The following is a 144,179-nucleotide window of genomic DNA, read 5'->3' as shown; positions in this document are numbered from 1 at the left end:
AGGAGAAAAGAGTGAGATACTTCATTTCCCTTTCCTCCAGTGTCCTTTTATTTTTTAAAAAACTTTTATTTAGGTTCAGGGGTATATGTCCAAGTTTGTTATAGAGGTAAACTCATGTCATGAAATGAAAGATCATTTCTTCACCCAGGTATTAATATTCAGCCTGGTACCCCTTAGTTATTTTGCCTGATCCACTCTCTCCTCCCACCCTTTACCCCCAGGTAGGCCCCAGTGTGTGTTGTTCCCTTCTTGTCCATGTATTCTCATCATTTAGCTCCCACTTATAAGTGAGAACGTGAAGTATTTGTTTTTCTGTCTCTGTGTTAGTTTGCTAAGGATAATGGCCTCCAGCTCCATTCGTGTTCCTGCAAAGGACATGATCTCATTCTTTTTCATGGCTGCATAGTATTCTGTGGTGTATATGTACTACGTTTTCTTTATCCAATCTACCACTGAAGGGCATTTAGGTTGATTCTATGTCTTTGGTATTGTGAATGGCACTGCAATGAGCATTACTGTCCCTTCTTAGTTAAGGGTTTAAAAAAAAAAACCCTGCATATGAAGAGGGTACATTGAGCAAACTGACTAATGAAACTCAAATCTTTTATTTCCTGTCCTTAAAAAAATTTTTTTTAATATACTGAAACATCTTCAGAGAAAACAAACAAGCCTTGGCCCCCAACAAAGTCCCACATGTTTCTTGCACTTCTTAAGCTATGGCATGTAGCACTGGGTGGGGACAAAGCTGAGAATTAAAATGGCTGGCTGAGATGCAGTGCTGAGATGCAGGTGCTGAGTATGACACTTACCTTCTGCCCTGGGAAGATCCACGTGAATTCCACCTCCACGTCGGGCTCTCCCAGGACAGTGCAGAGCACATTGACGTCGTCCCCACTTTTCACTTTGTTTGAAGAGGCCAAGATGGTTGTTGAGGGAGGGCCACTGGGAACTGGAAGCAAGCAGGAGACAGGGAGAGTGAGACCCTGAGCGTAACCTCAAAAACAAACCTACATATGCATTCTTTTCTATGGAGACAGATGGACTTTTCTGCCTTTCTCACAACTTCCCGTCCAGTGCCAAGACGGTGTGAGCACACCACTTGGGGCTTCCTTTGAAGCCACCTTTACCTGTTGACCTTGGTGGTCTGGAATGGGATTGGCACCAGGACTCCCAGGACAGCCTCCAAGCCTGTGATTAGGTGAGGAGGCTCAGAGGTCCGTCAGGGGTCATGTGAAGAGAATAAAGAGGTGAGGGGGAACAAGTCCTTAGGGAAGAAGCATGTAGGAAGTACTGGGTGGTGGCGTCCACGGGGGTGGCAGGGAGCAGATAAGTGTGTGGCTGTCTATCCGCACAAGAGGAGGAGAAAATCTAAATATACAGATGTGAAAGATGTTTGGGCACAACTGCTACCTGGGTTTGCAGTGCCTTTGCCTCATCATGTTTCAGAAACAAATTTCTTCATTTATGGAGAATTCACTCAACAAGCTATTTATTTAGAAATGGTGTCTCTGCACTTCCCAAAAGAAGACATTTATACAGCCAACAGACCCATGAAAAAGTGCTCATCACCACTGGCCATCAGGGAAATGCAAATCAAAACCACAATGAGATACCATCTTACACCATTTAGAATGGCGATCATTAAAAAGTCAGGAAACAACAGGTGCTGGAGAGGATGTGGAGAAATAGGAACACTTTTACACTGTTGGTGGGACTGTAAACTAGTTCAACCATTGTGGAAGACAGTGTGGCGATTCCTCAAGGATCTAGAACTGAAATACTATTTGACCCAGCCATCCCATTACTGGGTATATACCCAAAGGATTATAAATCATGCTACTATAAAGACACATGCACACATATGTTTATTGTGGCACTATTCACAATAGCAAAGACTTGGAACCAACCCAAATGTCCATTAATGACAGACTGGTTAAAGAAAATGTGGCACATATACACCATGGAATACTATGCAGCCATAAAAAAGGATGAGTTCATGTCCTTTGTAGGGATGTGGATGAAGCTGGAAACCATCATCCTCAGCAAACTATCGCAAGGACAGAAAACCAAACACTGCATGTTCTCAATCATAGGTGGGAAGTGAACAATGAAAATGTAAATGACGAGTTAATGGGTGCAGCACACCAACATGGCACATGTATACATATGTAACAAACCTGCACGTTGTGCACATGTATACATATGTAACAAACCTGCACGTTGTGCACATGTAACCTAGAACTTAAAGTATAATAATTAAAAAAAAAAAAAAAAGAAAGAAAGAAAGAAATAGGGTCTGTTACCCAGGCTGGAGTGCAGTGGCGTGATCTTGGCTCACTGCAAGCTCTGCCTCCCGGGTTCACACCATTCTCCTGCCTCAGCCTCCCGAGTACCTGGGAGTACAGGAACCTGCCAACAGTGGTGCAGTCTTAGCTCTCTGCAGCCTCGAACTCCTGCATCCTGGAGGAAAGCTGAAGCCATCCTCCCATCTTAGCCTTCTGAGTAGGTAGGATTACAGGTATGAGCCACTGCACCTGGCTAATTTTTCAGTTTTTTTGGTCTATGTTGCCCAGGCTGATCTCCAACTCATAGCCTCAAGCAATCCTCATGCCCTGGCCTCCCATAGTGCTGGGAGTACAGGTGTGTCAACGAGCAATTTTGATGGTAGCCTTGAGCAAGGTTGTGTGCTAGCAGGTGGGTCTAGACCAGGGAGAGAGATGGACCTGATCTCTGAGCCCCTGGAACCTGTATTCTAAGGGAGGGGCCAGACAATGAGTGAGTCATTATATGGTTAGTTTTTGTTTGTTTGTTTGTTTGTTTGTTTGAGACGGAGTCTCGCTCTGTTGCCCAGGCTGGAGTGCAGTGGCCAGATCTCAGCTCACTGCAAGCTCCGCCTCCGGGGTTTACGCCATTCTCCTGCCTCAGCCTCCCGAGTAGCTGGGACTATAAGCGCCCGCCACCTCGCCCGGCTAGTTTTTTTGTAATTTTTAGTAGAGACGGGGTTTCACCATGTTAGCCAGGATGGTCTCGATCTCCTGACCTCGTGATCCGCCCGTCTCGGCCTCCCAAAGTGCTGGGATTACAGGCTTGAGCCACCGTGCCCGGCCTATATGGTTAGTTTAAAATGCTGTGTTAAAAGCTATGAAGCAGAAGCCCAGTGTACTCCGAAAGGCCAGAATAGAACAGTCTGAGAGCCAGGAAGGGCTTCCTTGAGGAAGTACTGTTTGAACTACAATCTCAAGACTGAGCTTCAAAGACATGAACAGGAGAAGCAGGGAGGCACCAGCAGGCTGGCAGTGCTCATGGGCGTGGCCCTGGGTGAGAGGTGGTGGCGGAGTGAGGAGGGCTGGGGAGAGGAGGGGAGGGAGGAGTGAGACCTGGATGGGGAGGAGGACAGGGGTGAGTCCATGCGAGGCCATTCACGCCACACAGAGGATTTGGACTTTGGTTCTGGGAGAAGTGGGAACCTACTGAATGGTTTAATTAAAATCAGGGGCCGGGCGCAGTGGCTCACTCCTGTAATCCCACCACTTTGGGAGGCGGAGGTGGGCAGATCACCTGAGGTCAGGAGTTCGAGACCAGCCTGGCCAACATGGTGAAACCCCATCTCAACTAAAAACACAAAATTCGCTGGGCATGCTGGCGCATGCCTGTAATCCCAGATACTGAGGGTGAGACCGGAGAATCGCTTGAGCCCAGGTGGTGGAGGTTGCTGTGAGCCGAGATCACACCACTGCACTCCAGTCTGGGCAACAGAGCAAGATTTTGCCTTAAAAAAAAAAATCAACTGCAGTGTGGAAAACAGAGTGGAGAAAGAAAAGGTGGACATAGGGGAGATGGATGAGAAGGTATTCACGTAAGACCAGGGCAGAGACAATGCTAGCTTGATCCCTTTTTTGTAGTGAGGATGGAGAGAAACAGTAAGATTTGAAAGTGATTTAATGAAAAAAGTACAAAGGATTGGGAGGAGAAGGGAGATGAGCTTGACTTCCAGCCACAGGCCTGTCCCCTGGATGAAGGTAGTGCCGTCGCCAAAGCAGAGGAGGAGGAAGAACCAGTCCAGGGAGGATGGCGCTGAGTCCAGGGATGGCATACAGAGGATGGAGGGTCCCAAAGCATCTCAGTGCACGCTTGAGGTGGACGGCGGACACGTGGATCTGGTGCTTCCAGATCTGGCCACTTCCACCCACTTGGGAGTTCCCAGTGTACACATGTGAAGCAGGCCCAGGGAGAGAACAAGGAGTGGGAAAGAAGGGTGACTGGGGGAGCACCAGCATTTCAGAGTTGATAGATTGCTAAGAGCTGACCAAGAAGAGTGAGAAAGCTGAAGGGGAGGTGGTGGAAGCTGGAAAAAATGGAACCAGGGCAGAGGCCGTTCCATGCAGGGGAGGCGGAATCCAGTGGGACGGGGACAGATTTTAACGGCATGGGGTTCCCAGAGTACCTTGGCAACAGCCATTTCGGTGGAAGTCAAGGGAGAAGGCCAGATGGGAGTGGGCAGAGGAGTGTGTGGGAGGAAAGGAAGTGGAGATGGGACATGGAGAGCTCTTTCATTCAGGGACTTGGTTCTAGTGGGGAAGAGTGGTGGGCTCAGCGCAGCACGCGGGGAGGTGAAGCAGGGCCGTGAGAGGGATTTGGTAACAGGGCGTGAGGGGCATGGCCTGCTGAATAAGCACCATGGCTGAGAACACGAGGCATGACAGAGTCCAATTTTTAACTTCAGAGAGCAGCTCACTCTTGGGGCTACTGATCCCCCGACAGGGCTGCCTGAGAAGCTCCACTGCAGGGGACGGACCCTGCCCACACACACCACTTCTCCCTGGTCAAGGTGAGAGTTCTCCGAGAGACTAAAGTCACCTGTGAGGGACTAAAGTGCCTAAAGAGAAACGACTTCCCCTCCTCCCTTGCAAAGCTGGCAAGGGGGTGCTTCACTCCAGAAAGGTGAGGGAGGGGCCTCAGAGAACTGCTTGTCAAGGAAGGTGGGGGGTGCTGTGGCGTTCTCCAACAGAACTGCTCCTAGCCTGCCCCTATGCCATCAGCCCGGGGCAAAAGAGCCCTGGACAAGATGGCAGAGTGGGGGACTTCCAGAAGGAAAGAGGGCCCAGACTGTGTCTCCACAGTATGTTCTGGTGGCCACCTGCTCCGGAGCCAGGTGATCAGATGGACTCAGAGACGTCAAGACTCCAGGCTCTCTCAGTCGTGCTGCACCTAACAGCAAAGAAGTTCATACAAGCAGAGGCAGCCTCCAGCTGAGGGTCCAGGAGGAGGCGAGGCTGCATGGGACAGGGCCTAGGACACTAAAGGGGCTTGTGACAAGCGAGTCCCTATCACCTGTGACAAAGCACTGGAGTCACTATCTGCTCCCATCAGGCTCACAGACAGCAAGCCAGGTCAGCATTTATCACCAGGGGTAGCCAGCTCTCGGGCTCTGACCTCTGTCTCTTACTTCCCCTAACCTGGTGTCCCAGCAGGGAGGGGAGGGGAGGGGAGCAGAGGGGACTGTGGCCTCTGACTCAGAGCTGCTGGACTCAGCATGGAGCCTGCATGTGGAAGGAAGAGCAGAAAGCAGGCTTGGATCAATTGTCGGGACTGAAGATTTTAAACAAACGGCCTTAGAAATCAGAACGAGGCTGTCTTACCCACCCAGCGAGCCTCCTGGATGTCAAAGGGAAACTCAACACGACTAACAGATCTCCCTACCCTCAGGAAAAGGGGGATTTAACACAGTGGAATGGCTGGCAGTTACCAGGGAAAAACGTATTTCATGTATAAACGCCCTGAAATGAAACTCCTCACTAAAATGGCCACATTAAAAGAAGTAGTTCCAATTTTAACTGGGAGACTGATCATGTTTCAGATCTGTCAAGAGGAAGGGAGTAAGGCCAGTTGGAAGAGAATGAGGTGGGAGTTTGAGGACTCCAAGTGTTCTGTGCACATTGGGGAAAGCAGAAGAAAGACGGAACAAAACGCAGAGGACGCCAGGCAGGGTGGACAAGAGATGGGGGATTCGAGGCCATGCCCTCTACCCACCCATGGGAGTGTCCCAACAGCTCTTAACTCTGGCTACAGGTACGAGGAGAAGGTTAGCTGTGTTCATCCAGGATGGTTCTTTCCTGGACAGGAGAGGGGAGTACAGAGATGAGGGCGTGCAGGGCATGGGTAGTGAGTAGAGATGTGCTGGGAGCCAGGATCTAAGCCTCGTGGGTGGGGAGGGCAGAAAGCCCTGGGGAACAGGGGGTGCAGGTGAGGATTGTGGTTGAGGGAGTCATTAAACACAGAATCCTGGGAAAGTACAAGCCTGTGTCACTGGAGCTGGGGTCAGCCCCGGTGATTGCTGTCACAGCGGTTGTGGTTGACATGTTCACATTGTGATGAGGGTGGGAATATCCGAGGTGGAGCAGATGAGGGGTCCATGAACCTGACCAGTGGGTTCCAAGTCGATATCAAAGTCACCCTAAAAATGGAGCGACAAGCAGGACCATGAACAAAGTGCCAAAATGTTCGATGCACTCAGGGGAGTGACAGGAAAGGAAATGAGAATGCTGGTGGAGCCCCCAAAGAGCAGAGGTTCCCAACAGAAGGGCAGAGAATGAGGGTTGGGGGGTGGGAATGGGTACAAGAAGGATGCCAGCCTTGAGGTGGGAACGAACGGTGTCCTTAGGAGACAGCAGATTCGGGTTAAGACCAAGAGGCTGGGAGGATGCTCTAAAGGAGTTTGGGGACTTAGAAGACCTGCTCATCAAACAGAGAGGCAGCACCAGAGTGAATGATGGAAGGATTTGGCTGGAAGGGGGACAGGGGGTTTTCGGTCAGAGTCATAGCAAGGAAGGAGAACATCCTAGAAGCGGTGGGGCAGAAGGGAAGCCTTTAAGAACAGCGTAAGTGGGCCGAGCATGGTGGCTCACACCTGGAATCTCGGCACTCTGGGAAGCTGAGATTGAAGGATTGTTTAAGCTCAGGAGTTCGAGACCAGTCCAGGCAAGGCAGGAAGACCTCTTCTGTATGAGAGGGCGTGGTGGCACATGCCTGTGGTTCCAGCTACTCAGGAGGCTAAGGAGGGAGGATCGCTTGAGCCCAGGGCTTTAACGCTGCAGTGAGAAAATGGTTGTGCCACGGCATTCCAACCTGGGCAGCAAAAAGGGACACTGTTTCAGGAAGAAAGGAAAAGAAAAAAAAACCCAACAACAATGAAACAAAGGCACTCATGGTGCTTCCTTATTCCATCTGCAGGCAGGGAACAGCAGTACCTGAAACTGACCAGCGGAGTGACTAGAATCTAGACAGGGGTGGCCCAGCTTACCTGCCACGTAGAGCAGCTGGTACTTGACGGAGATCTGAGATCTGCCCCCGGCCTCCGCCCTGCAGTAAACTACGCCCTGGTGCTCGGAATGAGGTTGCAGATACACAAAGCCCCGCTTCATGTCATAAACAATGTCCGTTCCATTGGCTGGGATCTCCTTGGCTGGGAATTCCCTGTGGAGCGTGACTTTGGCCGACAGCACAGTCACCCGACAAGGAACCACAGCCTGTCTGTCCGGGTTCAAGTAGACAACATCGAAGTAGCTGGGAGAAGGCACAAAGAGTTCTCCTTTCTCTGCAAAGGGAAGACACGGGCTTATTCACTCTGGAGAAGCAAAGTAAAAGCATCCTTAAGGATTCTGGCAACATCCTCCAAATACTGAATCCTTAGGAGTAGCAAAAGCTGGGGTTTTTTTTATTTTAATGCTTTTCATTTTTTGGAAGAATGATTTTCCTTCCCGTCTCCTTAAAGAAAACAGAAAAGGTATCAGTTCAAGCCCAAATGAGGCCCACGGATCACAGCCATGAAGCAGCAAGGAACAAGATTTAAGATTTAACAAATAAACCTTTAACATGTTAAGGTTTAACAGGCCCAGCCTTACTTCTTATACTTCAATACATACTTTGAAGTAAGTGACGACACTACTTGCTTTAAAAATATATTTGCAATCTGGCCAGGTGTAGTGGCTCATGCCTGTAATCCTAGCACTTTGGGAGGCTGAGGCGGGTGGATCGCCTGAGCTCAGGAGTTCGAGACCAGCCTGGGCAACATGGTGAAACCCCATCTCTACTAGAAATACAAAAAAAAAAAAAAAATTAGCTGAGTGTGGTGGCATGCGCCTGTAGTCCCAGCTACATGGGAGGCTGAGGCATGAGAATTGCCTGAACCCAGGAGGTGGCAGAGGTTGCAGTTAGCCGAGATCATGCTACTGTACTCCACCCAGGGCAACAAAGTAAGATTGTGTCTCAAAAAAAAAAAAAAAAAAAAAATTGCAATCAGTAGCTTCCATCAAGAAAAAAATGTGTTAAAGTTCATTTTAATAATTATAGATTACATATGTCTCCTGCAAATGTATTTATATCCACTCATGTAGGTGACACACATATTTCTTAAAGACGACTAAGCACATTGGATTTTAGATTTCCAGAAAAAATCAAGTTAATAAGCTGTAAACTACATCCAAATTACAGCAAACTCAGTATTTAGGAAAGCACTTATTAATGTGATTTTATGATTGTAAGTTTTAAACCCTTAGCAATTGTAAAGCTTGAAGCCATCTGTTGCTTGTGTGTGGAGAAATCAACCCCACAGCCATGGTCAGTAACTGCCAGCCAGGAAGCATTTCCCAGCACATCAGAGCTCCCTACACAGCCCAGAGGACCTGGTGCCTGCCAAAGTTAGTGGAGGGGAATGTTGCTGGTTTGAAGGAGGAACCCATCAGTCTCAGGTCTGCTCTCGGCTTGGCCAGCACCTGGCTGGGAATCTTCAGCCAGTCTCTTACATCCCCTCATTTCCCCTGAAATTACTCTGCCTGGTTCTTTAAGCTCAGATGATGGCATTTTTATCTTACCGAAATGGGAGAAATGAGGACTGACTCTGTCCTTAGGACAGGCAAGAAACTCTGGACTGGGCTTTTGGGGGTAATTTTTGTTGGTGCTGGTGGCTTTTCTTTTTTGGAATGGTACATTAAATCCTGTGTTTTTCTGGATCATTCTGTGAGGGAATATTATAGTAATTGCAAAGGAAAATATTTGGAGCTAGTGATACCCTAATACGTATTACATCCTTTCTTGTGTTTTCCCCACAATGTTCCTGAAATAAATAATTTTTCTTGCCTTTCTCCCCAACTTGCCTTCTTTGCGTCAGAGTTAGATGGTGTTTTAGGTTGGGGGCAGAATTCCTGGACACATCACCGAATGGTTCATGAGCCAAGAGTTCTTGGGCTATAAGTACCAAGTTCACTAACGTGGAGATCCTTCCTCTTGGCTCTAAGACGAGGGAAGAGCATATCATGGCTCAGAGAGTCTCCGTGTTTTACATGGGTTTCCATCAGGCTGGGAGATCCGTTCTACTTTATGAGAAATTGGCTTTCAGGCTTAGGTAAGGAGCACCTCTGTCAAAGTTGTGCCCAACGTTCACGTGTTCACACAGTCCATCTACATGGCCTTGGAGGCATTACTTAATTTCCTCATGCTTCAGTGTCCACATTTGTCAAGAGAAGAATCTGGAGTGGATAATATTAAAGATGTTTTCTTAGCAGTAACACTTTAGGATTGCACGATTGCAAGATTTAGAGGCAACTTTTGTTTTAAGAGTGTGTAGAATAATCTGAATCAATAAGCAAAGTCGTTAGTTGAATAAGTGAACCATGTGAATTTAAGAACATAAAAATATCATTTTTTTTTTTTTTTTTGAGACAGGGTCTCACTCTGTTGCCCAGGCTGGAGTGCAGTGACATGATCATGACTTACTGCCGTTTCAACATCCAGGGCTCAAGTGATCCTCCCACCTCAGCCTCTTGAGTAGCTGGGACTACAGGCACGTGCCACCAAGCCTAATTTTTTATTGTTTGGTTTTTGTAGAGTCAGGGTCTCACTATGTTGCCCAGGCTGGTCTCAAACTGCTGGACTCAAGCAATCCTCCTGCCTTGGCCTCCCAAAGTGCTGAGATTACAGGGGTGAGCCAATGTGCCCAGCCTTACTTCTTATACTATAATACACACTTTGAAGTAAGTGACCACACCAGTTGCTTTAAAAAATATATTTGCAATTTGTAGCTTCCATCAACAACCAAAACTGTTGAAGTTAATTTTAATAATTATAGATTACATGTCCTCTGCAAATGTATTTATGTTCACTAATCTAGATGACAAATGTATTACTTAAAGAAAACTAAGCACATGGGACTTTACATTAAAAAAAAAAATTGGCCACGCGGGGTGGCTCACACTTGTAATCCCAGCACTTTGGGAGGCCGAGGTGGGCGGATCATGAGGTCAGGAGATTGAGACCCTCCTGGACAACATGGTGAAACTCCGTCTTTACTAAAAATACAAAAATTAGATGGGCGTGGTGGCATGTGCCTGTAATCCCAGTTACTTGGGAGGCTGAGGCAGTATTGCTTGAACCAGGAGAGTCGGAGGTTGCAGTGAGCCGAGACAGAGTCTCACAAAAAAAAAAAAAAAAGTGAAGTTAACAAGCTATACACTAAATCCAAATTATAGCAAATTCAATATTTAGAAGAGTCTTTTTTTTGAGACAGTCTCACTCCATCACCCAGGCTGGAGTGTAGTGGTGCAATCTCGGCTCACTGCAACTTTGGCTCACTGCCTCCTGGGTATAAGCGATTCTTGTGCCTCAGCCTCCTGAGTAGCTGAAACTACAGGTGTGTGCCACCATATCCAGCTAATTTTTGTATTTTCAGTCGAGATAGGGTTTCACCATGTGGATCAGGCTGGTCTCAAACTCCTGACCTCAAGTGATCCACCTCCCTCAGCTTCCCAAAGTGCTGGGGGATTACAAACATGAGCCACTGTGCCCAGCCAGGAAAGTACTTATTAATGTAGTTTTCCTACATATAAAAATGAGAGCCCCAGCCTTTCACGATGAGAAAGCCCTGCCGCTGGTAATGTTCTCATCCTTGACCTGGGTGGGAGTCACATGTGCCTGTTTGGTTGACGACAATTTATTGAGCTGTATACTGAGAATTTGAATGTTTTTCTTTACATATGTTATACTCCAATAAAAAGTGAGAGAGAAGGGAGAAAAACCTTCCAAGAGCCTCCTGGATAAAGACGAAAGAGGAAATATATATGGCAATTGTTTATCACAGATTGCACACTAACAACAGTCAGTCCCCCAAAAGAAGCTTCAATCAAACTCTAGGAAACATACAAACATAATGAATGACAGACGTTTCTCCACATGGGTAGCCAGGAAACATGTTCTGAAAGAATCCTGAGCCAGCAGTGGGAACCTCAGCTTCTGTAACTGCCCATCTTGATTTTTCAAACCCACCCATGCTTGAAAAGACAAATTGATAAACCCTACAGTGAAAATCCAACTGGACTCCTACCTTAGTGTTGAGAAATAAGAAAAAAAAAAAAGAGAGAAATAAGAACAAAAAACTCATTAGGTCACCTCCCTTTTTGATCAAAGTTTCTTGATAGTTGGAATAAATATATTTTAGCCTTTCTTTGGTTCCCAAAAGGAGTTCAGTAAATTTAAAAAAAAAAAAAAAAAAAGGATCTGCCTCCAAAACTCAAAGTGAGCCCATAATTTTTTTCATAATTTTTTTTTTTGAGACAAAGTCTTGCTCTGTCATCCATGTTGGAAGTGCAGTGGCACAATCTTGGCTCACTGCAACCACCGCCTCCCAGATTCAGGTGATTCTCCTGCCTCAGCCTCCTGAGTAGCTGGGACTACAGGTGTGCGCTACCACGCCCAGCTAGTTTTTGTATTTTTGTAGAGATGGGATTTCTCCATGTTGGCCAGGATGGTCTCGAACTCCTGACCTCAAGTGATCCACCCACCTCGGCCTCCCAAAGTGCTAGGATTACAGGTGTGAGCCACCATGGTTGGCCAAGACCCCATAACATTAATAGAACATTATGCCCAAGCTAAGCCTTCAGTTCAAAACCTCGACTGATACTTTGGGAAGACACAACAGTGCTAATTATGGCAAAGAATCTTCCTTCTGCAACTTGAAATGTGGAATCAGTCGTTGTCTGGAATAACAGACTTTTATTCATCTTAATTAGTTGCCTTTTCCACTGTTGCTTCACAGCATGGTATAATACAAAGGGCACACAGACAGTCTTGGGTAGCGAGTTCCAAAATGAAGATCCAAAGAGAGTGCCTATGAACAATTATTAACAATTCTCCTGACAACACCAGTTATGCTAGCTAGAATCTGGCTATCAGTCCATCCTTCACCTTGTCCTAGAAGAGGCTCAAGGCAGTAAAAACACTGGATCCTGGGTCAGAAAAAAAGATTTCACTCCTTATTGTGCCACTACAAGTCCTGGAACATTATGGCTCAGCATGAGCATTAGTACTTGTGGTATTCTGGAGATAATAAAATAGCTTTTGCTTATTTCCCAGGGATGTTGTGGAAATGAAATTGATAGAGGCAGGAGGCAGAGAAATCTCCTAAGCAGATATGGGAGGGTCCTTAGAGAACCTCTGACCTACCACGGTCTTTGTGCTCAGGAGTCTCGCCTAAACATGCCCCTAGTGAAAAATTCCATCCCTTAACACACGTGCAGTAAGGGAAATAAATCAACGTGGAGTGACTCAGATTAAGGGCCCGCATGTGCACTGAAAGGAAGGGGTGGAGCCGCCAGGAATTCACGCCTTTTACAAACAGGGAACCCAGTCCTACCAGGGGAACATAGAAGCCCTTGTATTCAGCCGTGTAGAGGGCAACCTGCAACCTGCTTTCAGGACCCCTCTTTTTGCTGAGAGCTTTCGCATACTAAATTCTACTCCACTCACTCTTTTAAGTGTCTGTGTGCCTAAGTTTTCCTGGCATGAGACAAAAACTCGGATCTAGCTGAACTAAGGAGTAAAAAGTCTCCTTCAAAATGAGATACATGTGCTTCCAGAACTGCAGCGTACCCTACTAATACATCTTCTTGCCAGAGGGGAGTTATTTGAGCAGGAAAGGACAAATACATAAAATTGTACTAAAACATTCTTTACTGGTCAGGTCATAACATCATTTGGGTCATAGGTCTAAGTCTACGTCTAGGCCTATTTAGGTCTAGGTCTGAAAGGTAGATGGATTCAGGGCATAGAGAAATCTCATGAAAGTCCCTGGCCAGGCACTAAGAAAGGATTCTGGTTTCACCTGAAATGTCTTGGACAACAATAGGACTGGGGTGGATTTGGAAGATTCCTGAAAGCTGTTACTGACCTCTGAACCTTGTTGGAGAACTTCATCCCCTAAACTTCAGAACTTAGAGAACATTACAGAAGAAAGAGGCTGAGCAGTTATTCTGCACACCTGTTTCTCAAAATGCAAGCTCCACCTTCCAGAAACATACTTTGCACTGCAGAGTTCTCCACTCTGACTTGAACATTTTCAGGCAGTCCACTGAGGCTTAGGGACAGGGACTGGAGACACAAGAGCCACAATCTTTGGGAATCTTGCCTCTGAAATCCCAGCTCATAGTACTCCCAAGAACAAATGGGGCTGAGCACTGTGGTTCATGCCTGTAACTACAGCACTTTGGGAGACCAAAGCAGGAGGATAGCTTGAGCTCAGGAGTTTGAGACCAGCCTGGGCAACACAGTGAGACCTCATTTCTATGGAAAAATCAAAAAATAAAATAATAAAAATGACAAATGGGAGGAGGTCTTTAGCAAAGCATCCTATGGAGTTTCCAGAGAGGAGATGGTCATAGGTTCTGAGAACACAGTGATGAAAGTCAACAGCAGCACTGTCCAATAGAACTTTCTGTGATAAAGGGAATGTTCTCTCTCTGTGCTGTCTAGTACAATAGCCATTAGCTACATGCCACAGTTGAGCACTTGAAACCTGGCAAGTGCACTGAGAAACTGTTTTGAATTTTATTTCATTTTGATTAATTTTCATTTAAATTTAAGTAGCCACACGTATCTAGTGGTCACTATATTGGCAAGTGCAGGGACAGACCCTGGAACCAAACGGTTTGTGTTGAAATCTTGTTACCACCACTTACTTGCTGTGTGACCTTAAGGACTTATTTAACCTCAACTTTCCCATCTGAAAAATAATAATAATAACAATAATATTAGTATATGCCCTGAAGGGTTATGGTAAGACTTACATGAAATAACTGATGTAAAGCATTTAGCCCAGAGCCCGGCAAACAAGAAGTGCTCTGATGTCATTATTTGCTATTCAGCATGCAGTAGGGAAACCTTCAGCTCTCAGCCAAGTCCAGAAGTTTGAAGAGTTCCATGAATGCACCAAGTATTTTACCTGTAAAAAAGATGTAGGTGGAGCCTGTTTTGGTCTCGTCCTTCCTGCAGATGTAGCCGCTGCAGAGCTGCCCCCAGCAGCTGAATTCACCCGTGTCCGCCGAGGTAGAGTTGACCAGAGTCAACTGGCCATAGCGCTCATTCTGCTTGACACTAGGAATAAAAGAGACATGAACTCAAAGGAGGTCAGACCTGGGCTGAGGCCCTCCAGCTGTCACACTTGGCTCCATGGTTCTCTGGGCAGACTTGCCCCAGTCTTTCTCCAATGTCACAAAGAATGTGTCTGGCTTGTCAAACACCCCTAGAATTTAAAGTATAATAATAAAAAATAATAATGCAAAAAAAAACTGAAAAAAAAAGAAATCAGGAAAAAAATGACATTTTTCCATTTTAAAGTTCATTCTGTAACAATTTGAGCAATATGATGGATTGTTCGGCTTTTCAGTATAATACAACGAGGTAAATATTTTTTGCAACAATTCAAAAAATTTTATTCATAACCATATTTCTGGATTTTACTACTTTTTTTCAGATTTTATGCAGTGATAAAATACACAGAAATGTTAATCGTGAAAATGCAATATTATACACTTGTCAAAACTCAAAGAATGAGCAATACAAGATGTGAACCCTAACTTAAACTATGGACTAGCTAATGATAACGTATCAATATTGGTACGTCAGTTGTCAAAAATGTACCACATTAATGTAAGAAATTAATAATGGGAAAACTGTGTGCAGGAGGGGAGGAGGTAAATGGGCACCCTGTATCTTTTTCTCCATTTCTCTGAAACCTAAAACCACCCTAAAAAACAAAATCTATCACTAAAAACTGCAATATTCTGTTTTAAGAAAATAAAATATGAACATTATTTTCACCATACATTGCTACATATTTCAATAAACCGATGTGTCACCACTTAAAAAAAAGAAAAAGAAAAAGAAAAAAACAACGTGTTTGGCAGTGGTTCACAGCTATAATCCCAGTGTTTTCAGAGGCCAAGATGGGAGGATAACTTGAGGCCAGGAATTTGAAACCAACCTGGGCAACATAGCAAGACCCCATTTTTACAAAAATTAAACAATGAGCCTGGCATGATGGCTGACTCCTGGAGTCCTAGCTACTTGGTATGCTCAGGCAGGAAGATGGCTTGAGCACAAGAATTTGAGATGCCAGCGAGTCATGATCATACCACTGCACTCCAGCCTGGGTGACAGAGCAAGACCCTGTCTCTAAAAAATAAAGAGTATGTTTCTGATAAATGGGTGTGTGGGGGAAGCAGAGAGAAAAGCCTCTCCTCAAAGGAAATAATAAACGTCAAAGAGAATTCCTCTTCTTGGAGAACATAATTGTCCTCAGACCTGCGGTTTCATTAAGTAAAATCCTTGGTGCAAAAGCTACGCAGCCTCAGAAGCTCAGCCAGAAAGCCTTGGGCTCGTGTTTTGCTTTCAGTCTGTGTCTCATGAATTTGTTTCTAAGCAGTCAACATGAATGAAAGTACACAGCATTATCCAAAACTCAAAATCCCTTTCATCGATAAAGGTAAGTCTCCGCATTAACTCTTGGAATCTTAGACACGTTACATTATCATGTTAAAACCAAAAACTTTCTTTTAGGAAAAAAATGCATTGGCTGATAAGATCCTGAGCCCAAAGCATGCATGCAGCCCACTTCTAATAAAGTATTTAAAGCCTTTGGGCATTTGGACTTTTCCTCTGACCTTACTCAATTATTTCTTCTTTTATTTTTCTTCCTTATCTCTTGTATTTTGTATCTTGTTGCATTGCAAATATATTTGCAACCCCCTTCAGTTTCTTTCTGAAATGAAGAGGGGCATATATATTTATTATTAAACACAAGCATTAGCCAATTTCAATGGTAATTAATTCTATTATATTGTGGCAGAAATCCAGATGTATCAGATTTATCATCCCCACTCTGGAGGTTCCCCTGAGGCCGAGAGACTCAGCATATGGGGACGCCAAAATAAGCAGTTTTAATCTGGGGACTCATCTCAAATATCCAAATGCTTCACTCTTCTGAGATCCACATACTTTTATGATGTAGTTGAGATTCTCCAGTTTATCTTGCAGCAGTATCGATACGGTGACCAGTTTACATTTAGCATAGGGCAAAATGTCAGGTGAGTTGGTCCTGAACGCAGCCCTGTTCTGGTTCACTGCTGAATAGCTTGTTTTGTCCACCAGTTCTGTCAAGAGGTGATTCTGTACTCCCACGCCATCGACTGCCTCCTTTACCCTGAACGGAAATCTCTCCTCCTTCAGGAAGCTTCTAATTAGAATCGACTCTCAGGAATCTCCCCACTTTCGCCCGACATAATTGACTTCCCTGTTCTCTACCCCTCGGATACCCCTGGCTTCCTGTCATTGCACTAGATGGTACAAGCTTTGACGCAGGGACTGAACTGCATTTGTTTTATATTCTCTAAGCAACAAATCTGTGCAGAGTACACAGCAAGGACTCCTAAACACAAGTGAATTGAGGTAAACCAGTGATGAAAAAGGAAAGAACCTGGAGAGGCAGGCATCCAGCTCCCTATTTTGCAGAGGGGAAAACTGAGTCTGAGACAGCAGAAACGGCTTCCCTGAAACCCACAGTTTGTGAACCACTTGTGAGCAAGTCTTCCTTAAGTCAATTAAGTATGTTCTAAATGCCACTCATTAGACAAGAAAATACATACAAAGCCCTTCATGCAATGCCTGGTTCATTGTACTATCCCAGTTATATCTTAATTACAGATGAGTAGTAGTAATCATGAATATTACTATAGCCATGACAAATAGTACACATGCAGCATTGGGGACAGTTAGCACAGCCAAAAAAAAAAAAAAAAAAAAGGTCAGGTGCGGTGGTTCATGCCTATAATCCCAACACACTTTGGGAGGCTGAGGTAGGAGGATCGTTTGAGCTCAGGAGTTCACGACCAGCCTGGGCAACATAGTAAAACCCCATATCTACAAAAAATTAAACATTAGCCAGGCATGGTAGTGTGCATGTTGTCCTAGCTACTCAGGAGGCTGATGTGGGAGGATCTCTGGAGTCCAAGAGGTTGAGGCTGCAGTGAGCTATGATCCCACCACTGTACTCCAGCCTAAACGACAGAGCAAAACCCTGTCTTAAAAAAATAATAAGTAAATAAATAAGTAAGTTTAAAAAAATCAATGCTAGTTTTAGTTTTAAGGATGAAGCTGGATTTCAGCACATTAAAAAAGTGGAAAAGGGAAGGGAAAATGGAGGTGGTTGTCTCCCCATGTAGACAATATCTGGCCATATTCCTGTAGAGCTCAGAATCAGGGTACAAAATCAGCAGGCAATCAACAAATTCAGTACGCATCTTCTCTGGGCCCAGCATTTGCTAGCACTGTAGTGCTAGAAAGTATTAGATGCCATTCCTACTGGGAAAGTAATTAGGTACGTAAAAAATTAACACTTAGGAATAACCCTACCATCAGCGTGCAAAGAAGCATGCTGTATCTTTAGTAGGTTTGGGGGTGGAAGGAAGGAAATGCACTGGAAAACAGTTCTGCAGTTTTCCACCCCCTCTTCTAAGCAAACAATATAAAACAGGAAACAAATTACTTAGTAGGATTACAGTTTAAATGCCTGGATTTAGAATGTCCATTTCTACCAATGGTATCTCACCGTCCAGGCAGCAGGCTATGCAAGGGCTTGGAAGTGACCGAAGGCCTCTGGAGGCTGAGTCCATGTCATGAAAGGGAGACAAGGATTCCTTGAGCCCTTCAGAGCCACTGTACAGAGACGCTTCATCAAAGACCCTTCCTTTCTGTGTAACCACTGAACACCGCCCCCAGGGATGGAGGAAGTGGAGAACGGGGAGTTTAAGTGGAGCAAAAAGGAGGTGTTATGACCAAGTGCCAGGAAAAAGGTGTTCTAAGAGAAGCAGAATTCACATTAACAGGAATCATCTCTGAACACGCCAACACATCAGCTTGCCTCTGGCCTTTTCTTTCCAAACTAGGAGTTCTAGCCCTGACCCACAGAGAGCTCAGTGATGGCCAAGTCCATGTTTCAAAGTGAATGTGTTCAAATGTTAAGACCCTGTGTATTTATATGTGTGTGTATGTCTTCTAACACGCTCTCCCGGCCTTCACACACACAGAGTCTTGCTCTCATCAGTGGAGGCCTGAAGCTTCCTGCATTTAGCCCAGGCTGCTCTCTCCTGGGGGTGGTCTAAGTCATGAGATGGTGTAGAGGAGGGAGCTGACAGCCCTCAGATATAGTGACCAGTGCATCTTACCTGGGGCAGTGGCCAGGTAATAGAAGTGGGGTTCATTTACTGTCCGCCCCGTCAAGACTCTGCAAGCCAAGGGCAGAGGGTGAGCCCTGCGTTACAAGATAATGATTCATTGGTCTTATACCCATACATACTTAATGAGTACAAAATAAATGGGAGGTGCTGGAGAGGACAGGAGGGATGCAACGATGTCTAGAGAGGTCCCTGCTCTCGAGTTCTCCTATACAACATGTCATGAGAACTCCGAGGAGAGTAACCAGCAAGACCCTCCAGGCCTAAAGGGTCTTGGTAGAAAGGAAGGATGTCAACATGCACAAATCAAGGGCACACATTCCGAGGGAAGGAGATCTCCAGAGAGAAGAAAAAAGGCAGGTTTGTGCAGAACGAAGAGATGTTTTTCTGGACCACAAGTTGGCTGAAGACCATGGTCAAAGGCATACAATCATGGACTTGGGCCGGGCGCGGTGGCTCATGCCTGTAATCCCAGCACTTTGGGAGGCCAAGGCGGCTGGATCATGAGGTCAAGAGATCAAGACCATCCTGGCCAACATGGTGAAACCCCATCTCTACTGAAAATATAAAAATTAGCTGGGCACGGTGGTGCATGCCTATAGTCACAGCTACTGGGGAGGCTGAGGCAGGACAATCACTTGAACCCGGGAGGTGGAGGTTGCCGTGAGCTGAGATTGTGCCTCTGCACTCTGGCCTGGTGACAGAGCAAGGCTCTGTCTCAAAAACAAATAAATAAAAAATAATCACAATAATAAAATAAAATCATGGACTTTGTAACCCTACTGGCCAGATTCAAATCCCGGCTTCACCATGACCTTCAGAGTCCTTAGCAACAGCTCGTCTTCCACAATCTGGCTTCACCTACTCTTCAGACTTGCAGTAAAAACAATGATGCTTATTGAGGGCAGGCATGGTGCCAAGCTCTGTAAACAAGTTCAGGACTTAGAACAGCATCTGCCACAGAGAAGTGCTCAATACATCCTACTTACTTATTTACTTACTTACTTACTTATTTATTTATTTATTTATTTATTTAGAGATAGGGTCTTGCTCTGTTGCCCAGGCTTTGAGTACAGTGGTGCAATCACAGCTCACTACAGCCTCAAACTCCTGGGCTTAAGGGAGCCTCCCACCTTGGCCTCCTGAGTAGCTGGGACTACAGGCATGTGCCACCACATCCGGCTAATTTTTTAGATTTTTTTTTTTTTTGTAGAGACAGGGTCTTGCTGTGTTGCCCAGGCTAGTCTTAAATTCCTGGCCTCAAGCAATCTCCCACCACAGCCTCCCAAAGTGCTGGGATCACAGGCATGAGCCACCACGCCCAGACTCAATACATTTTAGAAACTGTCATTGTGGTCCCCCTGGTTCTTACAGCCACATTAACTTGGAGGTACTATTTTTCCCCTTTTACTGATGAGGGCACCGAAACATAGAGAAGCAACTTGTCCAAGTTACTCAGCTATTGGGTGGCAGAGCATCTAAACTAGTGTCACACAGACTCAAGTTACAAATGCTTATAAATGAAGAGGGCATGGATTTTCATCCCACAGAAATGAAATGAAGCAATTTTGACAGAGTGATGGGGCCTTAAATAGCTTACAAAATCTGCTAAATATAGCCATGCACACACACACACTCCCACATCACAAACAAAAACATGAGAGATCCAGTTAATTGTGCTCAGAATTTTAAATCCCATAATAGAAATGGTACACTGTTTTCTGTTAAGTCAACACTAAGCCATCCGGTAATTAATTTAAGGAAACAAGAACGGGACACCCATCAGTTATTAAGCATCTACTTCATAACTGGCGATACCCAAGAGACACGACTTTTTCTCAACCCCACGAGATGGCAATGATGAAACTAATAATAATAACAACTGAAACTTAAGCAGTGTTTAATATGTGCTAAGCAATGCTGTAAGCCCTTTACCCATTTTGACTTACTTGATCCTCAGGAAGCCCTGAGAGATAGGTGCTATTATTAACCCCACGTGTCAGGTGAACAAACAGGGTGGAGAGGCTAGGTAACTTTCCCAAGGCTACACAGGAAGTGCTGGAGCCACCAGAGAAGAATTTGAAGCTCAGTTTACACAACTTTCCCAGGGCGCCTCGGCTAGCTACACAAAGATTTTCTGCTTTGGACGCTCTCTGCTGCCTTTGTTGGAAACAGAGAGACCCCCATCTCTACAAAAATTTTAAAATTAGCTGGTTGTCATGATGCCTGCCTGTAGTCCCAGCTACTTGGGAGGCTGAGGTGGGAGGATCACTTGAGCCTGGGAGCTGGAGGCTGCAGTGTGCTAGGATTGTGCCACTGCACTCCAGCCTGGGCAACACAGGGAGACCTTGCCTCTAAACAAGTTTACAAAGTACAAAATAAATATTCTCCTTATTCTACATTCATGTGAAAAATTGTTAGGCCTCTACCACACACAAGGAACTGTGCCAAGAATCAAGAGTGATAAAGACTCATTGGTATTTGCTTGTCTGTGTTTCAAGTGTTTACACAGGGCCTGTGCTTCCTCTAAGTCTCCGTCTCAGCATGTGTCAGAGAAGAATGGCTGCATGATATGCAGGAAATGTGCCATATGAACAGAGTACAGATCCTGGGAAACAGACAGCTGGGTAAAACATATTGAAACTGTCACTGTTTGTGTTTCTTTAAAAAGGAAAGAAGAAATATGCATGACGATCTCAGGGAAACAAATAGTCAATCTAAAGGACTTCAGACTGAATACAGTCAACACTAAACCATCCGGTAATTAATTAAAGGAAACAAGAACGGGACACCCATCAGTTATTAAGCATCTACTTCATAACTGGTGATACCCAAGAGACACTACTTTTTCTCAATCCCACAAGATGGCAATGATGAAACTAATAATAATAACTGAAACTTACGCAGTGTTTAACATGTGCTAAGCAATGCTGTAAGCCCTTTACCCATTTTGACTTATTTGATCCTCATGAGGCCCCTGTATCAGAAATTAGGCTGGAATAGATCTATCCCTCTATCATCTATCTTGTATCACATGTTCTTGTATCAGAAATTAGGCTGGAATAGCTCTATCCCTCTATCATCTATCAATCTATCTATTGTCAATCAATCTATCATGTATCAGCCTATCATCTACTGATCTATCATCTATCAATTTATCTATCATCTGTCAATCTGTCTGTTGTCCATCTACCATCTCTCTATCATCTATCTCTATGTGTGCCTACTGTCCAAGGAACTATTCAAAATCCTTGCGATGTGATACAATATGTCCATCTCAACAACTGGTTACGTTGTGAAACGTGGCTCAGGCCTCTCTACTACAATGACTTATGCCAGCTTCCTCTGTATTATTATTTTTATATTATTTTTAAGGTAGCTTTTCTTTTTTGAGATGTGGTCTCACTCTGGTACCAGGCTGGAGTGCGGTGGTGTGACCTCCGTGGGGTTCAAGCCATCCTCCCACCTCAGCCTTCCGAGTAGCTTGGACTACAGGTGCCCACTACCATGCCTGGCTAATTTTGCACGTTTCTGTAGAGACAGGGGTTCCCTACGTTGCCCAGGCTGGTCTTGAACTCCTGAGCTCAAGCAGTCCACCTGCCTTGGCCTCCCAAAGTACTGGTATTACAGGCATGAGCCACTGTGCCTGGCCTCCTCTGGATTATTGAAAAAGAAGTCACCCTAAGCACTTCTCCACCACTTCACAGGAGATTGCACACGCAACGTCCCTCCAGCCCTGCCAGCGTCACTCTCACCCCTGCAGGTCCTTTCCTTGGCACTGCCTGGATTCTGCCTGCCACGCTGCAAAATCCCGCTTCCCTTTTCATTTCTCCTCTGCCACCTGCTGGGGTCCTCATTCTTTTTGACCCTCTGTCCAGCACATCCAGGTCGTTTACAAAGGAAAAGCTCCTCTGCCTCCTTCGGATATTCCCTGGACTCTGAGAAGATGAGAAGTGGCTATCCCTTTGACACCACAAAACATAACCATACCTGACACACCAGCGATCCGCCCCACGGAAAATCCCCTCAAACCACCTGGAATAAAGGCCTTAAAACCACCCCAACAAATCCACCCAGAAGAACAGATCATTGCTACCTAGATGTTAGCGGCAGCAATGACAGTGATCGTAAAAAATGGGGCACGATCTAAGAGATGGAGAGACCCAAGAGATTTAGCTAAACCTACTACAGTATCACAGCCATAACTCACGAAAAATATTCATAGTAGATTACGCAAAAAGTTAATCATGAAAGAGTTTGAATATTTTGATAATTTTACACATAAAAATATTCACAATAGATTAGGGGAAAAGTTAATCATAAAAGAGTTTGTATATTTTGATACCTTTTTTACACATAAAAAATATTCACAATAGACTGGGGGGAAAGTTAGTCATTAAAGAGTTTGTGGCCAGGCTCAGGGGTTCACGCCTGTAATCCCAGCACTTTGGCAGGCCGAGGTAGGTGGATCATGAGGTCAGGAGATTGAGACCATCCTGGCTAACACGGTGAAACCCCATCTCTACTAAAAAAATACAAAAAAAAAAGTTAGCCGGGTGAGGTGGTGGGCGCCTGTAGTCCCAGCTACTCGGGAAGCTGAGGCAGGAGAATGGCATGAACCCAGGAGGTGGAGCTTGCAGTGAGCAGAGATCACGCCACTGCACTCCAGCCTGGGCAACAGAGCGAGACTCCGTCTTAAAAAAAAAAAAAGAAAAAAAAGAGTTTGTATATTTTGATACCTTTTTTATACTAAAAATAAAACTAGAAGATTCAACACTACTGTGTTAACCATGTATCTTGGGATTTTCAGTGATCTTTCTTCTTTTTGCTTATATGTAGTTTTTAAGCTTCTAAATCAAATGAGTATGTGTTATTTTATAATAAGAAAAGAAAAACTGGACTGGGCACGGTGGCTCACATCTGTAATCTCAGCACTTTGAGAGACCAAGGTAGGTGGATTACCTGAGGTCAGGAGTTCGAGACCAGCCTGGCCAACATGGTGAAACCATGTATTTACTAAAAATACAAAAATTACCCGGGTATGGTGGCAGGTGCTTGTAATTCCAGCTAGTCAGAAGGCTGAGGCAGTAGAATCGCTTGAATCAGGGAGGCAGAGGTTGCAGTGAGCCAAGATCATGCCACCGCACTCCAGCCTGGGTGACAGAGCGAGACCCTGTCTCAGAAAAAGAAGACAGAGGAGAGGGAAGAGGGAAAAGAAAAGAAAAACTATAATAAAAGCAAAACAAGTAAAACTACTTATAAAGTACAAAACAGATGCTGCATAAATGCATAAGCACAATGGCTCGTGTGTATTTAAATACTTGGAGGTTAGTTTTACAATGCGTTGCCTTTTTAAAATGTGAATTTCCAACAGGAAATTCCTTTAGAGGCCTAAAACTAGTGTGTATTATTTTGTTAAGATTAAGGGAAACACTGTCGATTGGAGTATAACATATCATTTGGAGTGCAGCATGGCTGTTTCTTAACCATTCTGCTCCCCTGTCTGTGTGGACCTGCCAAGGCTGTGCCACTTCCCCGGAGTTTAACCCAGGCTCCCCGATCTTACCAAGCCTTCCTTCTTGGTTCCCACTCTTGGCATCTCTAGTTCTTTCCACACAGCTGCAACTCCACCTGTGACCCAGGCTGCTATCACCACTCACTCTCTCATGTCTACTCTGTCTGCTGAAAAATCTATCTTTCTGGAGAAATGTCTCCTCCATCCCCCTCAGATGCCTTTCATCAAGTATCAGATATACTCTCCTGAAAACCATTGTATCATTACCTCCAGTTCTAAATATCAGCTTCTCCCACTGCACACAGAATTGCACGTAACCACCTCTGCCTGGTATTCCAGCTCCTTTGCTCTCCCAGTCCTTAAGCCGAGTAACCTTGTGTCTTTAGCCATTAGCTCCTCACCAAACCCAGACACATCGGCTCATTTCCACCTCTGAGTCCTCCACCCATCTCTTTCCCTCTGAAGGGCTCTCTTCTATCTGTTCAAAACATGCTTACTCTTCAGGGTGCTATTCCCAAGGAGGCCAATCACGTCCAGTGGCCTTTATAAAACAGCGGTTAAGAGCATGCACTCAGGAGTCGGCTTTCCTTGGTTCAAATCCTGCCTCCACTACTTACTGGCTGTGTGACCTTGAACTGCAGTTTAAGGTGACAGTGTACAGAACACAACAGAATTCAGTGAGTGAAAGCAGGCTGAATAACTTATCTAAGAGTCCTTACTTTTTGCCCCCCTTTTATCCAATGTGAGTTAAGTACAAGTGCCAAGAGTAATTTCGGAACTGGGAAGGACCTTAAAGATCATCTGGTTGGATGTCTCACTTTACAGGGATGAACTGACTCATCCAAGGTTACAAGGCCAGCTAGAGGCAGAGCTGGGAATGAAATCCCTGGGGACTCCTGAGAAAAGAGAGTCTGGCATGCTTCCCACTGAGCAGGGGAAAAGTAACATGAGTTGACTGTTTAAAATATGTAAGTAAATCCTAATGAAATGCTGACTTGGAGGAAATTCGCAGATGATAACTTTCCAGATAGGCACTCACCATGTAGAGAAACGCATAGAAATAACAATGAAATCATCCTTCTTGTGTAATTTTTGTTGAGACAGAGTCTCACTGTCCCCCAGGCTGGAGTGCGGTGGCGTGATGTTGGCTCACTGAAAGCTCTGCCTCCTGGGTTCAAGGGACTCTCCCGCCTCAGCCCCTCCTGAGTAGCTGGGATTACAGGCATGCGCCACCATGCCGGCTAATTTTGGTGTGTTTAATAGTGACGGGGTTTCACCATATTGGCCAGGCTGGTCTTGAATTCCCGATCTCAAGGGATCCTGCCACCTCAGCCTCCCAAAGTGCTCAGATTACAGGCGTGAGCCACCGTGCCTGGACCTTCTCTTGTAATTCTGACAACAAGGTCATCTTTGAATTGTGACCATATGATTCCGATGTATACGGGTGACTCACATTACAGGTTGAGAATCCCTTATCCAAAATGCTTGGAACCAGAGGGGTTTGGATTTCAGATTTTTTCCAGATTTTGGAGTATCTGCATCCTACTTACTAGTTAAGCATCCCTAATTTGAAAATCTGAAATCTGAAATGCTCCAATGAGCATTTCCTTTGAATGTCATAGTGCTCAAAAAGTTTCAGATTGTGTAGCATTTCGGATTCTGGATTTTTGGATTAGGGATGCCCAACCCTTACTATAAATCTGGCAATTCTAATCTTACCATGTAGCAGAAGCTCATCAGCATTTCTCTGTGGGTAACATGAGAAAAAGATGCCCTAGCTCTGCTTAGCTGAATGCTCACAGCCATGTATTCGGGAAGAATAGGCCCTGGAAGATGAGTGAGGACAGAGGACAATGGAGCAAGCCTCTGCCACCCTTGCTAGGAGAACAAGCTGTGAATTACCAATGGACAGGCACACAGGCACAGTGAGTGTATTATGGCCAAGTCAGAATAGTGAATGCAACAGCCGTGGGGCCTGGACCCATTCGCACCCAGCACAATGAATTCACTGCAGGAAAATCCACCAAATCTCCCTCCTGCCAACATTTTTAAGGTAATCGCTCATAATAACGCCACACTGATGGTAAATCTTCTGAATAACATCAGAAACCTAAATAAACAAACTGTTTTCTTGGTGTAGAGACTACCGAGATGTTGAAAATACGGCTTGCTTTGAGTTTACTTTACTAAAAGATGTGTAACACGAGCAAGTCTCTTTCCCCTCTGTGGCTTTAATGTAGTCACCTTGTAACATGTAGGGTCCAAGCCACATCAGCGGTTCTCCAAGCTGGCTGCAAATCACAATCTTTCAGGGGAGGTTTGATGCTATTCGCTTTGGCTTGTTTGTTTTTTTTTTTTTTTTTTTTTGGTATAGTCTCTCCCTCTGTCACCCAGGCTGGAGTGCAGTGGCATGATCTCGGCTCACTGCAACCTCCACCTCCCAGGTTCAAACGATTCTCCTGCCTCAGCCTCCTGAATAGCTGGGATTACAGGTGCATGCCACCATACCTAGGTAATTTTTTTTTCTTTTTTGAGGTGGAGTCTCGCTCTGTCGCCCAGGTTGGAGTTCAGTGGTGCGATCTCGGCTCACTGCAACCTCCGCCTCCTGAGTAGCTGGGACTACAGGTGCCCGCCACCACACCCGGCTAATTTTTGTATTTTTAGTAGAGACAGGGTTTCACCATATGGACCAGGCTGGTCTTGAACTCCCAACCTCAGGTGATCCACCAGCCTCGGCCACCCAAAGGGGTAGCATTACAGGTGTGAGCCACTGTGCCCCGCCGGCTCTTCTTTATTACTACTACCTGAGACAGAGTCGTGCTCTGTCACCTAGGCTGGAGTGCAGCGGTGTGACCATGGCTCACTGCAGCCTCAATCACCCACCCCAGCCTCCCAAGTAGCCAGAATCACAGATGTGTACCACTATATCCAGCTAGAATTTTTTGGTTTTGTTTTAAGAGATGGGGTCTCACTATTTTGCTCAGGCTGGTCTCAAACTCCCGGGCTCAAGTGATCCTCCTGCCTCGGCCTGCCAAGGTGCTGGGATTATAGGCGTGAGCTGCTGTGCCTGGCCCCTCCCTGGCTCTGCTTTGCACAAGTCTCCATCTTCTCTTCAAGGCCTGGTCTCCTACAGTTAGGTCATCACTCACTCAATGATTCCATTTGCCTCACCAATGCCTGCTCACGGCTGCCTTCTCTCCTTCCCATCAGCTGTTCCACACTCACACTTGACCACGCGCTGTCTTCTGTTGCTCTGTCCTTGTATCCGGTTTGTCTTTTATCTCACTAGTTCTTAAGCTGCTTGTCATTGGGACTATTTCTGTTTTTTTTTCCCCCTCATATGCCATTCTGACTTAGTAGACTGTCTTTATATATGCATTAAGCAAACGATAATGCATTTAGCGTGCACTCTCCGCAGTGGACGAACACTTAACTGAAGGCTGTAACACACTCGCTCTGGTCACCCCTCTGGCTCTTGTAGGGGACATTTCCTCCCTCTGCCTCTTTCCCCAGGATGCCTACCAGGGGATGTGATGTATTGTGCCACTTGCATGAGCCACTTGGGTAAATAAATACACGAGGGCATGTTTAACATTGATTCACTTCTATCAATGTTGGTTAACTCACAGGGCTCCAAACCCCCTACCTTTTCCCAGCTTTGAAGTCAAGTTCACAAACGACAGCGCTGTTACAGGGAAGGGTGAGCTGGTGCTTTCTGACCTCTGCTCCAATGTAAGTGAGACACCGGATCTCACCTGGGTTCTAGGCAGTGGGATGGGGACAGAGTAGTGCTTTGGACAGTAGGATGTGATCTGAAAGGCAGAGACTAGGGGCAAATCAGGATGAACTCCCAAACGCAATCCAAGCAAAGTCTTTGAGCAGGAAGGATTCAAGCGAGGCAGGAGACAGGCCCGAGGCCCCAAGACAGAATGGACAAATTGGGAATGCAGGATGGGAAGTGACACGAGAAGGTTCTGGGCTGACTTCCCAGGGCAGCAACTTAGCAGCTGCCCACCTGCAGCCAGCTGTGTGGGTGGGATGGAGCTGCCAAGGGAGCCAAGCCCGGACACTGCAGGAACACCTCTGACATCTTCATTTTGCTTTTTTATAAACGTGCCATTCCACACAATTACTGACTAGTGGACACACAATTTCCCATTTTACATCTATCCTTTATTCCTCTTTTCTTGCTCCTTCCTTTGACATACCTTTCAAAACTATTTTATTTAAGTTACATGTTCAAGTACTTGGTCAACAATGATGCTACTAACACACCAATGTGCACTTTTGAGCATTAAATCCCAGACATCATCCACATGTACACGTATTTGTCAAAGCAAGGTTTCACTCATAAAATACATGCAATCACTGGTACTATCAGCAAAGCTCCATCTTACAAGATGCTCCAAAATTATCATCTAACATAGTTTGTGATATTCCTACAGTGTCTTGGTTTGATGCACTAACTTGACTGTATTGTCATTTTCTTACTGTATTTTAATGCTGTGAAACACATCCGGGATAATCAATCCTAGACTTAACAGAAATGCCCAAGAAATGAAAGGTGTTGTTGAATGAAACTCTTTTTTGGTTTTAAATACATATTCGGTGTAGGAAGGAACATTATTTTTAAATAAGAGTTAGCAGAAGACGTTTTCCCCAAAACTATAGAATGTGCTTCAAGCAATTTCCCCCACCCAAATGACTAGGTCGACGAGCAATGGGTGATCCAGAGAACCTTGAGACCATTAGTATAAGTATCAGTGAGCCCTCCACAATGCTATGGACACAAAAATTTGTAGGGGATTGAGACACACGTCTAAAACATTTCTTAAAACGAAACTCCCAGGCTGAGGCAGGTGGATCACTTGAGGTCAGGAGTTTGAGACCAGCCTGGCCAACATGGCAAAACCCGGTTTCCACTAAAAATACAAAAATTAGGGCATGCACCTGTAATCCCAGCTACTCAGGAGCCCGAGGCAGGAGAATTGCTTGAACCTGGGAGGTGGAGGTTGCAGGGAGCCCAGATTGTGCCACTGCACTCTAGCCTGGGTGACAGAGCAAGACTTCATCTCAAAAAAAAGAAAAGAAACAATCTGAAAAACTGGCTGTTTTCTTATGAGTTACCTCCTTTGGGTACAGTATGGTGAACAGAAATAACTCACCGATATTGAGATGGCTTACTATGTGTGCCAAGAGCTCTACATGCATGACCTCATTCTATCCTGAGAACAGCACAATGAGCCTAGTTCTATTATTACCTGCCCCCCACCCATGTCCTGAACGGAACATAGCTGTGTTTTTCTGCAACCTGAACACTGTCAGAACACTGAGTACACTGGGGGAAGTCTTGTATCCTGCTGCCTCCACCCACCAATCTCTGGGGAAATACGGGAGGGCCTGGAGCTGGTGCCAGTGAGTCTGGAAAGAGAAGGCTGTACCTTCAGCATTGGTTAAGTTATGTATTTGTCATTTCTGGGGTGGAGGACCATTCGAGGACAAGTATTAGAGCTTGGGGGTGGCGTTTCCTTTTGACTGGCCACTGCAAACTAGACCCCAATTGGATCCATGCTCCAGATAAGAACGAAGGCAAAGTGAGAGCCTCGTCATCTTCATTTGTTCTGCTCGGAAAATAAAACGAGCTTTGGAGGAAAGTGAGTTCGAATATAAAAGACACCTGCAGAACGATATGAATGCACTTAAGTGTACTGAACTGTCTACTTAAAAATAGTTAATATGGTAAATTGTATGTTCTGTGTATTTTCCAAAATTATAAATTATTTGGAAAAAAAAACCAAAAATACCTTCCTCAGTATAACACCAGAGTACTGTCCATAACATTTACCAAAGTCTGTGCAGATTCCTTCTCAACGGTGGGATTCTTCTGTTGATAACCACTTAAGATCTTTCTCTTTTTCTTTTAAAATGTCTCCCAGACTCTCCCTCCAGATGCTGGATGACATGATGAGCCTGGCCGGGAGCCCACTCTTTGCTCCATCGGCCCACCCTCCCTTTGTGTTGTCTGTGGGTGGAGTAAGCTGTTGCCAACCGTGGCCAAATGAAAAGCCCGATGCCCTCCCTTCTCTCTAAAAGCTATTTATTGTTTTCAGAGGAACCAGCCATCAAAGAGATCTCCTGTGCCCCACGCACTCCTCCCAACTCCCAGTTCTTGACTGAAAAAATGCTAACATCCGACCAGATACCAGAGAAACATCCTGAGAGACAATGCCTGGACTGGATTTCCTAGGGAGCAGGACCAGGGCCTATTACCACATCAGCCTGTCTTGTTTTTACTGCTGTGATGTTGCTGACAACATAGCTGAAATCTCCAACATCTCCTTGTTCCTACCTGCATTGATTGATTATATTTAAGCCTTTGTCCAGACCCACCTATTCTCAGTTTCTTCTCATTTTCTTCCCTGAATCAGCGCGGTGCCAATCGTTCTCTGGCTCTACAACCTGGAAATGTGTTATGATGACATTCAAGAAACAAAATGTGTGCAGAGAAGATGGAAATGGGTCATGTTGATCTCCCAGCAGGGGTTATTCAGATAATCCAGAATATTCTTGTACGAATGTTTTAATACTATCAACAAAATGAAAGCAAACATTTAAAAAATTATTGCAAAGAAACATGATGTCCAGGAATACATCTACAGACCCCAGTCTGAGCGAAATAGGCATGGGGCACGGGGAGGAAGAATGAAGACAATTGACACAGGAAGAGACACCGTCTTTCTTCTGAAGGCAATGAGGAGTGCTAACCCTCACACTATGCTTTATATTACTCTGCATTTTCTGTCTCTCTCCCTCTTCCTCCTTTCTCTCTCTCTCTCTCTCTCTCTCTCTCTCTCTCTCTCTCTCCTTTCATTCTTTCTGAGACAGAGTCTCACTCTGTTGCCCAAGCTGGAGTGCACTGGCATGATCTCAGCTCACTGCAGCCTCCACCTCCCAGGCTCAAGCAATCCTCCCACCTCAGCCTCCCAGGTAGCTGGGATATAGGCACACGCCACCGTGCTCTGCTAATTTTTGTATCTTTTTTTTCGTAGAGATGAGGTCTTGCCATGTTGCCCAGGCTGGTCTCAAACTCCTGAGCTCAAGTGATCCACCCCCCTCAGCCTCCCAAAGTAAGGAATTACAGGTGTGAGCCACCATGCCCACTCATGCATTTTCTGTGCATACATATTTAGAAAGGCCTTAAATCCTCGACTCATAATTGCCCTAAATTTTACTCTAAATTTCTTTATGTGGCCAACAAGGCCCTCCATGGTCTGCCTCACCTCCCATCATCATCTCTTCTCCTAACCTCCTTCCCACTCCCTTGCCTCTGACCTCCCCGTCTTACCCACCTGCCCTCCATGCTCCAAGTTCTACACTCATTCCCACTTCTAGGTACTTCCTTCAAACACTTCTCTCCGGAATTTCCTTATATTCTTCTACACCTTTCCTTACCCAGGGAACTCTCAACTTTCAGGTATGAGCTTGAGTTTCCTCCTCCTTGACACCATACATCTGTTAACAAGGCACTTGCTAACAGATTTTAATATTTTATTAAAATTGCTTGTCTTCCATGAGATTAAAAGATCTATGGGATACAGAGGTTATATCTATTTTGCTCGCCATCTTATATCCAGCATCTGCCTAGCAGGGACCATAAACATAGTAGATGCTTATAAAAAAACTGTTGGCAGAAAGGAACAGGGCAGAGGAGTCGAGAAACAGAGCGTTCGACCAATGATAATTACTGTTGTCAGGAACAGTACCTTTGCTGTTTCCAATCTCAAAGAGAGGAGATGTCTATGGGATCTGGGATGGACTGAGTCTGGAAGTAAAACCCGAATCAATTTCAGCACCTGAAAATACAGTCATCAGCATGTTTCTATCAGCCTCGAAGGGACGAACTACACTGTTCAAGGGGGCCACTGTTCCTGAAAGACACAGCAGGGCACAGGGGCACGACTGAATTTGTCCCTGTGTGGGTACGTACACTTACAAATGTCTACTCCCTTTTTAAAAAATGTGTTTGTTGGGCCGGGCGTGGTGCCTTATGCTTGTAATCCCAGCACTTAGGGAGGCCCAGGTGGTGGGTGGATCACTTGAGGTCAGGAGTTCACGACAAGCCTGGCCAACATGGCAAAACCCTGTCTCTACTAAAAATACAAAAAATTAGCCAGGCGTGGTGGCACACGCCTATAATCCCAGCTACTTGAGAGGCTGAGGCATGAGAGTTGCCTGAACCCAGGAGGCAGAGGTTGCAGTGAGCTGAGATCGTTCACTGCACTCCAGGCTGGGCAAGAGAAAAGACTGTCTCCAAAAATACATAAATTAAAATACAATTTGTTTGTTGGTAAATTGAATTCTACACTGTTTAAAATACAACTTGAAACTGTGCCCACTGCGTAGCCTAGAAGGCTGAAAGGACCATAGGTTTAAGTGTGCAGGTATTGTATCCACTCAGTTCTCATTTGGAATGTTTCTTCATTTACTGGTGATAGGAAGACAGTTGTAGCACAGCTGAAACCTGCCATCTAGTGGACTTTCTCATGACAGGGTTTTGCAAGGCAAAGGAAACAAGCATTGCAGTGTAGGAGACCAGAACTCCAAGAGCATCCCTCAGTTACGCTCTTCCGACAGAGTTCTCCTTTCCAAATAGCCCAGTGTCAGGTTTTCACGCTCTGGCATCCAAAGAGTTATCCTAAATCAATGTGGAATTTCAACCACTTTCCATGCAAAGCTATTTCAGCAAGAAAAATCGATGCTTCCTTCTGGGTAAGTATATGCTTTTCATTTCTGTTTTGAATCTTTAGAAATCGGATTAGTTTAGTCTATAACTTAAAAAAAAAGTCGATGATTAATCTATCTTGCCTGAAGCTACCTCCATCAGACGGAGAGTGTACTGTGATGTAAATTTATCCCAACAGACGTACCACAGAGCTCTGGAGCAGGGCAGCCACTCTGCCTCGGGAACTAGGGCGCCCAAGTTCTGGGACCCACGCAGCCACTTGCCAGCTTGTCCCTCTGGACCAGCCACCTCTCCTCTATGACTCTCAGTTCCCTTATCTGTCAAAAAGCGAGGCTTCCTTGAAGACATACACATGGCCAATATGCATATGAAAAATCCCAACATGACTTACCGTTAAAGAAATCCAAACCAGAACCACAATGAGACATACTCTCACACCGGTCAGAATGGCTATTAACCAAAGCCAAAAATAACAGATGCCATCAACGTCGTGGAGGAAAGGGAATGTTTACACACTGCAGGTGGGAATGTGGATTCGTTCAGCCACTGTGCAAAGCAGTTTGGAGATTTCTCAAAGAACTTAGAGCTACCATGTGGGCCAGCAATCCCATTACTGAGTATATATCCAAAGGAATATAGATTGTTCTACCACAAAGGCACAAGAATTCATACGTTCATTGCAGTTCTCATCACAATAGCAAAGACATGGAATCAACCTAGATGCCCATCAATAGTAGACTGGATAAAGAAAATGCGGTACATACACACCATGGAATACCACACAATAAAAAAGAGTGAAATCATGTCCTTTGCAGCAAAATGGCCATTATCCTAAGTAAACCAACACAGGGATGGAAAACCAAATACCACATGCCCTCCCTTTTAAGGGGGAGCTAAACACTGAGTACACCTGGACACAAAGATAGGAACAATAGACACAGGGGCCCACTTGAAGGTGGAGGGCGGGAAGAGGGTGAGGACTGAGAAACTACCTATTGGGTACTAAGTTTATTACCTGGGTAATGAAATAATCTGCACACCAAACCCTCGTGACATGCAATTTATCCATGTAACAAATCTGCACATATACACGCTCAACCTAAAAGTTGGAAAGAAGAAAAAGAACAGGGGTGTAAGATAAATAATCAGAAGGTCCCTTTTAGGTCTAAAGTTCTTTGAGCTTGTTCCCAGAGTCTCAGGTCACATGATCTTAGGGGTCTGACTTTAGATCCCCTCCAGGCTCAGTGCCGCCGGCACCACTCATTCATGGAAACACACGTGGAGGACCGACAGCATGCTGGAGACTGTGCTGGGTGCGCGGAAAACATCAGGAATAAACAGACACCCTCTATGGTTAGAGACTAGAGTCATTGCTGCTGTGATAGGAAGAAGTGGGAAAATCCAAGAACGACTTAGACAGTAGCATCACTGTTTGGATGCGGGAGGTGAATAAGGAAAGTGGTATTCAGAGTGACTCCTGGGCCTCTGGTCAAGAGCAACTGGATGGATTTAGTGCCATTCTCTGAACTGAAGGACACAGGAGGATGACCAGGTGTGGAGAAAGACCATGAGCTGAGTTTGTTTATTATTTCTTTAGAGATGGGCCTCGCCCTGTCTCCCAGGCTGGAGAGCAGTGGCGCAATCATAGCTCACAGCAGTCTCAAGCTCCTGGGCCCAAACTATCTTACCATGTCAGCCTCCCAAGTAGCTGGGACTACAGGTGTGCACCACTATGCCTGGCTCATTTTTAAAGTTTTTTTTTTTTAATATTTTTTAATTTTTTTTTATTTTTAGAGATGGGGTCTTGCTCTATTGCCCAGGCTGGAGTGCAGTCATGGATCATAGTTCACTATGGCCTCAAATCCCTGGGCTCAAGTGATCTTCTCACCTCAGCATCCTGAGTAGCTGCAACTACAGGCATGTATCACCACACCTGTAATTTAAAACAAATTTTTTAGAGATGGGGGTCTTGCTATGTTGCCCAGGCTGGTCTTAAACTCCTGGCCTCCCCTGTTGCTGGGATAGATGGTTCAGCTTAAATAAAAGCTCATGAAATATCCAAGCAGATATTGTGAGCAGGCAGCTGGATAGCTCAGTCTGAAGCTCAGAAGAAACATTTAACATAATATAGGACAAATTGAGGGCATTTGCCAGCATGTAGAGAGGAGTGTACAGAGCCAACATTCAATGTCTGGAAGAGTGGAGGATGCAGAGCTGGTGAAGAGGACTCCGGAAGAGCTATGAGACAGAGAGAAAACCAGAGGGACACAGGACTGTGGAAGCCAAGACAAGATGCTTCACTCGGCTAAACGGAGTTGGTGCAGGAAATCTCAAGGCATGGAAAAGGGAACTCTGGATTTAGCGCCCTTGTTGACCTTGGTGAAGTAATGGGGCCAGGAGTCAGATAGTTATTGAAGAGTGAATAGGAAAAAGAAAAAAAGTGAATACAGTGGGAACAGAGACTCCTCCCAGGGAACTGGCTGTGAAGGTTATGACAGAGGAAGATGGCTGGAGGGTGCATGGGGGTCAAGGCAGAATTTCTTAATTTGGTGAATATTGACGAAAGGACCCATAAATCCTTTTCAAGGAGATGTTGACGACCCAGAATGAAGAGGCAATAAGGGACATGTTGAGGTTCCTGAGAAAGTAGGTAGAGATGAGATCCAGGGCACAGATAGTGCTTTGGCCTTAGGAGGGAAAATCCTCATCCTTCTTCCCCTGTCACTGGTAGAGCAGGGAAGGAGGACATGTAAGATAAAGTGAAGGCGATTGGAGCTCCAATTTCTCAATAAATTAGGGGATGACTTCATTAGCTGAAAGTGAGAGAGAGAGAGATCAGACGTTTAAGAAGAGAGAAAAAGTGACCTTTCTAGATAAATGTATTCAGTTTTGCCAGGCAGAAGTGAGGTGGCCACAACTACTGGCAGCCACGGCCACGTGGCCAGTCGTATGGCTCCTTCCAGCAGTGCTCAGGGTCCATGTGCAGACAAGAGAAAGGAGATGAACAGGGTCATTTAGGTCAGAAGTTTCCAAGTGAATATGAAGGAAGAACAGAGAGCAAAGGAACTTAGGACATGTTCAAGAGTTCAGTAGAAATGACAGAAACCAGAATTGGAGACTATTATTCTAAGTGAAGTAACTCAGGAATAGAAAACCAAACATGGTATGTTCTCACTGATATGTGGAATTAAGCTATGAGGATGCAAAGGCCTAAGAATGATACAGTGGACTTTGGGGACTTGGGGGGAAGAGTCTGGGGGGGGGGGCGAGGGATAAAAGATAATAAATGTGGTGCAGTGTATACCGCTCAGGTGATGACGGGTACACCAGGATCTCACCAATCACCACTAAAGAACTTAGGTAACCAAATACCACCTGTACCTCAGTAACTTATGGAAAAATAACATTTTTAAAAAGAGAGAGAGAAGTAAAGACATACAGGGGCAAAATGTGGATAAAGAGGGAGAAGGGAGAGTCAATGGATTAATGGCTCTATGAGGTCAAGGAACAAGAGGTTCTGTATTAGTCTGTTCTCACATTGCTAATAAACACATACCTGAAACTGGGTAATGTGTAAAGGAAAGAGGTTTAATGGACTCACAGTTCCACATGACTGGGGAGGCCTCACAATCCTGGTGGAAGAGCAAGGGATGTATTACATGGCAGCAGGCGAGAGAGAGAATAAGCACCAAGAGAAAGGGGTTTCCCCTTAGAAAACCATGTGATCTCGTGAGACTTATTCACTACCATGAGAACAGCATGGCGGAACTGCCCCCATGATTCAATTATCTCGCACTGGGTCCCTCCCACAACATGTGGGAATTACAGGAGCTACAATTCAAGATGAGATTTTGGAGGGGAAACAGCCAAACCATATCAGGCTCTGAGCCAATGGGGATGGATCCAGGTGACACAGCACCATAGATATGAAATATATTAATACTTTGTTGTTTGCCTAGCAGACCCACCTCCCAATACACGCAGTGTATACACATCAGTACTCAGTAATTATCTTTAAATGTTGAATGAATGAATGACTAGGAACTGACTTCTGACATGTCCCCTAAACCCCTGGGGAAGCCAAAACATACTTCCTGAGCTCTGGTATGTGTCAGACATTGTTCTAGGTGCTAGGAATCTGATGATAAACCACAGATGTGCTATTTGCCTCAGGGGGTTTATTCTTTCAGGAGGGAAGAAGGACACAGACCCCAGATTATAAAGAAGTAATCAATGGAATAAACAGATCAGCAATAATATATTCATATTCCAGATCAGGAAGCTGGGTGCTAGGGAAATTACTGATCACAGACCACTTTGCTGGTTAGTCATAAAGGGATAACTCAAATCTAGCTGTGCCTCAGCCTCTGGCTTCTCTGTTCCATAACATTCTTTGTCTTTATTCTCATTGAAGGAAACATATAGAATAACACATTTATCCTTATTGAGTAAATTGAATGCTTTCTCTGTGTTACACATATGAACCATGAAAGTTATTTATATAATAATGTTTATAACTGCACTATTTATGATAGTAAAAATTCAAAGCCACAAGCTGGGAACCCCATAAGATGACAATGCAATGTTACATTGACGGAATACCATATTGTCATCAACATCGTAAGTAGATCTACATAAAAATCCATATGAAACTACTGCAGGTTAGAACACATTAACTTACTGCAATATTGCTTTAAACACTTATTTTCCCAAATCCCAAATTCATAGTTGAGTGGGTCCTTAGAGACCATCTTGTTTTACAGGCCAAAGAAACTGACGCAGCATCCTTGGTAAAACACCACCATGAATAGTAAGAAGAGATGGATTTCTGCATCCTCCAATCCTAGAGAGATGCCAAATTATATTTGGGTGCCGTGAATGTTCCTTTCTTTATATTGTGTTTTAATCATTTACCAAAATCATTGATGAATAAAGCCAGATACATTAACTCATTAAAGTCTTAAATAAGCAACTACGACACTCCCAGCACTTTGGGGAAAGCAAATATATATTGCATTTTTCTCTACTTGGGCATTTTACTTCCTAGAGCTCTAAAGTTTGTTAGACCTTTTTCTTCTTCGTTAATTGCTCTCTCTGTTGACCTGCTTTTGTAGGTGAGTGTGAAGAACATTTCATGATTTAGTAGGAAAAGATGAAGTAGTCAGATGGTTACATTCAGATAAATGTGGTCACGCTTCTAGAAAGCCACCAATATTGGTTAAAACTACAAGACTTGGCTGGGTGAGGTGGCTCATGCCTGTCATCTCAGGACTTTGAGAGACCAAGGTGGACGGATCACTTGAGGCCAAGAGGCAGAGACCAGCCTGGCCAACATAGTGAAAGCCCGTGTCTACTAAAATACAAAAATTAGACAGGTGTGGCAGCTAATGCCTGTAGTATCAGCTATCCAGGAGGTTGGGGCACTAGAATTGCTTGAATATGGGAGGCGGAGGTTGCAGTGAGCTGAGATAGTGCCACTGCACCCCAACCTAGGCGACAGAGTAAGACTTTGCCAAAAAAACAAACAAACCAAAAAAATGAAAAACTACAAGACTTTGTTGGATGAACACCTGGGGAGCTTCCAAACTCAACACTGTCACAGCCCTGGAAAGAACTCTTTCTACGGAAAAAAGAAATCACACAACGAATACTTCGCCATCCAAAGGCACCACGTTCTGGGAACGATGTCAAGAGTCCATTTCTTGAATCTCTGGTGTGAAATAAATCGTGGGGTTTTTTTTATCGTTGGTTGATATAGCTATGACTAGATGTTTTTCACATTTTTTCACGTTTCGTAAGTTTTTGGAAGCCCACATCCGTCATTACTTTCTTCTAAAGCTCTTGCTGTGCTTCGGATGAACAGTATTTAATGTTAAAGAGTCAAAATTTGTTTCTTCAGATGCTGAATATCTCTCTTCAGATTAATGCTTACTCTGAGTCTTTAAAATGTTTTCAAATGTATTTTAATATATAATTTAGATATATGTGAAAATACTGTTAGAAAACACTAAAATTTCAAGCATGGAATCCTCTAAGCTTAAGATGCTTTGTGTAAGTCAAAGACTAAATGTTCAGAATAATTTAAATTATGTCAATTCTGTTTTTTTTTTATAAAAAGTGTATGAATCCGACTTTGGTGAATCAGGTCGTTTAAAATGGATGTGGTACTGGAGGCGGGGCCGGTCCTGCGGGTGCGCTGGCTTCTTCCCACGGAGTTACATGCAGCCCGTGCACCTGTGAGTAGCCCAGCGGCCAATCTGGCCAACGGGCCATTTTACAGGAACTGAGGTCCAAAGAGGACATGGACACCCCAGCCCGGTCACAGTCACATAGGGCTCAGTGGACAGCCTTGGATTGAACGTGGGCTCCTAACTGCCTCCGGCCACTTCGCACCAACTGGGATGGCCCAGGTCCCCCAGCAAGGGTAGCTCCGGGGCTTCCTGGCTGGGTGCTTCCCATTGGCTGCCAGCTGTGTGACACCACAGGGCGGAGTCTGTGGAGGCCCCACCCACCTCCTGTCAATGGTCCCATCTGCCAGGAAGGATGAGGACTCCCAGGTTTCACCCACTGGAGGCTCAACCTGAGGAACGCTGGCCATGATGGGTGGGTTCACCTTGGGCTGACCACCCACTGGGCCTGCCTGCCCCTCCCTCAAAAGGCCCCTCGAGTTGTACGGGCTGTTGGGAGTTGGCTCAGCCTCGAACGACAGACAGCACACCTGTTGACCTAACCTCACTGGACAGACTCCAGGTGGACACCAACTCCTCAAGAGCCCCATGACTTCAGCTCTACCTGGGGCACCCAGCACCCCCACCCCCCCACAGGGCTAGAGGCCCTGAGATCCTGAAAAAGGGGCAGAAAGTAGGGAAGGTGGAGGCACCCTCCTCTCCTGTTGGACAGTTGAGTTCTGAGGGCAAGCCCTGGGCCCAGACACGCAGAGACCCTGGCTGCCCCGGCTCTTGTTTGTTTAGGCCCAGGTTCTGCCCAGACCAAGGCCCAGGAGAGCTCTCAGGAGGCTGAGAAACCTCCAGGCCAGACAGAAAGTTGGGGCCAGAGCTGGGTTTTAGAGATCCTACAGGATCCCAATGGGACCGCTACCTAGGTGGGGCACGGCCTGTACCCAAGAACAGGAGGGTCCTCCAGAGAATGTGCCACCACCAGGGATTTGAGCCGGGCCTGCCCAGAGCCTGGGCACCTTTGGGAGCAGGAAAAGTAAGGTGGAACTTGGAAAGGCTTTCAATGCCAGGCTGACGCTTGAGGGGACGGCGGGCAGGGAGGGAGGGCGAGAAGGCTCCCTCTGGCATTTGGGAGCAGGTGGGTGGAGGGAGAGGTCCCTGGAGGTGGCTGCAGTCCCTTAATGGGGGGCCTTGCTCGGGGCATGTGGGGCTCTCCCTCCATCCAGAGCTGGCCCAAGACCCTTAGAGTGCTGGCAAATCTCACTGCTCCTGACCCGGCCTGTGTATTCAAAACAAAAACAGTAAAACCAACATCAGGATGTCCATCAGAAAAAAAAAAAAAAATGTATGTGGCAAATCCCACTTTTGGGTATATATCCATAAGAATTAAAAGCAGAAACTCAAAGAAATATATGCACATCCATGTTCATTGTGGCATTCACAATAGCCAGAAGGTGGAAGGAGCCTAAATGCCTATCGCTGGATGATGGATTATAAAAATGTAGTCTAGGCCAGGCACAGTGGCTCACACCTGGAATCCCAGCACTATGGGAGGCCAAAGTGGGCAGACTGCCTGAGGTCAGGAGTTCGAGACCACCCTGGTCAACATGGTAAAACCTCATCTCTACTAAAAATACAAAAATTAGCCAGGCACGGCGGTGCGTGCCTGTAATCCTAGCTACTCTGGAAGCTGAGGCAGAAGAGTCGCTTGAACCTGGGAGGTGGAGATTGCAGTGAGCTGAGATTGCACCACTGCACTCCAGCCTGGGTGAAAGAGCAAGACTCCATCTCAAAACAAAACAAACAAAACAAATGTAGTATAGGCCAGGCATGGTGGCTCACACCTGTAATCCCAGCACTTAGGGGAGGCCGAGGTCAGGAATTCGAGACCAGCCTGGCCATCATAGTGAAACCCTGTCTCTACTAAAGATACAAAAATTAGCTAAGTGTGGTGGTGTGTGCCTGTAATCCCAGCTAGTTGGGAGGCTGAGGCAGGAGAATCACTTGAACCTGGGAGGCAGAAACTGTAGTGAGCCGAGATCATCCCACTGCACTCCAGCCTGGGTGACAGAGCAAGACTCCATCTCAAACATAAAATGTGGTATATATATACAATATAATATTACTCAGCCTTAAACAAAAAGGAAACCATATCATATGCTGTGACATCAAAGAACTTTGAGGACATCATGCTGTGGGAAATAAGTCAGCAACAATAACAAAAATATGCTGCATATTCCATTTATATGGGGTACCTAGAGTTGTCAAACTCATAGAAACAGCCAGTAGCAAGGTGATTGCCAGGACAGAGTGCTAGGAGAGGAGGAGTCCAGTGGGCAGAGTTTTGGCCATGCAAGATGAAAACGGTCTAGAGGTCTATTATACAACAATGTGCCTACAGGTAACAATACTGTACACTTCAAAATTATTTTTTCTTTCTTTTTTTTTCTGAGACAGTCTCACTCCCATTGCCCAGGCTGGATTGCAGTGGTATGATCATGGCTCACTGCAGCGTTGACTTCCTGGGCTCAGGTAATCCCACCCCCTTAGCCTCTCAAGTAGCTGGGACTACAGGAATGCACTCCAAAGCCAGGTTAAATTTTTTTTTTCTCGTAATTTTAGTAGAGATGGTTTCGCCATGTTGCCCAAGCTGGTCTTGAACTCCTGGGCTCAAGCCCGCCCACCTTGGCCTCCCAAAGTGCTGGGATTACAGGTGTGGGCCATCATGCCTGGCCTTCAAAATCATTAAGAGGGTAAATCTATGTTATGTGTTTTTTACCGCACATAAACATATATAGTGGTAAGTCTTTCCATATATCTTCCAAGCAGAATATCCATATGTTCTCTCTTACACACACGCACTTCAAGTGTAGAAAGAGAAACAGGAAGAATGGATTCACTTTCTCCATTTCCACTCCCCATCCAGCCCACTCAGCCTTAAGAAGGACCCTATCCTGTTTTATCCACGATGCTAGAAGGTAGAGTCAGAATAAAAATGTGAAAGATGTCTTAACACAAGAGGATAACAGAGATAAGTAGACAGTTTACTATAACTTATACATGTATTTTATTTATTTTCCAAGTGGTGTGTATAGGGAAGTGTGTGTGTGTGTGTGTGTGTGTGTGTGTGTGTAAGAAGGACAAGTGTATCAGGGAGGCTTGTCAGTCAAGCATTAAGTAGGGAAAGCTAAATGCCAACCACTCAGCTAAGTCTCAGTGAAAAACAAAGATGTTGAAAGTAGTTTTCAGTGTGAAGAGAGCCGGGAAGATGCAACAGCAAGTGCTGTGGGAACACACAGCTGGAGGGGCCTGCCATGGGTTTCCCAGAGAAAGTGATGCCTGAGGTTAGCCTGGTGCTGAGGGGCCCAAGAGTGTTCCTGGCTATGAAAACAGCAAACTTGAAGGCCCCAGGAGCCTGGTGCTTTTGAGAATCTTACAGGAGCCCAGGGCAGCGCGAGCGGAGTGACCCATCCAGATTAGAGGTGACTCCAGAGAGACGGCAGAGGTCAGGGAGGGCCTCACTGCCGTGTGAGGATGTTGGACTTTATCCTCAAGGGCACCCACCGAGTGGTTAGCAGGGGAGCCACACGCTGCACTCTGACTTCTAAGTGTTGGTCCAGCTGCAGTGAGCAGCACTAGCCTGGGTGTGGTCACCGCAGTATCAGAGATGGCAGAGAACAGCAGCTCAGACAGGGGACAGTGACTCCAGCAACACAAATGGACAGATGCCCATTCCTGGAAGAAGGCTCAATTGCTATGAAGAGGGAATTGAGTCATATATTAGGTTGGTGCAAAAGCAATAGCGGTTTGCCATCATCACGTTTCATGGCAAGAACCGCTATTACATTTACACCAAACTCGTAGAATTTTGAAATGTTAAAATGAAGGCTGAACTGGCTTAACCTGGCGACTGACTGGATGTGGAGAGTGTGGGAGAGAGGGAGGAGGCATGGATGCCTCCCAGTCTTCTGGTTGGGTAACCAAGTGGATAATGATGTCCTTGAGGGAGATGAATTTCTGCAGAAACACAGTTTGTGTGGAAATATGAATCTGTTATGAACATGCAGAGTCTGAGATACCTGCCCTCTGCAGTCTTTTTTTTTTTTCTTTTGAGATGGAGTATTGCTATGTTGCCAGGCTGGAGTCCAGTGATGCAATCTCGGCTCACTGCAACCTCCGCCTCCCAGGTTCAAGCGATTCTCCTGCCTCAGCCTCCCAAATAGCTGGGACTAGAGGCATGCACCACGCCCAGTTTATTTTTATACTTTTAGTAGAGACGGGGTTTCACAATGTTGGCCAGGATGGTATTGATCTCTTGACATCATGACAATCTGCCCACCTTGGCCTCCCAAAGCGCTGGGATTACAGGCATGAGCCACCGCGCCCAGCCTTCCTGCAGCCTTTCTTTCTCCCACTCTTGTCATCTCAAACAACGTCTGGTATTTCTCCATTGTAAATCGATCCTATTTCTCCATCATATACGGAAATAGGGTCAGAAAGAATCTTAGAAATCATGTCATCCCCCGCCCTCATTCTACACATAAGGAAACAGGCCTGGTGGAGTTTAGGAGACTTCGCCAAGGTGCACAGGACTCTAACCCCATACACACCCCCTGACTCACAGCCCGTGCTCAGGTTCCTCCCAGCACCGCAGAAAGTATGTGTTTCTTTCTTGCTTCTCACACTTGCCGCCATCACCACCATAACCACTCTTCCTGGTCTAGAAAGCCCAGCCTCCTGAAGGTACTCATTTAAACATGAGAAATCACTGGCCTTCTTACCAGTTGAGGCCTCTGAATGTAACAGTCATAGATTTATGAACGTAAAAATAATCAGAAGCTACCGGGCGCGGCGGCTCACGCATGTAATCCCAGCACTTTGGGAGGCCGAGGCGGGAGGATCACGAGGTCAGGAGATCGAGACCATCCTGGCTAACATGGTGAAACCCCATCTCTACTAAAAATGCAAAAACTTAGCTGGGCGTGGTGGCAGGTGCCTGTAGTCCCAGCTACTCGGGAGGCTGAGGCAGGAGAATGGCATGAACCCGGGAGGCGGAGCTTGCAGTGAACCGAGATCGCACCACTGCACTCCAGCCTGCGTGACAGAGCGAGACTGTCTAAAAAAAATAAATATATAATAATAAAAATAATAATCAGAAGCAGTTGAAAAGTAGTTGAAGTTGATATCTAGTCAAGTTGCTCACAGGAATCTCCTGTTAGATCATTTCAGTTTTCATTATGATTATTTAAGAAATAACATAAAACATGTCCATTAATTTACACAGTATGTTTTTTTAATATTTTTTTTGAGACGGAGTCTCCCTCTGTCACCCAGGCTGGAGTGTGATGGTGCGATCGTGGTTCACTGTAACCTCCACCTCTGGGGTTCAAGCGACTCTCTTGCCCCAGCCTCCTGGGTAGCTGGGATTACAGGCACATGCTACCACATCTGGCTAATTCATATTTCTTGTAGAGACAGGGTTTCACCATGTTGGCCAGGCTAGTCTCCAACTCCTGGCCTCAAGTGATCTGCCTGCTTTGGCCTCCCAAAGGGCTGGGATTACAGGCATGAGCCACTGCACCTGGCCACACAATATGAATTTTTAAACATCCATCTCTACGCAAAATAGTTTTCTATAAAATTTTGGTTTCCTATAAAATGTCACTCACCATACATTTTCAAATAAAATTGTCATATGGTTTTGTTACATGGTTTCCTATACAATTTCACTCTTTCAACAAATGTTGGTAGGATTTGCAGTTGTTTTTATTAACTGGGTAAAGAAATAAAATCTGTGACTTTCGTTCTTTGAGTTTCTATTCTAATGATCTATTAGGGTAAAACGCAACATGTCAGAAACAATGTATAATAACAGTTAAGAAGGAATTTTGTTAACTATTACAATTACAAATACTCAACCCTACACAGTTAAAAAAAAAAAAAAAAATGCTTACCTGATGCGAGAGTCCTTAAAGGTGTCAAGATATGCAGGGTAGCTCCATCCAATTCTACTCCCCTTACATCGAAGCTCTACACTTTGCCCTGCCAGCAGACTCAGGGTAGCGGCGGGTTTCTGGAAGCGACCTTTATCCAGCACCTGCATCATGATAGACTGCGTCTTTGGTGTTGAATCGGCTGAGTCCCTGTCCTTTATTTTAGGAATTTTGGGCTTCACCTTCTTGTTGGTAGGTTTGATTCTATTCTCCCCTGGTTCCTTTGGACGCTTGTTCTTGGGAAGGTGTTGGCCAGTAACTGCACAAACCAAGGAGAGAGAAATGCACTATAGTAACGGCATCCTCGGAATATTTGAGGCTGATAACTTTTTCTTCTTCTTCTTCTTCTTTTTTTTTTTTTTTTGAGACAGATTCTCACTATGTTGCCTAGGCCGGAGTACAGTGGCATGATCTCAACTCACTGCAACCTCCGCCTCCCAGTGATTCTCTTGCCTCAGCGTCCTAAGTAGCTGAGATTACAGGTGCCCGCCGCCGCACCCAACTCATTTTTGTATTTTTAGTAGAGACATGGAGACAGGGTCTCACCATGTTGGCCAGGCTGGTCTCAAACTCCTGACCTCAGGTGATCCGCCTGCCTTGGCCTCCCAAAGTGCTGGAATTACAGGAGTGAGCCACCATGCCCAGCCCTGTTAACTTTTAGATAACTCTAGAGAAGATAACTTTTTAATCCTCCCCTCCTCATATCTCAATATTGTTTTCAGTAAAAGTCATGTAATAATCATTTTTTGATTCTATAGTTTTAAAACAATCATTAAAAAGGAAAATATTTCAGCTCCAAAGATACTCAAATTCAGCAAAATAGTTCATGTATGAGCTAAAATTTGCCCTTAGAAAACAAAAATATTATTGCCTATAGTTCACACTGTTGCACAGTCTCTAAGTGGTCACACAAAACAGCCGAACTGAAGCCATTCAAGGCTGTTTCTTTACTTTGCAGCCTCTATGTTGTCACTGTTCATTTTGATTCTACTGTTTAAACACAGAAATATGTAGTTCCACAGAGACTGGGGGCATAAACTGTGCTGAAATTGCATGCAAAATATTTTGTGTTTATTGTTAGAAACAGAATCTCACTCTATCACCCAGGCTGGAATGCAATGGCATGATCCTAGCTCACTGCAGCCTTGAACTCCTGGGCTCAAGTGATCCTCCTGCCTCAGCCTCCTGACTAGCTAGGTCCACAGGTATGTGAGACCACGCTGAACAATTTTTTTTTTTAGAGTTGGGGTCTTGCTATATTGCCCAGGCTTGTATCTAACTCCTAGCCTCAAGCAACACTCCCACCTAGGCCTCCCAAAGTGCTACAATTATAGGTGTGAGCCACTCTGCCCTGCCAAGATTTTGAACCATGATGAACTTTCTCTCAAAACAAATGGTAAAGTGGAGATTACATTTGTCAGGGGCTGGTGATGTCTAGTTGGAATAAAATGTTTATTATTAAAGAGTAAATATTAAATGTATACTAATCTGAAACTTACATATAAATGATCAAAACTCAACTGTAACTGTAGCAATGATTTAGAATTTCACCAACAAAATATCTTTGGGGAAGGAGTATTTTATCACCAACATTGTTGAGAGTTGCTGGCAAATAGTGATAATAAAAAGCTAACTGACTTTAAGTTGCTTTTATGGTTGTTTTTGTCTTCTCTATAAATAAGGCACCCTTACTGACTACACCCAGGGAAGAGTCCCCCCTCCCTGTTCTGCCTGTGGTGGGCCACCAGACTCCTAAAATCTCAGCTAAGCCCCTTGCAGCCACACAGTTGTGTCCACGCAACAAGAAAGAAAAGCGGACTGTAGGCCAGGTGTGGGGAGACAGAGGTTGCAGTGAAAACAATGTTGACATATGAGGAGGGGAGGATTAAAAATTTATCTTCTCTAGAGTTATCTAAACGTTTTCAGGACTGGGCATGGTGGATCACTCCTGTAATCCCAGCACTTTGGGAGCCAAGGCAGGTGGATCACTTGAGGTCAGGAGTTTGAGACAAGCCTGGGCAACACGGCAAAACCCTGTCTCTACTAAAAATACAAAATTAGCCAGGCATGGTGGTGCATGCCTGTAGTCACAGCTGCTAGGGAGGCTGAGGCACGAGAATTGCTTGAACCTGGGAGGCGGAGGTTGCAGTGAACCGAGATCATGCCACCACACTCCAGCCTGGGTGACAGTGAGACCCTGTCTCAAAAAAAAAAAAGAAAGAAAAAGGTACTGTAGAGTTTCAGTTTGACCATCTGTCCGCACAAGCTCAAAGGCCACCTCAATAGATACCCACAGAATTATAAAATTTTCAAACTTACGACATCCTTAGAGATCATTTAGGTCAAGTCCTCATGTTGTAGATTTAAAAACTAAAGGAGGCCCTCCCTGAAAAGCTGAATAAACTGTACAGAGTCACTCAGCTGGTTAGTGGCAGAATGTGGAGCAGAAGTCAGGCCTCCTATTCCCATTCCAGAGAGCTCATTTCACTATGTGGAGATAAACATTCTGTACATATTTTGAACAACCACACAGCCCTTGGCCAATTGAGAGAACGACAGGGCATTTATAGAACATGTGGTAGATTAGGAGAAAAGTATAATAAAAAACACAATTGATTTGGACTCAACTGTGTAATGATGAATTTGGTTTCCTTTGTGTGTTGTCCTTTGAAACGGGAGCCATGGGGCCTCCCCTCTTAGTTCAGTGTGGCCCTGAGTCTAGAACCAATCCTGCCCTTGGGATCTCTTGGCTCAGTGTCAAGATCCAAGCCTCACTCTTTGGGCTTCTATGCCTCAACCCCTGAGCCCTGCTCTATTTTCTGTGACTTCATGTCCAGCTGTGACCTGTTTCTTCTCTTAGGCCCGAGTCTCTTATTTCCCTTCCTTCCCCTACTAAGGTTCCTCTTGGTTACAGGCCTTACGGAGCATCCTCTATCCTTCCAGGGAGTAGAGCTGTGACCTTGAACCCTAGTCTCCAAGGCGGAACCCCCAACACCTGCTGCTGAATCTGCTGTTTGCCCATTATTCTGCTCACCCTGGACGTGTGGTTTATCACTCCTGGTTTTAATGATAGGTGGGGGTAGACAATGGCTCCCATGCACACGCTCCCAGCCTCCTAGAAGGAAAAGCACTGCAATGGCTGGGAATGTGTCAGACCAACAAAAGTACATTGATCCAGCAACATCAATTGTGAAGCATAAGCCTCAGCTCTGCAATAAGGTAGAAATTACAGTTTTCTTCTTAAGATAGACAATAATAGGCCAGGCATGGTTGCTCACACATGTAATCCCACCACTTTGGGAGGCCAAGTTGCAAGTTGGGAGGTTTGCTTGAGGCCAAGAGTTCAAGACCAGCCCGGGCAACATGGTACATGGCTACAAAATAAAGGAAAAAAAAAAAAAGCTGAATGTGGTAACACATGCCTGGAGGCTGAGGCAGGAGGATCACTTGAGCCCATGAGTCTAAGTTTATGGTGAGCTATGATTGCACCACTGCACTCCAGTCTGGTTGACAGAGCAAGACTCTGTCTCAAAAAAAAAAAAAAAAGAAAAGAAAAGAAAAGAAAGCCTACCTTTACAATGTCCAAGTAATCTGTGCCCTGTAAATATTTTAATGCCTGTGAGATTAAGAAAACTCTGGATTAATGTCTAATTTGGTGTTCTGTGTATCATGGAACAGGAATTCAAGCTATCAGAAATGACAATAACCATATGTAAATCCTATGGAATTTAGACAAACAGAGCTACTTGTCTGACTTCTAAGCTTGAAGTAAGTAATACCTTGTTATCTATGTTACTCAGGAACATCAGATTACCTCATTATGGAGATTATGTATCCAAATATTTGCTATCTATGCAAAATAATTTGACCTTCTGACCAAACAGCCCCACCAGCTGATCTAACTATATAGTTGGTGCAGCTGCCTGACCACAAAATTGGCCTGTGGTTTGAGGGTAATGATGCTAACTTAAAGGACCAGCCTAGTGGCCCCACAGATACCCAGACATTCCTGGAAATGAGTGACTCCCAAATCCCATGTCTAACTTTTTAAAAGATATGACTCTTCAGCCTAACTATGTCAACTGGTTATTTTTGAAAGACCTAAAAAATATAAGAATTCATCCCATAGATAAATAAAAGTTAAAGTCCATTACCATTGCATTTTTGAGACTATTACATTGTATATTTTATAGAGCAACAGGTGGCAAAATTCAAGAACGATTAAATAGCATTACTAACTTCAGGTCCAGGCCTGCCACTTACTCGTTGTGTGACCTTGGGAAGCTACTTACCCTCTTCTGTTTCCGTTTCCTCATCTGTAAATTGAGAATGATATGGTAACAACTACCTCATAATAACTATAATAGTTACTGTGGGAGTTAAATGAGTTAATATGTCGAAAATGGTGAAATTAGCATCTGGCCCATAGTGAGTGATTGCTGGCTAAGTGCTACTTGTTTTTCTGTGGTTGTCACATGAGATCTCTATGAAAAACTTGTGGTGGAGGCTAAGCAGATATTATTCTTTTTAATGTATAGATGCCAAGTTGTTCACTCCAGGTCATCAAGAAGGTAATGAAAAACCAGACCCTCTGACTCCAAGTCTAGAGCTTTCTCTGGCTCATGCCATTGCCTCTCCATCCACATAGAGATTAGCATGTTGTTGCTTTTACACTTTGTTTGCACAAGTCTCATGCACCATGAGATTCTTTGTTTGATGTGACATGGAGTTCCAAGCCACACAGAACTTGACGCTGGGGATAAGAGCCTCGTCTTCCTGGAAGAGCTGGAGATACTTTTCCAAGGCACACGTTGGATCCCCCCAGTGAGGAGATGCTGATCAAAACCCCATCTCCAGCCTGGTGCGGTGGCTCATGCCTATCATCCCAGCACTTTGGGAGGCCAAGTAGGGTGGATCACTTGAGGCCAGGAGTTCAAGACCAGGCTAGCCAACATGGTGAAACCCCATCTCTTCCAAAAAATACAAAAAAATTAGCCAGGCATGGTGGTACATGCCTTGTAGTCTCAGCAACTCGGGAGGCTGAGGCATGAGAATTGCTTGATCCTGGGAGATGGAGGTTGCAGTGAGCTGAGATCGCGCCACTGCCACCGCACTGCAGCCTGGGCAAGAGAGTGAGACTCTGTCTCAAAAAAACAAGAAAACAGACAAAACCCCAAAAACCCTTATATCCAAAATAAATAAACAGATGTTACAAAGCGAGAAGGAAGCAGGACAAAGGACCAAGGTTATTCAGCATCAACTGAGACCCACAATCAAATCTTACTCATCAACAGTAACCTATTAGCCTCTCTAATAGAACTGTGCTGGAAGAGAAAATAAATTAATTAGAAGAATCGTTGACTGCAGCTTGGATGAGAGTTCTTGTTAAGCATAGTCATTAACATCAAAGCATAAAGTTGTTTGGTTTTCTTCTCCCTGATGGGCAGTAAAGGGGAAATGCCATCCTTAAAAGTAGCACCCCAGTAACCACGCCATACATTTTTCTGAGCCGCTCAGTTGCTTCCCAATTAGTTACACAAACCGAGAGACGCCACCCTCATTTTTCCACTTTTCATGAAACACCCTGCAGGAACACACATACTTTTCCAGCAACAAAGCTGAGAAGGTGGGAAAGCGACCCTATGGAGAGGAAAATGTAGCAAGATGTAGTGAGCCCTTCCTTTCTCTATTCCTTTCGAGAACCCCACTCCAAAACACCCTCCTACTGTCAGAGATTCGAACCAGAGAGACTCCAATCTTGAATAGGGGCTGGGTAAAATAAGGCTGAGAACCACTGGGTGGCATTCCCAGGAGATTAAGTCATTTGTCACAGGATGAGACAGGGGGTTGGCTCAAGATACAGGTCACAGACACCTTGCTGATAAAACAGGTTGCGGTAAAGAAGCTGGCCAAATCCCACCAAAACCAAGATGGCAACGAACATGACCTATAGTCATCCTCACTGATCGTTATATGCTAATTATAATGCATTAGCATGCTAGAAGATACGCCCACCAGTGCGATGACAATTTACAAAAGCCATGGCAACATTACGAAGTTACCCTATATGGTCTAAAAAAGAGAGGAACCCTCAGTTCCAGGAATTTCCCATCCCTTTCCTGAAAACTCATGAATAATCCACCCCTTGTTTGGCATATAATCCAGAAGTAACAGTAAGTATAAGCAGCTGAGCAGACCATGCCGCTGCTCTGCCTAGGGAGAAGCCATTCTTTCATTCCTTTACTTTCTTAATAAATTGGCTTTCACTTTATGGACTCACTCCGAATTCTTTCTTGCACGAGATCTAAGAACTCTTTTTTTTTTTTTTTTTTTTTTGAGACGGAGTCTCGCTCTGTCGCCCAGGCTGGAGTGCAGTGGCCGGATCTCAGCTCACTGCAAGCTCCGCCTCCCGGGTTTACGCCATTCTCCTGCCTCAGCCTCCCGAGTAGCTGGGACTACAGGCGTCCGCCACCTCGCCCGGCTAGTTTTTTGTATTTTTTAGTAGAGACGGGGTTTCACTGTGGTCTCGATCTCCTGACCTCGTGATCCGCCCGTCTCGGCCTCCCAAAGTGCTGGGATTACAGGCTTGAGCCACCGCGCCCGGCCGATCTAAGAACTCTTTCTTGTGGTCTGCATCAGGATCCCTTTCCAGTAACACTACCACTGTTTAAAGTATCATTTAAAAAACAAATAGCAGTTTCTGAGAATGAGATCCTTCGATGCCAGGATAAAGACCTCAATTTGAAGTATTTTCCAGAACACCTGTTAGAACACAGCTGATGACTCTCTTCTTGAACAACTCGATACACATGGCTCGCGGGACCCTCTGCTGCCTTGATTTTCCTCCTGTGTCATTGACAACTCTCCAGTCTCCGGCAGCTCTTCCTCATTTTCCTTACCTGCCTGGTCACTCCTCTCTAACTACCTTTCACTCTCTAAGTGACCTCACACAGTTCCATGACCCTTGCAGCATTTATATGCTGAAAGCTGCCCTAGCTCCTGTCCTGAGCCCGCCTCTACACTCCGGATCTCAATATCCTGTTGCTTATTCAGCACAGCCACTTGAAAGACTAGTAGGCATGTCTAAGTTAGCATGTCCAAAATTTAGCATCTCAAAGTTAGCATGTCTGACCTCTGAATGCTTCCCTCATGCTCCCTTTATCAGCAAATGACAATTGCTCAGGACAAAAACTTCCAAGTCTCACTTTTTAAAAATTTTCCTCTCCAATCCAGCAACAAATTATTTTGACTTCATCTTGAAATATACCCTGAACCCAGCCTCTTTTCCTTCCATCCACTGACACCACCCTGGGCCAAGCCATGTACCATCCAGACATTTATACTATCTCCTAAGCAGCCCCTCGTCTCCACTGTATCACTCCTTCAGCCATCTGTGTTGCTAGAAAGGGACAGCTGAGGCTGAATCATTTATGCAGGAAAGAGGTTTAGGGAGCTCACAGTTCTGCTGGCCAGAAGATTCAAGACAGGGCATCTGGCGAGGGCCTCAAGCTGCTTCCACTGGTGGCAGAGGTGAAGGAGAATGGGTGTATGTAGAGATCACATGGAGAGAGATGAAGCAAGAGAGAGAGGGGGAGGTGCCAGGCTCCTTTTAGCCAGCTGTTACGTGAATTAATGGAGCAAGAACTCATGCTATTAGTTCTATTACCTCGGGGAGGGCAACAAGCCATTCATCAGGGATCTGCCCCCATGACTCAAACACCTCCCATTAGGCCCCACCCCTAACGCTGGGGATCAAATTTCAACATGAGGTTTGAGGAGGTCAAATAGCCAAACCATAGCATTGCACCTCTGGCCCCCCAAAACCCATGTCTTTCAAAGACTGCAAACTACAAGCATCCCTTCCCAAGAGTCCCCCAAATCTTAACTTGTTTCAGCATCAACTCAAAAGTCCAAAGTTTCATCTGAGACTTGAGGCAAGTTCCTTACAGCTATGAGCCTGGAAAATCAAAAACAAGCCTTGGCCATCCCCACCCCTATAACTTTGCTGTGTGAAGCCCACATGGCTGATCAGTTAGGTTGGAGTTGAATGTCTGTGTCTTTTCCAAGCTGAGGGTGCATACTGCTAGTGGCTCTCTAATTCTGGGATCCCCACATCAGCCCCGTTACCATGGCTCCCCTAGGCAGTGCCCCGTGGGGGTCTCTCTATGGTAGTTCTTGCCCCTGTAGCAGGCTTCTGCCCGCACACTCAGACTTTCTGATACATCCTCTGAAATCTAGGTGGAAGCTAAGCCTCCATCACTCTTGCATTCTGGGCACATGCAGACTTGACATGTGGAAGCCTCCAAGGCTTATGGCTTGTGCCCTCTGGAGCAGCATCTGGAGCCACACCTGGGGCCTTTTAAGTCAAGTGTAGAGCTGGTGCATCTGGGATAGGGGCAGTAGCATCCCGAGGCAGGGCAGGAGGGCAGCAGGGGCTGCCCCCCAAAACCACTCTATTCTCCCGAGTCTCTGGGCCTGTGATGTGAGGGGCTCCTCAAAGATTTGCAAAATGGCTTCAAGGCCTTTCTCTTATTTTCTTGACTACTAGCACATGATTCTCTTTTACTCGTGCTAATTACTTTAGCAAACAGTCTCTCAGCTGTACCCCTGGATTCTTCTCCCAAAAATGCTCTTTCATTCTCTGCCATATGGCCAGCCTTCAGATTTTCCAAACTTTTACTCTGTGCTTCCCTTTTCATAATAAATTCTACCTTTAGGTCATTTCTTTGCTGCTGTAATTGATCTTGAGCCTAAGCTTTTTTTTTTTTTTTTTTTTTGGAGACGGAGTCTAACTGTCACCAGGCTGGAGTGCAATGGCACAATCTCATTCACTGCAAGCTCTGCCTCCCGAGTTCAATCAATTCCCCTGCCTCAGCCTCCCAAGTAGCTGGGACTAAAGGTGCACACCACCACACCTGGCTAATTTTTTGTATTTTAGTAGAGACGGGGTTTCACAGTGTTGGCCAGGCTGGTCTGGATCTCCTGACCTCGTGATCCGCCTGCCTCAGCCTCCCAAAGTGCTGGGATTACAGGTGTGAGTCACTGCGCCCGGCTGATACTAAGCTTTTAAAACCAGCCATACCCCCCACTACTAGAGCACTTTGCTGCTTAGATATTTCTTCTTTTGGACACCCCAGGACATCAGTCTTAAGTCTGGCCTTCCGCAAATTCCTAGGACATGAACACAATGCAGCCAAGTTCTTTGCTAAGGCCTAACATGGGTGACTTTTCTCCAGTTCCCAATAAGTTATCTGTTTCCATTTGAGACCTTGTCAGCATGAACTTTACTGTCTATATTTCTATGGACAGTTTAGTCACGACCGTATAACCAATCTCTAAGAAATTCCAAACTTTCCCTCCTCTTCCTATTTTCTTCTGAGCCTTTCAAACTCCTCCAATTCTCTGCCCAGTACCAAGTTCCAAAACTGCTTCCACACTTTCAGGTATCTTTAGAGCAATATCCCACTCCTTGGTACCAATTTTCTGCATTAGTTCATTTTGCATCGTTACAGAGGAATACCTAGGGCTGGGTTGTTTATAAAGAAAAGAGGTTTATTTGGCTCATCGTTCTACAGGCTGTACAAGAAGCATGGAACCAACGTCTGCTTCAAATGAAGGCCTCAGGCTGCTTCCACTCAGGGCAGAGGGCAATGATAACTAGCAGTGCAGAGATAACCGGGTGAGGTGGGAGGAGGAGGCAACAGAATCTCTTTAACAAGCAGTTCTTGCCAGTAATAATAGAGAATGCACACATCCCCAAGAGAATGCATTAATCTATTCATGAAGGAACTACCCCCAAGGCCCAAACACCTCCTACGAGGCCCTACCTCCCACCACCATCGCATGGGGAATCAAAATTCAACATAAGATGTGGTGGGGACAAGCCATATACAAACCATAGCACCTGCCTTTGAAAACATAAATCAAATTACAGGTACTTCTCCATTCAGAAGCCTCCAGTGATTTTCATCTCATCTAGAAGCAAGCCCTAAATCTTCCCACGCCCTACAAGGCTTGGCCATCTCCTGTCCCACATATCACAGCCACACTGGCAACCGGTACAAGCCCATCTTGAAGCTGTTGCACTTGTGGCACCCCTGGAGCGCACAGCTTTGCTTTCAGCCACCTCCGGGGTTTGCTTCCTTGCTTCAGGCAGGCTTATGGCTCTCCATCCAAACAGCATCCTCACACCCCACCTCAGTCCTCTCCACGTCTCACCCTGTCTTACTGGTTAAATTGTGTCCCCTAAAAAGATATGCTAAAGTCCTAACTCCCACGTATCTGTGAATGTAACCTCATTCGGGAACGGAGTGTTTGCAAATGCAATCACGTTAGCATGAGGTCATTAGGGTAGGTTCTCCTCCAATAGAACTGATGTTCTTAGGAGACAGACACACACACACACACGAAAATGCCACGTACAGACAGACACAGGGAGAAGATGGTCACATGGCAACAGAGGCAGAGATTGGAGTGGTGCAGCTGCAAGCCAAAAAATGCCAAGGGATTGCTGACCACAACCAGAAGCTAGTGGAGGCACAGAAGGATTCTACCCCCATCTTAGAAGCTGTGTGGCCCTGCTGACACTGACTTTGGACTTCAAGCCTCTGGACCATGAGCAAACAAACTTCTGTGGTTTTAAACCTCCTATTCTATGGTACTTTGTTATGGCAGCCCTAGGAACCTAACAGACCCTGATTAATGATTCTCGATGCCACTTACCACTTCCTGAAATTGTTTCTTTACTTCTTTATTTTCCTCTGCATTCGATTATGAGCACCACAAAGAAAGCGTTTTAGAACCTTGTCTAGGTTTGAAAACCATCAATCTTCTGACCACCGCATCTCTCTCATGCCCTCAAACTTTTCTCTTTCTGAGTTTTAAGGATCAGAAATTGTTTTTTGTATGTCAAACATGCCAGCCAAGATCCTGAATGCTTCAAAGCATTCATTATTTGCATCAAAAACAATAAGGAATTTTAGAATTCTTTTTTCATTAAAATATTTCTGTACTCATTTTTACTGTTTTTTTTTTCTCAAGAATAAATGAAGACATGAAAGTGTCACAGGCTCCTGGTTAGAGAATCATCCTCATTGTGTCTCTGTCCTTACCTTCTTGAGATCTGGCTATATTGCCCTCAGACCATAATGAATGTCTTTAGTCCTCCCAGAAAGAAACCCCTTTCACCAGATACGAAATAAACCCAGGTTACTGAAGATCAGATTAGCATGGATCAAGGTTCTCATGTTGTTCAACAAAACAGCAGTGACAAATCAATATTAACACTTCAGTGTTTGCTCCTGACATTCAATAAAAATATGTAGGTAATCAAAAGTCAGGAAATGCTTGTGATTTTATACTTTTTAATGTGAAAATAGAAGCACCCTGTTAATAAACTCTGTGGCATGTATTCTATATAAATGCTGAAAATCGGGTGCTATGATCGACGTCTCAAAGTGGAATCTTGGATTATTACCTGTTTTCATCCCTCATTTTTATGCCACAGAATATTATGGGCCCTTTCAGCTACCCCTCTTCATGAGGAGAAAGAACATTACTTCCAAAAAAGTAAAGAATTTTGTAATTGGGAACGCAAACTTCACTGGGTCAGGCCAGATGTTCACCCCCATACACACTTGTAGGGAAGTCTTTTTCTCTTAGAAGGCTGTCTTTGGCTAGGTGTGGTGGCTGACACCTGTAATCCCAGCACTTTGGGAGGCCAAGGTGGGTGGATCACTTGAGGTCAGGAGTTTGAGACTAGCCTGGCCAACATGGCGAAACACTGTCTCCACTAAACATATAAAAATTAGCTGGGCATGGTGGCGCATGTCTGTAGTCCCAGCTACTCAGGAGGCTGAGGCATGAGAATTGCATGATCTGGGAAGTGGAAGTTACAGTGAGCTGAGATTGTGCCACAGCACTCCGGCCTGGGTGACAAAGCGAGACTCCATCTCAAATAGTAATAATAATAATAATAATAACAACAACAATAACTGTCTTTTAGATGTGATCAGAAAAACTAAAAGGCAGTGACACAGTTGAGTCGTGGGCCTTGTGTCTGGAGTTTGTGCTTTGGGATGGCCCTGAAGGCAGGATATTCCCAACCTGCCAATCAGAAACCAGCACTGGAAGGGCCTCCTGTGTAATCCACTCTCCTTAGTAGCTCCTGGCCACAACTCACAACACAACTAAAAACCAAAAACCATTCTTACTAGGTTTAGCCAAATGCTTACATAACTTAATGAGGCACTATGTGTTCACTATTTCATCCATAAATGGTCCATACATTATAGATATGTGTACTTTCATTTCATTTTTATTTTTATTTTTTTGAGATGGAGTCTCACGCTGTCGCCTGGCTGGAGTGCAGTGGTGCGATCTCAGCTCACTGCAACCTCTGCCTCCCGGGTTCAAGCAGTTCTCTGCCTCAACCTCCCAAGCAGCTGGGACTACACGCACCCACCACTATGCCCGGCTAATTTTTGTCTTTTTAGTAGAGACGAGGTTTCACCATCTTGGCCAGCCTAGTCTTGAACTCCTGACCTCGTGATCCACCTGCCTTGGCCTCCCAAAGTGCTGGGATTACAGGCATGAGCCACTGTGCCAGGCCAGATGTGTGTACTTTTATAAACAAAATCTCAGTGCTATTATCACCTGAAATTTATCAACGATTTCTTATAGTCTGTATTCCGCTTTCTCCAATTGTCTCATAAATGCTTATTGTTTATATGGATTACACTTAAAGAAATGGTAATTTATTTAGGCAGATGTTTGTAATAAACTCACATGGGCTGGGCGAGATCCAGGAGGCAGAATGGAAGCCACTTCCTGAGCCTCTAAGACCGGCGAGTTGGGTATAAACAAAGGAACAGCTGATTTGAAAATATTTTGCCTGGACATCTGTCCTATTCAAAAAATGATACTACAAATTACATTTCTGCTTTTTCAGCAGTGGCATACAAGGGCCTGCCAGGAGCATTTTAATATTGCATTTTACAAACTGAACTCATGCCAACTTCTCTCTGGGCAGAATTAAGTGTTACTCTCCCAACAGAAGCTCTGCCTACGTTTTATTAAGCCAGGCTCCAGGCTGAAGGATCCCCATTCTCAACTTCAAGTCCCGCAACTATCTTGGATTTTGGAAACTACAATGCGGTATTTTTTTTGGCAAATGTTGTAGTTTCCTAGGAAAGAAAGAAACTCGTCAGGATGAAGGAGTGGATAAAAATGTGACCCAGGTTGAGCTGGCTCCAGCATGAAGTTGCATAACAGCAAAAGCTACTTTTCCACTAAATCTAAGCAAAAATTGTGCTGTAGCCCAGGAATTTCAAGAAAGGCTTGAGGATACCAGGATGTACCCAGATGAAACATGTGCTGTACAAATAACACCCATGGAGTGAATAGAACAAACAAAACACTTAAATGCTAACAATAATGTATAATATACACCACAGTAATACACACCCAGACACACAGAAAAACGGCACCTGACCCTGTGGTCACGAGTGTGCACGATGGTGCACATGGTGGACCCAGGGCAGGTACAGATTCAAAAATGCGCAGCGGTCATGGTCGCATACGCTGTACCAAAAAAAAAAAAAAAAGCATTTTCTTCCCCCCTTTCCCATCCAATTAGATAAATGTAACAAGCCATGGGGTTTTCATTCGTTTTGAAGTTTCATACACTGACATTTTTGTTCGAAGATCTAGGCAGATCTTGCAGGATTCACTCCCAAAGTGGTAGACGGAACTCACCCAGGACTGCGAGGGGAGGGGGAGGTCACCTGGAACTCTACAACGGAATCAGCGACTGCCGTGCTTAGGTGGCACCCGCTCTCAGCAGCAGAGGTCTCGGCCACGCCGCTGGGAAGTGGAAGCCATCCGAGGCTCCCGCGCCACCTCCCGGACCGACACGTTGACAGTGGGGGCTGGACCAGGCGCTGGCTAGGGATGCTTGATTCGCCTGGAGGTGGGGGGCTTGGAGAGGTCCTGGTGGGCTCCTAAAGGTCGGGGTAGCTGCCACCTCCCCTAGAGGGCTCTCCGGGAAGGGAAAGAGTGGGAGGAAAGGCGACCCCACTAGAAGAGGGCAGGTGCACCGGGCAGGCAGTGGCGCGGGGACTGAGCCACCGAAGGCCGAACGTTAGAGCAAGAGCTGGCAGCAGGGCGGCGGGGGCTTCGGGTCCCGGCTAAAGTCAGGGCACAAGCTAGGTGGCTCAGCGCCCAGAGTCACTTACCATCCTCCAGCGCTTCGTGCACCAGCAGTAGACCGAGCAGCAGCCAGACCTTCATCTCGCGGACCTCGGAGCGTAGGAGCGCGGCGGCTGCGCGGGACCGGGGCGCGGGGGAGGCGGCGGGCGAGGGGCGGGCTCCTGGGACGCTGCAGCGGGAGGATTCGGTTTCTTGAGGAGGCACACAGTTTGGGGGGAAAAGTTGGGAAATTTTTAAAAAAACATTCCCAGACTTCTCCTGCCCCCTGGCGGAGCCACGGTGCTCAGCGCTTCTTCCCAGCGCGAAGAGGAAAGGCTAAGGGCGAAATGTGAATTACAACAGCCACTCCTTGAATTTCTCCAACGCTGGGCGTTTTCACCGAGGTTATCAAGTTCAAGAAGGACCAGCGGGTGCTGACGGGATCACGTTTAACCACGACTTTCCAAATGTCACCAGCCCTCGCCCCCACCTCCTCAGGCACAGCCTGAGCCCTCTGTAAACAGTGCTTCCTAAATATTTCTGTTCATTCCGTTTCTCTCTCCCACATGCATTCCACTCACAGGCCCGTTGCCCTGGGTTCTTGCTGCTCCTCTGTGGCCCGAGTTGGGCTCTGCATCCAGCCCCGTAACTGCTAGTGGGGGTGGGAGGACGGAATCATTACAGGAATAACGTGGAAAATGAGACTGCGCAGAGAACTTGGGCTGTGGTGGGGAGGCAGGAGAATAGGGAATTAGAGTAAGCACGGCTAGGATATAAGCAGGAGAACAGCAGGTGCAGCCAGTTCGCAGAAGCAAAAGATCGGCAGGTGCAGACAGTTCTAGGCACGATTAGGCGGCACACAGGCCACATCCTTGCTCCTCTGATATCAAGGCAAAAGTTTCCACTTTAGCCTCTGATTGGTGGCAGGCCAATCCTTCGTAGGGTGTAACCAGTTGGAGGCCTCTAAAGGGAACCCAGGGGTGTTGCCAAGTTCTTTTCGCTTTATAAAATCCCTGGGGACCATCGGCTTCCTGCAGCGCACTCTGAATTGTCTTCTATAAATCTACGCTTTCCTTCCTCCCTTCTGTTGCTTTGTTTTTCCTTGCTTCTTTCTTTTGTTACTCTGCATTTTGTTCAATTCTTTGTTCAACAGGCCAAGAACCTGGACAACTCTGTCAGGTAACAGTGGGGCAGAGGATTCAGGCTTTCACGAGCCCCTCTGCGGAGAGCCATCCTGCGTTTCTGAGCTTGCAGTCTCACATGATCAAAGCAGTTTGCTAGCGGGGGAGATGCCGGTGTGTGCTCCCCCTGGTGAGAAGCAGCCCATCTCATCCTGATCTTCAGTACCAGACACCGCTATTAAAGAGAGATCAATTCTGAGTATCAGGAAAGGGATTTGTCCCTCAACACCCAAGGAAAGAAGTGCTGCCATTTACAATAAACTAATGCTTCTCAGTCACTTCTGCAGGAGGAACCAAGAATTCTACATTCTGTTGCCACCTCTAGCCCGAGCTTTGCCACTCGCTTTGTGATGCAGAGAACAATTGCCTGGTAATAAAGACCAAAGTTCAGATCTTGACACTGGCGCAAACTCTGAAAGCCTCTCACAATTCACTTAACCTTCTGGGTTTTAGCATCTCTTGTTTATTAAGAGAAGGAACTAGACGATTATTTCAACAGGAGTTTGCTATGTGATTAACCTTATGGCTATGAAGGTTAAGACATCATCTATTATGGCAGCTTTTAAGGAGTAGACAAGAATTTAGACCACTACAATGTGGCATGTCACGTTCTGGGGAGAATTCTGAGCAAAGGACTTGGAGGGTGCACACAGAGGGTAAATCTGCCTAAGTTGCCCCATCCTGAGATTTCTTTTCATTCTGACCCCGTGAAATGACTGCTTCACTCTCGCTCCCTATTGGAGCCTGGGGTTGGGTCTAGATTACTCCTCTCGGTCCCAGTCTCCCCACCATGCTAACTGTGCATGTTCCAGGTCCGCCTCTCTTATGCCATCTTTGTCAAGTTTCACTGCCCTGGCTCAGCTACATTTAGCTTAGAGTGGTACCTCTTTCTCTTGCCACTTAGAGGTTCTTCTTGAGAGGCTGAGGCGCGAGAGTCATTTGATCCTGGGAAACGAGATTGCAGTGAGCTGAGATGGTGCCACTGCACTCCAGCCTGGGCAATAGAAAGAGACTCTGTCTCAAAATAAATAATTAATAAATAAATAAAAGCAGAGGAGAGAGGCCTCAGAGAATGCCCATTCTTCTGCCACCTTGCTCAGATTTCTACCATTCAGAACGATAAGATAATACATTTCTGTTCTTTAAACCACCCAGTCTGTGGCTCTTTGTTATGGTAGCTCCAGGAAACTAATACAGGGTCTGTATTAGGATGGGAACAGAATTCATAAGAAGTATAGGGGCTTCCCGAGACATGTAGCTATTTCATCACAAGGCTTATTATCCTTGAATGAGACAATCTCAAGATGATTTTAAATTTGAAAACGAAAACTGCCAAAGCTGTATTTTTCATGGGTCTTATTTCACTATAAAAATCCACGTGCTTTGTCTCTATGGTGAGAAAGAATTTTATTATTAAAATCTGTTGTGTTGATCTTTTCCATTCCTTTTTCAACAATTACTATAATGTTAGCCAATTAAAATAAGCATTATCTTGCAGCTCTAAATCAAATACAACTTGAAGCCTGCTTTCCCAAGGCCTGATTAATTTTTTTGTGCATTTAGCTTCTATCTGGTCCCCTTAATGGACCTTCTTAGTAGCCTAAATAGTTTTCAGTTGATCTCTTGGGTTTTTAGATAAATGATCACATTACCTGTAACACCCACTTTTCTTTATTTTCTTTTCTTTTTTGTTAGATAAGTCTTACTCTGTCGCTTAGGCTGGAGTACACTGGCACAATCTCAGCTCACTGCAACCTCCACCTCTTGGGTTCAAGTGATTCTCCTGCCTCAGCCTCCTGCGTAGCTGGGACTACAGGTGTGCGCCACCATGGCTGGCTAATTTTTATATTTTCAGTAGAGCTGGGGTTTCACTATGTTGGCCAGGCTGGTCTCAACCTCCTGACTTCAAGTGATCCTCCTGCCTCAGCCTCCCCAAGTGCTGGGATTACAGGTGTCAGCCACCATGCCCGGCCATTTTCATTGTCTATTTTAATTAATGGTAGTTTTCTATGCCTACCCACGAAATCCCCCTACTCTATTGCCTTCCGTGCTTTTTATACGCCCCTTTGAAGTGGTGAATACCATTAGGAATTTGTTAGGTAAGAAAAAATCAGCCAACATTTTGGGCATCCCTTCTCCATCCCCAAGATAAGGACATGTAAATTCTTTAACTAGTCTTCATTAACTACAGACATACAACCAAGACGATTTTTTCACAAAAATCTATTGGGGGATCTCACCCCCAATATTTCAACATAGGTTCTTTTTATTTTCCATAAGTGTCAGCCGGCTGAGAAATAAACGAAAAGAGTGCAAAGAGGAATTTTACAACTGGGCCGCTGGGGGTGACAACACATATTGGTAGTACCGTGATGCCTACCTGAGCTTCAAACCAGCACGTTTTTTATTAAGGGTTTCAAAAGGGGAGGGGGTGTAAGAACAGAGAGTAGGTACAAAGATCACATGCTTCGAAGGGCAGAAAGCAGAACAAAGATCACATGCTTCTGAGGGAACAGGACAAAGGGCAAAAGCAGAACTACTGATAAGGATCCAACAAAGATCACAAGGCAAAGGGCAAAAGCAGAACGACTGATAAGGGTCTATGATCAGTGGTGAACGTATTGTCTTGATAAACATCTTAAACAACAGAAAACAGGGTTCAAGAGCAGAGAACTGGTCTGACCACAAATTTACCAGGGCGGAGTTTTTTCCCCACCCTAGTAAGCCTGAGGGTACTGCAGGAGACCAGGGCATCTCTCAGTCCTTACCTCAACCACATAAGACAGACACTCCCAGAGTGGCCATTTATAGACCTCCCCCCAGGAATGCATTAGTTTCCCAGGGTATTAATATTAATATTCCTTGCTAGGAAAAGAATTTAGCGATCTCTCTCCTACTTGCACGTCTGTTTATAGGCTGTCTGCAAGATGAAAAGTATGGCTCTTTTTGCTCAACCCTGCAGGCAGTCAGACCTTATGGTTATCTTCCCTTGTTCCATAAAAATTACGTTCTTTTTCAGGGTGCACTGATTTCGTATTGTTCAAACACACATTTTACAATCAATTTGTGCAGTTAACACAGTTATCACAGTGGTCCTGAGGTGACATACATCGTCAGCTTATGAAGATAACAGGATTAAGAGATTAAAGTAAAGACAGGCATAAGAAATTATAAAAGTATTATTTGGGAACTGATAAATGTCCATGAAATCTTCACAATTTATGTTCTTCTGCCACAGCTCCAGCCGGTCCCTCCGTTCTGGGCCCCTGACTTCCCACAATGAAAATCAATGCTTCCAGGTTTTAGCAGTAACAAAATTTAGTGGTTTTAAATATGGGACTCCCTGACAACTTCATTCTGATAGAAATGCCAGACATTTTTGACGCTCCCAGAGCCACTCATCAAGAGACATCTTAGGGTAGGGTAAGGTAAGGATCCCAGAAGCTTAGTCTACTTAAAACCAATGAAGCACAAGTAATGACCTTCCTAGCTCCAGGATGTAGCATGTTATAAAGATGCATCACCTGTTCATTAGTTGTGAGAGCCTCTAAGTGGCAAGGGAAAGAGGGACCACTCTAAGCCAAAACGTAGAATAGGAAACTTGTGACTTGAAAGCTTTGGCCTCTTTTTTCTTTGCTCTTTCTTTCTTTTTTTTTTTTTTTTTTTTGAGACAGAGTCTCGCTCTGTCACCCAGGCTGGAGTGTAGTGGCACAATCTCTGCTCACTGCAAGCTCCGCCTCCTGGGTTTACGCCATTCTCCTGCCTCAGCCTCCCAAGTAGCTGGGACCACAGGCGCCCGCCACCTCGCCCCGCTAGTTTTTTGTATTTTTTAGTAGAGACGGGGTTTCACTGTGTTCGCCAGGATGGTCTCGATCTCCTGAGCTCGTGATCCGCCCATCTTGGCCTCCCAAAGTGCTGAGATTACCGCGCCTGGCCTCCTCTTTCTCTTAATAGTGTCTTCCCTCCTCTTTCAACTGTCTCTGCCTATTTGCCTTCTCTTGCTTATTTGCTCTAGATGCTCTTTTTGAAAAGTATCTATTATCAGTCCTTTACACTTGCGTGCCAACTAAAGTCAATGGTTCTGTTTTAAGAACAATGGCATGCCAAGCCTGATTTCTACCAGAGCAGTGAAATTGTTGGTCCTTCCGTGAAACTATCAGACGTCAGTGAGCAGGTAGGAAAGATTCCGGTGACTTGGAGACTTAGCCACTGGGGATGCCCAGAATCTTGAACTTTGACAATGTTGTAGTATTTGTGGGTTAAGGGACTCAGAACTCAGAAACTGGCTTGGAGATTGGGGCCCACCCTGGGCTATACACTACTCCTGGGTAGTGCAGTCTCTATCCTGTGGGTTTCTCTTCCTCTTGACTGCTCCAGTCTTAATAGAGCAATAACAACTCTTTGCCCAGAGTTTATGACATCTGATACTGTGATACCTACAACTATTTAAGAGGTGGCTATCAATCTGTTTCTAGGAAGGTTTATATAAGTGAGTGTTGAGCCGAGTCTCTAGTTTCACTCACACTTTGATCTACGTTCATTTTAGAGATAGATTCTCACTCTGTCACCCAGACTAGAGTGCAATGGTGCCATCATGGATCACTGAAGCCTCAACCTCCTGGACTCAAGTGATCCTCCCCTCTTAGCCGCCTGAGTAGCTGGGACTACAGGCACTCAGCTAATTAAAAAAAGACTGGAGTCTCTGCTTTGTTGACCAGGCTGGTCTTGAACTTCTGGCCTCAAGCAATCCTCCCACCTTGGCTTCCCAAAGTGCTGGGGTTACAAGTGTGAACCACTGTGCCCAGCCACTTTGACACACTTTAAAAGACACGCTGAGATAATGTGATAGTGAGAGTTATTTTTGTTATGTCTTTGATAATTTTTTGAGATAGTTCATGGGATGAAATAATTTACTCTTTCCACACAGATGAGGACTTCTCAGCACAAACTCTTTGCAATCCATGGCTTTGAACCCTCAGCCCCCAAAGGAAGCCTATCTGTGTCCTTTAAACACTAAGGAGATCATGTTCTTACCTCCAGGAGCTTCTGGCTGGACCTACAGCCCAGAGACAACTATTGGGGGATAATTTCATGTGATCTCATGGTGGCAAAACAGAGGTAGGGCACAACTGTCTCACAGCAACCCTAATCAAACAAAAATTAAATTGTTTGAGGCTTCTACTTGGCAAGTAGTTTGCTATTTTAGCTTGGTTTTTAATGCTTTCTAAATTGATAGTAAAGTTTTTTAAATTCAACATGTTCCCTCCAATTTACTACAAACAATAGGAACTGCATACACAAATGTTTCAAAATTAAACAAGCTAACTCAAGAGATTTGTAGTTTTAAGCAATTTAGAAACATATTTTAAAAATCCGCTTTGAATTCTCCCTCTCTATCAAAGAGTAAAAAGTTGATAATTATTTACCATATTTAAAAAGTATCCTAGTTACATACAACTGATCACTAATGATTAAAGGCTATGATTGGTGGAAAGAACACTGATGAACTTCTTGCAGATCAAAGCAATGTCAAAGTGATTGGCTCATTAAATGGCAGCTGTAGTGGCAGGATCCCAGATGTGTGACTCTGGGGTAGCATGCTTCAAAAGCAACTGATATTTTTTGGAATGTGCCATGAGGATTGAGGATATGTGAAGACACCTCTCATCTCACAGGACTTGGCAGTCAGTCACACAGCAGGCCCTAGGCTGTCAGCTTAGTATTCTTCAATTGTTTCAATGTAGATTGCTTATATTTCTGAGCTTTAAAGATTTCCAAATAAATAAGGAGTTTAACTTAGGTCAGTATGAAATGTGTGCTTTTGGTATGGGTGACATCTGCATTCTATATTATTACATATTAAAATTTATTTTAAAAATACACTCACGTCAGAAAGCATATTTTACAGTGGTAAAGCAGCAGTTTTTATTTATTACAAATTCTAAAAAAGAATCCAACTTTGTAAGTAAAAAGAACACTGATGATCACTTAAGACATTTAAATTTAAAATTACTACTAAAAAAACCCTTTACATTCACACAAGTCCAATGCCTTTGTTGGTTTTTACAGACATAGAATTTCTGTAGGGTTTTGGGCCCTATCAACAATTTTTAGTAAGTACTGCAATAACAGAATAAAGCAATAAAACAACGGGACACTCCTAGGGGACACCAAAGATAAAGGGCCCATTAATCAGGTGTAGGCCAGAGAAACCCAACCTGTTGGCAACCTGAGGCTCTTTCCCACCTGGGTCTTGGTGAGACATGTGGCACAGCAAGGCTGTCAGTGCATGTGCATAAATTGTAGACCAGGTCCCACTAAGCTACTTCCGGAAACAGCCAGCCCTTCCATGAGTCACAGAGGTCCCTTGGTCCTTATTCATCTTGATATACTCATGGGACGTTTGGAATTAAGGAGCCCAAGCTACCTTACTTGCATTTGAAGGCTTTCACTTCATATCCTACCCCATCAGTCTAAGAGCCCACCCAACAAGGGTAGCCACAGATAGAGAGATGCTCATGCTCTACAGGCTGCCTGACCCTGGAACCAGCCTGGGGCCCTGACAATGACCTCCACCGGGCTGTCAGTGGCTAGGGAAAGCTCTTTAAGACCCAGCGATCATGGCAGTGGCATCAGCCATGGTGAATCAAAGTTAAGTATAGTGCTCCCAGCAAACAGGGTTACCAACTGGGTTGAGCAATAACAAAATGCATTTGAAATCAGTAAGACTAAACTGTGTATATATAAACAATAATGAACATTACAAATACCAACAACCACAACAATAACAGATCAGGCTTCTCAAAATCCAGAAACCGGAAGGCTAAAGTGTTTAAATACAATCATGTAAGGAAAAAAAAAAAATCTCCCCAAAACCACTTATTTTCACATCTATATGACTAAAAAATGAAAATGACCTTTGCTGGCATTACTTGCCATGCAAATATCCATCCTTTCCCCCTTGATATTTAAGGACATGTGGGATAACTTTATAAAAAAGTAAAGTGTACAGAGAAGGCACTGTTTTGGCACTAGCAAAAAGGACAGTTAATTTTCACACGAATCACGTGAACTTTAATAACCCGTGATACACATGCTAAACTCAATCCTTTAAAGCCCTGTGGAAACTGTATTTTTCGTGGTAAGTAACAGTTGCTTGAAGCGTATTAGGAGAAATCATGAGCCACATCACCGGAAAGGGAGAGTCAGAATCTGGCATGATTTCATCATGTGGTTTGTAATCTCAGAACACGCCCTCATTTAAGAGGAGGGAAAGCAAGGCTCAAGTGCTCCCTCTGTCATCATGGGTACTGGAGGCCGATGGCTTTTCCTTATGCTCCCTGCTAAGCATTTAAATAAATTTAGAAAATAGATAAAAATAGATTCTAATTAAAGTGTTTTAAATTTTTTTTTTTTTTTTTATTGAGGCAGGGTCTCACTGTTGCCCAGGCTGGAGTGAAGTGGCGTAATCTCAGCTCGGCGCAGCCTCACTCTCCTGGGCTCAAGCGATCCTCCCACCTCAGCACCCCCAGTAGCTGGGACGACAGGTGTGCGCCACCACGCCCAGCTAATTTTTGTATTTTTTGTAGAGACGGGGTCTTGCTATGCTGCTCAGGCTGGTCTTAAACTCCTGGGCTCAAGCGATCAGCTTGCCTCGACCTCCCAGGGTCCTAGAATTATAGGAGTGAGCCACCATGCCTGGCCTTAAAAAATTTTTTAAAACTACCTGTAAGCACTCAGGACTTTAAAAGTATTTTGACTAATATTTAAAATGTAAAAGTTTTTAAAAAATTTTTATTCATAGAAATTAAAAGAAGACAGTCTCTTATTTTTTAAAGGAGGATAATTCTGAAACTAATATTTTCTATCAACCATGGCTGATAATGGTAAAGTTCTATATATTAATGTTACTTTTTCATATATCTCTCTCTCAAATGACACTATGGCTTTAGTTCTCTCAATGTTTATCTCTGGGGAAAATGTGATTCAGATAATCGGTATTTTAGTATATATCAAAGGTTCTAATATAAATTTTCCTCACAGTTTTTAATAGAGTTTGCATAGCTCTATTCTTAAATGTAGGACTGCCATTGCCCTCTGGTGGTAAGTCACAAATTATTCTTTTTTTTAAGAGTATAAAATTGAGGTGCCATTAGAAGAAATTCTCACTGAAAATGCTGAGAATATATTTCTTAGGGTAGAAAAGTAATTGAAGCTGCTTTTACTTAATCATGAAAGAATTTGCATATGTATTTCTTCATTACTGGAGAAGACTTTATATAATTTTGATTGATTACTAGTCAAAACTCCACAAAACATTTAGGTAATTCTGAGACATTAAAAAAAAAATGTAGTTGAAAACATTATGAATTCAAATGTAGAAACAGAAAGGTGCCAAACAGCTGGTGATACTGACTTGCTAATAAACACCTACCAGGACAGATCTGTCGGAAAAGGTGTGGCAGGAACAAGTAAACAGGAATCCCCAAATGCCCCCACCTCCTCTCCATTCCAGATTACAAAGCACCTGCTATAATGCACTAGAGCTGAGTGACTTCGTATTAGAAACATTATAAATACTTCTTAAAGAGTCTATCTATAGGAAATATACATATAAAATCATAGTATATTTTAAAATAGTTTAAAAACTAAAAATTAGGTATAAGCCTATCTATCAACATCAAACATTAATTTTTCTCCACAGCAGTTGGGTTTGGTACCCACATAATGATATAGCCAAAGCCCACCATAAACCCAACTTACTGATACACTGACGTTTGAAATACACACACACAGATATCTATACACTCACATACATACGTAACTGTTAACATAGAAACACACACATCCATTGAGTCTTCACAGAAAAAAAGGCACAGTGGCTGACAAAGCATTTTTTCATATATATTTGTGTCTGCAAAGTGTTTCAATGTGGAAAAATAATTTTTCACCGAATTCCGCTTCAAATTGAGCACAGTGGGCCTAACAGTTTTAGCTGCCTATCACATTCTAAACAAGTTTCTTGATTGCATTACAGTAAAAGATTTGAGTGTTCATATATAAAAATTGTTCACATTTCCTGCGTGAAGGGCCTACTCTAGATTGAGTATAGAATCAAACGTGTTTTCAGTGTACTGTGACAACAGCAAGGATTTCTGAGCATGCCTACAGTTCCTACCAAAATATCCGATCCTGTGCTTATCCAACTCCTTCTCTCCAGTAAAACATGCAGCTTGAGAGAAAATTCTGGGCTTCAGATTTTACCATGTGCACCCTGGAAGTTGTGGAATGTCCGTAATGAGTTCTGTGTCACGGATGCTGTAACACTAGCAGCCAGAAACCCAGGCTTTCTACCTGTTTGATGTTTAATCACAATAAACTCTTGGCTATACAAAACCACTGCAACTTGCTTTCTAATGGCAACAATAAAATAGCTGATTTCTTGGAAGACCCATGAGGAAAACAAATGTTTTCCTTGCCTTTGGATTATGTGGGCCAGCTAGCATGCTTGGTAATGTTCGCCACGGTGTCCCGGGAAATGTCACCCAGCCTCATCCAATTAACTGTTTAATGATTTGTACAAAAAATAGTTCATGAGAAGCAAAACACACTGCAAATAAATAGTCTGCTATTAGGGAAGCCTAAAAAGTAAAATATAACAATGAGAGAATCTTACACGGAAAAATTTATTTGCTCATTTACAAGGGTAACTGTGTTTATATAGCTTTAATTCAATTTAATTTTTTTTTAGTTTAGAGTTTTAAATAACCGTGTTTTTTTAACCAAAATATTTGATTCCCCAATCACTGATGGGTTATTATATTTAACACGGGAGCTTGTATTAACGGGCTTAGTGTGGTCATTTGAAAGCAAATGGAATAAAAAGTGCTAAACAATTTATGGAGTAGGGATGTTCCAAAAGAAACATCAGAGGCAAATTGAATCCAAAGTCCTTAAATTGGGCCAGATGCCATTTAATACTGAAATAGGCATGTTCATATCACAACAGGGGGATTTTCTCTTCTTTCCCTTTGTCTTTCCCTCTTTGCATGATGCTGCTGTAGGCCCCTCATCTCTAGGAAAAGACAAAAGAAACAGAAACAAAGAAGCGAACTCTGTGCCTGACAAGGATAAGAAAAAAACTAAATTGTGATTAAGGAAGTAATGGAAAAAGGATGAATCATTCCACAAGTTGTGTGGTCTGGGAGAGTCTGTTGGCTTATTTTAAGTGACTTTTTAGAAAGGGATGCTTGGGGTTTGCTTATTCAAGCATTGGTCTAACTCTCTGATCTTCAAACATATTCTCATTACAGCCACTCCATGAGCTTTCTGGCCATGGTGACCATCTTCACCTTTTAATTGCAAGGGTCCCAAGTAAGTCACAGTGCCTCTCTTAAGTCCCTGACTGGGGATATGTCATTCACATCAAGTGAAGACCTCATATTTTAGGACCACTGTTTGCAAAGGAGACAAAGTTCAAAGGGAGGCCAGCTAGTGACATGGAATGCCACTCCTGGCCTGCGTAGTGCAGCAGAAGCTGACACCCTATTGGCTGAGGTGTGAGCAAACTGTCATACCTCACAGGAAAAAAAAAAAAAAAAAAAAAACTGCATTAAACCCACTGTTGGCACTCACAACTTATTGAAAAGGCTCTTTCCTTATCACCTCATCTTACCCCTAACCAGTGACAGACACCATGATGAGTAACTGCATTTCTGGCATCCCCTAAACTGACATTAATGAAGTCAAACAAGGTGAAGCTACTAGTATTTCCCCAACTGCAGGGGCCAGAGACGAAACCCCTTTACATTCAGTGATTTACCTCTATTTCAGTATGTGCAGTATATGCCACCGATTAATGACGACACCGGAAAAATGTAACACAGTAACAGTAAAATACCAGCTAACTTTTAACACTCATGTTCCCAAGCATATACATAGATACATACATACACACAAACGTACACATACTCCCACTGTTTGGGGGCTGTTCATTACTGATGAATGAAACCTCCACTCAAAAGGTTTCCTCGGGCATGTAATTCACCATCTGAGGAGATGCTGTCCAGGTAAGTAAGTATAAATTAGGGTGAACTATGTATGCAGCAAACCCATGTTAAACTAGCATGCTGATGACATCCGGTCACGGTTTACTCAGCGTAGGATATGTATGCTAACACGATGACCAGCTCTGCTCCTGCAAGTGTTAGAATTCGCTTGTCTTTTCATGGAATATGAAAGGTAAACTAACATTTCTTGGGTGATGGTCATGTGCTTGAATGGCAGATTTTTCTTCTGTTGCTGCATGAATGTTGTCTGGATAAGCATCTTCTTCATCATTTTCATCTCTCAGACGACCCTCCAGGCTGTGTCTAATGCCATAAGCAAAGTAAATCAGGAAGCCTGTTGGGGTGGGGAAAAAAAAATCAAGGTTTCAGGTATGTCAGAAAATGACTTTTAAGTTATAGAGGTGGAGAATTAAACACAGAACTTCAGAGTTTTTCTCTTTCTTTTCTGTAGTACTTTAGAACAGGAGTCCCCAAACCCCAGGCCACAGACCACTATTGTTAGGAACCAGGCCAAGCAGCAGGAGGTGAGCGAGCAAAGTCTCATCTGTATTTACAGTCACTCCCCATTGCTAACATTACCACCTGAGCTCCGCCTCCTGTCAGAGCAGGGAGCATTAGATTCTCATAGAAGGGACTGCACATGTGAGGGATCTAGGCTGCGTGCTCTTTGTGAGAATCCATCTAATCCCTGATGATCTGAGGTGGAACAGTTTCATCCCAAACCCACCCCCAACCCTGTCCATGGAAAAACCGTCTTCCACAAAACCTGTCCCTGGTGCCAAAAAGGCTGGAGACCGCTGCTTTAGAAGAATGAAATGCAAATACAACATACCCCACAGAAGATGTCCTTGATCAATATTTTCCTGCTAGAATGTGCCTCTCTATTGTTAAGACCCAAACTTTATAGATTGTATTTTGCTCTCAACAAGTTTTTCAATGTCTATATGGAAAAATTTTAATTTATGTTTTTTTTTTTAAATTTCCTGATTTGCCTTTATTAAGAAGAATCAAATTAGAAGAAATGAGGCTGATTCCAGAATATTTCGGATATGTAAATCATGAAATGTCATTCACACTACAACTCACTGAATACATATTTGGGATTACTTGTTTTTTCTCCTAACTTTGCATTTACTTTTGCTTTTCATTTTTATTTTTGTTTTTGAGACAGAGTCTCACTCCGTCATCCAGGCTGGAGTGCAGTCGTGCAATCCTGGCTCCCTGCATCCTCCGCCTCCTGGGCTCAAGCGATTCTCCTGCCTCAGCCTCCTGAGCAGCCAGAACCACAGGCGCCTGTCACCACACCCAGTTAATCTCTGTATTTTCAGTAGAGACGGGGTTTCGCCATGTTGGCCATGCTGTCCTCGAACTCCTGACCTCAGGTGATCCGCCCATCTCAGCCTCCCAAAGCGCTGGGATTACAGGTGTGAGCCACCGCGTTTGGCCCTCACTTTGCATTTTTTTTTTTTTTTTTTTTTTTTTTGAGACGGAGTCTCGCTCTGCCGCCCAGGCTGGAGTACAGTGGCCGGATCTCAGCTCACTGCAAGCTCTGCCTCCCGGGTTCACGCCATTCTCCTGCCTCAGCCTCCCGAGTAGCTGGGACTACAGGCGCCCGCCACCTCGCCCGGCTAGTTTTTTTGTATTTTTTAGTAGAGACGGGTTCCACCGTGTTAGCCAGGATGGTCTCGATCTCCTGACCTCATGATCCGCCCGTCTCGGCCTCCCAAAGTGCTGAGATTACAGGCTTGAGCCACCGCGCCCGGCCTCTCACTTTGCATTTTAAAGGCGCAAATGAAACCAGTCCCAATAATTTCCTGAGTTCCCTAATTTAGTAATAATGAGAGTCTAACAATATGGATGTGATCCCTACGATTACCAGCCTAACTTCTGGTAGGGGTAAGTGGGTTTTCCATGCCCAGGCCTCATTCTATTGTAGCAGAGTGGATTCCTTCCATGTGGTTCTCAAAAGGAGCCACTGTGTCCCTGAGTCCTAAATCTCTTGGTGACAGGGAAATGCTAGGAGACTGTACAAGTTCACCCAGTAATTTTTTTTTTTTTTTTTTAGATGGCGGCTCGCTCTGTTGCCCAGGCTGGAGTGCAGTGGTACAATCTCGGCTCCCTGTGACCTTGCCTGCCAGGTTCAATGTTTCTCCAGCCTCAGCCTCCAGAGTAGCTGGGATTACAGATGTGCGCCACCACATCCGAATAATTTTTGTATTTTTAGTAGAGACAAGGTTTCACCATATTGGCCAGGCTGGTTTCGAATTTATGTTCTTAAAAGTCAATACTGTAAACAAAATGATATGTGGAATAAAGTCTCAAATTATACCCTAATTACAAGTGATGAATTATCAGAGTCAAGGTCAGGTATTTTGGAAAGTACTCCCTGTATTAACTAAGGGGACACGGATATGCCTTACACGTGTCACTGTCACCAGGAGAATCCAAAGAACTGTCTGCAAAGCAACTGTTTATTAACAGCCACACTGTGTGGGGATCGGGAGGCAATGTTTTAAGTACCCTCCTAAGATCACTGCAGACATATAGGCATTTTGCTGTTTTAGTTTTATTTTAGAAAATTCATTGTGAGTTTTTGGTTGATGTAAAATGACTTTTTCTGGGTTTCATTTTTTTCACCTGTAAGTTGAAAGAAATAGAGCCGACATGGTTCTACTGGGTTAGTGGGAGATACTGATTTAAAAAGGCATCTGAAAACATCTGGAAAAGCACTCAGACATCCCTAAGAATCAGGAAAGAAAGAAATGGGGGGAAAAAAGCTTTTATTCCCAGGCTGGGGGAGAGGGTGCATTTCTCTCATCACAGCACATAAAATAGGAAAGAGAACCCAACATTAAAAGACCTACCAATTGCCATCCAAATGCTGAATCTGATCCAAGTGTCTGCACTCAACTGGACCATCAAGTAAATGTTCACCAGGATGCTGAACGCTGGCAAAAATGGTAAGAATGGAACCTAAGGGGGAAAACAATCCTTTTGAACATACTCATATTTTGAAGCATATTTCAACAGTGCGGCAATTAATTCGGCATATATACTTTCGCACTACCTTAGTCACAGTTAAAACCACGCTTCTAGAGACCATAAAAGGAGAATCACACCTTAGAGTATTTACTAAAGCTCAAGGCAACAGGGGATTTGTAAGATTCAGTAACACCTGCACCGTCAAAATAATTTAGACACACACAGGGGATACCTCTGAAATGCGGGATACATATGGTTATCCCAGGTACATCCTTCCAGGAAGCCCTTTACAAGCCCAAGCCAGTATACTGTTAGCGCCAATGGGACAGGATAGTTTAACTCGCAGTGGAGGAGCTTATCTTTTTAATGTTTAATTTAGTTTTATTTTATTTTTAGAGACAGTGTCTCACTCTGTCACCCAAGCTAGAGTGCAGTGATACTATGACAGCTCACTGCAGCCATGAACTCCTGGGTTCAAGTGATCCGCCCACTTCAGCCTCCTGACTAGCTAGGACTACAGGAATGAGCCACTACACGCAGCTAATGTGTTTGTTTTGTAGAGATGGGGTCTCACTATGTTGCCCAGGCTGCACTTGAACTCCTGGCCTCAAGCAATCCTCCTGCCTTGTCCTTTCAAAGTGCTGGGATTACAGGTGTGAGACGCCACACCCGGCCCCAGAGGAAGGGCTTTTGGTGGGAACAAAGTCCTTAGGAGAGGGCAGTGAATTTCTAAAAATATTCACCCTACTTTTCTGATATTACAACTTCTTTTAACATGAAATTTGTTTACTATTATATATAATAATATTGTGATAGGAACATACCCAAGTTTTTGAAAAGGCAGTAAGAGGACCAATGTAGAAGGAATTCTGCACAAAAAGGAACATATCGAAGGATTCTGACACTCTCATTCACTGGCTAACCACATTAGGAGTTGCTGAGGCAGGTCTCAAACACCTGAGGTCAGGAGTTTGAGACCAGCCGGGCCAATGTGGCAAAACCCCATCACCACAAAAACACAAAAATAAGCAGGGCAGGGTGGCTCACATGTAAAATCCCAGCACCTCTGGAGGCGGAGGTGGGTGGATTATTTGAGGTCAGGAGTTTGAGACCATCCTGGCTAACATGGTGAAATCCGGTCTCTACTAAAAATACAAACATTAGCTGAGTGTGGTGGCATGTGCCTGTAATTCCAGCTACTGGGGAGGCTGAGGCAGGAGAAGTGCTTGAACGCGGGAGGCAGAGGAGGCCGAGATCGCTCCACTGCACACCACCCTGGGCGACAGAGAGATTCCATCTCCAAAAAAAAAAAAGAAAAAAAAAAAAAAAAGAAAAAACACATCAAACTAATTATACAGAGAAAATGAACACAGTATTTTGGGTCTCTAATCCTCATTACACATACCATGAAGGCTACTTTCTGCTGATTCTGGGGCTGCCTCCAGATGGTGAGAATGATGGCAACATAGAGAACAAGAAACAGCGCGAGGAGAGCGAGGCTCCAGGCCTCCAGCCTGGTGATGGCGTGAACTCCGTAAGTGGTCAAGACACTCAGGCCCAACACGAGAAAAGCTGCAGGGGGATGTGTAGATAACACAGTCAGCATACCGCGCTCCACCCAGATTGTTTGGTGCAATACAGTATGTTCTGATAAAACATTGAGTTCTGTACACATCTACTTAGCTAAATACAGAGTCTTCGCCTTGCTCTTTCTTCTTTTTCATAGAGAAGAGAGATGTCCAGTTGCATGGATTTAAGAACCATTGCTTATTTACTCATTACTTTCCCCTCTTTAGAAGCCAACCGCCCCTCTTGGTGTTACTGACTTGCATTATCTGCCCACGTGCCATCTGTGTCCTCATTGGTTACTTTCAGACTAGGATGCTATCAGGGGTGGATATTTCCCTTTTTTCAAATGGGAAATGGCACATCTGGTTATTTTAAGCTGTTGCAAACATGGACTGTGATATGGGTTGGCTGTGTCCCCACCCAAATCTCATCTTGAATTGTAGCTCCCATAATTTCCATGTGTTGTGGGAGGGACCCGGTGCAAGATAATTGAACAGTATGTAGTTTCCCTCATGCTGTTCTCATGGCAGTGAGTAAGTCTCATGAGATCTGATGGTTTTATAAGGAGAAACCCCTTTTGCGTGGTTATCATTCTCTTGCCTGCTGCCGTGTAAGATGTGCCTTTCACCTTCCACCATGATTGTGAGGCCTCCCCAACCATGTGGAACTATGAGTCCATTAAGCCTCTTTTTCTTCATAATTTACCCAGTCTCAGGTATGTCTTTATTAGCAGCATGAGAACAGACTAATACAGACTGTTAACGTACACAAATAATATATCATCTGCATCTTTTCTCCTTGTTTCGGAGAATGACATCACCACCCCATCCCTGACCATCAAGTCTGCTCTAGGGGCACCTCTTATTTGCTCTGAGAAGCCTGTGCTTTCCTACTTGCCACCAATCATCCTGTCCTGTAAAGCCCAGTGAGAGTATGGACCGCCTCTCTTGGCATCCCAGGTGCCCAGTGGAGTACCCGGCACACAGGCGACATTTTATAAATGTCACTGAAAACACGAATGATTACGTAACTGTGTGTTACATAAAACAAGGATGTCCTATATTATTGGACAATTCCATCAGGTTCCAGTCAGTCAAGTTACTGGCACGGGTACGTAGCCTGATGCTTTCACCCAGAGGGCATCCTAACCTCTAACGAATGTGCCAGTTTGTACTTCTGTCACTCTCGTCTTGAAGTATTCCTTCCTCTTTTGTTCGATTATCAAGATGCAATAAATATATACAGGTAATATAAAGATGATCTCGACGACTGGTGATGCTTTAGGTGAAAATTTCAGGGTGGTTGCTAATATATTCTAGGGCAATGTGAAGCTCTCTGTTCTCTTTCACATCACGCCAGCTCTACCCACACACATCTGGGTCTGTACAATGTGAGCGGAGAAGACGACTTACCCAGGAATCCTACCAGAAAGCTCACGAGAGAAGCTGACTGCTGTGTCGGCAGAAGGGAGGGGAAGAAGAGGGTCCGCACACTGAAGCCCTGTCTCTGCAGCATGGTGACCTGGGACTCACTCTTCGAGGTTACCCTGGGAGACGATTCCAGACCATCTTTCTCGGGAGAAAATTTGGGCTGCTCGTAAGATAAGCCAGGCTGGTACCTATTCCAAACAGACATCTGTGTCTTTATTCTCAAACAGACATTTGGCCCAAGTGAAACCAGCACCTAAAGCCTTAAGGAAGACATCATACAGAGTGATAGTGTGTAAAGTAAATCAACACTTATGACTCCAGTCCCAGAGCATGCTGAGTCAGGCCACAAACCTTTTCGAGAAAACATCTGCAGCAAAATACCCAAATTTCCCCCAGGAGTTACCTAATCAGAGTCATATATTAGACGGCAAAAGAAAGTGAAACTGTAAAGTAAGGCAATCACAATAAAAGGATGATTATTCTGAAATTATCTATGTCCAAAGGAAATGCGGTTCATGAAAACAGCACAGAAACTCTGGGTAAATTTCAGCTATAAAATAATGCAGTCACCAGTTTGGCCTTCAAAGGCCTCATCACAATCTTTCTGGCCTCATCCTTCCCTACTGACTCTTCTAGCTAAACCAAGACAAGCTCATCTGACCATCCTGCCACGTCTACACCCATTGCATGCCATTGTCCTTTATTATTTTATCCTCCTCCTGTATAGCCTATATCAAGACATCAGCCTTGACATGGTTTGGCTGTGTCCCCACCCAAATCTCACCTTGAATTGTAGTTCCCACAATCCCCAGGTGCTGTGGGAGGGACCCAGTGGGAGGTAATTCAAAAATCATGGCAGTGGTTACTCTCATGCCGTTCTTGTGATAGCAAGTGAGTTCTCATGAGATCTGATGGTTTTTCATGTTTTGTTTTGTTATTTTTTTTTTGAGACCGAGTTTCGCTCATTGCCCAGACTGGAGTGCAGTGGTGTGATCTCAGCTCACTGCAACCTCTGCCTCCTGGGTTCAAGTGATTCTCCTGCCTCAACCTCCTGAGTAGCTAGGACAACAGGTGTCCCCCACCACGCCCTAAGGGGCTTTTCCCCTTTTTGCTCAGCACTTCGCCTTCCTCCCATCATGTAAAGAAGGACATGTTTGCTTCCCCTTCCACCATGATTGTAAGTTTTCTGAGGCCTCTCCAGCCCTGCGGAACCATGAGTCAATTAAACTTCTTTCCTTTATAAATTACCCAGTCTTGGGTATGTCTTTACTAGCAGTGTGAGAATGGACTAATACAAGCCTACTTCTCCTCCTAGTGTCTGCCCCAGGCTTTTCAGTGTGGCCTCTTCTCCTTCTGGGCAGCCTTTACTTATATTTGAAAGTAACATTTTCCCTCCATATAAAGAAATATGCTCACTGAGAAAAAATGCACAAAAGCATACAGGAGAAATTCAAAACCAGCCATAATACTACCAGCCAGTGTTAATCACTGTTAGCACTTTGGTACAATTTCACCCAGGCATATAACGGCTATACAGGCATATATGATTTCTCCATGTAAATTTATTATTTGAGACAGTTCAGACACTACATATACTGTAGTTTTATGTCCTTAAATGGATATATTTCTCCATAAAATTAAATACCATTTTATTTGCTGTAGAAGAGTTCAGTGAATAAATGTAGCCTCATTTATTTAACCATTCCTCTAGTGATATTCAGGTTAATTTCATTTTTTCACTGTTGTAAATTACCTTTTCCAAAAACATCCTCTACATACATCTATGTGCGCCTCTGGTTAAATCTTTAGCACAAAAATTTTAACAACTGAATTAATGGAACAAAAAGCACAGCATTTTTAAGTGTCTTTAGACATTATGAGAAATGGCCTTTCACGTAGATTAGGCCAACCTATCACTCGTGGTCAACTTGCATATGATTCTTTGCTACAGACCAGATAGGCTTCTTCTATTTTTCATTACTATTTTGATAGATGTGACCTCTCCCCTTGGTGAGACTGCTGGCTCCCAGGAAGCCAGGAGAGCGAGGGCTCATTTTCTCACTCCCAGAGTCCCCCATGCATGGTACACCCCGTAGAACCACCGGGTGACTCACCTGAGGATGAGAACACAGGCTGCCACCAAAGAGTAGGCCATGAGTGTGCCAATGGACATCATGTCCACAAGTGCCTTCAGGTCAAACAGAAAGGCCATCAAAGCTAGGGGGAGAAGAAAAGAATGGTGGAGTAAACGGCCCAGGAGGAAATTCCAGACAGTTACTAATGTTCAAGTCAGGGACACCTGACTGCCACTTCGTTTTAGTCCCAATGATAAGCCAACCACAGTGTAGAAAATATATCTCTCACAGTTAATAAGATGTTCTTTAGGTCACATAAACTGCTGATAGGACTTCAAAAACCCTCAGCTCTCTAGCCACTACATGGCACATTCTACTTAGATTACATAAGAAATATTTGGCCTGACAAAGACTGAAAACATTACATGACAGAACACTGTCTTTGATGTTTCAGAAGAAAAATACTGCTAGGAAGCACTGGCTAGCTCCTTTTTAAAACCACAAAAAACATTCACACAGAAGGAGCTTTCATTACAGATATTATATAACCACTTTAGTTTCCATACACATTGAGTTACATCATATACAACTCAATTTTTTTTTTTTTTTTTTGAGACAGGGTCTCACTTTGTCACCCAGGCTGGAGTGCAGTGGTATGATCTCGGCTTACTGCAATCTCCACCTCCCTGGTCCAAGTGATTCTCATATCTCAGCCTCCTGAGTAGCTGGGACTACAGGTGTGTGCCACCACACCTGGATAATTTTCGTATTTTTCGTAGAGGCAGGGTTTCACCATGTTGGTCAGGCTGGTCTCGAACTGGCCTCAAATGATCCACTGGCCTCAGTCTCCCAAGACGCTGGGATTACAGGTGTGACAGTGACCCCCCTGACTGAAAATTATTTTAGTAATTCTGATAAAATAAAATAAAATAATTTTCAATTAAATTACATTTCTGAAACAGGCTAAATTCCACTACGATTAAAGCCATGCATTGCAGGTAGACTTACTAGATCTGAGCGATCAATTTCTGGTCCTGCATACCAAATCCCAAAATATTAAGAGGCAAAACATACTGTAAACAGTTAAATAGTTTAACTTCCACTAAGCAACAGTTTTCTCCACTGAAACATCAAGATAGTGACAATATTAACTTGAATTTAGCACATAGTTTTCCCTGTTAGAGTAAGTAGATAACAACACACTCCGTTTATATGATGTTTCAGATCCCTGTACAAGATTTAAATCTCTGTGATCTCATTTTACCTTCGAGTCAATGATCCTATGAGATGGGAAATCATTTAGGTTTAGGCATATAAAATGGCTGGATTTGACAATTTTTGACCCCAAACTCAGCAACTGTGAGTGGTTTTTCTAACAGGATTATCCCCATCTTAGAGACAGGCTAACTTTAGCAAGGCCACGACTACCCGTCGGGGCAGAGTTTCCCTCATTCAACAGCCCCATGTTCCTTCTACAAGATCACACTGTTTCTTTTAACACACTGCATGCGTCACTTTGAAAATTCTTTGCTGGGCACAGAAGTTCACACCTGTAATCCCTGCACTTTGGGAGGCCAGGCCAGGCAGATCACTTGAGGTCAGGAGGTTGAGACCAGCCTGGCCAACATGGTGAAACCCCATCTCTACTAAAAAAAAAAAAAAAAATCAGCTGGGTGTGGTGGCACGTGACTGTAATCAGAGCTACTCAGGAGGCTGAGGCAGGAGAATTGCTTGAACCCGGGAGGCGGAGGTTGCAATGAGCCAAGATTGTGCCACTAAACTCCAGCCTGGGGGACAGAGTGAGACTATGTCTCAAAAAAAAAACAAAAAAAAAAAAAAAAAGGAAGAAAATTCTTCATTGCTCATATACTTATACGTCAGATTATTACAATTTCAGTATATTTAAAAATCACAGAGAGCCAAATAAGGTAGCCAAGAGAGAAGAAAATGATAAATTGTCCACACAAGCTCTCTAATCCAAGTTAAAAATAAGCAAAGTAAGGTATGGGAGTATAAAATAACAAAAACATTTTAAAGCATTTTAAAAAGTGGTATATTATAATCATCTTCTTGTAATTATTAATTTTAGTATCTTAACATGCCACCAAATTCAATTCTTCCTGAATGGAGAAGGATAAACTTTTAAAAATTCTGGATCATTACTGGGCAAGTATTTTACTGGAAAGAGAAAATTTTTTATGAGTCAAATAAAATGTATGACTGTCAAAAATATTTACAAACTATGTTTAACATGTGTTGTTTAAAAATAAAATAGGCTTCACATCGTCTAGGGCAAACCTTCATTTTAGCGGGGCAGAAACCTAGGCCTGAGAAAATAAGTGGCTTGACTGTCTAACATATGTTTAAGAAAGGGCCAGATTTGCCAGGAGCGGTGGCTCCCACGCCTGTAATCCCAGCACTTTCAGAGGCTGAGGCTGGCGGATCACGAGGTCAGGAGATCGAGACCATCCTGGCGAACACGGTGAAACCCTGTCTCTACTAAAAATACAAAAAAATTAGCCGGGTGTGGTGGCAGGTGCCTGTAGTCCCAGCTTCTCGGGAGGCTGAGGCAGGAGAATGGCGGGAACCCGGGAGGTGGAGTTTGCAGTGAGCCGAGATAGCGCCACTGCACTCCAGCCTGGGCGACAGAGTGAGACTACATCTCAAAAAAAAAAATAAATAAATAAAGGGCCAGATTTATAAGAAAATGTTTACAGTGAAAGTGTTTAAACAAATACATTCTGATCCTGAAAAAAAAAATCCATTTTACACAGAATGAAGCAGTAGCGTATTCTAACCTGATTTCCCAACAATTCAGAGCCTCAACGAAATTGTCACTTTGGTTTGAATTTCTAGTGCCAAGATTGTTCGTTATTTTACGTATAAAGTTTGCTAAAGTCTTTCTTTTGCTTCCTGTAACAGTACCTTTAAGGTCATTGTCTGGATCTAGAATCTCACTGAAATTTTCTGCATGAGATAAGAATCTGGCCAAAGGTATTTTACATGGATATTAAGATGTGCCAAAAGACTAGTAATCTGGATTTTCTGAACATAATTTAAGTACCAAAACTGTTGAAAGGGAAAATAGATTCCTGATGGAGTTGGAGAGGATATACACATTCGTTAACTGTTAGACGGCTACGATGGTCCTGGGAGCAAGGATGCCCACCATACTGAGGACGGTGATCACAACACCCAAGCATAAATTATCTTGGACATTTCTTATTAATAACAGGTAAAGCTTAGCAGTTAAAAAATCCTGTGGTCCTTTAGCAATATTCAACGTATATCCTAGACCAAACAATCATTATTTTAAAATTAATATTTCAAAAATTAAGCCAGAATTCCTTAATCGAAACTTTAGGTATCAATGATATAATTTTGTGTGCTAGTTCATCAGAAAAGCAATTCATGATATTTAGTGGAGAGCCATTATAACCCTTTGTACATTTGTTCGAGCCCAAAATATTAAAATAACAAAATAGTAAAAAATATATATATATATCCCAAAGGGTCAATTAAGAATGAACTTCAGTATACCACCGCCACCACAATTTTCAATGTTAATCCCAATGCCCGTACGCTAATTTACCAGTGATTTTGGTTTTTTTTTTTTTAACTTACATGCACAGCATGCAGACCCTCTTTCTAAGTCCATGCATGCGAATTAAATGTTCCAGTCCAATGCTCAAGAAGCCTAAGTCTGTAAAGCTTACCAGAAATGACCCCTGCAGTCAACGTGGCAGCAACCGGTGACTGCCTCTTACTCACTCTGGCAAGAAATCTAAACAGTAAGCCATCCCGGGCCATGGCAAACAGAATTCGGGGTAAAGGGAACATAGAGCCCAGAAGACTAGAACAGAAAAATTCAAAATTCACACATGAGTTATTTTAAGGATTATTCTAGACAGGTACGCACAGGTAAAGACTGGACACACGAAAATGCAGAACCAAAAAAATTCAAAATAGGAAACATTCACAAAAAAAGTGACTGAACTTCTTGTAAATCAAAACAGAAAACCACCTAGCTTTGTATTTTTAACGCAGAGTCCTTGACGAAAAAGATCCCCCGTTTCTTAAGAAAAGTCAACTCTCTCTCACCTGCCACCGCACCCGATGACAAAGTAGCAATTATTGGTGTCTTCGTTTTGGAATTGATTTGAGCTAGACATTTGAAAAGCAACCCATCCTCCGCCATAGCATAGATTACACGAGGCATTGGGAAAATGGATCCAAGAAGACTGAATAAAAAGCAAACACATGCAGTATGGCAAACATTCATGCAAGATTACATCCCCGAACGGAAATAAAATTGTATAATATTCAGCATGACAGTTGTAATTACAAAGTCATATTATTTATATTAATAATTATGTCACATTGTTTTTAAATGCACTATGATAGGGCATTTAAAAAAATTTGCTAATATTTACCATTGTGCTATTCATTATTCTGTTACAGATAAGTAGTACCCAGCAAAATTACCAGACTTAAAACAATATTGCAAGGAATTTGTATGTACCCACAATTATTACCAAATTAAAACTAAGTAATTAAGACTTAACCAAACCAATATTATTAAGACATTTTTAGCAGCAACAACTTAGAAAATAAAATTATTAATTTGATATGTAATTAAAGAAAAGACTAAGTAATTTTATTTCATAAGCAATAGTTGCAACCTTTATTCAATAATGATGTATTTTTTGCATTTATTGTACCAGTATTTTTTCTCACACACCCTGATATTGGATCAAGTTAGTAATAATCCCCAGCATCATAAGATAATCAAGGTAGAAAAAGGCAAAGAAGATCAATTTACGTAAATGTAGTATACAGAGGGGACCACAATGAAAAGTTAGCAACTGAAGATTAGTAAGACAGTTTTTGCTTGAGATGCTCGGAATTACTTTTGTCTACTAGCTGCACCATGGCACACATTACTTAGTTGTGAAAAATAACCATGTAAGAGAAAACAAAAAAAAGTATTTTATTTAAAAATCCTTCTTATTTATTTATTTTATTTGCAACAGGGTCTCACTCTGTCACCCAGGCTGGAATGCAGTAGTACAGTCATAGCTCACTGTGCCCTGAAGCTCCTGGGCTCAAGCGAGCCTCCCACCTCAGTCTCTCAAGTAACTGCGACTGGGACTAAAGGCACATGTCACCTGCTCAGCTAATTGATTGAATTTTTTGAGGAGACCAAGCCTTGCTATGTTGCCCAGGCTGGTCCTGAACTCTTTGCCTTAAGTGATCCTCCCGCCTCGGTGTCCCAAAGTACTGGGACTACAAGAGTGAACCACTATGCCTGGCCCTTCTTTATCTTTAATAAGGCTCTGTTGAGCTTGGCCACAGATGAATCTTTGCCCATCCCTTCTAAGGCCATGGGGGCGTGGTATCTTCAGAATTCAGACTTTGGAAATTACTTGAAGCTATTCAAAATAAACCTCAAGGCCAGGTGTGGTGGCTCATGCCTGTAACCCCAACACTTTGGGAGGCTGAGGTGGGAGGATCGCTTGAGCCCAGAAGTTCAAGACCAGCCTGGGGAACTTAGCGAGACCTCGTCTCTGTAAAAAATAAAAAATTAACCAGGTGTGGTGTTACGTGCCTGTATCCTAGCTACTCAGGAGGCTGAGCTGGGGAGATCACCTGAACCCAGGAGTTCGAGCCTCAGTGAACTATGATCATGCTCCGCACTTCAGCCTGCTTGACAGAGCGAGACCCTGTCTCAAATAAATAAACCTCAACACTAGCAGATGGCTGAGAAACCAAGAGCGTCTAATTGCTACTTAATATTGTCTTAATGATATGTAATTAAAGAAAAGACTATCTGTAGGAAGTTCAAATTTCAGTTTAAAATTTTACATGAAATTTCCTCTATTCTTGAAGGTACTTTCTTATTACATAGAAAATAAAAGGGAGTTTGAAGGGGAAAAATAAAGCTAGGCTGGTGAATTACACTAAAAGACTTCTTTTTCTAGTTTCAGACTTTTAGAAGCTTATTTTCAGTTAAAAAATTACTAATCTGGTAAAAAGGATTAATTTTCTCTTTGCAAGACTCTTCCACTGTATGACATGATAAAAAACGAGAATGAAATATCTTACGCATAATCATATGTTAATTGAAATGAGGGCAGCTCAGGAAACCTGGGAAATGAGTTCTAAAGTATTCAAACAAGCAGCTACTGAGAATCTGAAAACTTGGGATTCAATGACCCTTTTCTCTTCACATATTTATATGAATTGTCACCATTTATTTAAGAATGATAATTTCTATTTCCAGACCAACTGCACTCTGATTGGTGCTAAGAAAAAGTCTCCATGTTTCACAATAAAAAGCACACTATATTTTTAAAAGACAGAGCATAAGTGTTCACTCACATAGGCTCAGTATTACTCAAACAGAGTGTAGCAAACGCAAGGTCTGTACATACATTCTCAGATGTCTAAAGAACTACTAGTATCACCAAAGCCAATGGAGAAACATTTTAGGACAAGAATCCTGAAGTTTCATAATGCCTATATACATGACTATGTGCCACAGATACGTGTGTGTGTGTGTGTGTGTGTGTGTATCAATGCCACATATATTTCTACTGAAGCCTGGACCATCACTGTCTTCAAAAACTGACTCTGAACTAACAGCAGGGGAGTTTATCCTTTAAGATTTTTATCTGGAAATTCGGAGCAAGCTAATCAATAAATACAAAGTTGCACAATATTTTGTTTCTATTAGGATACTTTTTAAATAGACAAAAGCAAATTTTTAGACACTGACTACTTTGTAGAATCCCAAACAGCCCCTGCCCCAAAGGCCACGCAATGTACCTTGTTGACAAGGCGCAGAGAGAACCAGCTGCCACAACGTATTTGGCAGGACCCCATCCCACATATTCAAATGCTACCGGAAGGGGGCTTTTTTCATCGAGGAGGTAGTAAGGCATCATAAGTGTTAAAGCTGCAGAGACCCCAAAATAGGCCATAAAGCAAACAAGCAAAGACGTCACAATTCCAATGGGAATAGCTCTCTGGGGATTCCGAACTTCTTCACCTAAGGAAATATAAACAAAAGATGTGTATGCTTAATAAAACATTCATAGGTAAAGAAACTAAATTGTGCAAAATTCTTCCTTTCCTCCAGGGTAATTCTTCTCTGTTTTTGTCCCTTTCCTTTTCTTATCTTGGTCCATCTATTTTATTTTATTTTACTTTATTTTATTTTTTTGAGACAGAGTCTTGCTCTGTTGCCCAAGTTGGAGTGCAGTGGCGTGATCTTGGCTCATGGCAACCTCTGCTTCCCAGGTTCAAGCAAATCTCTTGCTTCAGCCTCCTGAGTAGCTGGGACCACAGGTGTGCGCCACCACACCTGGCTAATTTTTGTATTTTAGGAGAGATGGTTTGCACCATGTTGGCCAATCTAGTCTCTAATTCCCGACCTCAAGTAATTCCTGGCCTCAAGTGATCCACTCTCCTCAACGTCACAAAGGATTGGGATTACAGGTGTGAGCCACTGCGCCCGGCCGATCCATCTGTTTTACACGAAATTTCCTCTATTCTTGAAGGTACTTTCTTATTACATAAAAAACCAATTCCCAGAGGGAGAAAAGGAGAAGTCATGCCAGTCAGTTTCCTATCTCCAGGAAAGAAAAAAACCAACCAATCAACCAAAATCCATAACATATCAGCACTGTTAAGTGTTTAGAGACAGAATAGCAGTCTTAATCCATTTGGAAAATGATTCATCTACAGAGATTAAATGACTGCCGTGCCATTCCGTAGGCCTTTAAATATGAAGGCTTCAGATGACGTTATTTCATCTATTTGTATGAAGTTCTAATTTCAATTTAAAAAACAGTATACTTTGTACACTAATGAGATTGAATACTCAAAACGTGGTCAATTGTACGGCCATACCAAGATATAAAAATAGAGGAGACATTTAGAGAGTGACTCTGGCATGATGATGATGTTGTATAAGATAACACAGAAAGAACAGGCACAATATTTTTTCTCCCACTAACGAAGAGACCATTTAAGAACATGATCATCATGTATGGCCCACGTGACAGCACTTCTGGACAGAAGGTTAGGGATGGTAATAATGACTAACATTTATAAAGTAATCCAACAGCTTGCAAAGTATTTTTCATATGCATTATTTTAGGGAATCTTCCTACTATCTGAGGAATAGGAATTGCTCTCCGAAACTTACCAACTGGAAACCAAGGGCAGAGAGGTGCATTCTTTCTTTTTATCATTAGCAGCACGTGTCACAGCTGGGTCTGGAACTAGTGCCCTTCTTATCCCAAATCCGTCTCTCTTTCCTGGACCCTCTGCTGCCACACACGGGTACTCGTGCACGACAAGGAACACCCATTCTTCTACACTGAGCCAAGACACTGCTCTTACCAGTTGTTGCAATGCAGTCAAATCCCACAAAGGCATAAAAGCAAGTTGCAGCACCAGCCAACATTCCTGTAAAGCCATAAGGCATAAAGCCACCAGCCCCATAGATACTTGTTCCGTTTTCAGAAGGTGGCTCTCTAAGAAAGAGAACAAACACAGCGGAAAGTCACTTTGACAGAAAACTCTCCTTCCGGTAACTTGTCTCAGACTATATCCTTGGAAGGTGGTTGTGCTTATCAGCTCTTTGAAGCTGATATACATAAAACTAAAACCTTACTCTCTTCACCTTGTGCTACAGAATGTGGTGGTGCCCCTAACAATGGTACCTAAAAATGACCCTCCTGCATCACTGACACCCAATTACAGGCTGACTGACAGCATATGTAGAAGCCCCAGACCAGCTCCAGCTGAACCCACAGCCAGGGAGGACGTTGAGAGCAGAGACTCCACATATGAGCCATGCTCTGGGACGACAAAGACCAGAAACCTCCTCTTCTCATGGATGCTTATACTTAGGAGAATCCATTCTTCAACTCATAAAGCATCAAGTACGGCAGAGTACATGTCTCTAACAATCCCTAACGAGACATTTAAAAACATGAAACAAAACATCCTTGTCTTGATTGATAATAATGAAACTGAATATTTTATTATATGTTAAAAAAACTATGTAAGTTTATAGGATACCAATTTTTTCCCTTATTGGAAAGACTAAACAACATATATCAAGAAAAACATACAGGTGTACCTCATGCCATGCAATAGGTATTTTTGTAATCTTATGTCTGTTTGTGCAACTAAAAACATTCTCCAAAAAACAAGGTCTAAAGATTACTAAAGCATTAAAAGAATACAATAAAACTGAATGGTGGTCCTGAAGGAAGAACTAAAGGATGCAGGAGTCAAAAATACTCGTTGTTATTTAGCAGTGGCAAACTGCTAGGGGGAAAGATCAAGTTTTCCCAATGGTTAGGATCTTCCCTTGCTCTTCCCCTAAACCCGGAGCAGAGCTTGAGGCTCAGCAGGTGCATGGGTTCACAGAGTTGCTCCATAGGGAGCACACCTATACCTTTAAGTTTGAAGGGAGTCTGGGAAGAGTGGTCTTGGAATGGAACAGCCTCTCAGAAGGGTCTCAGAAGCAAGAAATTTGAGAACCATTGCTCTAGAAGAAAACTCACATATGCCCTCTGGTATGGTTTGGCTATGTCCCCATCCAATCTCATCTTGGATTGCCGTTCCCACAATTCCCACGTGTTGTGGGAGGGACCCAGTGGGAGGTGGTGAATCATGGGGGCAGGTCCTTGCTGTTCTTGTGATGGTGAGTGGGTCTCACAAGATCTGATGGTTTTATAAGGGAAAGTTTCCCCGCACAAGTTCTCTCCCCTTGTCTGCCGCCAGGTAAGACATGCCTTTTACCTTCTGCCACGATTATGAGGCCTCCCCTGCCATGTGGAATTGTGAGTCCATTAAACCTCTTTTGCCTTATAAATTACCCAGTCTTAGGTATATCTTTATTAGCAGAGTAAAAATGACCTAATATACCCACTTAAAATATTGTCTTAAACAAGAAGGAGAAAAAAAAAATCTCAAATATTCTACCTGGCACTTGCTGATATATTTTTGAGAAACTCTTCACTAATCTTCCAGTTTGCCACATTTCCTTTCACAAATCCAGCAACCATCACAAACAGAAGGACCAGAATATTAATAGCTGTGAAGACTTTATTTACCCAAGCAGACTCTTTTACTCCAAAAGACAAAAGACCTATGGAAGAAGAAAGGGCATTTCCATGTTTATTTATCTTTAGGAAAGGCAATGGCATTTTGAGGCAAATACAGGGCTGTAGGATATTCTTTCACCAGTATTCATATCTTTAATTTCCATCTATCCACTTCTACTGCTAGTTCTTACTCATTAGTTAATTACCTAATCCTGAAAGGTCTTCTGAATGCAACCAACTCAATTTTGGAGGCAGGTCGTGCTCATAGAAGACACCACACTTTCTAAGAAACATAAATCTAGTAACTTTGGCCATCTTTGCCAATGATAGGTAAAGTAACATCTAATTGCAAGGTAAATGGCTGCAAACTATTTTTGCTTTTTTTGAGACAGAGTCTCGCTCAGTTTCCCTGGCTGAAGTGCAGTGGTATTATCTCGGCTCACTGCAACCTCTGCCACCTGTGCTCAAACAAGTCTCCCACTCAGCCACCTGAGTAGCTGGGAATACAGGTGTGTGCCACCATATCCGGCTAATTTTTGTATTTTTTGTAGGGTTGCGACTTTGCCATGTTGGCCAGGCTAGTCTCGAACTCCAGACCTCAAGTGATCCGCCTGTCTCAGCCTCCCAAAGTGCTGGGATTACAGGCACTTAAGCCACAACAACCGGCCCAGTTGTGAACTTTTTAAAAGTAAACGCTAAAACATATATCTGCCATGCACACAAAATACATAAACAAAGATAATTCTTCAACTGTGCCAACAAAGTACTTTGTTAAACCTATTCTCATTTTAATACTTTATATTCTGATTGTAAAAGTGATCAATTTCCTATTCAAGTACTTTGAAGACACAGAAAAAAAACAAAGAAGATCAACCATGCTTTTCCCTCCCAAGTTTTGTACACACACACAAACACACACATACACACACACTCTTCTGTGCCAGTAAATATATAATCTCATTTTTAACAGCTGCATAATCTTAGACTATATTGAGGTACTGCACTTTTAATTCATCCCTTATTTATAGACAATTAGATCACTCTTTGTTTGTTACAATTATAAATAGCACTGACATAATAATTCTTTTATAACTATCTTTCTACACTTTCCATTTACTTCTTTACAATAATTTTCGGCAAGGTAATACTGCATCAAAGGTCTGTACTATTGGTTCCTATTATCAAAATATTCTCTGGAAAGTTTGGCTCAATTTAAAGGGTCTGTTTTTTCTATTAGGGTATTCTATTCATAATGATCGATATGGTTTGGCTGTGTTCCCACCCAAATCTCATCTTGAATTGTAACTCCCATGTGTATAAGCAGGATTGCAGGTAAGAATGAGACTCAAAATAGAAAACGTGGCCAGGCATGGTGGCTCACGCCCGTAATCCCAGCACTTTGGGAGGCTGAGGTGAGGGGATCACTTGAGGTCAGGAGTTTGAGACCACCCTAGGCAACATGGTGAAACCGTGTCTCTACTAAAAATACAAAAATTAGCCAGGTGTGGTGGCCGGCACCTGTAGTCCCAGTACTCGGGAGGCTGAGGCAGAAGAATTGCTTGAACCCGGGAGACAGAGGTTGTAGTACCACTGCGCTCCAGTCTGAGTGACACAGTCAGACTCCATCTCAAAAAAAAAAAAGAAAAAATGTTTACACAGTTAAAGCAAATATAAGGAGACAGAGCAGGGATTAGCTATGCCTATGAAATAAAACTGACCACCATGTGAGTACTTACTAGGAACCAGATGAGAAGGCTGAAGGGGGCAGACACTGATGCCTCCTTTTATGTATGAGCAAACTGAGTGAGGGGAAGATTATATAAATTGTTCTATGTTCTAAAGGCAGTGAGTGGCACAGCAATCTGTTTGAAATCTGGTTATTCGAAATCCTGTGCCTCTTAAAACCACTATGCTACCATACTGACAAAAACTGAAAAATCCTAGTACTAAGTATGTTTGTCTATATAATGTCAACATTACAAAATGACAGGTGATTTGAACTTGCTTCCTTTACAACCAAAGGCCTACGTTATATAGATGAAGGCATGTCAGAAAAACAGAATTTGTTCTAGAAATTGCAAATATCCCTAGTTGTATGTAGTAAGATGAAACAATGCCAAGAAAGTATACATTCCTCCTTACTGAAACCACCGCTATTCCTGCAAACCTGCAATTAATTATTAAAAAAATCAATGTCCTCATCCTATTATTTAGTGTGTGCCAGGTGCCATTTACTCAGAAGCGCTATTTTTACCACTGCACACAATTTAGACTTAGGTTAAAATGTGATTCCAGCTAGTGATAAACCCCACAGATGTCTAACAGTAACATAAATGTATAAATATACTGACCTGGTCTTGGGAACTCAGGCCCCAAATTCAGAAGTAACCTATTTTCCTGAGACAAATAGTGTGGTTCATCCTGGGGAGAGGCATAACTGGTTTTCTTACCTGCTAGAAGTAATATAAGGCACACAGCAAAAAAATCAGGATATTCTGCAAGACCGGTGTAATTCATTCTGAAGTATGTCCTCAAAAACTGACCAATCTGTTTGCTAAGAAGTTCATCAAAGGTGCCACTCCAAGCTCTTGCAACACTTGACGTACCTTCCCAAAACGGAACAGAGGATACGAAGTCACTGGGGGCAAATTAACATAGCATTGTTTGCTACTCTATTACAGGATAAATATGAGTTCACAAAAGATTGAAAATTTTAATCACATATACAGTATCTGGATATTTATAATCATGCAATAGTCATCAAATGTTCAAATCCATAACTGTGGAATGTGGTAACTTTATTTGCAATAAAGAATTGTAACTAAAAAAGTCTGCAAGTCCATTAAGAGGCATAGTCAAAGATGAAGCAAAAATCACAGAATTGTGTGGCTGGGTGCCGTGGCTCACATCTGCAATCCCAGCACTTTGGGAGACCAAGGTGAGTGGATCATCTGAGGTCAGGAGTTCGAGACCAGCTTGGTCAACATGGTGAAACCCCATCTTTACTAAAAATGCAAAAAATTAGCCAGGCATGGTGGCAGGTGCCTGTAATCCCAGCTACTCAGGAGAATCGCTTGAACCCTGGAGGCGGAGGTTGCAGTGAGCCGAGTTCACGCCACCGCACTTCAGCCTGGGTGACAGAGTGAGACTGTCTTAAAAACACCCCAGGAAATTCTGTAATTAGGAGGAGACATTTTAGAGATGACAAAAATGAGACACACAGACATCAAGTGATGTACCCAACACCTACAACTGAACCTAAGGGCTGTGACACAGGGCTGCGAATTCTTCCATTCCACACGTTTGACTTCTTTTTGAAACATACCTATCACATATGATAAAATGAGATTCCAGCCAGTGATGAAGGCCCACAGCTCTCCCACAGTCACATAGGTATACAAATACGCAGACCCCGTCTTGGGGACACGGGCCCCAAATTCAGCATAGCAGAGGCCAGCCATCACCGAAGCCAGGGCGGCAATGAGGAAGGATACCACGATGCTGGGGCCCGAGTCTGCCTTGGCCACCTCCCCAGCGAGGACGTAAACCCCAGCACCAAGGGTGCTTCCAACGCCCAGGGCAATGAGGTCCATGGTGGATAAGCAGCGGCATAATTTAGTGTCTTCTAGATTGTCCAGGGTCACGATTTTTCTCCGGATCAGACATCGGGCAAAGGTCAGCGCGGCTCTGCAGGGAATCATTCTGACGTCTGATGAAGGCAACCTGAGCGGAAGGGAGGAGGTTAGAAGCTGATCTGGAATCATCATCCCTCCCTTTGGTGACCCAGCTTCCAGGCACAATTAGAGCGAGGCTGTGTGTGCGTTTCGCTTGTTAGAAGAGATGCAGTGACCCAGAGCAGTCAGAAGGAAGGTTTAATAACCAGAGCCTCAAATTTCCTGCAGTTCAATTTCCTGTAGATACATGTCCGTTTATAAGAGACTGCAATAAATGGCTTATGTGGCAAGCAAAGGAATATAGCAGCCTTGGGTGATTAAAAAGATTTGCCATTCTTGTTCTCATATTATAATTTCGTGTTTTTGTTTTTGTTTGGAGACAGGATCTCACTCTGTTGCCCAGGCTGGAGGGCAGTGGCACAATCTTGGCTCACTGCAGCCTCAACCTCCTGGGCTCAAACAGTCCTCCCATCTCAGCCTCTGGAGTAGCTCAGCCTCGGGATTATGGGTGTGAGCCACCATGTCCAAGCTAAAAATTTTCAAAGGATATGCTGATAGAAATATGTTTCAGAGATGGCTAATTTCGTTCTCCACTACAAGGAAGGGAGTGAATTGCCTCATCTTTTAGGTTCTGTCCATCTGTACTTCAACTATCCATTTAACTCAGGTTCTTTTTTTTTTTTTTTTTTTTTTGACAGGGTCTCACTCTGTCAGCCAGGCTGGAGTGCAGTAGCATGAACATAGCTCACTGAAGTCTCAACTTCCTGGGCTCAATCAATCCTCCTGCCTTAGTCTACTGAGTAGCTGGGTCCACAGGCATGTGCCACCATGCTCAGGTAACTTTTTTATTTTCTGTAGAGATGGGGTCTCACTATGTTGCCCATGCTGGTCTTGAATTCATGGGCTCATGCAATCCTACCTCCTTGGCCTCCCAAAGTGCTGGGATTACAGGCATGAACCACCATGCCTGGCCCAGATTTTTCAGGCCTTACTAAATCCCAGGAATTGTGCTGAGAATATGTGTAGAATGATGTCTTACACAGATAGGGTCTCTAGCCTTACAGGACTTAGCTATCGTCTAAAAGCACATAAAAACTTAATCATTTCGTATTCTCCGGATTTATCAAGCATGTGTGAGCTTCTCTGTTTTCATTTTAAATAATGAATGTGAAGCAAATGTGAACTTTTAGAATTTTTTAAAAATCACCTCTCAAAGTCTGCTGAAATCTAAAACTGCCATTCAACCATGCTTTAAGTATGAATTTGTACTAAAATACACAAGCTTATTATATTTCAGATTTCTAAATAAATAAGTCCAAAGTCCATGCCAAATATTATTCTACGTTCTTTTAAAAATGGAATGAATAAAGTAGACAAAAAGTCACACTCCCCACCTCCTGCAAGCCTAAACAATCTAACACTGAAAAAGCATCAGGTTACAAAACAAGATAAGAATATTAGTTAAGAAAAAATACATAGGCATATATTACAGTAAAAAGGCTTAAAGCAAAACATATCAAAATATTAAGAGTAATTATATTTAGAAGATGGGTTCATCTCTGTATTTCATACATTATATTGCTAATACCTATTTCTAATTTGTCTCCAATGAATATGTACAACTTATATGCAAAAGAAATATTAAAAATGAAAGAGCTGTACATGCAATTGTCTACCAAAACATATAACTTAGCAGATTAGGAAATAACTGAGGAACATTATCCACACATCAATATAAATATAAATACAAGCCTCCAATAGTGAAAGCAGGTAAGTCAAAGAATATGAAGAAAAGCCTAAGGAGAAATTAAAAAATAGGTGACACATTCCTCGATGATAAAAATAAAACTTTTACACATCTTCAGTATCTTCTGTGCCACCCGACAGAGTGCCAAAGCGTGACACTTCACAAACGCTTGTGGGAAAATCTGCAAATATGTTGACACCTCCAGTTTTACCAATAGTCAGGTTTTCAAAGTCAAAACTATCAATACTTCCATAAATCAAATGTATATCAATTTCTACCACTGGCTAACCCTTAAATAGCCCGTTCTCATATAGATAGAAGATAAGCGTTCTGCTTAAAAAGAACTGAGAAGTAAAAAGTGGAAGTTACATAAAGGCCAACCGAGGGGGTCAGGAGGGATGGGAAAGGTAGTTACTAAATGCTGAGCTTCTGTAATATCTAAGCATTTTTATACAGAGATGCACAAAGACCAAGGATTAGGGACCACGGCCAACTGAAAAGTGCTCAGAAACAAAGACACACTGAAGTTCACTAATGATTTAAGATCACGTGAAAATGGGACATGTCATATACAACTTTGGGAACACAATTGATAAACAAAGTGCAGCATATCCATTTGTCATTTAACCAGATAAAACATGCCTATGGTGGAGGACTGAATTAACCTTGACTTTTATGAGTAAAAGACATAAATTCTACCACTATTGCATATTTAAAGAGAAAGGATCTGGAAGGAAGCAAGGAAAACCACGGAAAGATTCAGGGGCTAACAGGATTGTGGGTAAACTTTTTTCAAATCCTTTTTTCCTGGTACTATGATTATGATGTTATTTGTGAAATTTCTAAAGCATAAAAAGAAAAGAATAAGCAAGTCGACCAATAAACAAACCTCCTTTGAAAATGTTTTATTATTAAGTTACCCAAAATGAATAAATTAGTGATGGTCATCTCTTCAATATGAAATTGAATTTAATTCACTCCAGATTACACAGGAAGCAGGACTGCTTATAGAAATGCACAGCTTTAATCAGATAAGATATGATTTCTACTGATTCTTTCCTATTTTTTTTTCTTTTTTGGAGGGGTTGCGGGGAGGTCTGTGTAGGCAAAATACTTCTTTCCCATTAAAGATGAAAAATATTTTATGTGTAGTCAGGTTTTCTATGTTGCTCTGGGGAAAAAAGACAACGATCCCATTTGTCAAGCATTCATTTGCTTTTGAGTAATTAGAAAAGCATACGTCAGAAACTTCTCAGAACTGGCAGGTTACTCAATGTCCTCTGCAAACAATCTCAACTACGCACAGCCTGGTAAAACACGGATTGCAAAAGCCACAACACAGAACTAATTTTGTAGGACTATAATGGGATGGGAGAAAAGTAAGGAACAAACATATTGGGTCAATTTAATGAGTCACTATTAAACAAACATTTATTGAGTTCTAGCAGGTGTATCATGCAGTGCTTCGTAGACGACGAAAGTGAATCTCGTACTTTTGTAAAATACGCTTTTGTCGAGACACACTGATATACGAAAATAGTGTGGCAACAAGAGAATGAGAAAAAAATTTGTGTCTAATATTAGTGATATAATGTGGTATGTACATATTTTTGAAGTTTTTATAACTTATTCAACATTTAAAAAAAGATACGTTCCCTATGTGAAATGGTTATGACCATCTTACTCTCATTTTTACAGAGGACTTTCACTGCCCAAAAAAAAAATCCCTCCCACTTATACAACAAATACAAATGCAGAGATAAAATGCAGGGGTTTTGGAGGTGATTCCTTTACTCTGGAGGGCACAGACTTTGTTTTTCCAGGAGATGATCTGCACTGTTGGAACCACTGTCAGTTATTGCTACTGTGACCAAGGACTCATGTTTAATAAGAAACCTACATGCATGTAGTAGAAGAAAAATGATGCAGATTTTGGGAACAGGCCTGTACAAAACTCACACCCATATCCTTGGCCTTAGAATATAAGGCTCTAATCAATATCCCTATGAGGTCACAAGTGATTCTGGCAATCCCAGAAATATATATCTTTCTTCGATAAGCAAGTATTTTATTAATTACTGAGACAGTGGCGTCTCTTGAGGAAGACAAGTATGTGCATATTAGCTTAGATCAGAAAACAGAATTAGCGAAGGGAGGGCTGGAAGGAACTAGCAATATGCTGTGCTGCAGAAAAGTCTCTGAATGATTTTCATGAGCCCAATGATACATGTGGATCGTTCTTAGCCCCCACCCCCATTCTGCCCCAAACTTAAGTATGACCATTTCTAGGCACCTTATTCCTTGATAAAGCCCTATTAATTCTTGCCGAAAAGCTAAATTCCTTCCTCAGCAACTTGAAATTACCTCCTTCTAAAACTTCTTCAGCCCAGGCCATCAACTTGACAGCACAGAATTTTAGGTCTAGTAAATCCCTAACCCTGATGACATTAACAGAGCAAACTTCCTTTCAACGACCCCCAGAAATCTTTTCAAATCTGCCAATCATAGTCACAAGTTGATCCTGGATTCTCACTGTAGTTCAAAAGTTTGATGTTGCATTGAGTCACTTAGAAATCAATCTTTCCCTTCCTCCCCTAAGTAAAGGTTGACATTTCAAACTTAATCTTCTATATCAGTATCCCAGGCCCTGACAATAAATCTTACAGGAGAAACTAGCTGGCACAAGCCAGTGGGGCAGGTGTTCCAATAAACCCTCAACAAATTAGTTTGTCCAAATTATAACCAATTTTTTCTTTCTTCATTCCATTTGCTAGTTTCACGGTGAGACATCTGCTCTTTCTGTTTTAGGACTGATGGGAAAAAAAGTAATTACATCACATAGATAAGTAGGGATCTTTACTGCATTGTTTTTGCCCTAGATTTTTTTTTTTTTTTCAATCTACAACGTTAAAGTTCCGAGATAAATTTTCAAATTATAATGTGGGTTAAATAATGCAGTAAAGGGGAAAAGATATAGCCATAATACCATGGATTTATTGACTTTTATTGTTTTTGCTAAGTTTTGAGAGATTAATTTCTTTAAAAATTCATCAGAAGTATAATGTAGGATAAAAGACTATCACAAGTGGTAACTGTTCAGCCTTGATTAGCAAAAACAGAAACCACAAACCTTTGCATTCAACACTTAAGCCTGAATTTTTCTGGAAAAACAAAACACTCTACCATATTCACTTCACTTTTATTGGGTCTAAAACTTACCTTTTCTCCAAATCAAGTTTTCTGAACCATTTCTTCCTCCAGGGTTTTCTCCAGAGAAGTGCATGCGAGTGTAGACATAGGTAAAAACGAAAAACGCAACTGAAGCCACTACAAAGTTACAACCACTGTAGTAATAACATTGATATTTTCTCCCCTTTCATACCAAATCAGTACTGCCAGGAAGTTAGACTTAAAACATATTATTTCAAATTTTCTGATATAGAATCCAGACACAGGCAAGCATTTTTCCTAAAGACATTCAACAAATAAAGGGCTGATAGAGAATTCTGGGAAGTCTATGTAAAGACAGCTGGTGCTTCCAAATATGTGACTCCATTTCACTTTAGTAAAAGCAACATTACAGTGGGAATAAGGCATACGTAGTTAGCTCAAAGAGATGCAGAAAAAAAAATTAAATGAAGCATCCAACTTTTGTGTTTAGGCTTGGGGAACAGAAGCAGCAAAAACCGAAGAAGGCAAAGCCCTTGGCACCTTGGTAACCGGAGTCCCTGCCCAGTCAGCACTCTGCATTCCCGACCAGAGCTCGGTGGCAGGCTTGGGCACCAGGCGGATGCCCATGCCCACAAAGTCTTCAGCAATCTTTGGCTAGTATGTCACTGTGACTGCCAGTGGGTACAACCTGTTCCCTCTCCCCAAGCTGCTAGGACCTGTCACCTTCTATGTGCCATGGCAAACATGAGGAATGGCCCTTTCCTTAATTTTTTACCTTACCTGGGATTCCACCACTGCCTCCTACACTCCCCATAGCACTGTCTTCACACCCCCAAGCCACAGATCACTGGACCAGAGAGACACCTGACTCAGGGTTAAACAGTCAAAGGCTGGGAATGCTCAATTAGATGTTCTTAAAGCTCTTAAGCACAAAATAACCGAGTTGGTCAAATGGTCCAGTGCAGGCTGAAGTCACACACACTGGGGACCAGCTTGACAAGGTGCAGAAACCCACAAGCTGGCAGTAGAAGCCACACAGAGGGGACTGGGCACAGCGGTTCATGCCTGTAATCCCAGCACTTTGGGAGGCTTGAGGAGCACCTGAGGTCAGGAGTTTGAGATCAGCCTGACCAATATGGTGAAACCCCATCTCTACTAAAAATACAAAAATTAGCCAGGCATGGTATTGCGTGCCTGTAGTCCCAGCTACTCGGGAGGCTGAGGCAGAAGAATTGCTTGAACCCGGGAGGCAGAGGTTGCAGTGAGAACCGTGCCACTGCACTCCAGCCTGGGTGACAGAGCGAGACTCCATCTGAAAACAAATAAATAAATACAATAAGCCATACCATGGTCATTCAGAGTAGGGCAGAGTTGGGAAAGGCAGCTGCCCCAGCAGGGAGGCAGGGAAAGATGAGCCTGGGGAGCTTCTCTGTCCCCCCGGGCCTTGCTGCGCTTCTAATGCTGTGTGTGCGAGATTCCCTGACATGGTTTGGACACACCTCCTGTGCACTTCAGCTATTTAGAGTGGTCTCTGTTCCTTGAAACCAGAAGCTACTGGCGAAGGTCAAGATGGTACTAAGTGAGCCTGCTTCACCCCACTCTACTCCCACTGTCAACTCTTCCAATCTGCTACCTTCGGCCATTTCTGCTACATTTCCTGAGAATTCCTCTTCTTTCCAAAAGGTGGTTTCCATGGTAGAATAACTCAAATTTGTTCACTTTCCAATACGGTACTTAAAGTGTTTAACCTGCATTAGTTCTGCCCTTTACCCACAGATGTATGTACTCTCTCCTTGAAAGAAATAGCTTGACATAAGGTAGAATTTTTTCTTTTTTTTTTTTTTTTGCGGGGGGCGGGGGAGGGGGCGCAGGCTAGAGTGCAGTGGTACAATCTTGGCTCACTGCAACCTCCACCTCCCGGGTTCAAGTGATTCTCCTGCCTCAGCCTCCCAAGTAGTTACAGGCACCCACCACCACACCCAGCTATTTTTTTTTTTTTTTTGTATTTTTGGTAGAGACAGGTTTTCGCCATGTTGGCCAGGCTGATCTCGAACTCCTGACCTCAAGTGATCCTCCTTCCTTGGCCTCCCAATGTGCTGGGGTTACAAGCGTGAGCCACTGCACCCGGCCAGAAAATCTTTTCTTTTTAGATATACACACAACCAATCTGGATTATCGGTAACGCCATTTCTCCCAATGCCCACTATTGGAATGAGAAGGAGGTAAGAGCTAGTTAAGGCCCCAGGAATAGGAAACAAGGGCTCTATAGTACTTATTAAAAACATGTAAATTTTTTTTTTTTTTTTTTTTTTGGCCAATGAATTATAGAAGTAAGCTAGTGGCAGAGCGATAATTCACCTAATGGAGGAAAGCATATCAAGGGAAGCACTGGGAATATTTTACCATATTGGAGAAGGTTTTTTAAAATTCCTCAATCACAGAAGTCTCTACAACACTTAAGACTTGAATGTTAGTGGGTTATCTTTTGTTAAAAAATGTAAAAAAAAAAATTTTTTTGAGATGGAGTCTCCCTCTTTCACCCAGGCTGCAGCGCAGTGGCGTGATCTCGGCTCACTGCCATCTCTGCCTCCCGAGTTCAAGCGATTCTCCTGCCTCAGCCTCCCAAGTAGCTGGGACTACAGCACCCGCCACCACACTCAGCTAATTTTTGTATTTTAGCAGAGACAGGGTTTCATCATGTTGGCCAGGCTGGTTTCGAACTCCCTACCTCAAGTGATCCACCTGTCTTGGCCTTCCAAAGTGCTGGGATTACAGGCATGAGCCACCGTGCCCGGCCAAAAATGTAAATTTCTTATAAATACTTCCACTACTTTATCGTTACCCCAAATACTTGAGGCACCCTATCAGGCCCTGAAACAACCATAAATAGGCTGCCCCAATTCTTCCCTCGTGCCACCCGCAGTTGCACAGGCACACACATGATGGCCATTGCAATATGAGACAGCTATGCTTGTGCATACGGGAGGCAAAGCACTGCAAGGGCTCCTAACTCTGACTGTGACAGGGATTCAGGTAGTTAGTGAGGCCTTCCTGGAGACAGCTATGTTTGGATGAGTTAAATTTAGGCATCTGAAAGCTCAGTGAGAAGGAGGGCGGGAGGGGGTGGTGGGGATACAAGTGTTCTAAGCAGAGTTCCCGGCAAGAGTAAAGCTCCACATAGAGCTTAGGGATGGGGAAGCCAGAGGTAAGCAGAGCTAAGCAGGAGGGTCCCTAGGCTGTGCAAGGAGCTTGAAGTTGACCCTGGGGGCAGTAGGAAATCACTGAGAACTTTTAAGCCTGACGTAGAATTTGAGAAACATCATTCTGACTGTTATTATAAACAGGGGATGAGAAAGATCAAGACAGGAGATAAGGAAAAAGCTAAACAGGCTACTGGAATAATCTAGGCACAAGGGACTCTGAGCTGCTCTAGGGGAAGGGCAGTAGGGTGAAGAGATACGGGTGGACAACAGAACTTAGCTTTTCCACCTTGAGAGTCAAGGAAGAGGATGAGTGGGAAGGGACACATGGATTTGTAAGCTGGGTGATAAGACTATTGAGCTCCTATTTCACTCTGAAGTTAAAACGTTAACTTTACATGTCATATAGTTTACAGATAACAGAGAATCAACAAATTATGTCAGATTGACTTCAGTATAACTCTGTGCAAGGAGGGTTCTGTTTTCTCTTTGTTTTGTTTTGTTTTTTTTTCCATTTGAAGCTTGCATGCCTGTTCTAAAACTGAAAAAGCAAACACATACAGACTTTAAATATATGCCTCTAGAATACAGCTAAAATTTCCACATCGAGCTCCTTGAATTGTCAGAATTCCAAACAGAGAAATATTCGGCATATTTTCATGGAACAAAGTAAATGAGTGAGTTTACGTGAGTGGGTTTTCTAGCTTACTGAAGATTCAATCTCTAAGTCTTTGACACTGTCCATCAAATCTTGCCACAATTCAGTGATCCTCCGCTAAATGCTGTTGAATTTCAGGGTAGTTATCTGCTGTGATGACAGAGGTCCGAACTGCTCATCCTTACAAACGGGTAACCACTTCCCAGAGAAACTGTTTAAGAAGATGAGCACAACTGTTGTTTAAAAAGCAAACCACTCAATATTACCTTAATTCCACTTTGAATCCACTGTCCACATAAATTAGAGATAACTCAAGGATGCCAAGGAAATCCTGAAGACCTGGATGGAACCATGTTCCTGCTGCCCTTTTTAAATAGCCTGCGCCCATCAATAATAGACTGGATAAAGAAAATGTGGTATATATACACTATGGAATACTATGCAGCCATCAAAAGGAACGCGATCATGTCCTTTGCAGGGACATGGATGAAGCTGGAAGCCATGATCCTCAGCAAAATAATGCAGGAACAGAAAATCAAACAGCACATGTTTTCACTTTTAAGTGGGAGCTGAGCAATGGGAACACATGGACACAGGGAGGGGAACAACACACACTGGGGCCTGTCAGGGGGTGGTGTGAGGGGAGGGAGAACATCAGGATAAACAGCTGATGTATGTGGGACTTAATACCTAGGTGATGGGTTAGTAGGTGCAGCAAACCACCATGACACACGTTTACATACGGAACAAACCTGCCCATCCTGCCCATATACTCTGGAACTAAAAATTAAATAAATAGCCTGTGTTTGGGAAGCGAGCTTCACTTTTCTCTGGATTAGGAGCTGACTTTCAGATCAAAGATACCAGAAGTATGTGCACGGACCAGGAGGGTAGTGGAGTATAAGAAAGCTTTTTGTCTAAAAGCCAAGAGCTGAGAAATACTTTAGAACACTGGTTTCCTCTAATTATTCTCTTTCCAAACAGAGCCAAAGTGCATCCCTTTCAAATCACCACCCTGCACCCACCCCGTAAAAGTTACCTAATTTAATTAATTGTTAGAATTCAACCACTTTTGTCTCAATGCTAGGCAAAATTCCTTCAACTGTGGCAGAAATGGAATTTAACCAGATTTCACATTCATTTTTACTTCAAGTTCAAGAAATTTAGAGGGATACTGTGTTGGGATTTACGGTTTTGCGGAAAAGTCATTTATTGAAATAAAATGGTCACTTTAGAAACTACATTTTGAATTTTGAAAAACACATTCTGATTTGGTTCTTCTTAAAACATAGCAACAATGCATGAGCATAGATTTTTATCGTTAGCTTCTCGATAGACTGTTGAAATGCTGCTATTGGCTCAGAGAAGTTTGCAAGTTCATACTGGCTTCAAATAAATCTGAATAAAATACTCCCATTGTGTGCTCAGAGAAAGCAATGAAAAGGGTGCTGGTTTTTCATGATTCAGAGCCTCTAAAATTTCTATCTAGAACATGCAAACCAAGAACAATTTAAAACATTAAAACAACTGGAAGGAATGTGGTCCTTAAAACTGAAGACTGATATGCTTATCGCATTTCTGTTCTACTTATTAATATGCCATAAATGTAAACAATTTCTCCAATTAAGTTTTCTCCAGACTTTGCTTTAAATTTTATATTACTGCGTAGACTGAATTCAACTTATCAACTGTTCAACAAACTGTCAGTTTCTCTAAAAGATCAAGCCTTAGACATTTCAAAAAAAGAAAAAAAATAATCTAAATGCAATTTCCAAACAAAATTCCAGGAGGCAAGGGGATACAGGTACTAAAGTAAACTGGCCATTACCGTAAAGCTAGATGTCTGTGGGTAAAGGAAATCCAGGGTACTACTGGGGACACAGAGGAGGGGCTCCATGCTCACACTGGGATTGGGGTCAGGGAGCAGCAGGGACGCTTTCCTGGGGTAAGCCATGACTAATCTGATTCTTCAGCCATGATTCCACTCTAGAATTGCTGGGTTTTTTTCTGTGTGTGTGTGTGTGTGTGTGCACGCGTGTGTGTTTGTTGTTGTTTGTTTCTGAGATGGAGTCTTACTCTGTTGCCTAACCTGGAGTGCAGCGGCGTGATCTCAGCTCACTCCAACCTCCGCCTCCTGGGTTCAAGTGATTCTACCTCAGCCTCCCCAGTAGCTGGGATAACAGGTGCCCACCTCCATGCCAGGCTAATTTTTGTAGTTTTTTTAGTAGAGATGGGGTTTCACCATGTTGGCCAGGCTGATCTCGAACTCCTGACCTCAGGTGATCCGCCCACTTCAGCCTCCCAAAGTGCTAGGATTATAGGCGTGAGCCACTGTCCCCGGCCACATTTTTTTATTAACTAAGAAATATCCATAATCTTTAAGACTCATTTTGAAATTTTGATAATTTATTTAATCATTCACTTCTTAAGCTCAATTAGAAGTCCAAATTTTCCTCTCTGTTACTTTATTTGAAACAATTCCTTCCTTGGAAAAAGATCTTGAATTTTTGCATAAATACTTAACAGCAACTATAGTTATTTCCCTGCTAAACAGAAAAAAAAAACCCCTTTAAATAATCATATTAGTCTATAAAGTCTTAATCAGAAATTCCTGGAAACATGTATTTTGATTTTTAATTCTGATTAATAATAGCTTAATTACTAGAAAATTTAAAATTCAAACCATCTCATAAATACAAAAACTATTTTGGAATCATTGATCATATAGGAATTTTAAAATATTCAAATAAAGTGTGAAAAGTAGGTTTTACAAGGAATATAATTCATAAAAACCATTGCAAGCCCTGCAATCTAAGCAAAAAATTTAAAAATACATCCATATACACGTATATCGTACACGGACTTTCTCAAACTTCTTTTTAACAGCACAAATTTTTAATCTTTTGTTACCCCAAAACAAAACTTAAACTATAACTTTTCCGTCCTCTAAAACCTTTATAGTGGCCTTGTATTACATACAATATATGGCCATTGTACAGCTGCAGTATTTTCAAAGAAGAAGACTCTAAGAAAAGAGATAAACTCCCTTCCTCCCCACTCTTGCTGCTGCTTTATAAAGAGCAGTTTCATCTGCCCTTCAGGGTTTTCAGCACTAAGATGCAGAGACAGAGAGCGCGAGCCTATCTTAGGCTCTGAAATACACCATTTCCAGGAAACCAGCCCTGTTATTTCCCAGCCCTGACTTTCAATGGCACCCAGAAGAGGAGGCAAATATTTGAAGCCACACTGTATGGAGATTTGTAAATGAATTTGGCTTCCTTCATTTTAAATATGCTTAGAAATATTTAGAAATATCAGCATACTTTAAAATAACAATTAATTCTTATTAAATTTAAATATTATATAAAGAATGAGATTTCAGTTTGAAGGCTTTGAATCTATTTACTTGCTGGGTGCAGTAGCTCACGCCTGTAATCCCAGCACTTTGGGAGGCCAAGGAGGGAGGATCACTTGAGGTCAGGAGTTCAAGACCAGCCTGACCAACATGCCGAAACCCATCTCTACTAAAAGTCCAAAAGTTAGCCGGGCATGGTGGCATGTGCCTGTAGTCCCAGCTATTCAAGAGGCTGAGGCAGGAGAAACGCATGAACCTAGGAGACACAGGTTGCAGTGAGTCGAGATTGCGCCACCGCACGCTAGCCTGGACATCAGAGAGAGACTCTGTCTCAAAAAAAAGAAAAAATCTACTTACTCACACTTGTATCTAATTTGTCCTCTGCCAACTAACTTCAGCAAGTTAGTTGGTTTCCAAACCATCCCCCCAGCCCAGCCTTCTAGCCCTGCATGGTGCTATTCTCCAACGAGTACTGTAGCCCAGTTTGTCCTCCTACTACCCATAGCACATGAGCCTTCTGGTCCACGCAAAGGTGAAAATGTTTTGACTGAACTGCGTGTATCCAGCTGCCCCCACCTAGCCCCCTTGCCCTCTCCCTCTGTCCCGGCTCCCAGGCCGTCTGAGCTACTGCATGGACACAGCAAGAAGGTTCTTTCTTGTCCTCTGCAGCTCCTGAGCTTTCCTTCTGACTCAAAGAAGCGGCAGGGGTGGGTTGGGAAATGTAGAAAATTAAAGTTAAGAAACTAAGCTGATTTATGTAACACGCGGTGGGAGGCAGGGAAAAAGCCAGCAGCCTCAAAAATGAGAACCTCCCGCTCATCCACCTGCCAAGAGAAGCCGGCAGGAGAGAGAAGGGGGTATAGAGAAGTGCTGGTGTTGAATGCAAACGGGGTCTCCTTCAAGAGGTATTAGGTTGGTGCAAAAGTAATCATGGTTTTTGCTACTGCTTTTAATGGCAAAACAGCAATTACTTCTGCACCCACCAACCTAACACAAAGGAAGGTTGAAACTCCTTTTCAAGGGACTTTCCGCAGCTTCTTTGAAAATGTCCCTCTAGGCCAGGCGCGGTGACTCACACCTGTAATCCCAGCACGCTGGAAGGCCAAGGCAGGCGGATCACTCGAGGTCAGGAGTTCAAGACCAGCTTGGCTAACACGGTGAAGCGCCATCGTTACTAAAAATACAAAAATTAGCCGGGCATGGTGGCGGGCGCATATAATCCCAGCTAATCGAGAGGCTGAGGCGGGAGAATCACTTGAACCCGGGAGGTGGAGTGGGCGGAGATCACGTCACTGCACTCCAGCCTGGGCGACAGAGCGAGACTCCATCTCTCAAAAAAAAAAAAAAAAACAAACAGCAACCACCAAAAACAAAAACAAAGGAAATGTCCCTCTGGGGAGACCGAGTCCCATGGCACTTGAGTAGGACTGACACTTGCTTATACAATGTGTCCTCTTGCTCCCCTCACCCCCAATGAAGGGAAAACTGCTTGTCTGGTGAAAACCTGAAAGTACACATTTATATACCATCACTTCTAAATAGGATTGACTTAGCTGGCCGTAAATGACTGGCAATTGAGCCCTAAAAATGAGCTTGATAGAACAAGTCAACTAAGGGCAGCAGAGAGAACATTAAGAAAAGGGAAAAGATGGTGGTCCGTACACAAGACGTGCGGTTAAGGACAATTACTGCAAGTGCGGCCGAGTGTAAGGAAAACCAGCGCTACTGAACAGAGCCCAGCAGAAGTGTCTAAATACTTCTGCAAAGGTTTTTAAATGAATTTCAATTATTTAACAATCCCCCAGTGACATTTAATGTTAAAGCCTCTACAATGCTCTTAACTTTTTACTATAAAGTACATGTAAATATATTTTAGAAATCTTAGTATCACATTTGAAACTCCAGTGGATGCTTTTTGTGGGGACCCTAGAGGAAACCGGTCCCCTCTCATTTTCACTTCAGAATTCCTTACATCCCTGACAGGCGGCCATGTTGTATGGGCCCAGAGGGTCCCGAGCTTCAAGGACATCCTGTCTTCTCCTTATGCAGCTCTCAATGCTTCTATTTCATGGAGCTCTCCTCCTATAATCTTACCCATTAGTCTAACTCTGCCCTAAGAACAAATACAGAAAAGTCTTCTCCTTCAAGTAATTCCAAATAGCTACCATCCCAAGATTTCTCTCCCCTCATATAAATATATTAATTCAAAGTGTAATGACCAGGCCAGGGGGCAGTGGCTCAGACCTGTAATCCAAGCACTTGGGGAGGCGGAGGCAGACAAAGTTAACTTCCTCAGAACTCTAAGCCTTTGACTGCCCCAGAAGTTCCAGACCAGCCTGAACGACAGAGCAAAACCCTGTTTCTACAAAAATTACCAAAATTAGCCAGACATGGTGATGCGCACCTATAGTGCCAGCTCCCTGTGGGGAGGCTCAAGTGGGAGGACCCCTTGAGTCCAGGGGGTAGAGGCTGCAGTGAGCCATAATCATGCCACTGCACTCCAGCCTGGGCAACAGAATGAGACCCTATCTCTAAAAAAACAAATAAACAAAAAAAGTGTAATGGCCACACTGAAAAACAATCATTAGCTTAAAATATGACCCTCTCAAGAACACAAAAGGTTCCATATGTAGGGAAGCAAATATAGAGCCCGATTAGCTTACGATAGCCCTCCATTTTGTCTACTTCTATTCATTCTTTCTGCTTTGTTCTCAAAAACCACTTCGACAGTGTACGGAGCTGTGCTGGGCCTGCTCCTCGCCATCTCCTCCGCTGTCTTCTGCTTCCTCCTCCTCCACTTGAGCTGTCCTGGGCTCCTTTAACTTCCTCAGAACACGAAGCCTCTGACTGCCCCAGCGCTTTCTGCACATTGTTTCTTCTTCCTGGAAAGTTACTCCTTCTCCTCTCCGCCTGGATAGCTCCCAATCACCCCTGATACTCCCTTGAGCTAAATGAGGTCACCCTGTTCTCACAGCACTCTGTATTTTTACGTTACTTAAAAAAAAATCCTAATTAGTCAACTACTTGGATAAAGATAGATTTTACTCCTTGTTATGGATTGAACTGTGTCCTCCATCCAGAAAGACACGCTGAAGTCCTAAAACCTGGTACTTTATTTGGTGACCTTACTGGGAAACAGGGTCTTTGCAGGCGTTATCAAGTTAAGTCACTAATCCAATAAGACTGGGGTGTCCTTCTAAGAAGAGGAAAATGCCACGTGAAACACACGAAGAATGCCATGTGATGACAGAGGCAGAAATTACAGTGACGCAGCTGTGAGCCAAGTTACGCCAAAGATGAATGGCCACGACCAGAAGCTAGAAGAGGCAAGGAGGGACCCTCCCCTGCGGGTTTCAGAAGGAGCCCAGACAGTCCAGCTGCCACCTTGAGTTTGGACTTCAAGCTTCCAGAACTGTAAGACAAACTATTTGTTATTTTAAGCTACCCAGTTTGTGGTACCTTTGAATGGTAACCCTATGAAATTAATATATTCCTTTAGACTATTCGTTTTTTGAAATCAAGGTCTATATTTATTCATCTGTCGCATCCCCAGTGTTTTCCCAGTGACTGAAACATGGATAGGAGTAAACATTTGTCCAATGAATGAATGAGGGAGTGAATGATTCATATTTGGTCTGTAGTCAACTAAAACCCTCAGGTCTTTTTTCTCAAATATTTCTATATCGTGTGGTCCTCTTGGTTCCATTTTGTTTCACTGATTATTTTAAAACCTAAATTCAGCATTGCAAGTTTCATATTATTTGACGTCATATTATAACCCAAGTCTGTCAATCATGCATTAAGTACCCTACCTACCTGTGTGTCACTGCAAATTTAAAAAGCAGGTCTTCTATGCTAATCCAAATGAATGATTTTAAAAAGTTAAACCTGACAGAGCCAAGGACAGAGTATCATGGCATGCCACCAAGATGTCCCTTCAGGTTGGTATTGACCCATTGATCAACACTCTGGATATATCATGCAAGCAACTAGAAATCCGCATTTCTCTCCAACTTATCCCACGGTTATCACAATATATTAAGTGCTTTGCTGAAATCCTAATACGTTATGTTTAAACTTTCCAAACTCACCAGTACAATAACCGTGGAGAAAGAGGGCACGCAGTTCGTTAGGCGTAACATGTTCTTAGTGAACTCATGATGCTTTCTGGAGATCAGCTACCCCTTTTCCAACTAGATACCACACACTGCTAAATTGTTTCTGGTGGATGGTCTTCAGCTCCCTGATTCATGGTTTCCAGCATCTACATTGGCTTCCAGTCTGAAAATAAGGGTAATTGCCTCTTTCCTTTCTTCTTGTCTCTTTCTCATACTTCAGGGCATCTCCAAGATGATCTCTATTCACTCCACACACACATCTAAAAATTCTTCCAACATCATGAGATATAATTCATTCAGATCTGAAATTGTGAACTAGTTTTAACAGTGAGGTTCTCTCTCACCAACTCGGGCTTCAGGTTCCCTTTCCATCATTTGTCTTGTTCTCCTAGTCAGGTGTCCCCTCTTCTTGTAAAGACAAAAGCAAAACAGAGATTTGGGAGCTCTGCCTCTGCTGCCACCACACCAGGCTTCTCCTTTCTTGTTTGCCGTCCTATTTCGCAAGCTTCCAATCAAACATTTCTTTGCCATTTTTCACAAACCCATACTTTTTACTTTATTCTTCCACCTTTTAAATCTGAATCCCTCAAACGAATTCCCATGGCAGCTACAATGAAACATTCTGGTATCCGCCCCTCTTGTTCGTAACTCTAAGCTTTCATTATCAGATTAGGATTTTGATTGTATTTGTCTTTTCTTCTTGCCAAAAAGTATCACCTTTTAGGGTTACAGAAATATCTTCATATTTTCTCTGGGTATTTAGAAATCTGCTTTTTAAAAATCTAAGGTATTGAGATTGAGTCTACTAGCTAGTCATGAGGGAATGTTCTAAGGTATATGCAAATTACTTCCCCATCATCAAAAGACAAACATTCTATGAATATTACCAAAAAGTAAAGCTTGTGTAAATTTTTTGAACTTCCCAAACTCTCAGTATTCAGCCTCTGTATTTCATTTATCTTACATCAACAATGACCAAGTTTGTTTAAGAATCTTTCACAGGAAGGTTTCAACAAATCCAGCTTGCAGGAATGTGCTGGTTTGCAAGCAACAAAACAGTATTTCATCATCTACCTCTCTAGCACCATCCAGTTGCTCAATGTGCCTTGAGTGCAAACTCATACATAGCCAATCACTGTCAAGGCACGTAGGATTCTACCATGATAATTTAAAAGTAACCAGTTCATTGTCAAATTAAAACCCTAGCAAACAAATCCTCCCGGATTATCACCTGTGCCTCCCTCAGGACTCGCCACTCCTACTGTTCAGACACCCAAACCCATATCTGTATAGTGTCCTTTTTCTAGGACATCTTGCTGTGAATGCAAAGATAACTTGTTGAGAAATAAAAAGAAAATACAACAAATAGTAATAATTGCAACTATGATTTTTGGCCACTTTCGATTCTAGAGTTTGTTTGTTTCTTATTGCATTATATTTAAGGTCTACATCATGATGTTTTACTATACATAGTGAAATGGTTACGACAGACAAGCAAATTAGCATATCCATCTGATCACAGTTAACCCCTTTTTAAAAACTAAGACTTCTAAACACTCTATTTTCTTCAAGTAGAGAAATAACCATAATGAAGATAAGCCTTCTAATGAGGGAGAAGAAGAGCCCAACATCTCTAAGACACCAGAAAGAAACCCATTATTCAAGTTAAAAAGTCAAGGCAAACTAATCTGGTGGGCTGAAAGGATCCTTTTACTAGATAGGATGTGATGTAGAGAATGGGGGAAATATGTGGAAAAATGGTTCTGTGTTAGATTGCAACTTTGTCTAGACTCAGGGAGAGAGCTGAGCTCTGAGTCATCCCTGACCCTTGCCCCAGTCAATAATTTTTGGTAATTTCTCCACTTCCAAAAGTTAAAGTGCTATCACTATAAGCAGCAAGTGAGCACAGGGAAATTCATCAAGTATGCTAAGAACTTGTTCCTGATTGCATACCGTGGCTCTGTATTTTAATCCCTGCTACAAACAAGCTAAAAAAAAATATCAGGATTAGATGCAGAAGTCACAACTATGTATATAAACACATAAGTTCTTCAGCGGTGATTTCTGAGAAGTTGGTGCACGCAACACCCAAGTAGTGTACCCTGTACCCAGTGTGTAGTATTTTATCCCTCACCACCCCCCACCATTTCCTCTGATTCTCCAAAATCCAATGTATCATTCTTATGCCTTTGTGTCCTCATAGCTTAGCTCCCACATGTGACTGAGAACATCTGGGTTTCCATTCCTGAATTACTTCACTTAGAATGATAGTATCCAATTCCATCCAGGTTGCTGCAAATACCATTATTTCATTCCTGTTTATGGCTGAGTAGTATTCCATGGTGTGCGTGTGTGTGTGTGTGTGTGTGTGTGTGTGTGTGTGTGTGTGTGTATCTCACATTTTCTTTCTCCACTTGTTGATGGGATTTTTGGGCTGATTCCATATTTTTGCAATTGCAAATTGTGCTACTATAAATATGCATGTGCAAGTATCTTTTTCACATAATGACTTCTTTTTCCTTTGGTAGATACATAGTAGTGGGATTACTGGATCAAATGGTAGATCTACTTTTAATTCTTTAAGGAATCTCCACACTGTTTTCCATAGTGGTTGTACTAGTTTACATTCCCACCAACAGTGTAAAAGTATTCCCCTTTCACTGCATCCATGCCAACATCTATTCTTTTCTGATTTCTTGATTATGGCCATTCTTGCAGGAGTGAAGTGGTGTTGCATGATGGTTTTGATTTGCATTTCCCTGATAATTAATGATGTTGAACATTTTTCCATATGCTTGTTGGCCATTATTTTATCTTCTGAGAATTTTACCTTCTTGAGAATTGTCTATTCATGTCCTTAGCCTACTTTTTGATTAGATCATTTGTTTTCTTCTTGCTGATTTCTTTGAGTTCTTTGTAGATTCTGGATATTAGTCCTTCATCGGATGTATAGACTGTGAAAATTTTCTCCCACTCTATGGGTTGTCTGTTAATTCTGCTGATTATTTCTTTTGCTGTGGAGAAGCTTTTTAGTTTAATCAAGTTCATCTAGTTATCTTTTTGTTGCATTTGCTTTTGAGTTGTTGGTCACGAAGTCTTTGCCTAAGCCAATGTCTAGAAGGGTTTCTCCAATGTTATCTTTTAGAATTTTTATGATTTCAGGTCTTAGATTTAAGTCTTTGATCCATCTTGAGCTGATTTTTGTATAAGGTGAGAGATGAGGATCCAGTTTCACTCTTCTACATGTAGCTAGCCAATTATCCCAGCAACATTTGTTGAAAAGGGTGTTCTTTCCCCCACTTTATGCCATGTTTACTTTGTTGAAGTTCAGTTGGCTGTAAGTATTTGGGTTTATTTCTAGGTTCTCTATTCTGTTCCACTGGTCTGTGTGCTATTCTTATACCAGCACCATGCTGTTTTGCTGACCATGGCCTTACAGTATAGTTTGAAATCAGGTAATGTGATGCCTCCAGATTTGTTCTTTTTGCTTAGTCTTGCTTTGGCTATGTGAGCTCTTTTTTGGTTCTATTAGGATTGCTTTTTTCTAGTTCTGTAAAGAATGATGGTGGTATTTTCATGGGAGTTGCACTGCATTCGTAGATTACTTTTGGCTGTATGGTCATTTTCTTTCTTTTTTTCTCCCTCTTTTTTAATTTACATTCCGGGATACATGTGCGGAATATGCAGGTTTGTTACACAGGTATACGTGTGCCACAGTGGTTTGCTGCACCTCTCAACCTGTCATCTAGGTTTTTATTTTTATTTTTTGATACAAGGTCTCCCTCTGTCACCCTGGTTGGAGTGCAGTGGTGTGATCCTGGGTCACTGCAGCCTTGACTTCTTGGGCTCAAGCAATCCTCCCACTTCAGCCTCCCAAGTAGCTAGGATACAGGGGCACCCTCCTTGCCCAGCTAATATTTTTATTTTTTTGTAGAGATAGGGTCTCACTGTGTTGCCCAGGCTGGTCCCAAACTCCTGGGCTCAAGTGAGCCTCATATCTCAGCTTCCCAAAGTTTTGAGATTACAGGGATGAGCCACTGTACCCAGCCAACGCCCTTTTTAAAACTATACTTCCTAAAAGTCACAAAGGATGCTTTCCCTCACTTGCTATTGGCTAGAATTTGACCCTAGTATGCTTCAGGGGAGACACAGGACCTAGTCTTTATTTCAGGTGCTCTTGTAGATGCCCAGCTAAATCTGAGAAGCAGATGTTAAAGACAAGCAGCATCCCCTATTATATTCTCTGAGAAAATGTAATAAAATGTAGTAAGAATCCTCGCCAGTTTCTGCCCTCGGCTACTTATCAGGGTGGTACAAACAAGTGCACAATCTACTCAACCCCAGGATGCAGGTTCAGCCCTGCTTCTTGTGACCAGTAAGGCCAAGCTGATATGGTTTGGCTGTGTTCCCAACCAAATCTCATCTTGAATTGAAGCTCCCATAATTCCTATGTGTTGTGGGAGGGACCTAGTGGGAGATAATTGAATCATGGGGGCAGTTTCCCCCACACTGTTCTCGTGGTAGGGAATAAGTCTCACGAGATCTGATGGTTTTATAAGGGGATATCCCTTTTGCTTGATTCTCATTCTCTCGTCTGCCACCCTGTAAGACGTGCCTTTTGCCATCTGCCATGATTGTGAGGCCACCCTAGCTACATGGAACTGTGAGTCCATTAAACGTCTTTTTTTAAAATAAACTATCCAATCTCAGGTATGTCTTTATCAGCAGTGTGAAAACAAACGAATGCATGCATATAGCCTGGGTCATTTTCCTCTTCTTACCTAGGAGGTTGTGTTGCCAGACAGCCACTACAGTCATTAAGGACACAGTCTCAGTAAGATTCTGTAGCGTTTGTTAAAAGAACTTTCCAAATACAATTTTTTTAAGCATTAGCCACTGGGTATCAGCTCCCTGTGGAAGCGGCTTGACAGAAAACTTTAAACAGAGAAACAAGGGCATTAAGAAACTTGCTTCCACATTTGGGTCTGATTTCTTCCTTTTGCAGCTGGCTGTATGCTAGCAATGCATCATTCTGGGCATAGACACAAGAGCTGGATTTTCTTCAAGGCTTCGGCTCTTGAGATTTCCTCCTTAGCCAAGCATACTTCAGCACCCCATGCTAATGAGAGGCTTGTTGCCGGAAAGCTGAAAACAGGCCACAGCCCAGCGCCACGTCTCCCTGTGAGGAGTCCCTCTCCGGGGCTACTGGCCCCAACCTGGCTCCTGCCACGGTTGTCTTCACAGGGTGGTCTGATCCAGGCATGGAATTCCGGAAGCACTTGATGGATGGCAGGCAGGGATGAGTGAGGATGAAACAGCAGAACTCCCTCAGTGTAATTCCTTAACGAAGACGTGTATAAAAATTAATGAGACAGAGACAGTGTGCCTAGAATTAAGTATCAAGGAACTCCTTCCAAATTAATCTGACGTAAATTCTTAACAATCCTACACTCTGTTCTCTTGCCATCAGTTCCAAAGAACCAACATAGGCCATTTACATGCTTTTTTGTCTGTGGGGAAAACACAAGGTATATCAAGCATTGCCTAAGCTCTACAAGTATTTCCCTTCATTTTTTTGAAATATAAACATTTATTTGACCTCCCTCTATCAAAATATACAATTTCATATTTTAAATATATTCTTTTTAGAAAGCAATATCCTAAAATGGCTCAAGGACTACCAAAAAAAATAGCAGAAGAAAATGTAGTTACCTTATATAAATTAGCCTAATCAATAATATCAACAAATCAGCAAGAGTAACTATCATTATGACACTATGTGTTTTCTTTTTAAATGAAATCACAACTAAGAAATGCTAAGGCTGAAAAAGATTTATAAAAGGTCATTTCAGTAACATATATCTTAGCTGTAGGTAAAAAAAACCTAAATAACTTTAAAGCAATTAACAGAACTGATTTGCTTTTAAGATACTTAAATATCGGGCCGGGCGCGGTGGCTCAAGCCTGTAATCCCAGCACTTTGGGAGGCCGAGACGGGCGGATCACGAGGTCGGGAGATCGAGACCATCCTGGCTAACATGGTGAAACCCCGTCTCTACTAAAAAATACAAAAAAAAACTAGCCAGGCGAGGTGGTGGGTGCCTGTAGTCCCAGCTACTGGGGAGGCTGAGGCAGGAGAATGGCGGGAACCCGGGGGGCAGAGCTTGCAGTGAGCTGAGATCCGGCCACTGCACTCCAGCCTGGGCAGCAGAGCGAGACTCCGTCTCAAAAAAAAAAAAAAAAAAAAAAAAAAAAGATACTTAAATATCTTTTTTCTTCAGTATTGATTTGTGTAGTCACAAATCAATACTGGAGTATAAAATAAAAAAGTCGCTCTATTTAAAAATATCCTCTGCTTAAGCTCATCTCTACTTACACATACCCTTTTATTCTCTCAAGGTCCTTCTCATCTCCCATTTCCTCCATGAAACTGTTTTGTAATGAAAGTAAATTTCTGTTTGGAAAAGTCCCCCTTTTATTTTTTTTTTTTTAAGGACAGAGTCTCACTCTGTTGCCCAGGCTGGAGTGCAGTGGTGCCATCTTGGCTCACTGTAACCTTCACCTCCCAGGTGCAAGCAATTCTCGTGCCTCAGCTTCCTGAGTGGCTGGGATTACAGACGTCTGCTACCACACTTGGCTAATTTTTGTATTTTTAGTATACATGGGGTTTCACCATGTTGGCCAGACTGGTATCAAATTCCCAACCTCAGGTGATCCGCCCACCTCGGCCTCCCAAAGTGCTGAGATTACAGGCATAAGCCACTGCACCCAGCCATGATATTTTTTATAAAAGGATGTGTGTGCGCATTACATATATATATATACACCCACAAACACAAATATTCTCATGAACCCCTATGCTTCAGATAACTGTCTTAAAATATATTTTGTTGGAACATATGCCACAATAAAAAAGTTTCTCCCTTTAATAATTCTTCCCTGAAATATATTTGTAATTGGTTACACATAGCCTATGTTTTAAGATTTAAAACGCTTTTATCACTTATTGAAATCTCAAAATGCCCCAAATTCTACAATCAGTACCAAAGAGCATTCAAAACTAATATAGCTTTAACATGTATGTTTCACTCTGAGCACCACTAATTCTTTCTCATAGAAAACTCTTCTTTTCTCAGCTCACTATTGGGGAATAAGATGTTTCAATCAATCAGATGGTCTACTGGAAGACAACAAAATTGAATCCATTCTCAGGGTTTAAAGCAGCAGCAGCAGGGTGCTCTTCGTGGATCATTCTAGAAGGTTTTATGGAGGAGAGATCATAAAGAATATTTTAGGTAATCAGAAAAGTCTGCTTGGCAAGATGAATGTTAAGATTTAGGAACCCGGCCACCTTTATTCAGAAGCCCCAAAGAAACTTTCATCCTCTTTATGTAAGTGACCCCGAAGTAAATGAAGGAGATGATGATATGGCATGGAGAAAAGTTAGAGAAAAAGTGTGAAGGGTTTGAAGCAAAGACTAGGGAGCCACAGGCAATGAGAAACAAGCACCTAAGTATATGGCAAGGTCACAGTGAGAAGAACCCAAAACTCCACAGCCTCAGGGAAGGCTGACCTGGAGGGACAGGGCTGAAGGGAACAGGATTCAGATACAGGAAGCTCACATTTAGCCTAGGAAGAGAAAATGGTGACAGAAATATGGACGAAAATAGAGATTCTCATTACTATCGCTTAAAAAGAATTCAATCATCAATTTATAATTTCAGAAGAGTTCTGGTAAGTTCCTGGAATGAGACATGCTCCTAAAATACACTACCATCGTTATGAGTTACTTCTGGTGTTACTACTGAGAGCTAGCATTTATCAAGCATGTACTAGGTTTTGGGAACTAGGCTAAGTGTATTACATATATTAACCTAACTGAATTACCTACCAACCCTATGAGGTAAGTACTTTTATTATCTTTAGTTTGTAGGTCAGAAAACCAATGCTTAAAGAGGATAAGTACTAGCTGGTTGTTACAGACTAAATGTTTGTGTTCCCCCAAAATTCCTATGAAGTTCTGACTTGTAATGTGATAGTATTTGGAGGTAGGACCTTTAGAAGGTAATTAGGGCTAGATGAGATCATGTGGGTGGGGCACCCATGATGGAATTAGCGTCCTTATAAAAAGAGGAAGAGCCTGGAGCTGGTGTTTTCTCTCCACCAAGTGAGGACACAGGGAGAAGGCTGCCATCTGCAGGCCAGGAAAGGAGCCCTCCCCAGAGCTCAACCATGCTGGCACCATAATCTCAACTCCTAGCCTCCAGAACAATGAAAAATAAATGTCTGTTGTTTAAGCCCCCAGTCTATGGTATTTTATTACGACAGCTCAAGCTGACTAAGATGCTAGTACAGACCAATGTCAGGACAATGTCAGACAAAATGAATGTCTGACTCTCCATAAATGAATATAATATGCATTAGCATTTCAGAAGCAATGTAATGAAGTTCTACAATTAAAAACAAAACTTCTTTGTTTTTTGCTAATGGTGTTGTTTTGCTTCTGATTAGTCTGCACCATCCAAAGAGACAAGCATAAAAGTTTACATTTTTCCAGAGCTCAAAGTTTCCCATGATGAACACTAGGCTGAGGAAGCAGAGCGCTCTGATGAGCAAAGTGTTAACTGGCACATCCCAGAAAGTGAAGCACAGGCAGTTCCTACCAATAAATAGTCCAGTTATGAAGTACACATTCTAAACTGAGATGAAACACTATTCCAGAATGTGCCTTAAGGAAAGAAACTTGTCACCACAGCTTGGTGAAAAGCCAATGTTAGCTGATGATGACATCATCTAGCTGAATATAGCATACCGAAGAGAAACTCAGAATCGATGGAGTTGCAGAATATTGTTTCCTTTACTTTTGGATGTTGGGGGGGAAAGAAAAGAAAAGAAAAGAAAAGAAAAGAAAAGAAAAGAAAAGAAAAGAAAAGAAAAGAAAAGAAAGAAAGGAAGGAAGAAGGGAGGGAGGGAGGGAGGGAAGGAGGGAAGGAAGGAGGGAAGGAAGGAAGGAAGGAAGGAAGAAAGGAAGAAAAGAAAGAAAGAAAAGAAAGAAAAGAAAGAAAGAAAAGAAAGAAAGAGAAAGAAAAGAAAAGAAAAGAAAAATGAATAAATATTCGAGACTATCACATGGGGAGGAAAAGTAATTCAAAGGAAAGGGGATTCCATTGTTAAGCAAGGCCATTGTACCCCAGACTTTGATATACACAAATAAAAATTAATAATAGAGACTATCATTGCTCTCCTATTATGTCTTGGGCTCTTGATACGCTTTATTTAACCCTCCCAACCACCTCGGGAGAAATATCCTATCTTTGGATGATGAAACTAAGGCTCAGAGATGTTAAGGAAATTCTCAAAATCACAGAGCTAGATTTGAACCTCAGGTCTGTGTGGCTCCAAACTCCATGCCCTCTCTTCTATGCTGCATAACCCAGAAGCAGTGAGACGCACAATGCTAGCGGCTCCCAGGCTCTTGGCAACCCTCTAATACTCAGTTGATGAAAGAAAATTTGAAGGTCATCAAGATGTTACCAAAAATATATTTGAAAGACGTCAGAATTTTAAAACTTCATCTCCAATAGATTTTAACTTTTCAAATTCATGAACTATTACTGCCTTAAAACTGAAAATGTAATAGTTATTAAATGTAAGCAATAGAGGAAAATCAATGTTTAACGACAAAGAAAGATACTAGATACGCATCAGGACTTAAGTCTGTATTAAAAATTCCAACATACATTAAAACTTATACCTCTAAGCTAGAAAAACCTCCCATAATTTAATATAAGAAGGTTACCTACAAGAAGCAGCTGAAGATTTTCACAGCCTTCACTGAAACCATATAACATTTTCTAATACACTTGTGTGCATTTTACAGTTTATCTAGTTCACTTATAACCCATCTCTCGGCTTCTCAATCTCTAATATTCTTGATTCTCTTCATATTCTTGAATTCAAAACGTATTTCAGAGCAAGCAAAGTCTTCTGGCCCTACAAATCACATCTTTTGTGTTTTCATTTTGCCTGGATTTTATTTCAAATGACCTCTGATAACATCAGGAACCTCTTCCTTCTATTGCCAAGTTTTTGTTTAGTCTCATTTTGTGCCTAGAAATAAATGAGTATAAATCAGTTAAAGTCAACATTATTTTCTGAATCCACGCAAGGAATGTGTGTTTAAAGTGATGCAAAGGGAAGTGAGCAGAGATACTGGATCCATATTTAATACATCATTTGAACTTTTCGTATAGAATTCCCACCTTAATGCCTTGATAGCACAAACCCGCTCCTGCAACTTTTCTGTCCCTTGTTTCAAAGTCCTCTTCAGTGTTGATTGTGGGGACAGGGACTAAGCCACAACATAAACCCTCAGTGTATAATGCACGAAGGCAGGGATTTGCTTGACTGTTCTACTCACTGGTATAACCCAAATATCTGGAGTGCTTGGCACGTGGCAGATACTCAAATATTTCCTGAATCAATGGATGCTTGGCATCCATCTTTTTCTTAAGTGCTGACCAGGTATGTTCAGTGAAGAATAATCTGGATGGGATGAGGGGTCCTAGGAGACCATGTCATCACTTAAAGAGCAATGAAAGAAACTGCAGATGTTCAGGTATAATAAGTGAGGGTACAGCTGTGGCCCAAAGAGGGAACAAGCTCTGAGCTAGCTAATAATCTCTAGGAGTTACCACCCATGTGTCTTTGGACAAGTCACTGGCATCTCGGTCTTCTCATCTTTAACACAGACAACACACAGGCCAGGTGTGGTGGCTCACGTCTGTCATCCCAGCTCTTTGGGTGGCCAAGGTTGGTGTATCACCTGAGGTTAGGAGTTCGAGACCAGCCTGGCCAACATGGCAAAACCCCGTCTCTACCAAAAGTACAAAAATTAGCCGGGTGCGGTGGTGCACCTGTAATCCCAGCTACTTGGGAGGCTGAGGCAAGAGAATCACTTGAGACCAGAAGACAGAGGTTGCAGTGAGCTGAGATCACACCACTGCACTCCAGCCTGGGCAACAGAGCGAGACTCCATCTCAAAAAAAAAAATTAATTAATTTAATTTAATAAAACAGATATCTCAGAACTATCACAAGGAATAAGTGAACAAGCAAAGTATCTGACAAATAGCAAAAAGTTTTAGAATCATAAATAGGTATTACTGCTATATTTAGTTTCTTTCATTCTTAGGGAAAAAGAAAAGAGATGAACACTTTCTTTAAATACGTGAATGGCAAGATGTAGGAAGGCAATGATCCTATGTATTCACTTCAGAAAACAAAACGACAAATAAAGGATATCACATAAAAAGAGTAAGATATCACATAAAAAGGGTCATTTTATTGACCCAATAAAATGCATATCTCCCTAACAAAAAGTGTTCCTACCCACATGAAGCTGCGACCTCTAAAGGTAGCAGATGTCTGTCATTACCTAAAACAGGACAGTTGATTCAGGAATTTTGTGGAACCAGTTTTAGTTAGAAGGGTATTACACAAGATTATCTGCCAACTCAGATTCTAAGATTTAATGATAGGATTTTTATTTTGTAGCTGAAAAAATAAGACTTAGCCCATGGTTCTCTGTATTGTATAAACCAACAGTCAGATATGGGTAGATAGATTTCAGCAATGCACACATTGCCAAAAACCTGCCACCCCACTCAACATCCCCATCCTTCAAAAAAGTGGCAATCAGGCCTGGCACAGTGGCTCAAGCCTGTAATCCTAGCACTATGGAGGTCAAGGCAGGCGGATGACGAGGTCAGGAGATCAAAACCATCCTGGCCAACATGGTGAAACCACGCATCCACTAAAAATACAACAAATAGCTAGGTGTGGTGGCATGCGCCCGTAATCCCAGCTACTCAGGAGGCTGAGGCAGGAGAATCGCTTGAACCTGGGAGGTGGAGGTTGCAGAGAGCCAAGATCACGACACTACACTCCAGTCTGGAGACAGAGCGAGACTCCGGCCAAAAAATGGAAAAACAAATGTGGCAATCAAAGGCAATCAAATAAATTCATAGGGACTGAAAAATGAACAACCACAGGGTACGCCCTCATTATTGACGACTTTGGAAGAGTACCACGGGTATTACACCATTACATACTGACTATTTAGATCAAATAAATATTGAGTTGGTAAACGTTTCCTAAGTTTAAAGGTTCATCTGATGCAACCAATCTTTTTTCAGGGTTAGCAACTATAAAGTCCCTCCCCTTTTCCTGGTACCCTTGCAAGGAATATTTAATTCAGCATAGCAGACACAACCTTTACCAATATAGCTCTACCAGTGTCCCTCCTCGTTACATAAACCAATTTCCTACAAGATCAGGAAAGAAATGCTGTTTTACCCACTTGGCCCAGACAATGACAATGTCAATTACTGGAAATATTCATATTCTAAACTAAGAAGATTTTATCTTTCTCATTTCAGTAAAACTTATCACAAGGTCTCCACTGCCTTTATGCTCATTACTGCTATGATTCTAAGACTTAAGGTAGTTGTAACTCATAAACTGGAACAAGTAGAATCTGCTTAGAGGTGAGACCTTTATTGAACATTTTTAAAAGACATCATTTTTGGCTGAATCAAATGATAGTGAAGCTAGCCTAAGAAATCACTGTGGAATCTAAGAAGCGAGGCAAGGACCTTCTACCAAGCAAAATTGAATTTCCATCCTACTCAGAGCAGCTATAAAAGGGAAACCCGGACAACTTAAATTTTTAAGTTATTCTAGAATTAGCTTCCAGGGTCAACTTCCACCAATGGCTGCTATGCATTTCCCCATCTCTTTCTTTCTAGATATATTTTTGAGAAGGGGAAAATATTGTATTCTGATGTACTTAAAGAAATCTAAAATGAAAACACAGATTTTCTGGGCTCATTCTACTTCTCTTCTTTCCACAATGTCAAGGACTCCACAGGGTTCTCTATAAATGTTGAATCAGTCACTGCTCCCAACTCAAATGCGCATTTTGGGACACATTGTATTTTTTTTTTTAATTGATTCCTCTTTGGTTTAACACAGTTTGCCACCATCCCTTTCTATTTTGCCCTAGCCTGTTTCATTCATTTCTGTTAATTACCTGGATCCAGGGAACTGGGACCAAATTACTGAGAGACTCTGTGAGGTCAAGGAAGCCTCACTAATGTGCACAGGTGTTTTTACTCCCAATAAGGGCTGAGCATATACCCTTGTAGAGAAGAACTAAGACTATTACATGTCATTGATATTTACATGCTATTTGCAGTTGAAATTTGCCCAGATTATTTTTAAATCCATGCCATTATACACATGAATACAGAAGATAACTGATCCTCAGAATAAACAGAACTTGACTGCCACTTTTTTAGAGGTAGAAACATTGAGTGGGATGGCAGGGTTTTGACAATATGTGCTCTGGTGTAAACTACTCACCTATAACTTAATCTGAGAATGAATGAAACTTTCCCTCTTAGAGCTGCTATAAGTGGGACAAAAAGTCAATTTTGCTTGGTCCAATGTCCTTGCCCTGCTTCTTAGATTCCACAGTCATTTCTTAGGCTAGCTTCACTATCATTTGATTCAGCCAAAAATGATGTCTGATAAAAATGATCAATTAAGGCCTCATCTCAGCAGATTCTACTAGTTCAAATTTATGAATCACAACTACCTCAAATCTTAGAATCGTAACAGTAATCAGCATAAAGGCACTGGAGATCCTGTGATAAGTTTCACCGAAATGAGAAAGACAAAATCTTCTCTTTTAAAATAAATGGAACTTTTTCTATCTTTTAAAATCATAGAAACATAACCAGGCAGGTTTTAAACCTTTTGTGTGAATGGAGGTAAAGTGGATGATTTTGTGTTTTGTTTCAGTTTAGAGCAAACTTGTAATTATAATTAGTATCCCTAAGGATGACTACTAAAAAAAAAAAAAGAAAAAAAAACAGAAAATAACATGTATTGATGAGGATATGGAGAAACTGGAATCCTTGTGTCCGCAGTACTGTAAAACAGCCACTGCTGTGGGGAACAATATGGCAGCTCCTCAAAAAATTAAAAACAGAATTAGCATATGATCTGGCAATTCTACTACTGGCTACATGATCAAAAAAATCTGAAATCAGGGTCTTGAAGAGGTATTTGCACACTCACGTTCACCGTAGCATCGTTCATGACAGCAATTACAAAAGGCATTCTACAAAAAGGTGAAAGCAACGCAAGTGTCTATCATGGATAAATGGATTAATAAAATGTGCTTTATACATACAACGGACTATTATTCAGCCTTAAAATGGATGGAAATTCTGACACATGCTGCAACACGGATGAACCTTGAGGACATCATGCTCAGTGAAATAATCCAGCCACAAAAAGGCAAAACACTGTCTGATTCCACATGTATAAGGTTACTAGAGCAGTCAAATTCATAGAGACAGAAAGTAGAATGGTGGTTGCCCAGGGCTGAAGGAAAGCGGAAACGGGAAACTGATTAAAGGGTACAGAGTTTCAGTTTCGCAAGATTAAAAAGTTCTAGAAATCTGTTGCACAACGATGTAAATGTACTTAATGCTACTGAACCCTTAAAAATGGCTAAGATGGTAAATTTTGTGTTATGTCTACTAACTGTGATTTTAAAAATACGGGGAAAAAACCCACCATGAAGGATAAGAAAGGTTATATATTTTTTACCCCACTCCACTTGGGGTTCTATGTGTTTGTTTGTTTTGGGATGGAGTCTCACTCTGTCACCTAGGCTGGAGTGCAGTAGCATGATCTCGGCTCACTGCAGTCTCCACCTCCCTGGTTCAAGCAATTCTCCTGCCTCAGCCTCCCAAGTAGCTGGCATTACAAGCACGCGCCACCATGCCCAGCTAATTTTTGTATTTTTAGTAGAGATAGGGTTTCACCATGGTTGTCAAGCTGGCCTTGAACTCCTGACCTCAGGTGATCCACCCTCCTTGACCTCCCAAAGTGCTGGGATTACAGGGGTGAGCTGTGCCTGGCGTAGGGTTCTGTTTTAATGTTGGATTTCGGCCTGTGTGTCTCCAGGGCCTTGAAAAAAAGCCGTATCTTTTGTTACTCCACGTAGACAGACAAACACTAATAAGCGTGACGTAGAATATATGTTCTAAGATCTCACAGGACACGCATGCCCTTTTTGTATATGTCTCTACCTAAGTACAAAGAGAAGTTCTGCACTGCAGAAGCATTCCATAGCACTGAACAACTACGTCTTTAAAGGAGGAAGAAGCAAAGTTTAGAATTTATCTTCATGCAAGTACGCCAAAGATTTCCAAAGGAGATTATTTTCTGAAAGAATGACAGATTACGTTGTGAAATCACCAGCATCATAGTATCAGTGTGTTAGGAGGTGGGTGTAGAAAGAACATAAACTTTGGTGGCCAGCCCTAGCTTGGGTTCCAACCCTCTAAATTTTAACTTTCAGAGTCTAAATTTTAAATGGAAATTTTTTTCAAGTGGGAAGGTTTTTGTTTAGAATTGTAAAGCCCCCAGTTTATTACCTTCTAACAGTAATTATAAAATGATCATTATCCTTGAAAAATCTCACCTTCAGTTATTTCTGCCAGTAGCTTTTTTATACTCAATATTTTAATGTATAATGTTTAATGGTTTAGCGACACATTATATCACTTGAATAAGAACTGAACTCACTGAATTCTATCTATTCTGTGAATAATTTGTACAACAAATGTAATAACAGGATGTCAAAAAGCAGTAACTGTATTAGTCTAATTCAAATCACGCACTGAGCCCTCCCTAGCTCTATTTAAAAACTTGTAAAACAATGACTACAACCAGTGACTGAGAAAGAGGCAAGGCCTTAGGGTTCTTCTGATTCCCTAACAACTCCTACCTCTTCCTAGGCACTGAAATAAAAGTGTTGGAAACATCAACACTGCAGGACTAGGGATGAAGAAGTTAAGAAGAAAATGCTTAACTGTTTTCTACAGATTTTTTTTTTTAATTTTACTTTAAGTTCCGGGATAGAAGTGGAGAATGTGCAGGTTTGTTACGTAGGTATACGTATGCAATAGTGGTTTGCCGCACCTATCAACCCGTCATCTAGGTTTTAAGCTCCGCATGCATTAGCTGTTTGTCCTAATGCTCTCCCTCCCATCACCCCCAACTCCTCAACTGGCCCCAGTGTGTGTTGTTCCCCTCTAGGTGTCCATGTGTTCTCACTGTTCAACTCCGACTTATGAGTGAGAACATGGAGTGTTTGGTTTTCTGTTCCTGTGTTAGTTTGTTGAGGATAATGGCTTCCAGCTTCATCCACATCCCTGCAAAGGACATGATCTCATTCCTTTTTATGGCTGAATAGTATTCCACGGTGTACATGTGCCACGCTTTCTTTACCCAGTCTCTCACTGATGAGCATTTGGGTTGGTTCCACGTCTTTGCTATTGTAAACAGTGCTGCAACACACATACGTGTGGATGCGTTTTCATGGTAGAATGATTTCTTTTCCTTTGGGTATATACCCCATGATGCGACTGCTGGGCCAAATGATATTTCCGGTTCTAGATCCTTGAGGAATCACCACACTGTCTTCCATCAAAAAGAGGGCAAAGGATATGAACAGACACTTATCAAAGGAAAACATTCATGCAACCAACATATGAAAAAAAGCTCAACATCACTGATCATTAGAGAAATGCAAATCAAAACCACAGTGAGATACCATCGCACACCAGTCAGAATGGTGACTATTAAAAAGTCAAGAAACAACAGATGCTGACAAAGCTGTGGAGAAATAGGAACACTTTTACACTATTGGTGGGAATGTAAATTAGTTCAGCCAATGTGGGTGACAGTGTGCTGATTCTACAGCTGTTTTTCCTAGTTATAGTCTCAACATTTTACTGTTTTTAAATACGGAAGTACTGTCATTTATGTTACCAGTTAGGCAATTTTGACTTTTCTGCAGATACTTCCGTACACATAAAAAGGCCAGTTCACTCTTTTATTATTTATTTATTTATTTATTTATTTATTTATTTATTTATTTTGAGACAGAGTCTTGCTCTGTCACCCAGGCTGGAGTGCAGCGGCGCTATCTTGGCTCGCTGCAACCTCCGCCTCCCAGGTTCAAGCGACGCTCCTGCCTCAGCCCTCCAAGTAGCTGGGATTATAGTCACCTGCTATCATGCCCGGCTAATTTTCGTATGTTTAGCAGAGACGTGGTTTCACCATGTTGTTCAGGTTGGTCTCGAACTTCTGATCTCAACTGATCCACCTGCCTTGGCCTCCAAAGTGCTGGGATTACAGGCATGAGCCACTACACCGGGCCTCAATTCACTCTTACATACATAAGGCACACACCAGTGAGAAATAGGTAGATACAGTTCTGCTTGAAATGAAACACATAGGCTTATTCCGAGCCCAGAATCTTATGATTTACTAAATCTATTCATACTGCATATCATGTTTTTAGAGACGTGGAAGATTCCATTCAGCAAATAATTTCAGTAGATGTTTTAGAGAAATGAACACTAGAAAAAAATTACTTTTCTCTACCATAAAACACTGTTCTGCATACTTCACTTTGTTGGAGGTGAAAAGAAAAAAAAAATTATTGCATTCTTGTTTCTCTCTTTATTGTACTTAAAAAGTTGCCGGGCGTGGTAGCTCACACCTGTATTCCCAGCACTTTGGGAGGCCAACGCGGGTGGACCACTTGAGGTCAGGAGTTCAGGACGACCCTGGCTATCATGGCGAAACCCTGTCTTTACTAAAAATACAAAAATTAGCCAGGTCTGGTGGTGGGCACCTGTAATTAATCCCAGCTACTTGGGAGGGTGAGGCAGAAGAATCCCTTGAACCAGGGAGGCAGGGGTTGCAATGAGCCAAGATCGTACCACTGCACTCCAATGGGCGACAGAGCGAGACTCTGTCTCAAAAGAATAATGATAATAATAAAAGGGAAATTAAACTTAGTTCACTAAAATGAGCACTTCTCTTCCAATTCTTGAAAATAGCCTGAATTCTGATTCACACATAAAACGTTAGATTTCAGATTTTATAGTTCAACTTTACTGATTTCTCTGGTCCAATATGCAATGAATTAAAATGACATGATGACGTAAAGGCCCATTCTTTAAACAGATGACTCGAACTTTCAATTACCGTTGGTACCAACAACTACAGCTGGTGTCTACAGCCCCCACTCCCAGAGCTGCCTCCACTTTAGTGATATCATTCGCCTGCCTTATAAACCAGCATCTCCATCATCACCAACACACACCACAGGAGCTCGCCACCAAAAGGTGGCACCGACCAATCAACTGAAAGTCAAAAAAATAAAAATAAAAATTTCAATTCCACTAAATACTTTCAAAACTGAGAGAAATAATGTGGGTCCCTCAGGGTTTTTAAAATCCTTATAAAAATTAATATATTAATATACTACCATTACCAGTGGTTCAATGAGATAAATTGGGCTTTCAGTTTTCAGTCACCTGACTAAATTATCATTTTTACTATTTGTTTATTTTTATTTTTATTTTTTTTGAGACAGAGTCTTGCTCTGTCTCTCAGGCTGGAGTGCAGTGGTGCAATCTCACCTCACTGCAACCTCCGCCTCCTGGGTTCAAGTGATTCTCCTACTGCAGCCTCCTGAGCAGCTGGGATTACAGGCGCCCGCCACCACACCCAGCTGATTTTTGTATTTTTATTAGAGATGTAGTTTTGCCATGTTGGCCAGGCTGGTCTTGAACTCCTGATCTCAGGTGATCTGCCTGCCTTGGCCTCCCAAAGTGCTGGGATTACAGGCATGAGCCACTGCGCCTGGCCCAATTTATCCTTTTTAAAAGTAGACAGGACATCCAACAATACCTAGAGTTAGCAATGTAGGAAGAATACAAAAATATTTTACATAATTTACAAGAGTAACAATAAGGTTGTATGTCCTTCACATTTCTCTTATACTTTGTAGCAAAAAAGACCAGAATAATGTAAATATGTTATTCATTATTCAAAAAGTACATGTGATCCATTTCAGTACAGATGAAATGCACTATCAACAGAAATGTTCTGCCAAGTCTGCTCTTTTTTTGTTTGGTTCACCGAACTAAGTGCAAACCATCTGTTACCTATGATAATTAGAAAAAGTAAAAAATTCAAAGAGCTTTTTATTAAAAAAAAAAAAAAACAATAGCACTCCAAACAGAACTTACTTGTTTAAAAGCACCATTTATGAGGTTCAAACCCTAATGACTTTAAAAGACTTAGAACTCATATTTAAAGTCTTTTTATTTTTAGATTAAGACTATATTTTCCCATTTTCTGGTAAAAGTATGCCATTTAATAAACTTGTTCATACCATAAGAATGTCACTCTACTAAAATATCTTATCCAAATATATTAATTTCCAAGAAATTTTAAAAACTAAAAACTTTCTTTTCCACTCTTCCTTAACACTTACAATTTTCTAAATGCACTTCATTAGCTTCAAATATCTCTTTGAAAAATAATTTAATAGCTTATGAAATCTTTAGGGCATATTTCTATTACATGTTATCACTAAATTAAGAGTTTCTTAAATTTATTCATTTGTATTTTTTCTTTTTTCACTGAGATGTAATAATTGTACATATTTATGGGATACAGGATATTTCAATATGTATATACTATATGTAATGATCAAATCAGGGTAATTTGCATATCCATCACTTCAAATATTTTTCATCTCTCTGCATTGTGGACATTCAAAATCCTTTCTTCAAAAAACTTAAAAAGGCCAGGTACAGTAGCTTATGCCTATAATTCCTGCACTTTGGGAGGTGAAGGTGAGAAGATCGTTTGAGGCCAGGAGTTCAAAACCAACCTATGCAACACAGTGAGATCTCCGTCTCCACACACACAAAAATAATATTAATGCACACACACACACACACACACACACACACATTTAAATCACTTCCAGCTTTTTAATATTATATAATAAATTATAGTTAACCATTAAAATCTAAAAATTTTAAGTTAAAATTGTACTGATTCCCAATTTAAAAATTCCACATAGGCCAGGCATGGTGGCTCATGCCTGTAATCCCAGCACTTTGGGAGGCCAAGGCAGGTACATCACAAGGTCAGGGGATCGAGACCATCCTGGCCAACACAGTAAAACCCAGTCTCTACTAAAATATAAAAAAAACTAGCCAGGCGCGGTGGTACGCGACTACAGGAGGCTGACGCAGGGGAATCGCTTGAACCCGGGAGGCAGAGGTTGCAGTGAGCCAAGATTGCGCCGTTGCACTCCAGCCTGGTGACACAGTGACAGTCTGCCTCAAAAAAAAAAAAAAAATTCCACAAATAAGTAGTGCATTCTAGTAATTATTATTTGTTTTCACAAAACATAATGGTCTGATTTTTCAACATGCTTGGACTCTAGTCTTCACTCTACCCCCAGCTGTCTAACCTCACATGAGCTGAGATTGCGCCACTGCACTCCAGCCAGGTGACAAAGCAAGAGTCTGTCTCAAAAAAAAAAAAAAAATTCCACATAAGTAGTGTATTCTAGTAATTATTATTTGTTTTCACAAAAACAGAATGGTCTGATTTTTCAATATGCTAGGACTCTATTCTTCGCTCTATCCCTAGCTGTCTAACCTCAGATGAGTTACACCTCTCAAGACCTCAGTCTCTTAACCTATAAAAAGAGCGCTCTAAAATGTCATTCTGAGGCACTTACTTCTCTTCCGTATTTGTCTAGCACTGCGCCAGAAACTTGATAACTGTCCACAGCGAAGGAGGCTAGAGAGGAACATGTCCGAAGCCTCTGAAATTTCATATAGGACAGTTTTAAATGTACTGTGAAGTTTAGGCTTTAAAACACAAAATCAACTACCACAACAGTGTCTCATCATTTTTATAGTGATATAAGCAAACAAATTTCCAGGACACAAAGCGTTACTCATGTTATCAATCCTCTTTAAAGAAAACAGTGATTTTAGTTATAAAAATGAAATTCTGCTAAGTTTCAAGAGAGTTTAAAGCAGGCACCAGCCCAGCACTTGTTTTCACAGCTCTACTACTACAAATTTTATCAACACCCACTATTGTCTCTGAATGGCATGTAAAAGCGCTCTGTGCCATGCTCTTGATGAATTGTACAGACACAAGTCCTACTCCACCTACACAACCACTATGCCACAAATGCAATGCCTTTAAAAGAGGGCTCTCTTTTGCAATAAAACATTACAAATCCTAGCTACAAGTAAAGCAAATGTTGCAAGAGATAATTTCAGTAGCTAAATCAGCATTAAAATTCCTCACTTCGTCTCACTACTACTCATTAAGCATGTTATTGAACAAACATAACTATAAAAGGAAAAGCTAAGGGTTATTTTACATTATAAAAACGGATAAGGCCCTGCAAGGATGCTTCCATTGATCTTTAGTATGATTCAGTTCTATTCAACTGTGAGTTTACTAAATCTCAGAGATTTCTACAAGAACATCCATATCAGACTGACATTGAGCTGGCAAGATTAGATTTCAAACATCACACTAAAGATGCTCCAATTTTAGATAAGAAAAGAGGGCATTGACTATTCTTATCCATTTTTTTTTTTTCCTGTTTATGTCATACATTTACAAATACTCAATTTAAATGATCTCAGCAAAAACTCAAGCAAATTTGTTTCTGGCCCATAGGAAGACATTGAAATCTATGAAACTAAGAATTTGGAGGAAAAAAAGATGGTGAGGCTGGAGATCACTGAAGTCAAGTATATCCTTGAGGCCAGGGAACGGCATCCACTAGTGAGAACGGTCATTGCTGTGTTACTGTCACAGCTCTGCGACTCACAGAGTGCCCCCGACTGCCGCATCTACTTCTGAGCCAGTTCTCAGCACCAACTTGGAGGTCATAAGCAGTCTTCTTCAGCAAGAGGAAAGGACGCATGACCAAGAAGGCCCCATCCTGCCCACAGGATTCTCTCTTAAGATATTTCTCCGAGAAGTTGAAATGGTTTCTGCGTTCCAGGGTTCTTATCTTGGGTTTCTGAAACCCTGGTAGCCCACTGGTTGGAATGCAGGAAGTCTTGACCTTCCAGAAATCTTACACAAAATTGCCGGAGGGAGGAGGCACAGTTTACATACAGATGTGCATTCTTTTTTACAGGGAAGTGAACTGGATGGGATCAGGGGGTACATGCTTCCATCACTTAATATCCTTAACTCCCCTAAAACATCAAGGGAGTCACTGCTGTACAAAACAGCTGCTATGATCTTAAGAGTTATTCTTTCCCCCAGAGGCATGAATGTAAACAGAATGGCCAACATATCGGAGTAAAGGAGGAGGAGCTCCTTCTCTGTGTATCAGGGAACTATGGGAATCATTCATTCAAATGCCTTTCATTAGAAAAAACCGTAAACGTCACCCAATCTTTTCTTTTTCTTTACCTGAATTTCTTTAGTTCTCCTGTTTGAGTCACTTATTCAATCTTTTAAGAGTTGCAGTTAAATTTCAGAGACTGCTCAAACAGTACGGCCCTCAAGTTGTAAATATTAATACAATACTACTTAAAAAGAGTATGACCTTTAACTTCTCCAAATTTGTTAATAAAAGGTGGTAATATAGATGAAAACCAGAGAGAAGACAACATGGTAGAAGAGTAACTGTGAACATATATGGGTTCTCTAAGGAATGCATACAGAAATACAATCGATAAACTTGATAGAATTAATTGTTACTCTGGTCATTCAACATGACCTCAATTTTATCCCATAATAAGAACCACTGGCAATTCTATCACGTTTGTGCTCTGCCAATTAGAATTACATAAACATTTAAAAATATCACTGCAATTCAAGACTTTAAAATGTGAAATAATTTAAAGAGCAACTAATTCAAAGGTAGGGGCTTCAATCCCTTAGAAACTGAACTCTGTACGAAACTGACCAGTGGTCCAGGAGAGCCACAAGATCTCATTTACCACCTGCCTCAATCTCACCGAGCACCTGGCACATTCTCACAGGGCACACAGCCGATGCTCGATACTTACTCCACACTGAGACTCACTAAACACTCAACAGTCCCCTTTCGTTTCAAGATGATCAATAAACTGAATTCTTAGTAGTTTGTTATTCTTCTATCAATGCCTTCAAGAAAGTCCAGATCAATGCAAAATGCCAGGCCTCTGAGTTGAAATCGAAACCTCACTTCGCTTGGTAAATCACAGCCAATGTGATTTCACTTTCTTGCCATAGGCTGCCGTGGAACAAAGGTAAATTCCTCATGTGGCCAAAATACACCTGAGTGTTTCTGAGGCCTAAGGATGGAGGGTCAAAGCTCACCCCAGGCTCCTTCTAGGTCTCCCCAGAACCCAAGAGCAAAGATGTCTCCCAAACAATTGCTTAAATCACAACTGAATGAAAAAAACCACTTAAAACTTGCTGGTGAATTCAAATATAAATATAAAATTGGATTGTTTCATATGATCATTAAAGCAAATAGAAAGTCCATCCAGAGTAGCCTAAAGTTTTGAGCTCAGGCTTTTCCCACAGGAATTCATACCCACATTGATACAAATTATCACAAAGAGTTTCCATTTGAATTTTTATCAGGACAAGTACCTTGGAAAGTTGCAAATATTCTGTGAACTATGAGCGTCATGTATGAATAATAAGTACCCTTTGCTAGAACAGACAAGGAACATCGTGGGAGTGAATATAAAGTAAATTTCAGGAAGGAAAAAAGGCACGATCCAAAGAAACAGCCACCCTTCTGAAGGGGAAAATTTCTTTCAATAAAGGTGTTTTTTGTCGGGCGCGGTGGCTCACGCCTGTAATCCCAGCACTTTGGGAGGCCGAGGCAGGCAGATCACGAAGTCAGGAGATCAGAATCATCCTGGCTAACACGGTGAAACCCCGTCCCTACTAAAAACACAAAAAATTAGCCGGGTTGCGGGCGCCTGTAGTCCCAACTACTCGGGAGGCTGAGGCAGGAGAATGGCGTGAACCCGGGAGGCGGAGCTTGCAGTGAGCCAAAACTGCGCAACTGCACTCCAGCCTGGGCGACAGAGGGAGACTCTGTCTCAAAAAATAAATAAATAAAAATAAAAATAAAGATGTTTTCTACTTGAAGAAAAACCACAAAGAAGAAATTTGTGAAATTTTTATTTACTAATTGATTTATGGAAAGTTCATTTAAAATTTTATTAACTTATACAACATTTTAAAATAATAATATAATGAACATGCACTCACCACCCAACCCAAGACCTAAAATGAATACTATTTACTGCCCATGTAAGAACCAATCATGATATTCTAGCAGTACGTGGTGAAGAACCATGATTAAAGAATTTGGAGCACCTGAGGTCCACTGAACAAAAACCTTGTGAAGTGATTCCCCTAGAAGAAATGGACTCATTCCAGGATTCCTTTAAATAATCTGCCTGAGTAGACTAAAAAATGTGAATCAATTACTTGTCCAAACCCCCCTCCACCCAACCTCTCAGGAATGAGTATCAAAAATTTTCTAAAGGGTACATTCACAAGAACCAGGAACCTGGAAAGTGAACTAGTGATACCCAACTCCGTACTTCGATGGAAATCTTCCTTGTACAACAGAAGAGCAATATCTTATAGGAATTGAAGTCTCCAGTAAACATTCTTTTAAAGTATTTTTTTCTTCTACTAGGCCAATGGTAGGACACGAAACTCAATGTGTTTCTTCTAACAGAAGAACTCTTCCCTCTCTAATATGGAATAGGCACAAATCTTTCCACTGTCAACATTTTTTTTTAATCAGTCCTTTTTCCATTCCAACGTGCAAGCCAAGATTGAAATCAACACTAACCTGTAAAGGCTCACTGCTTTCCTGCTGGTCTTCAGAGTCTCCTGCTGGGAGAAGCAATGATGGGAGTGGTAACTAAAAGGCTCATGTGATTTCTCCATTCTTTTTTTTTAAGCCTCCACCTCCCAGATTCAAGCGATCCTCCCACCTTAGCCACAGATATACTCCCAACATATATATATACACACACTTGTAGGAAGACTTAGGGAGACTTGATGAAGCCAAAATGGGTTAAAGAAAGAAGAGAATTTTCCCCACAACTGTGGGAAAAACTAGTAAGAATCAACAAGGGACATAAAAATTCTTTGTTGTGTATTGTTCACCAAATATTCCAAAAATGAATATAACACAGTCGGGGCTTTTTTTTTTTAAGCTCCTGTTACAAAGGTCATGGAATGTTCTCGCATCACTCGCCTTCCCAATACTGAATCCCAGATTAGGCTCAGTTCTGCAGAGGGGGGTTAGTACACAGCAGTGCCAGAATGGGTGTGCGGGTGTTACTTTCATTTTTCATCTCATTTTACAAATTTTATATTTTATTTTTTGCAGGAGGATGGGGATACGGCGAAAAATTAAATTCATGACATTTGCAGCACTAGAACGCTCTAGTTTCATGATTCAGTCTTGGATATATAAAGTCCTGTATCAAGAAATTCCAAGATTTTCCACAACACATCACATCCATACACACCCAGAATAACAGGGAGCCACAACTCTGAAGAGAGAGGTTCAAACTAAAAGTCTAAATAAGAACAGCAGAGACGTGACCCACATATTCGAATTCAGCCTTTAAAATAGCCTCATTAACTCAAATCTTTTCTTAAGTCAATACTAATTATACTCACCAGTGAGGTCAACATAATGGCAGCAGAGGCCTTTCTCAGAAATATTTAAAGTTTAAGAGTCCACAGGAGGCCGAGTGCAGTTGCTCATGCCTGTAATCCCAGAACTTTGGAAAGCCGAGGCGGCCGGATCACTTGAGGCCAGGAGATCGAAACCAACCTGGGCAACACGGCGAAACCCCATCTATACTAAAATCATAAAAATTAGCTGAGCATGGTGGCACACGCCCGTAATCCCAGCTACTAAGGAGGCTGAGGCATGAGAATCGCTTCAACCCACAAGGTGGAGGTTGCCATGAGCAAAGATTGTACCACTGCACTCCAGCCTGGGCGAGAGAACGACAGAACGAGACTGTCTCAAAAAAGAAAAAAAAAAAAAGAGTCCATAAGAATGTGAAAAGTAACAGTATACTGCTTGTTTCCATAGATTGATATGTAACAGTTTCCATTACTAAGATGGACAAGAAAAATTAATAGGTGACTCATGCTGTGATTACCTTAACTAGCTGGAGCCTGACAAAAATGAACCCCTAATTGGCTGGGGGGTGTGTGTGTGTGTTTGAGACAAACTCTGTCGCCCAGGCTGGAGTGCAGTAGCACAATCTCGGCTCACTGCAACCTCCACCTCCCGGGTTCAAGCGATTCTCCTGCCTCAGCCTCCCGAGTAGCTGGGATTATAGGTGCCTGCCACCGCACCTGACTAATTTTTGTATTTTTATTTTTTATTTTACTTTAAGTTTTTGGATACATGTGCAGAACACACAGGTTTGTTACATAGGTATGCATGTGCCATGCTGGTTTGCTGCACCTATTAACCCAATTTTTGTATTTTTAGTAGAGACGAGGTATCACCATGTTGGCGAGGTTGGTCTTGAACTCCTGGCCTCAAGTGATCTGCCCGAATTGGCTGGGTTTTGTCTATGTCATCCACAACATTTCCACAGCCACAAGCACCCCTTCTAAAACAAGAGCTAGAAAGTCAAGTAAAAGGGAAATATAAGAGGAGTGCAGACAAATTTGTTACTACTAGTGAAATAAAAATGTCCAGCACATGTGCTTTTAATGATGCAAGAGTAGCATCACCTTCATGTATTAGAGAGAGCATGTAAATTACTTGCTTTGTGGCACAGACAGTTCTGAAATTGCCTGCTTAGAAGTGGTGGTATTTTTCAATACAGTACAGCAAAATAAAAAACTACTCTTAAAATCCACCAATGGAGTTCCCCAAATGTAAACATAATTAAAGAATCCCTCTAAAACCAGAGTTACACATTGCTTTTTTGATTTTCCAGTGTACAGAGTAGAAACTCAGTTTTCAATGAAGGAATAAATACATTTGAAGACATATAAAACATCTTTTCTCAAACTGTTGAAATCAGTGGCATTCAGTCAACAATAAAGACATACTAAACATGTGTTATGTGACAGATACTGTATTAGGTACTAAAATGAAAAGTTATTAAAACAGAAGACAATGACAAGAACAATTGTTTTCTGTTGTCATTCAAGGCTGTATCTATATAGTTTTGAATATTCAGATTAAAGGTTTAGAAATGAGTTAACAGCTTCCATTTTCAAGCCCATTTAGACAAGTGCTATCACTTAAGAGAAATCTTAGTTAACTAAGTTTTTCAGGATTCAGTTGGATGACAAAGCATTCAAATGATGTACCCAATACTAAACATGTGACTATTTAGAAATATATTCCACTGAAAGTTTTTTGATTTTGTTCTAAATGTTTGGCATCTAGTAGGTAGTCTGTAAGAGTCTTTAAAATCAATGTATTCATATCTACATGTTTGGGAAAATAAAGCAAAAAGCAACATGAAGGTGCTTTCAACATTCTGTTCTGAAAGTTGTTCACCAAAGGGCATCAAAGTAAAACCAGCAGATGGCTCTGAACACACAGAGAGAGAAGCGGGGAGAGAGAATGGAGGGAAGAGGTTGAGAGAAGTGAGGGAGAGAGGGAGGGAGAGAAAGAGAGAGACAGGAAGAGAGAAGGGAGGGAGAGAGGTAGGGAGAAGGAGGGAAGGAGGGAAAGAGGGAAAGAGGGAAAGAGGGGGAATGAGGGAGAGAGAGGGAGAGAGAGAGGGAAAAATAAAACAAGAGAAGACAGAGGCTAGGCTAAATAGAGAAGCTGCCAGAGGACTTCTGGGAAAAAACATTTGAAAAGGAAGGACTGAAAAGAGAAGAAATGGGCACAACGAGGACTCCGGGTCTGGCCATAACAGCCAGGAGAAACGAGGGCTTAAGCCAGGAGGTCTGAAAAGAGAACAGAAGGTAGACCGCCTAGAATGGGGACGAGGTACTTCTACTTTGCAAAGGTGAGTGTGTTTGCAGTGCAAAGCAAGAAACGAGAACTTTAAAATTCTTCAGGCACATGTGTTCAAATGGCAAAGATATATGGGAATACAAGATGAAAAACTCCATTGTAAAATCAGGCTTTTTAAATTGCCACAGCTCCCCTGTCTCCCCGGCTAGCTTCTATTCGCCTTCACAGTCTCCTAAGCCCAGTGACAGGAGAGCTCTGGAATGATTAGAGATTCTGGAATGAAAAGAGCTATGCCCACTGCTTATGAGGCCAAGGATTCTGCAAACTGGATCCCTGCAGATACCACAGCGCTTTACTCTGGTCTCCAAGGCCATGGCACACCCTAAAAGATTAAAATGCCTTAAGGTAAATGACCATTCCCAGATGAAGGCACAGCATGGAAACAAAGTGTGGGCCAAGGGAGGAAACTTCAAAAATCACAATAAAGTGCGATTCAATCCAGAGCGGGCAACTAGCAACTTTGTAGTAAAAGGAGGGGGGAAAAGTCGTGTGTTCTGCAGAGAGATCATTTCATGTGACGCTGCAGTGCAATTAAAAAAAAAAAAGGATTTATTAATTACAAAGCAATCCTAACAAGGTACATAACTAATATATAATATTCACATCCTATACATCTACTAGAGAAAGATTACAAACACAAAATGTTTCACTTTCCGGAGGAGATAATTATTAAGTTTTAAAGACTGGTTCAGGCAAGAATGAAAAGTATCAAGTCAAGGCCACATACATTCTAATTTTATAACCCAGGCGGCCCTGGACAGGATTCAGAGAGCTCTTATTTGAATAAGATCTGACGATATCCCCTCATTAAAAGGATTAGCGCTTCCGCACAAACGTCCAGATAAATCTTATTACTGGTCCAAAATTAGTCACCTAAAGGCTTTAGACAGTTTTGCATAAATATTTACAACTCTGAAGAGGCTGAGTACTTTTTCTCTTGAAATCCAGGCACTATATCCACTTCAAAAGCCACGTATGATTGTGACTTTTGCTGAGCATATTGCTTTTCATCGAGTTGAAGACACAATCTCTCAATACCTTACTCCATAGACTAGATGTAAGCGTCAGAAGCGGATCGAAAGAAAGTTTTCCGGGTGCACAGGTACTCTGGGGTGAGGGGTACGGAGATTCTCTAAGCCTCAAGAACAGCGTTTCATGAAATGGGCTTCATGAAACAGGCTTAAAAATACTGCCCAAGTCAAACGGATTTTAAAAGGCACCTAGTTACTTTAAAATACCCAATACAAACACCAAGATGGGCCATTTTACCAGGTCCCCTGCAGAATGTGAAGGGGCTTCCAGCGCTCCAAGCCGGGTTTCTAATTTAAGCCAAGAACCCCAAGGGAGCGATGGCGACTTCGGGGACCCCGGCAGCGTGCAGGTCCGGGAGGTTCAGCCTACCCACCTGGAGAGGGGTGCGCCGAGCCCCTCTGGAAAGAGTGACTCAAGGGTCCCCGCGAAGTCGCCGTACCAGCCCCTCTCCCAGTTTCAGCAGTCACCGAAGCCCCCGAGCAAAGCCGACTGCACAGGGACCAGACGAGCCGAGGCGCACCCCGGGGCGCAGCCCGGTGGACGAGGGTCCGCGGCTTCAGCCTCAGCCCACGGCCCCGGGACTCCGCGCCGAAAAGTCGCTGGAGTGCGGCCTCCGCGCAGCTGCGCGCAGCTGGACCCGTCCCTGGGCGCCCGCGCCCCGCTTCTTCCCCGCGGCCTCTCGGCGGGGCGGGAGACCTGGCAACTTACTGGGGCTGCGCTGGGGGCCGCGCCGAGAAGGCGGCGGTGGGCTGGCGGCTGGAACGCGTCGGGGGCCCGCGGCTAGGGGAGGCTGGAGCAGCGGCCGCCGCCTCGCTGGTCCCGCGAACAGGAGCGCCCGCCGGCCGCGCTGAGCAGAAGGCGGGTTGGGCACGTGGGCGCCACTCTGTGTAGCCGCCCGGGGCGGGGGCGGGGGCGGGGCGTGGGGCCGGGCGGCGCCGCCTCCTCCAGCCTCCCCCGCGCTCCCGGAACGCGACCCGGAGCCCGCCTCCCGCAGGGCCCCGGCCGCGCTGGCCAATCCCCGGGGTGGGCGGTGTGCGGCTCCGCTGGGTTTGCCTGGAGCCGGGCACTTGTGGGCGGGCGCTGGCCCCGGGCTAGGCCGGCGGGCGCAGGCCGGAGAAGCGGGGCTGCGCGCGAGGACAAAATTCGTCCTCTCCTGGGAGGACCAAACCTCGAGGGCATTTCCGAATCTTCTAAGCAGAGTTCTAAGTGGGGTTTTGGTCCCCGCGTTTACTGTTCATTCTAGACAGATTTTGGAAATAAGAAAATAATAATAAAATACAGTAATAGCAATGATAAATAGAAGCCCAGACGATGTGCCTTGTCAAATGCAACCTAAACGTTGATAAATAATGTGCAGTTGCTATTTTGGAAGACTCCAGTAGCATGAATAGGTAGTCACGACTGTTTGGGGGTGGGTTTATAGGATATGACGTTATTTCCAGGGGAGCAAGAGCAGAAGTTACACAATCAGGGTTTCTCCTACTGTGCTATTGTTTACTTTAGGAGTCTCTGATAAGATTAAAGTCACAATGTGAAAGCCTGTTAATTTTAATCCAATACGAAGCGAAACACGCACTGAATTGAACAATGTGTGTGTGTCTGTGTGTGTGTGTGGTTTGTCTTTAGAGACAGGGTCTCTGTCGCCCAGGCTGGAGGGTAGTGACACGATCGTGGCTCACTGGAGCCTCGACCTCCTGGGCTCAAGCGATCCTCTCGCCTCAGCCTCCCGAAGTGCTGAGAATTACAGGCTTGAGCCACCACGCCCGGCCTATTACTATTTTTGTTTGACAGAAAGGCCCACCTTACTTTGCTTAGTATTGGGGTAAACGTCCCTTTAACCCACCCACTAGTAATAACTTTAGCAAAGTGCCAGGTTCGTATTGCTGCCTCACAGTACATATACAATTTTAATGTGGTATTCTAAATCATTCTTAACTTCAAGACATATTTCCCCATGGAAATGGTGAGGGACTTCATAAATGGTGTGGGACTTCATTCATAATAAATGGTGTGGGACTTCATTCCAGAAGATAGCACACACACACAAAATCCCAATTATTATCTTCAGAGCTCGTGTACCTCAGGAAGCCATCCACGGACTTCATCAAAAACTGGAAGTGTAGGCCGGGCGTGGTGTCTCACGCCTGTAATCCCAGCACTTTGGGACGCCGAGGCGGGCGGATCACCTGAGGTCAGGAGTTCGAGACCAGTCTGGCCAACACGGTGAAACTCCATCTCTACAAAAAATACAAAAATTACCCGGGCGCGGTGGCGGGCGCCTCTAACCCCAGCTACTTGGGAGGTTGAGGCAGGAGAATCGCTTGAGCCCAGGAGGCAGAGGTTGCAGTGAGTGGAGATAGCGCCACTACCGTCCAGCTTGGGCAACAGAGTGAGATTCCGTTTCAAAAACAAAAACAAATGAACAAAAAAACTGAAAGTTTAAACAGCACTGTGATTACAAAGATATTATGTGATAGACTAAATGTCTTAAGTAATAGAGACTGTCAAAGTAAACTTATTTTTACAGTCAAAAAAATTCCTTATGCAAATTATCATTAATAACATTAAGAGAAATGACGCATGTGGACTTTTAACACCAGATTCCTCCTCAATCCCACAGCTAGGAGGCGTTGTTCAAGGGAGTGATGACTGAAGACACTTTGTCTAATTTCTTTTTTTTTTTAATTTTTTTTACTGTGTCTAATTTCTAAGGGTGAGTAATCTGATCTAAAATTTTTCCACAGGTTTTAAAAAAAATAGAGATTCCTTGGAGCTGCGGTGGCTCAGGCCGGTTGCCCTGGCACTTCGGGGAGGCAAGGCTACACGTTTGAGGCCAACCTGGTCAACACTGATTGAAAAGTAATAAAAATAAAAAAATAAAAAAAGAGATTCCTATTATTAGACTTAAGCAATTATTTCCCCCACATATTTTTACTTAAAGGCTCTGTGTTTAAATCTGTTTAATTGGTGATTAAGTTACAACACAATGAGTTGGGATAAACAAATTTATTTGACATTTGGAAACTGCCAATTTTGTCAGAATACCGATCTCTGAGTTTACCTAATCTGCCTGCCGGAGCACTTCCAGAAGCAAGAACATGCTGTGTTCATGTGTGTGAATAAGAAAAACAATTTCATCTCTAGGCAAAAAAAGAGCAAGTTCTTTCAAACAACTTTCTAACAAGATTGCTGAATATCTTGACACACTAGTTCTTGACTTAATATATTCCATTTCCTGTTTGAAATTATTGATTAACCCTGAATCCTGCCTCACAAACTTTGGTTATTTCTCACCTTTAAAAATGTGTTTAGATGTGGAAAGAATAGGATATCCACAGATTTAGTATGAGTCTGTAAGACAGACCATGAGACAAGAGAAAATAGAATCGAATTTTTAGAAATGAAATATTTTTTGTTGTTGTTGTTGTTGTTGTTGTTGTTTTGAGACGGAGTCTGGCTCTGTCCCCCAGGCTGGAGTGCAGTGGCCAGATCTCAGCTCACTGCAAGCCCCGCCTCCCGGGTTCACCCCATTCTCCTGCCTCAGCCTCCCGAGTAGCTGGGACTACAGGCGCCCGCCACCTCGCCCGGCTAATTTTTTTTGTATTTTAGTAGAGACAGGGTTTTACTGTGTTAGCCAGGATGGTCTCGATCTCCTGAACTCGTGATCCGCCCGTCTCGGCCTCCCAAAGTGCTGGGATTACAGGCTTGAGCCACCGCGCCCGGCCATATTTGAAACAGGTTTAGCTATTTTGACTTCATCTTCGTTGGCATTTTCTCTTGCTGCTGCCCGGGGTTGAATTAGCATCTTTTTCCCAGTTGAGTAAAGTTTTCACCCACATTCTACTTTGCCCTTCCTGGTTTACTGCCATCACTTTTCACTTTCACCAGTCAAGTTTCCTCCTTAGGAATGAAGCAGAAAATCCAACTTAGTCATTTTCAACAGACAGAGTAACCTAGGTTGTCATCTTCCAAAGATTTCACAAACATTTGTGCGTGTCTGAACTCTTAAGGCTTTATGAGATCGTGGGGAATTTTAAGGGACTTCTGTAGCTGAATAAATTCCACACCCTGTACTCCCACACTTGCCAAATACAACCTAAAGTAAATCTCATGTCCACAAATAAGGGATTTACTTCAACTAGCAGGACTGAAGGAATGGATTCCTACCAGTTCTAATTCGTGACTCTATTATCGCCAAGCTATTTTAGTGAAGACAAGCCAAAATCCTCCAATTTTTTTCCAATGGTTGAATACTGGATACTAATGCTTGTGCTGTCACTGAATCAACTCAAAAGGGAAAAAGAGTTGGACCAGAGTCAGAGCACTAGCTGTTTGTTTTTTGAGACGGAGTTTCACTCTGTCGCCAGGCTGGTGTGTAATGGCGCGAACTTGGCTCACTGCAACCTCCGCCTCCCAGGTTCAAGCGGTTCTCCTGCCTCAGCCTCCGGAGTAGCTGAGATTACAGGCGCTAACCACGACGCCCTGCTAATTTTTTTGTATTTTCATAGAGACGTGGTTTTAACCATGTTGGCCAGGCTGGTCTCGAACTCCTGACCTCAGATGGTCTCGCCTGCCTTGACCTCCCAAAGTGTTGGGATTATAGGCCTGAGCCACCACGCTGACCCAGAGCACTAGTTTTAAGAGATTTCAGGCCACCGCTGTTCTCCACTCCCCTTTCAAAAATGTGTGAAAACCTAGAGGCGGCTTTCCACTGGACACAGTCTGTATCTGCCCATCCCTTAAAGCAAGCAACAAGATATTGAAAAAATGGTTGGAAAAAAATACAGCAAGTCCTGTAAATGACAAGTAATCTTTCAAATTCATCTTTTTCTACTTGTCTTTTAGCCAAGACCAAATCATCATGTTGCAACGATTTTCACTCCTACATTGCTCTTCCTATGAATTTCCCTGCATCCTGTCACTTGGTGTCTTTCTGGAGTTTCTTTATGTTGGCCATTAATCAGGAATGGCCCCGAGCTCCACCCGCTCCGTGCTAGTCTCTGACTCTGTCTGCCAGAAATCCTGCTGGGACTCTTATCTGCTGGAAAAAGTCAGTTTTCTTAATCCAAACATCAGTTAGCCTGTTCCTCTAAGGACTGAAAACCAGAGATTCAGGAGGCAGTTCAGATAATGTAAATCCTCTCTTTTCTTTAACCTTCACGAGGGTCCTAATTGCTCCAGAAATCTCTTCCTAATCATATTCAATGGACCTTTCCGGTTCTCCTGGGCCTCAAACTCGCTCCTGCTTTGTTTCTTTCTTTCTCGAAACTGTCTCCTCCTTGGCTTCCACGATCTCTTGCTTTTCCTCTTACTATCCTGACAACTTTTTGTCTTGCTTGCTAACTAAGGCACTCTTAAGATTAAATTATTGAATCTTTTTTATCTCCATTAATTTTCACAATCTAGGTTGTTATGCTTTCTTTTTTTTTTTTTTTTTTTTTTTTTTTTTTTTTTTTTTTGAGGCGGAGTCTCATTTTGTCGCCCAGGCTGGAGCACAGTGGTGCAATCTCGGTTCACTGCAATCTCCGCCTCCTGGGTTCAAGTGATTCTCCTGCCTCAGCCTCCCAAAGAGCTGGTATTACAGGCGCCTGCCACCACGCTTGGCTAATTTTTTTGTATTTTTAGTAGAGACA

General features: G+C 42.9%; 2 protein-coding genes and 1 long non-coding RNA gene across 26 annotated transcripts in view; 1 reads left to right on the top strand and 2 right to left on the bottom strand.

The window, feature by feature from the left end:
- PDGFRL (platelet derived growth factor receptor like) overlaps positions 1–59,330 on the bottom strand; it is a 66,344-nt gene extending 7,014 nt beyond the window's left edge. Inside the window, exons 1-5 of the mRNA XM_045397917.3 lie at positions 59,216–59,330; positions 44,943–45,240; positions 14,267–14,418; positions 7,301–7,594; positions 810–949 (exon numbers count right to left, since the gene is read on the bottom strand). Of these exons, the coding sequence (XP_045253852.2) occupies positions 810–949; positions 7,301–7,594; positions 14,267–14,418; positions 44,943–45,240; positions 59,216–59,270 (939 nt within the window). The 5' untranslated portion in view covers positions 59,271–59,330. The remainder of the gene's footprint in view (positions 1–809; positions 950–7,300; positions 7,595–14,266; positions 14,419–44,942; positions 45,241–59,215) is intronic.
- A 6,919-nt stretch (positions 59,331–66,249) lies between these two features.
- Positions 66,250–139,406, bottom strand: SLC7A2 (solute carrier family 7 member 2). Of its 24 annotated transcripts, none has more exons than XM_045397903.3 (14): positions 138,920–139,406; positions 134,344–134,384; positions 130,228–130,314; positions 92,927–93,324; positions 92,052–92,207; positions 89,480–89,645; positions 87,884–88,017; positions 86,303–86,525; positions 83,576–83,715; positions 79,514–79,616; positions 77,382–77,587; positions 75,806–75,972; positions 74,283–74,391; positions 66,250–71,752 (listed from the first exon to the last, which is right to left on the bottom strand). In XM_045397903.3, exons 4-14 carry the CDS (start codon positions 93,300–93,302, stop codon positions 71,556–71,558), a joined length of 1,977 nt encoding a protein of 658 aa, XP_045253838.1. In that variant the 5' UTR covers positions 93,303–93,324; positions 130,228–130,314; positions 134,344–134,384; positions 138,920–139,406; the 3' UTR covers positions 66,250–71,555. The 24 variants fall into 24 exon arrangements, 22 of the variants coding, with proteins under 22 accessions (XP_045253838.1, XP_073856434.1, XP_073856437.1 ...); XM_074000333.1 differs by having other exon boundaries at positions 134,344–134,387; positions 139,255–139,406; XM_074000336.1 differs by lacking the exon at positions 83,576–83,715 and adding an exon at positions 83,191–83,327 and having other exon boundaries at positions 134,344–134,387; positions 139,255–139,406.
- LOC135964680 (uncharacterized) lies at positions 138,382–141,441 on the top strand. Its single transcript, XR_010577205.1, has 2 exons — positions 138,382–138,616; positions 141,291–141,441. It is a non-coding gene; the product is annotated as an uncharacterized lncRNA (long non-coding RNA).
- Positions 141,442–144,179: the final 2,738 nt, after the last annotated feature.

This window comes from Macaca fascicularis, chromosome 8 (assembly GCF_037993035.2).
Source record: "Macaca fascicularis isolate 582-1 chromosome 8, T2T-MFA8v1.1".
NCBI classification, from domain to species: Eukaryota; Metazoa; Chordata; class Mammalia; order Primates; family Cercopithecidae; genus Macaca; species Macaca fascicularis.
Note: the sequence above shows the minus strand (reverse complement) of the source record. Positions and strands in the feature narration are given on the sequence as shown.

Bases quoted from the DNA above. Each gene is read 5' to 3' on its own strand.
- SLC7A2 (XM_005562670.5), bottom strand. From the start codon at position 93,302: ATGATTCCCTGCAGAGCCGCGCTGACCTTTGCCCGATGTCTGATCCGG. The intron at 89,646-92,051 runs GTAAGAAAACCA...CTTCTTCCATAG, and splicing joins CCTTATATTACTTCTAGCAG to GTCTTTTGTCTTTTGGAGTA. The intron at 83,716-86,302 runs GTACATTGCGTG...CTTTTTATTCAG, and splicing joins CTCTGCGCCTTGTCAACAAG to TCTTCTTGGATCCATTTTCC.